Source organism: Microtus oregoni, unplaced genomic scaffold (genome assembly GCF_018167655.1).
Source record: "Microtus oregoni isolate MIOR12 unplaced genomic scaffold, Mior012 000000F_ref0000247, whole genome shotgun sequence".
NCBI lineage: Eukaryota > Metazoa > Chordata > Mammalia > Rodentia > Cricetidae > Microtus > Microtus oregoni.
Genome location: NW_024543059.1, coordinates 71471015 through 71592910, shown reverse-complemented (window position 1 = coordinate 71592910; position 121896 = coordinate 71471015). Strand labels below are relative to the sequence as shown.

General features: G+C 40.1%; 1 protein-coding gene across 2 annotated transcripts; it reads right to left on the bottom strand.

Annotated features, from left to right (window-relative positions):
- Positions 1–3262: 3262 nt before the first annotated feature.
- Arhgef38 (Rho guanine nucleotide exchange factor 38) lies at positions 3263–94942 on the bottom strand. 2 transcript variants are annotated; one of them, XM_041655136.1, is made up of 14 exons: positions 94604–94942; positions 69417–69604; positions 48291–48414; positions 36534–36681; positions 30513–30530; positions 26257–26456; positions 24048–24181; positions 20254–20358; positions 18773–18889; positions 14890–15201; positions 13456–13599; positions 12293–12491; positions 11923–12173; positions 3263–3848 (listed from the first exon to the last, which is right to left on the bottom strand). In XM_041655136.1, the coding sequence occupies exons 1-14, from the start codon at positions 94797–94799 to the stop codon at positions 3663–3665; spliced, it is 2322 nt and encodes a 773-aa protein (XP_041511070.1). In that variant the 5' UTR covers positions 94800–94942; the 3' UTR covers positions 3263–3662. The 2 variants fall into 2 exon arrangements, with proteins under 2 accessions (XP_041511070.1, XP_041511073.1); XM_041655139.1 differs by having other exon boundaries at positions 18773–18886.
- Positions 94943–121896: the final 26954 nt, after the last annotated feature.

The window sequence follows — 121896 nt, the reverse complement described above, 5'->3', positions numbered from 1 at the left end:
TTTTATTAGTTACAAACTATAAATTGTTATGATCACGTGTTTCACAGGAAACATCACTTAATAACAAACTGAAATTTCATCAGTACAATCATCATAAATATCACAAGAAGTTAAAAAGGTGATGGATACATTTAGATGCCTTAGTGGAGGTTTAAGCAAAACAAAACTTATTTAGTAAAACTGTAGTCTCAGGATTTATGAGCAAGAGTATCTCAATTCTAGCCTTTTCCTAAAGTGCTGAGTTACTTTTCAAAACACTCAGATTTACCTGCCTCTAACAGTAATGCCTAAGACATCTCAGTGAGCTTCAGGAGCCCTGAGGAAAGGTAGCTTTGTAGATCACATAAAAGTTAGCGATGCGTTTTTACATCTGTGTGTATAGAGAGAGGGAAGTAGCCACAAAATTAGACGTTAGAGTTGCATCCTTTAAACAGGATCTTTTCCTACAGAATTTCAAGTCCAGTGTCCGTCTAGCCAGTGAACTGTAGTCACATCTTCGTGACCACGATGTACATGTCTAAGTTTGTTCAACCTGAGTTTTGTGAGGTCTGAATGTTGAATGTGAGGTCACTAGTTAGTAATGCAGTGGGTGTAATAGGAAGCTATACTTCCTAATATATTAGGAAGCTACTGCAAATGACTTAGAGGGTTTTATGTCTTAAGATTTTCTCTCTTCATACAGCTGTGTGAGGTTAACATGGTAGAAAAAAGTCTAAGAAATGGACGAGAAAATCCAAGAATTTTTAATTCCATGATTCAGTAGTTGAAATACTCAGTTTTGTAAATCACCCCAACTATGTTCATTTCAAATAGCATCAGGCATTTAAAAAGCAATTACACAAAATCTGAATTATATTTTGGAGGGATTGAATATTTAACATCTGTCACACATTGCTCACCTTTCAAATTCAAGCTATTTCTGGAATATAAAGAATGTTCCAGTAGTAGCTGTGTGACTTCTTCATGATTCCACAAAATGAGAATTTTCGATTACTAGATGTATATTTTATACTCACTACACTTTATTCCATATACCAGTAGTTTTGAACATGTGCGCTTCAAAATGAAATGTAAATAAAATGCATATATTTTTATTTATTTTAAAAACAAAAATAGCTACAAAAGCTTCCTCTTCATCTTGGCGAAATTAATCGCCCACTTCAGAGGATCCTATTCTGTACAATATTAATTTAAAGAGTAATATAACAAAATGCATTAGCTTGCCTAGTTGCAATTATACTGATGCAACCAATCTTTTGACCTGCTTAAATATAAACATCCTATAAGCTATCTTGAAAACTTGTTTTTTTGAGGCCTAGTAGAAGAATGTATAATTTTAAAATTATAATGTATTGGTGTGGGAGGTCCTTCTATGTCCATGTCCTTATGTCTTACGTCTATTGATTTTAAAAAAAGTAAGTAGAAAATGAAGGTGTTATGTAGTTTTTCAGAGCACATTTGTAGTAACGTGCTCATCATGATTGGAAAGTTGCAATCACTGGCTTCATAACGGTTCTTTCTCTGGAGCTAACTGAAGTATTGATTGTCCTGGTGTAGATTTTTCAACAGTCAGACAGGATGCATCATGCCTAGACCCACACCAGTAGACAAAGTTGCCCCTTCATGTAATCACTTATTTCAGCCAGAAATCTGTGCTATTGATATAATTTGTGCTATTGATAGAATTATTTTTGTGTGAAACACTGAAGCTCAATGCTGCGTAGAGGTGTGCAGGTAGGTACACGCTGCAGTGTGTAAATTATGCATCTTTGAACATTGCCATAAGATCCTTATGTAGCAACTTCAATTTCTTTTTGTTTAACCTTAGGCAAATGAATTTGTATTTTAAAGATGAATTCAAGGGCAATTAAAAGAAAATCTTAAAGTCTCTATTATCTTTTAGAAATCTTTTGTTATCCTACTTAAAAAAAAAGAAAGCATTTTGTGCAAAAGCCATGTTAGGAAAATTTTATAAATCTGTTTTCAAGAATTCAGTAGTAGTACAAACTTTCCTTCATATATTCAGTCAGCTACAGTAGAAATCTTTATTTTGTCGTAGATATTGCAGTAATAAATGCAAAGTAATATATGTACATAAAATGGATCTAATCTCTCAAAGTGAGAAATCTTAAAATGTGTCATTAGGAATTTTATGGGCAATTAAAATCTACATAATTATGAGTAACCACTAAAATCAAAATTACGAAGATCACTGTTACATGATCCTCTAAACACACTGTTTATTGCTAGTGCTCATCACGCTGTTAGTTCTAGAAATAGGACTGTCCTCTTTGGATCGAAAACTTCGCATGGCAAGGCACTTCAAATTGACCAGAATGCCTGGGAAACAGCAGCTATTCAGTAATGCTGACCAAGTAGATGCATGCCAGACATTTGGGTCTTCATTAGACTTCCTCTCTAGAGTTGTTTCATCCAATTATTTTCGTTTTCTTCCTCTACTTCTGAACACTCTCCCTGGCTCATGTCATCTCTGTGTCTGTTCCACTTGATCTATTTTCATCCAATCACAAGTCTTGACGGAATGAATAAGCCTGAAATTTTAGAGGCCAGTTCTCTGAGTGGTACCCAAGTTAAAGCACAATGCCCTGAGCAAGGGGTTATAGCTAGTCCAATCCTCAGTGCCTTGTGTGAGCACAAACTGGCCACTAAATCATTTACATTTTGTCTCTGAAGTGGAATGCACATTCCCCATGCATCTTCAAATCGTTAAAGAAAACATTTCCTCATTAAAGTGTCATCAGTAATCATAAACAGCAGCTTTAAGACAATTTCAAACATGCTTAAACACAACAATAAAAGTACAAATAATAAATCTGGATACTTCATTTTTTCTCTCCCAGGCTTGTATAGAAGTCTTTGGAAGCTCTTCATTTTGAAAAGCTGTTAAATATTGAAGTGTGGATCTGAGAATGATTTCCTCCAGGTCCATTATTTACATTGCTGATTTGCATTCAAAGAGTGTATGATGTAATCATTAGGAACAGGGACCTTGAAACCATGCTGCCTGTGTTTGATGCACCTCTACCACTTGCAAGCAATGTTGAGTCTTTACGTTGCATTAAATTATTCTATATAAATAATCTAAAGCAATGTCTACCATGCAGTATACTTTTAGTAAGTTTTGGATATTATCAATATTTTGTTTCCCTTTTGATTAAAAATGCATTAAAAGTGGAAAGACTTCTAATTATCTGTTAATTATGTTTATGTGTAATTATTCTGTGATTTATACAGATATGTATAATCTGGATTATACTCATCATGTATAAGCTGCAAAATATATATTATATGTATATAGCATGCGTGTGCAAATAAGATGTAAAAAATATGTTTAAGGCAAAGTACAGTAAGAAAATATTACAATAAAGTGAAAACCTTATTCTTTCACTCCTTGGTGTTGATAAACAAAATATATCTTTTAGAAAGATCTTTACCTTTAAATATGTAGTTGGAGTCTAGGCTGTTTACTCTCTGCTGTTTCTGTTGGTAATATCTCTATCAACAACTATTTTTTATACATCAACAACATCTTATTAGGAAGCAAGATTTTCCTTAAAACGTGATGCACTGCTTCTGGTCTGCAGTTTCAGTGTCTGTTTCATGAGGTAGTCAGGAAATGATGTCATTTTATGCTTATTTTCTTAAGCATATGTCATCTTCCCAAGGTAGTTAGCTGGCACGTAGCCTTTCTGTCCTTGGGCTTCAGCTAACCACCACTCTCTGTTCCCACTTAGGTCACAGAACCTCAGTATGTGGACTCTCTGGTACTCCTGGAGGCTGAGTTCATGCTCACTTCGTGCTTGGAAAGCATGGACTGCATAGAAAATCTAGACAAGAAAAAAAAAAGATATTGGAACAAAACCCAGAATTTCGGAGAAACTTACCAGGTTTCTGATGATAAGGGGCTCCTAGCTTTTGACAGTCCAGGACTTCCTGATGGGTTTGGTAGGATATGACCTATCAAATCTGTGGCACATAAGAAAGAAAATAGGCACTCTTCCTAATTGGAAGGATTTTAGGCTGGGCATGCTTGAGGCAATTCGGCCTTTTCTATAAAATGTTTTCTCGTTGTTAATTCTTTGAATCAATCGCTCAATCTCTTCTGCAGATGAAAACACAGATCATTTCTGCACAACATTTCTGTGTGTGGAGTGAGAAATTGGAGGGATGTGGAAATGTGTTGAAGAGTTAGAGAAGATAAATTATAGACCCCCATAGTAAATTAAACTGTAGTCATTAAAACAGCAATATAGAAAGTATTCACATTAAGTATTTTTAAATGTAAAATTGCAGCTGGAAGATGACTTGGTGGTTAAGAGTACATGAGCTTTTGCAGAGGACCCAATTTAGGTCCCAGCACCCACTTGGGAGTTTCACAACCAGTTGCCAAAATTCCAGTTCCAGGGTATCCAGTGCCCTCTTCTGACTTGGAGAGTAGCTGCTCTCATACAGACACATCCCAACACACAGACACATATGTATAAAATTAGATGAATAATATATGTCTCAAATTACATTTCTCTGAAAAATACTTCACAGTTACTAGGTAAATTGGAAGACCTCTGACCAGTGTTGAAGTCATTGTCTAGTAACATCATAAGGCTGCTAAAAGAAATGTTTCCTTCTGATAAAAAATTAAGCAATTAACCAACACATTTGTATATTCATTTAATCAAACTTCATAAAAAAAAATTCTGTCAGAACCTTACAACTCAGCTAAAGCAATAATGAATCTTTACAAAAGAAAACAACAAAACCACAGTGCCACCGTCACCAACGATAAACTACACATAAATACTGGGGTGCATTTTGAAGCAAGTGGTCTTTCATAAGGGACACATTAATAAAGGAGGTTAGTATGTCACACCCACAAAGGTGAATACATGGAAAGGTGATAGAAAAAAAGGATGGAAAATTGAGGGCTGTGAAAAATGAATTGATGTCACTGAACATGTCCAAAGAGATGGACAGTGTAGTGAGAGAACCAAGATTAGACTGTGGTTACATAAATCTTAATGAATCACTTACCTCAATAAAACCCTGATGCCATTAACTGTTACCTTAATAAGGAGCCTGAGGCAGAATTCAAGGAAAGGAACCATATTGCTAGGGTTGGAATGGGTTCCCCCACCTATTCTAAACTACACTCATCCCTTCTAAGTGAAAGTCTAGCCAAAACGTACTATCCATGAACTAAAAAGTTGACTTCATCAGACCAAAAATATCATATATTTTGATTAAAAAGTTGACTTCATCAGACCAAAAATAGTGCTTGATATCAGATTTCAGGTCTCTACAACGGTGAGGATTTTGTTGTTGGTAAGCCATTATACAGTATTTTGTTAATGGCAGTTTGAATGGCCCGAGGTGTGCCTCTCAACTGGTCACATATGCTGTGTGCACAGTAGATTTCAAATCTTCAGTTGACCTGAAAGTTCTGGATATCATAAAGAGATTGTGGTGCGTGCATGAGGATAGATCGTTGGAAATGGATTATGCTGTTTGGAAGTAAAGATGAAACAGAAGAGAGGAGCTATAAATTCTTAATGAAATTTCAGCAGCGATACTTTTACTGAGTTTGTAACAGTTTATGTCACATGAGCTGCATCCTCAACAGCCCTCTCAGTTAAGACTTAGAAACAGTCTTACTCACAAGGATACCCAGTGCTACTAGGACCGATGCGTTCTAACTCCCAGTCCTGTGTTTGATCAATTTCTTTTAGGGTTTTAGGAATCAAACTCAGTTCTAAGAAAGAAAAGAACAGTGTATTTTTTGGAGAAAGGGTCTGTGGTCTCTCCTCTGTCCCTGCAGTTCTGCAGTTTTGAAAGTGACAATATTGTATAGGTCCATAAGATTAGTGTGGTTAATTTGGTTTGCAAAAGCGTCCAGGAGTGTGACGTGCTAAATTATAGTGCCGGAGTGATCTATAGGAGCTGGAATCAGCAGTGTGATCATCTTTGCAATTTGAATCAATAATAAATACGCTTCTTTAGCTCAGGCATGGATTTTTCAGAAGGATAGATTAGTTACAATCCCATTCCTCAACACTGTGTAGTCTTTCACTTTGGAACAGATTTCCTCAAAGGGAAAATAAAATTTGATTAGATATATTTATTATTATAATATGCATTTTGTTGTGTTTTTTTTTTAGACAGAGTCTAACTGTGCAGTCATCGGCTTGCCTAGACTTCACTATGTAGATCAGACTCACCTTGATTCATAGAGATGTTTACCTCTGCCTTTAGAGTGTTGGAATTAAAAGTGTGTGCCACCATACCTGACTTAAAATATATAATTTAAGCAAATATAAATTCTCATGAAATAAGAAATTTAAAATACAAAATTGTGTAACACTTTTAAATTATCATGGTTCAAATTTGTTTTAAATTGGCAGTTTCTAGTTGCTAAATAAAGGTGTACTTTATATGCTCAAAATGGGCCTAAGTCGGCTTTGAAAGAGAGAGTGTCTCTGGTCTTCTAATATGCGTGTGTGTGTGTGTGTGTGTGTGTGTGTGTGTGTGTGTTTTAGATGATAAATTAGAGGTTTTCAGCTTGTCATGAATTTTTAAGAGCAGAGTGATTTCTTATTTTCAAATCTCAGTTCACACTCTCTAACTTTAAATGTGTATATGTTTTTGCCCATGAACATTCATTAGAATGTTATTAATATGGTTCATAATAAGGTATTTCTTTTTTCCTTGTTATTTATAAAATGTTTTGCTGTTTGTTCCTTTGCTGCATTTCATTTTAAATGTGATAACCTGGCAATACAGATCAGCTCTACACAGCATTTGATTTAAGAGCACCTAGACTCTCACCGTGATTATTATCCATAAACATCATACTGTTCCCTGTGGCACCATTGCCGCCTCAGCAGCCTCTTACACTACATATTTGTGCATTTAATTCTTATTTCTTAACTTCACTGCATTGTGCAATCTCGTTTTTATTGATTTTATCCCAATTTTCCAGTTACAAACAATAAAATTCATAACATATTTTAATTTTCCTTTCCCAAACTAAAAAGCTTTTAAAACAGCATTTACTGTATTAATTCCAAAGCCAAAATAATTACACTGCTTGGAACATATCATTCTTTCCCTCACCTGCTAGAAGCCAGCTTTTATTTTCTTCATTCAGTGATTATATATGTTTATTAACAAGTAGGATTTTATGAAGAATCTAGGGTTTAATAAAATATTTTAATATGGATTTAAACCTGAGGGTTCAGGAAAGAGTACTTCCTAGAGCCTAAAACACACCCGAGTGCCTGAGTGTGGCTTTCACTAAGATATTCTTACTTTGGAGACATTAGAATAGTCATATATAGGACTTGGGAGAATTTGAAGCTACTGTCATAAAAGGTGATAATTGAGAGGACAAAGGTAGGTCACAGGTATGCTTGGAGGTAGGGTTATCTTCAGTGTAAACATGTAGTTCTGATGAAAAAAAAGTTTCAAAAGTAAACAAAGAAAAAACACCCACTTAAGTACTATAAACATCTTTATTCCCCTTCTCTCTCCATCCTGTCCTCCCTCCCTCTCTTCCTGAAATGGCAATAAATGTGGAATTGGATATTTTGACACCTTTGGCCTTCAAAATATTGTAAAACATTTCCATATTAAATATTCCTTTAATTTTCATTCTAGTGGATTACTTAAATACCTTAAGATCAATCTGCCACACAGTTGATAAACTTTCAAAAAAAAGCATATTCAATATCACTATCATAAGTAGTTATAAAATGCAAAGTCAAAGACCAGCTCACAAGAATGAGAAAACAACAAACTTGTCTAAAAATGTGCTCCATAAAAAAAGATCACATGCCAAGAAGCACATTTTCAAGATAATTGAGGAAATCCTCTGCAGTAATGTGAATGGTCCCTCTAGGCTCATATGTTTGAATACTAGGTGCCCATTTAGAGGAGTTGTTTGGGAAGGACTAGGGGTGTGGCCTGGTTGGAGGAGGTGTGTCACAAAAGCCCATGCCAGTTAGGATAGTCATGGACTCTAACCTTCTGAAACTGTAAGCTGCAAATAAACTCTTTCTCGCATAAGTTGCCTTGGTCATGATGTCTTATCACTGCAAAGGAAAAGTAGATGTCCTTGAAAGCCATTCACCAACTTCTTATGCCCCAAGGTCCAGGTTAAAAGCTTAGATCAACTATGGCAATCACAGAGAAGATACAGAATGAACTTGTGGGATATTTGTACAGTGTGTGAAGATGTATTCACTATGATTGGCTTAATAAACAGCTGAATGGTTAAGAGCTAGGCAAGAAGAGAGGACTCTGGGAACAAGAAAGGCAGAATCACCAGGAGATATGGAGAGGAAACAGGAGATACAAAGTAGAAGAGAGGTAATACCCTGTGATAGAACATAGATTAATATAACTGGGTTCCTTTTAAGTTGTAAGAGCTAGTTAGGAAAAAGCCCAAGCTATAGGTGGAGCATTTATAAATTAATAAAATGTCTCCATGCCATTACTTGTGAGCTGGCTGGTGAGACAGGAAAAGATTCATTATGTAAGCCAGTCTTCAGCTGTCTATATCTCAGGATTCTCAAAGCCTCAGAGATGCCCCCTTAAAGTAAGGTAGAAGCCCTTCCTCCTAGTCGGGGATCACTTGAATTATCAAGAAGACTCCAGTACAGCCTAAAACTCTGTAGTATATGCTTCTGCATGTCTGGAGGTTAATAAAAGGTACCTCCCTGTAGGAAAGAGCAGAGCAAGGAATAGTGGCCCCAAACGCCACCCAGTTAAGCAGTACAGGTTACAGTTGATTTTCCTGATTTTTAAGTTTAAATAGTAATGTGGAAAATTGCTTTTGGGGTCTATCGTATATAAGACTTGACAAAGATCCAATTTGCTACCACTTTCAGTCACTTATGTGGACCACTATGCTGTATGTGACCTCTGTGACACCCAGGAATATAAGGGGCTAAGTGTTCACATGCAGCCTGAGAGCAGATGCAGTGGAAACACCAGACTGTAGCAAGCATGAAGATGTAATTCTTTCTCCTTATTCCCGGGAATGAAGAGCAACTGCACTAGGAGTCTGAAAACCACCAGCCTCTATGTGTCTGCTGTCAGAGCTAAAGGATAAAAGGAAGTATTCCTTCCTGGCTCTTCTTTACTCTTTCCTTTTTCTTTCCTTTACTCTTTCCCCACAGGGGTCGCTTCTCTTTGCAGTAGTTGATCTGGGACATACTCTGTGCTTGCAGTGGAGAGACCTTCAATTTGAATGAAATCACCTTAATCTGAATGAAGTTATCAGAGATCCCATGAGGCCACAGATCCAAGGTGGGCTTTTCGGTTCAATTTTATTAGTAATAATGCTACTATTTATCCAATGCCAGTTGTCTATGTTAAACTGGTTTCCAAACTCAGAGGAGACAGAATAAACAGGATTTTTGGATAAGAGCCTCTAACATATTTTCTATTTTGATTCCCTGCTCTGCTCCCCCTTCATTAAAGAAAACATTTAGCATCTAATTTACCTGATTTGTACTGGTAGGATCACTTGAGGAAGATTGTTTTATTGTAGCCACTAGTGGGAGCCAGTTTTATACTGTGCTCTTCCAGCTGAAAGAACCTAAATCATGTTTAACCCCAAATCCTAGTAAAGTTAGGCTATGGTTAGAATATCATTCTAGCTTCAGAATGCTGTCTTAGTTACTATTCTATTGCTGTGAGTAGACACCATGACCAAAGCAACTCAAAAAAGGAAGCATTGAATTTAGTACTTGCTTGCGATTTTAGAATGTGAGTCAATGATCACCATGGCAGGCAGAAGATAGGACTGGTGAAGGATCAGTAGCTGAGGGCTTTACATCCTGACCCTCATGTAGCAGGCAGAGAGAAGGGTGCGGGGAGAAGGGAGGGAGGGAGGAGGGAAACCTGGGCATAGTGTGGGCCTTTGATTCTCAAAGTCCTCCCCAGCAACTCACTTCTTCCAACCAGGATACACCTCGTAATCCTTCTCATCTTTCTCAAATAGTTTCACTGCCTGGGAACAAACATTCAAACGTCTGAGCTGTGTGAGCTATTCTCATTCAAACTACCAGAGATGTCATTCCAAACTCAGATTCTGCCAAGGCTGTTGAGGTAAGTAAGGTAAACTATGAGAATATTCAATCAGGTCTACAGATTTCACTGAATTAAAAAAAATATCCACAAATGAGTTAAGATTATAGTGTGTCTTTCGGAAGCTGTAAGTAAGCTGAGAGGGCTAGCAAATTACTAAAATCGTGTGCTCTGGAGCTACAAAATGGAGTAATGAGAACATGCCTTGAATATCAGGTAAGCTAAGAGTCCATCGTGGCTTGGAAGGGAGATTTGCAGATAAAAATATCTGTTAAAGACGTTACAGTCAGAATTTACAAAGAAATCTCTCTCATAATTAGGAAATAAGAAGAATTTAGTTTTGTGTTAATGAGATGGACAGGGAAAAGATAATAAAGGAATTTTAAGGTTAGAAAAAAAGTAGACAAATATTTGACTAGAAAACAGAGTGATTAATAAGCATACAGAAAGAGACAAAGAGTGTTCCTGGAATTATTTCTTTATCTTTTTTAAAAACAAAACATTTTGAATATCTTTTACTGGGTTAGTAGTCATGTATGACTTATTTTATAAAATGGAATAAGAGCCTATGTCACAGTTCAACCACTCAGGAGACAGAAGTGAAAGGGTAGCCTGGGATGTATCATAAGATGCTGCCTCAAAAAACAAATTTCTTTTAAAGACTCTTCAGAGAATTGTTTTAAGGAATAAATTTATTATAAAGACAGACTTGTGTTTAAGTGTAAAAAAAGTAACACATATGATATGTTTTATTTGTGTATACATTTATGTATGCACAAAATATATCTGAAAGACACACACGGGATGCTGTCTTTGGAGAGAAGGGGGAAGCGAATAAAGACATTACATTTAATTTATGAATACTGTTCCAGTTTCACTTTCTGAAAATGAAATGTATTACCCCTGTGGAAAAGAAATTTAGGCTAATGGAAATTAGTAAGTTAAAAAGGCAGAAAATTAGTTGGTTATTACTTGGAGATTAATAGTTGAATATACCAAAACTTTATGAGGTAGCAAAAATGAACCTTACATTATAATTAGCTTACCAATTTTTGAAGGTGCCGTAGCAGTAGTTTTCACATTGGTGCAACGAGAGAAAGGCAAGTTAGGAAGCTTTCGTGCCTAGCAGGTGGTATTAAAAAGAGGTGACGTGTCTAAGTTCTACTCATCTTAATGAAGGCATTGCCTCTAGAATAGTAGTCTCAACCTTCCTAGAGTTGAGACCCTTTCATACAGTTTCTCATGGTGTGGTGACCTCCAAGCAGACAATTATGTTCAATACTACTTTATAACTGTAATTTGGCTACTATTATGAATCATAACATAAATGTCAGTGTTTTCTGAAGTTCTTAATCACCCCTAATCCCAAAGGGGTAGCAACCCACAGATTGAGAACCACTGTTGTAGAGGCTTCAGAGATAAGTTCCTATCTGATATTGATGACCACAGCTCAGCTGCCTTTCTCCAACGGTGGAGCATTAGAAAAGAAATTCCTGGCCACCCTGAAGACTTAGCAGTGGAGTAGTGGCTGCTAAGGTTTGTTGGATCTCTAGTCTGTGTCAAGAGTTCAGCATGCGTGTCAACCCTACTCAAAACACCGACTTTGAAGCATAGGGATTGTTTTTTGAGGAAACAGGTTTAGATAATTAAATTCTTTGCTCAACAATCCACCGATGGTATGTGCTAATAGGTCTAGGTGTTTTCAATGTCCAAGCTGACGGTTTCCTAGTAAGAATTTCAGATCAACGTCAGTGGTTAGAGATTCTTTGATTTGAGTGGCCAAGTATTTTTTACCTCGCGGTTTAAAAGTCTTACCTGTTCGTCTACCTCTTGAAAGTGATCAACATCAGCACCGTTTGTTTCAAACTTCCCACTAAGAGATGAACTGCTGTCGCTTATGCTGCCTTCAGGAGTACCCGTGACACTGTCACTAGCTGGCCGGCAAGACACAAAGAGGCTGAGGTTCTCGAAATCGTCATCACAGAATCTGTTCTCACCATCTCCCTTCTGCTCCTTTGCTGGGTTGTAGGGCTTTAGGAAGGAGGAATACACGTAGCCTTTCACAACTGGCAGAAGGAAAAAGAAAGCACCAGGGTTACATGTTGACCTTCCCTGAACACGCAGAGACCCCTTGGAAAATCTCAACCTGAAGAGCAGTAGTAGGTCTGTGGGAAAAGAAACTTACATCCTGTGTCAACTAACCACCTGCTTGTACTCCCCAGGGGATCCTTCTGTTCCAGGACGGCTACCAACTCTCCTTCTAGAAGATTGATGTCGTGCTCCTGGGTGGCATTGCACTTGCGTTTAGCTCGGTAGAGTTCCTCTGCTCCATACGTGGACAGAAGTTTGGAGCGGTGATCGTCAGTTTGATGTGGCACTTCTGGCTGGGAAAAGGAAGATGTTCTGATTCAGGTGAACATACAGTGAAATCATCATTGAGTTTTCTTCTGGAAGATTATTTCTCAATATAAGTTATATGCTACTCTGGATTTATTAAAAGGCAGATGCTCGTGTCAGCTGAATTTTCAGTTAAAAAAAATCTCAAGTAGGCACATGAGGGCAGTGTTGTAGAAAAGAAAGAAAATACAACCAGGGCTAAGAATGCAGAGGCTCTGGGGCTGGCAAGGTGGCTCAGAGCATAAAAGCAGCCCTCCAAAGTCTCATGACCTGGGTTCCATCATCAGAACCCACATAGTGGAAGGAGAGAACCCATTCCCATAATGGGGACCTCCAAATGTATTCCTCTGTATAACTGTGTGTGCAACATACATACAGACAGACAGACATACATACACACTACACACACAGGAAAAGTAAATAAAATTGTAAATTATAAAACAGGTTTAAAGAAGGCAGAGGTTCTAACGATTCCTGACTGTTGATATTTTACTATTTTCTATTTACATTCTTGCATAGTAAATACTTTTTAATTTTAATTCATAAATTGCCTATATGCATTTCCCCCCTAGGTAAACGAGGCAGGAGTTGCAAAAAGACACTTTCCAAAGCCTGGCCCTAAGAGAGCTTGAGAAAACCACTATATCTTTGGGGGCTGGAAATTAAAAACGAGGGGCTGCACTCTCTTTAAAATCCTGCTCAACAAAATGTGAGTGTCCACCGTGCATCCAGCACGTGTCTCAGCATGTTAAGGAATTATCATCGGTGAAACAGAAACAAACATCACACTCTTATGGAGTTTATCATAGAAGAGATAGAAACAGGGAATAAAACTTAACAAGCAAATGACACATTATTTGGACGTAGCGATTGGTATGGGAAACGATCCGCTACGATTTGGAGGAGGCATAGAGATGCTGTCGGCACTGTCACAGGCAAGGCTCAACTCACCAGACTCTGAGCGGTCCTCTTCCTTTCAAAGCTAAGTTTCCTCTCAATAAAGGTGGCACTGTTGTCCTTTACAAAACTCAGGTTTTGAACCTCTTCCAGCACTCGATTTTGAATCTCAGAGATGCTCAAGACTGGCAGGAGCACCTGTAGGAGAAACAGTGCGGTGTTTTCAGACACGTGATCACACTGGGCCTTGACTCTGCCAGGGTCGTGGACAACAGGCATGGAAGACAGTGCCAGAGAGGAAAAATCTAGGCAACTTGAGAGCTTCTATAAAAATGGGCAATCTGGTATTTCTGAAGCCACACAATATGGCATGGATACTTTTCCTTCTTAAGTTTCCAGACTCCATAGGAGAACAAAATACAAAAGGGGCAAGAAAGACCCAAGAGTAGAGTTCAGAAGATGTGGAGTTAGCAGCCCCCCAGGTGGGACAGCAGGAGTATGCAGGGAGTGAGGCTACAATAAGAAGCATGTTGAGGCATGTACATATGTTTGTCTTATATGTTTAGCGAGTATGGAAGCTGGAAGCTAGGAATGGGCAGTTGTTTGGGAGGTGCGCATACAGATGGGAATAGTAGAGTATATGTGAAATGAAAGTAGAGAGAGGGTTACCTGGGGGCCCAGACAGAAGGGGTTGAGCAGGCTAGAAAAAGGCTTAAACATAATGCAGAAACGATTTGGCGCCTATGCTCTTTCAAACCACATAAAAATATAATAGGACATAGAACATATGTGAATTGGGCCCAGGGGTGAATATTGGGATCTAAAGGTTTTAGCAGGAATAGGATAGGTAGGTGTGTAGGGGATGAGGATGTGTTAACTAAAACTAAGGGTATATGAAGAAACCTTATTAAGCCCACTAGTTTGTAAGTGAAATGAAAATATAGTTTTTTAAAAATGAGTTTAAACCATAGTATTTCTCATATAAGTGAATGATGCTGCTCCCAGAAGACATGAGTCACAAAATAAAAATCTCAGAGCCAGGCATGGACTCCTCCCTTTGAGTTCTTGGGCAGAGAGACCCCAGAGGAACCCAAGACAATACAGGCTGTTGCTGCTCTTTTGTGTTCCTCCACAGGGAGATGGCAAGGCTGTATTACTGAAGGTATCATGCACTTTGGTTGCGGGACCCAAAGAAATAAATCTTGAACTGACCAGGAAACTCTTCTTGATGGCTAGCTTTTGTCTTAGATAGGATTTCCATTGCTGTGAAGAGACACCGTGATGATGGCAACTCTTAGAAAGGAAACCATTTTCGGGCTGGCTTACACTTCAGACGCTTAGTCTGCTAACATCATAGTCTTTAAAACTATACGATTCAAAATGCAGGAGGACATCTGAATGATTTTATACTTAAACAACAACACACAAGGGCCACACGTATACACTCTGAAGGAGGTGTGAAATTGAGGTGGCTAAGGGGTAGCTCACCGGCTTGACTGTGGAATAAGCCTGCAGAGCCACCAGCATCAAGTCCCGGAGGAGGGTGATAAAGCTACACAGGCAGTTCAAGAGGATCTTCCTGGCGGCCTGGTTGAACGCCTGGAGCTCTTCCACAAGCTGGGCATTGAGGGCCTCATACTCTCTTTTGGCCAAGTCTGATTCGTCGGCTGCTGACCGCGGCAGGGAGCTATTGCAGTCAAGTAGTTTGTCATAGCGCTTTTGGATGAGCTTCTGAGGCCCTGGGAATAAGGACAGCAAGGCTGACAGGGGGCTCAAGATGAGTCTCTGAGAGCGAGCTACCTGCAAAAGAAAAATACGGAAAATACAGGCACATTACCAAGAGAAGAATGGCTCACTCCATAACCAATGATGCTCTCAGTAGGCCTATCTCCTTCTCTCTTCTGAAGCTCAAAGGGACAGGACAGCACCCAGTCATTTGCAAAGAGAATCTCATATGGGGGGGCTGCCTAAGCTTCTTTATTCATGCTTAAAGTAGCAACATTGAACCTGAAGATGAGCGAGAAGAGTAAGTCTTTCATAAGGATCACAACTCTTCTGCCTACAGCTGTGCCTCAGACGCCTCCTTCAGGACCCTCCCTCTCGCTCCCTCCTAACCCCAGAGCCAAGCTGAGTTATCAAGCAGCGTCAAGGTTGGGAGGAGCTGACATCAGTGTGTGGTACAATTGACCAACTCACCACTTCACCTCTTGCTGTCAGCAAAATGGGCACAAGCATTCTGAGGAGAGACTCTTACACCCCTTCGCATCAGTTCCAAGTCTGTTTTTTACCTCTAGGTTTGTTTTTGGATGGAATTGTATTCCCCAAGCAAGCATTGGTCCTTTAAATGCATATCTTATGCCTGTGACAGAAATGACCAGAGCTAAACACTTAAATACATCTAAGGCTTGAGGGCATCTGACTTGGTTTCTGAAATGGCTGCATTTTCAGCTCTGAGACATGAAAGAAAAACCTTATTGTATTAGTGCCCAACCGCATGTCAGCACTCAAGAATCCTAGATTTTATTTCTTCTCCTTTTATGTTTTCCCCTGTGTTCTGAATTGCAATTTTATCCCATGTCTGATGACCACCCTGCCTTATACCTTATCACACATGTTATAGGAATCTGGAAGTAGTTTATCATTTGTGACCTCAAAGATATTCCAGGAAATCGAAGCAACGGCCTGTATTAATTAATGTAAATGATTCTGCTAACTCTGTTTGAACTCACGGGAAATCTGAAAGAGGTTACCTCATCTGTTAGTGGCACCAGCGATAACCAACACAAATTAGATTTGATTTTTAGTTTATGAAATAATCAATAGATACCAGCCCACCACTTAATGAGCCCCTGGACTAGGCAACAGATGCATTTACTGTATCTGGGAAAGTCACTGTGTTTATTACTTGCCTGGGAGCCACAGTTTGCTAATTTGATGATTATGATTGTAATGTATGTCCAATGCCCATAGATATGAACTTTATTTGCCAGAGGGACAGTAGTTGGAACAGATAAGCAGGTTGTATTTTAGAATTTTGTGCTACACAGTATTTGTAGAAAAGGATCATTCATGGCTGGATAAGAATAACTTCTCTGCCTTGGGGTAAACTTTTGAGTTAATATTTCTGTTTCAAAGAGTTCAGTATGCTACCCAATAAAATGCCACTTTTCTACCATACTTTCTGGTGATTCTTCTAACTTAGCAGATGTAATATTATTTTATCAGGGCAGACAGGACAATTTCTTCCTTCTTTCTGTCAAACTGTGGAGCATGCTGGCTAAGGGAGAAGCTACGGAGTATGTGCTCATATGATTTTGTTAAATACTTATCAACTTAGTGAATTGAAATTGAGCAAACTCTAAATGGTTTTTCTAAAATGTCCTTCCTATGATTGAACCCTGGAAAAAACTCCCCAAGACCTAGTCACATTTTCCCAATAAACCCATGGGTATAAAAACCTTTGTCTATTAATCTACCTATACATCCATCTGTCCATTCCTGAGAAACTTATGCTCTCTCACTTTATTTTGGATAGTATGATATTTAGTCTTCTTACATTTTATTTATTTTTTTACTTATTTTGTGTTCCTGCTAGAGAACATTATTTATTGTTAGAGAGCGCAAGCAGAGATCTGAAGAAGTAGGAGTTGGTTCTTTCTGCCACATGGATCCTTAGGATCAAACCAGGATTCGGGGTTGTTACTAAGCACCTTTACCCACTGAGGCACCCCCCAGGCCTTTTAAAATAGTACATTAATTTTCTTTTATTTTTATACATGATAATGGTAAATTTTGATTGTTAACTTGACAGGATTTAGAATTGCCCAGGAGACCAACTTCTCGGTATGTTTATGAGGATTTTGGCACTCACCTTTAATCCCAGTTCTTGGGCAACAAAAAAAGGCTGTGCTCCGTTACGTTAAAGGCCAGCCTGGTCTGCATAGCAACTACAAATGTACTTATCAAAAGGTTGTAATCTCAACTTTCTGTGTTATAATGCCCAAACCAGCTTATTCAGTAGTTTTGCAGTAGGATGCAGACTGTGTCACATCCTAAGGTTTGGAAATATTTGGGAGCTCATTGGTTGAAGATTATTTTGAGGTGGAGGTGTTGCTGAGATTTTGAGATTCATGGGCTAGGACCGCTAGAATCATCCAACACAAGATCTAAGACAGTCTGGGCCTAATTCTGACACAGCCAACACAGAAATATGGCCTATTATGCTTTCTCCAAAATATTAAATACTGATATGAAATAATAACATAATGCACTAAACTGAAATTAGCATTACCCAGAAAAGCTTACCACTCAAACTTTAGTCAAGAATGTCTTTATGCTCCCCGGCATATATTTTACAGAACTCTTAAAAACAAATAGTATATGAAGGAATATAGCACGCTGGCAGAGTGCTTGCCTAGCATGTGTGAGTTTCTAAGTTCAGCCCCCAGAGCTAGGAAGGAAGGAAGGAAGGAAGGAAGGGAGGGATAGAGGGACGGAGGGAAGGGAGGGAGGAATGAATAAATGAAAGAAAGAAAGAAAAAAGAAAGGAAGAAAGAAGAAAGAAAGAAAGAAAGAAAGAAAGAAAGAAAGGGAAGGAAGGAAGGAAGGAAGGAAGGAAGGAAGGGAGGGAATCTATCATGGGTAGGAAGACTCTCTGACAGTTAAGTGTGTCTTTTTTCAATGGGAAGGCTTTGATGTCCAGTGCACACTGTGCTAAAAATCACAGACAGTGAGAATCTGTTCTCCTTCAGTAGGTGCTCAAGGATTTCCATAGGCTCCTTTAAGTCACAGCTTGCTGAGGCAGTGGTGGAGCAAACCTTTACTCCCAGCACTCAAAGGCAGAGGCAGGAAGATCTCTGTGAGTTCAAGGCTATCCTAGTCGGCAGAGTGAATTCTAGGACATCCAGGAATGTTATGCAGAGAAACTCTGCCTCAAAAACAAAGAAACATAAAACAAACAAATAAAAATCAAAAATCCATAGCTTTACAAACTAATATATTATTAATATCTCATACACAGACTCAAACTGAACATTGTTCAAGTATCTGTTTCTTCAGACACTGACTACCCCAGAAACAGAGTATGAGATTGTGTTAAATTTCCATTATAGTACAATCCTCACTAATTGTAACACTCTAAACATAGGTAACTATTTAAAAACTCCTGTCTCAAAAAGTCCAATTTTGAGACTAGCTTTGATTTAGTGAATATTTTGTACTAACTGTAGTGTGTGTGTGTGTGTGTGTGTGTGTGTGTGTGTGTGTGTGTGAGAGAGAGAGAGAGAGAGAGAGAGAGAGAGAGAGAGAGAGAGAGAACACAGCTTTTAAACTACTGCTGTTTAGTTTGTATTTGTCTGTGTGTGTAACTTACAAAGTCTTGGCAGGGATTGAAAGCATGGTTTTGGGGTTCCCCGCAGTTCGTCTCTCCATCCTTGTATGAGATCTCACGGAGTTCTGCCACACTCTGCGGAGGGAAGGCCATGGCCTGCTGAAACAGATGATGGAAAGGGTGAGTTCTGAATGAAGTCAGCACATTAACATCTCCCCAGTGTGAGCTTCATCATTGCGATGCTAAATTTCCCTGAGAGATAGAAAACGTTCTATATGATGACCATGGATGCCATCCAGTCAGGCTGCTTGCAGCCCTTGATTTCCTTCCCTTCCTCCCATCATTTCTGACAGGTTCTTGCTCTCTTGGAGTAGGAGGAGCTCATCTTAAAATTTCCTCAGCCATTCCTCAGCCTTCAATTCTTCAGATTCTTTATTTTAAAAAGAACTCCTCTTTGATTTGATCAGCAGCTTTTCTTGGTAAATTTAATATTATCTTTGAGGGGTAAAAAAGGTGCTCACATTTTTGTGGATTCAATCAGTGAAAACACCTGTGCATGTGCCTCAGGGGTGCTCATCCCTTGAACAATACCTGCAAGGGCTGCCATGTCCCAATGCTGTGTCCACTGCAGCCGTGTCTGGGCGCTGACTTCACAGAGATTTGCTAACCCCGTTGTGCAATGGGCTCTGGGTGGGACTGTAAGGGTGCATGGTCCTCATCCATCCAGAATATGAAACCCTGTCTCCGAAGCAGTGTGCTGGGCATGTCAATTCTCTGCTGGTAGGATGTTTTATCTAACTGTGCACGCTCTTGGCTCCAAAACCAGATACTCAAGAGGAAAACTTCTGGGCTCATTAACTGATTTCCATGTAACCGCTAACTTCCTATCCTTCAAGTCAGAGCTGCTGTCGAGCTGTTTTCAAGGACACGGTGTCCTCTGGAAGATCCCATTACAAGAAACCCTCGGCCAGCTTTTCCAACAAGTATAATTGTTCAGTTTTCCATCTTAGGGGCTTTTAAAATCAGAGATGCTCAAGTAGGTCGGGACAACCTCCCAAGAGGCTAGAAACATGAAGGGTGTTTTTGTGCTCTACTTCAATTGCACAACAACATTTACTTACCATGGTTTGTATTGTTCTCTAGTTCAATTTGTTTTCCTTTGTATGGGATTTTATCCTGATTTTATCAACTACAAAGAATTATATTGGTAAAATCAAACAACATAGTGCCTGCCTCACATACAATCTAGTGCTCACAAACTCATTTTTATTATAAAGAAGAAACGATGGGGGTTTATATTGTATGCATCTGAACAAAAGTCCAACAATACAGTGATTCGGACTGGGGCAGGCTGGAGCAGGAAGCGGGCACAGACCAAGCCTTTATATGGCTTGCCATATCAGATCTTTGCGGCCTCACAAGTTTGATACAGTTTAGTTCAGCACACAAATGAAGAGTCACATTTCCTCACACCACCCATGGGGACTGGCGTCCTCCTGAAGCAGCACTCGCGGCTCACCCACCTCTATGTGCTGAAGGCAGGAAGAGATGTGCTTCACGCAAAGCCTCAGAGTCTTCTCTAGTGACCTAAAAAGCTTTTCTTCCCTGTTAAAGGTGTTGTCTTTCACCTAAAACACACGAGAGATTACTTAGTTTCACGACTCAAATGCATTTACTGTTTTTAAAATGGTACAAAATAAATACAAAGTTAAAGATGGCACAGACCACATTGACCCAGGACATGGTGAAAAAAATCCTTTGCTGTATGAAAATATTCTGTGATATGCTGACTTATATAATAAAACTTTCTGGATCCACATGTAGCACAAGCTAATGTCCAACCAGTGTTGTAAGTCATATCATGAAGTTTGATTTGTTGTTTATTTTGTACCTTCTCACCCATGGCACAGCAGTCATGGGACTGCAAACTCCCCCCTTCCTCCTCCTCTTCCTCTTCCTCCTTCTTTTTCCTCCTCCTCCCTCTCTCCCTCCCTCCCTCCCTCCCTCCCTCCCTCCCTTCTTCATCCTCTCTCTCTCTCTCTCTCTCTCTCTCTCTCTCTCTCTCTCCCCTCTCTGAATGTACTCATGTGTTAGGGGTGGGTCACATATCCATCCCTTCAAAAGAGGACATTGGGTGTCCTACTCTGTCATTCTCCGCCTTTGTCCTTTGAGACAGAATCTCTCACTGAGCCTGGAGCTGACAGGTAGTTTTACTTGTGTGGGAAAACCTCAGTTAAATAGGCAGCAGAATTCATCACCCAGTATCCTTATATCTTTGGTCCAACTCTACATGTACATATACCAATGTGCTTGGACAGATTGTTGTAAATGGAGTTCCCAAAGATACCACCTCCTGGTATTTTATTCTGTGTACCTAGCTAGGACCCCGATGACTCTGAAGTAGGCACTAAGGGTTCCACTGTGAGAAGTGTTGCCCAAGCCTGCCTCCCGTACTAAACCTTTTTCATGCTATTTTAATGAAATACGCTGCTGCTCTTTCTCTGCCTTAGAATTCTGTTTGCTTTTAGGGATGAGACTCAAGAGTTGCTCTTTCTGTGAATCCTATTTTCAAAACTATTTTTCACATTGAAAAAATTAATTTCTTCCTCATACATGCTCTTACAACCTTAGTTAATTATCTAAGCAATTCTCTCCACTGATACAGTCTAAGTATTCAATATTAAGAAGTTTGTCTTAGTAATAATAGCTAACATTTATTAAGCATTAATTATATTCAGATATTGTGCCCAAACCTTTCATTTACTTTATTGTTTTAATTCTTACACAATTTTATGGGGCAAGCATTATGATTAATTCCAGTTTAGAGATATTGGGGATGTTAATGTTATCCTATTGTCATTCTAAGGCAGAGCTGGAAACACTAGATTAAGTTGGAGGTATGGCTGCCCTGCCAAATGCTTCATTTCCCACACTCCTTTGCAGCTAGCTCTGCCTATGTAACTGGATTTGAACAAATACAGTATGAAGGAAGTGTTGCATTTCATGTCTAAGTCTTGGCCTTGTGGCACTGTCTGTGGGGCTTGGAGGGAGACACAGTAAGGACCTAGTTTCAATTAACTGAAGACAATATGGTTAAGGAAAACTCCATATGAAATTTGGCAAACTGGGTTCCTGGAAGATTTTTATGAAGCAGAGCCCATCTGCTCACATCTCAGGATTATTATCAGAGATAGAATAAGTGGTTACCTAGTATCCTATGTTCTATTTGCTATTGTATTTTTTTTTGCTATGTTATGCTGTGCTATGCTATGCTTGAGGATCTCTTTTTTGACAGATACATTGTCTTTGTCCTAAAGTAGCAAGCTAGAGAAACATATTTATAGATATGATCAGGATTAAAAACCAGGCAGCCTGAATTCTAGATCTATACCTGTTCATCTTTGTATTCCCAATCTCTCACACAGTGCCCAGTACACGGAAGTTCAATACATCTATGATGGATTGAATAGAATCTTCCTCCCGGGTAATAGGTTTACACCCTAACTCGACCAATATTTCACCTGAGCTGCTGACAAGTACAAAATTGATTGATTTGAGATTTATCTCTTCTGCAGTTCAGCCTATGCAGCTGATTTTCTGATTAACAGTGAAATGCTTCATTGCTGACAGGACATCCTCTATGAAGATTAAGGGGAAAAATCTAATTAATATCCCTTCATGCTATTTTAGCTACAATTCACTTTTAGTTCACAGTTTAAAAAAAGCTTCTGATAAATATGCGAAAGAATATAATGGTCCCCACAAAAGTCTGCCCCACATTAGAAGCTGCCCGTTCTATTCAATAGAACTGTCTTGAGTAAGAAGCAAAATCGCAAAGCATGGAAGAGAATTTCTGCACACATTTATAAATGCCTACAGGGGGCTACTGTCTCCTTGAGCTCATTTTCAATTTGATTTTATTACTGTTGTCTTTAGTTGAAATGACCCAATTATCTATTTCCTGATCAGTCACCATGCGCTATTAATTTCCCAAACTTCTCACAATATAGCTGCATATGAAACCCTTTTTTGAGATGGACCTGGTGAATCCCTGGAAAATTATAAAGAAATAAATATAATGATGGTAACAACTATGTACTCCACAAGTGGCAAAGTCACTGAAGCCACAAAGAAAATGAGAAGAAAAAAATGACAATATTATACCATCCTCCTTCCAGGGAGGATAACTTTCTTCTTTCACCAGATCATGAATTTTCTTTCATTCTTAATATATGTAATACTGATCACTTACTTCAGATTCATTAACCCCAAAACTCCTGGGTTGTCTATATAAATACAGGGTTCTAGGTTGTACCATTGAGATAGGCGGAACTCTAGGACCTGTCTTTTGAAATTATCTCATGTCATTCTCCTTAAGCAGAATAAAATTTAAAAGTCTTTGAAAATCCAGCTATTTATAAGAAGTTGGGATTTGATGTGGGATGCCCTTCTGTTTATGTGTTGTTGTTGTTGTTGTTGGTTGATGAATAAAACTGTTTTGGCCAATGGCTTAGCAGAGTAAAGATAGGAGGAAAATCTGAACAAAAATATATAGAGAGAGTAGGCCGGATCAAAGAGATGCCATGTAGCCACTGAAGGAGAAAGACGCCCCACCAGAACCTTTCCATTAAGTCACAGCCTCGTGGCATCACACAGATGAACAGAAATGGGCTAATCGAGATGCAAAAGCTAGCTACAAATATGTCTGAGTCATTGACGAAACAGTGTTGTAATTAATGCAGTTTTTATGTGATTATTTGGGTCTGAGTAGCTCAGAAACAAAAGAGCAGTCTCTGCCTACAGGGATTTAAGTGCAAGCTATGTTAAACAGCTGAGTAAGGATCACTAAGGACCAGTCTTCCAGTATTATAATGTGCATCTAGGGCGTGTCCAGGAAGAGAAGGGGGCTGGGCAAGAACACCAAAACCATCACAATGAATTATGCATATAAACATCACTTTTTATTATTTTTAGATGAAATAAAGAGAATCCCAGAGGCACAGAAAAACTTTAAAGCAGAAATAAAACAGAGATGGGGGAAGAGGTGGCCTTGAAGAGAGAGAGAGATTGTGAGCCGCTGAGATCAGGTCTCCTGCGGTTTTGTCATCGCCTGTCCTGAGATCTCATCTCTTTCTGCCTTCCCTGTGGAAACTGAGGTAGTACTGAAACCACCAGACCCCCCCAAAGGAAGAGCTTGGGGCACTACCTTGATTCTGTGTTCTCGACATAGTCACAAAAAGAGCAAAGCCAAGGTCCCCATGAGTGGCAGTGTTAATGATCCCTGAGGAAACATAGGTGGTCCAAGAAGAAAAATTACCTGTGACTCTCCTCTGGTCAGGATCTTGAGATGATTTGTGACTCTTTTTGACTTCTTGCTGATTGAATGAATATTCAGTTTAGATAGTTTGTCTTTGAGTGATTCGTCCTCATCGTTCTTCTTATATTTCAGAACTGAAAGGGAAGAACGCAGGGATACATCCAAGTGTGTGCAGCCAGATTCCACACTCCCCTAGCATTTTTAAGGCCAATATTTATTTATATTGAGGACAGGACTTAACCCTTTTCTGCAGGGGCCATTACCCCATTACCCTATTACCCTATTACCCCATTGCCTAGTCTATCCAAAGTACCTCACCCAATGACTTTCAGAAACTCAGCTATTCAAGGACATGGCTACTCAAGGCTATTCAAGGTCAGGTTAATTTACTTCTCACATTAAAGAAATACCTGGATGGGGAAAGAGGTTGGATTTTACCCTCTGTACAAGAGAGGGAAGAAAAGAAAATTCCTTGTACTAGAAGAAAAGAAAGCGTCCACTCTCTGATGGTGGGTATTATCTGGGAGTCTCTGGGAAAGGGAATCAGGTCCAAACCAATGAAAAGACAGCTGAACCCATGACGCATAAACCTCAAATCCTAGGTTGGCTTTTCAAGCACTCTGTGATTTGGGGCCAGGTGAGAATCACTCTGAGTTTTACCTCTCTTTGAAATAACTGTTAGCCCATGATTTATTCCAAATGTTTGATACAGTCAGTGTTGGGAAGGGCGTAGAAAGATGAGGTTGAGTAGAACAAGATGCAGTATTTACTGTTTCAAGCTTGACAGGAATGGTACTATACTGAACATAGAAGACTCAAGACTGAGCCAAGTGTCGCGGCACATGTCTGTAATCCAGACATTTGGAATGTGGAGGCAGGAGGATTATTTCAGGCCAGCCTCATCTATGTAATGAGTTTGAAGCTGGCCTGTGCTACATGAAATCATGCTTCATAAGATACAAAAACATCTTTCAAAACATTTTTGTTATTAAACCAGTTGATACAGTATTTTATGTCATTGCTTTTTAATCTTCTCATCATATAACAGAGCATTACATAGTTTATTATTTATTACTGGATCATTATGTAAATCTTTAAAACAATTGTCGCTCAGTTTTCTACTTTTTGTCTAAGATCACGTATAGTAGTGTTTTGACTAGTACTGGCTAGTGACACACATTCTCTGGCTCACGAATTGAGCACATCACATCATTGTGATTTTAATTTTCATTCCCCCAGTTACTAGCAAAGCTTCCTGGGAATTGTTCTTTGTATTGACTTTTTACTAGAATATTCTTATTACTGAAATAATTATAACAATAATACATTCTAGGCAGCCATCCTATGTGTGCAGTCTTTTCATTTGCTTTTGTTATCTTTTACTCTATTGCTTTGGTATTCTGTTCTTTATGGTTTTAATTTGCTAAAACAAATATTTTGCTTTTTACTTATTGGAAAACGAAACCAATCAAAGAAAATGAACTCATTGCATCATTTATTTTTAAATGCCTGCCACGATTTAAGTGTTGAGTTCAAGTCATATTAGAAACACAAACTTAGATAAGAGCTCTTTGTGACACCAATCCCACGAGAGGATGAAGGCCTGTTATTCCTGGGACATAGGGTCTATAGAATTAGCACTCCTATATTAAGATCTACCCTTGACATTAGGCATTAATTGCAATATCTTAGCCTAAATAGTTAAGAATCATTTGTTAATCGTAGAAACAAATAACTCTGTGCCCCTCTGACCCGCAATCTTCATTCCTGTGTTTCAGGATCAAATGAGTCTAAAGTCCCAGATAGAACACTTCACATGGACCTGCACCCCAACCAGCCCATTTCTGGGCTGCAGCCTCCCAGGGCTGCAGATCCCAGGCTTTATTTCCTCTTTACTCTACAGACATTGAGCGGCAGGAGGACAGTCTGTCCATACTGTACCACCGAGTAAACAGTGGTCAGGGGCGAGTGAACACTTGAGCGCACCCGTTGGATTTGTTTTATTTTAATGACGAGTTTTGTATATATTTTATCGTCTTTTTTCTCCTAGCTATTCAGGTAAACTCGTACGCTCCTCCTGTCCTCTGACTCTAGATTTCAAACCATCATGTTCACTATGACTGCTGCGTAATTGGGACACTGTGACTGTCACACACAGATGGAACCCTCCAATCCCGGGGACCAATCAGTCTGTCATGCATTTACCTACCTAGGTCTTTCCTTCTTTTCAGCTCATTGATGTTAACGTTAATGTCCTTCACAGCAGCGAAGGCTTCCTCCAGGGCTCTGTAGTCAGGGTGGGAGGGAGGTGTTGAGTTCCGAAGTTCACAAAGTAGCAGGGGGTATTTCATCACACGCTGAATAGGTTTGATCATCAAAGAGCCCATGTCCAGCAGGTTTGGTTTGCCTCTATGACAGACATCATTGATACCCATTTTACATTCATTTACTAACTTTGTTTCTCATTTTTTTGATTTAAAGAAAAATAATTGCTCCTAAAACAGTTTTGCTCCCTTGAACTATATAAAATTTTCCAAATGGAAACAAGAGCTGAAAAAAAAAAAAAGACAAAAGAAGCAAGGCTGAAAGACCCCACTAACTAACAAAAACCTATAAGAAAACATACAGGTATACACACCTACCAAACAGCACCCAAGTTTAGCTTTACATTCAGGTCAGTATATGCACAAGGCTTTAATCCCAGTTTCAGAATGTGTCTTCCCATGACAACCAAGAAAAATGGAATTTCCCCATGGTATTTTTGTTATTACTAGTGAGCAATATAAATTCATTACTGAAACCTTCAAATGTGTGACTGGAAGAACACTGTCAAAACTCAACACTGTCCTCTCTTTTCTAACAAACTGAAAAGCTGCTCACGCAGGGGTCCTGCCACAGACTCCAGAAGAAATTTGTAACAAAGGAAATGACCCAAACTTCCCTAATTGCCACGCACGTGATGGCTTCCTCAGCCCTTTTCCCTGTCTCACAGGTGAGATGTCACCAACAGCTCTTTGTACCAATCAGCACATATGCGTGGCCCCTCCATATGTGCATCTGAGACAGAGTGTGACCTTCCCACTGGCCAGGGTTGTGGAGGGGAAAGAAGCCCCAAGTTCTGTCAAGTCGCCATCCAAACGACCGTCACTGACCAGCAGTGGCTTCTAAAAATCAATCCAGGAAATGGTAAATTATAGACATTGTTTAAATCCCAACAGATGGATTTTTTTATACTCATACTTTAAAATAATTTGAAAAAAGAGAAGTAAAAAATGTTAAAAAATGGTCTAGTGGCATCTTAAAAAACCCATCTAGTTCAATTCTTCATTTGACAAATGAGAAACCAATTGTCATGTGCACACGCACATACACCCATACACCACATGTGCACGTGTGCACGCGCGTGCACACCCACACCGACACCCATCTTTATTCCATCTATCTCCCTGTTTTGTGTTCATCATCTCCCCTAGAGCGGTCTGTAATCATTTCATTTCCCAATTTCCTAGTTCGTGACAAATTTCTCTGTCACCACTGCATCTCCCACCCTAATCACATTTTATCAATGCACATATTTAGGTTGAAAAAAAATCACTGAGTTTTCAGGCTTTCTGTCATGGTCTTTTATTTTCTTTTGAAAATCCCCTCTCCCCAAATTTCAAAATGGATAAATAAATAAATGACTATATCTTGAAAAGCGTTACACTAACCTGACAGATACAAAAACGAAACAAACGGAAACATTTCTTAAAGGAAAACTAGAGCAAACGCTACATGTTTGCAAAAAAGAAATAGAAAGATAAAGGCAAAGAGAGAGGGGGTGACAGAGAGAAGGATCAAGAAACAGAAAGAGAGCTCAGGAATGGGAGGAAGGAGACATTGTTGGGTTCCAGGAGAACTGAATGGAGCAGATGAGAAACAATCAATTATATTGAAAACCCAACTAAAAGCATTTTGATTGATGGGATGCCAAGCAGCTGGCAGCATTTTTTTTAATGTATCAAAGCATGGATTATGCCTTAACGATAGTTTTTACTCCTGTGGAGACAACCCAATGGGACAAGCAAGAAGTCAGGAACGACATCTAAGTGACTATAGTCACAATTTCTAGTGAGTTTATTCTTTGATTACCACCAAACATTAATTCACTCAATCATTCAAAAGCTACTGAAAATACCTTCCGAAATAAGTAGTCAAATACTTAAAAAAAGCTAATAGATCATTTATTTTGAGTCATCTCTGTGTATATGTATATATGCAAGTTTTTAAAACCAGAACAACAACAACAACAACAACAACAAAAACCCTCAAAAAACAAAGAGCGAAAAGCACAGACGTGTTAAACGGCGCAGCTGTGTCTGTGAGCTGCCCTTCTTCCTCCTGTATCTAGGTATGTCACACGCCAATCAGGTCCGTGATTGAGTCCAGGTGTTATCACTACTTCTTTTTTCTATCAGTCTTTAGCACCAATCTTCTAGCGCCTCTGTTTTACGATTCAAGTGATGATTAGAAATGATTATTGTTTTTTAGAAAACCATCATAAATGAAAATCTGAGAAATGACTGAAAAAAGGAGAGATTTCCCAGGTATTCTTCTCTTCAGATATAGTTATTTTCAGTTGCCCAGGCAACCATCAATAGTGTCCTGGTATCTGCATTAGACAGACTACCCCTTGGGAGAAACGATAGAGGATGCGTTGTAAGATAACAGCACTCCAGGCACTCGATGTTACAAAGTTCGCTGCCGCGTCTAATCCCTCCCAGGGAGATTACCTTTTGATAATGGTGAAGGCAGAAGAGTCCCGTGCCAGCCAGTTGTCACCTGCTGCCCATAGTAAGGAACCCAGTGTGTAACAGTGCTCCACAATATTGTACAGAAACTGGACGCCATGACTAACATATAGCACTGTTTCGGCTTCCTCTTGAATCACAATTTTTTTGGCAAGTGTTTAGTGCCAGACACAGCTACATTAATCTCATCACACACTATTACTGGGGCTTTACCAGGTCAAGGAAACACAGCTTTGCTTTAGTGCTATCTAGTTTTGCTGCAAAGCTTTTTCAATAAAATGGAGGAAAAATAATATTTAGACAATGTAAAAACTATGGTAGAAAACAGGAAAAATATTCCATATGAAATATGCCTGCATGTTCTAATCAGAGGGAGAATAGAGGGAAAAATGCAATCGATGACTGGCTATTATTTTTTGAATTTCTTCTATTTTATGGCCATAAGTATACTAAATTTTATATTTATTTTATAGTATCCATAAAGTAGTCTTTTAAAAATTTAATCTCTTTATGGAACTTTTAAGTCAATAATAAAGACCAATGTCTTTATTACATAACAAATAGCATTTGCTATAAAATATGAACTCAAAATAAATGCACAACTATTACGTTTTAGAAGAATAAAGGAGGAAAATGAATTATAACTCATGTAGATGAATAAAGAAGCAGTAATTATGGAAAGACCATACTTAATTATTCAGGAAAATTTACCATTAACAGCTTCTTAGCAACTAAGGAAGTAGGGATAAAAAAATGTAAGAGCTGGGGTACTGTTTGCTTGCTACCAAAAGTGGTAAATTCACGAAACCCGACAAAGTGGTGCCGCTCTTGGCTAGACCTACTCTGGGCACAAAGCCATCATAATGAAGAATATTGATATGGCAACTCAGACCATCCTCACAGCCATGCCCTGGTGGCTGGAATTGACCATTATCCCCAAAAAGTGACAGCTGCCACAGGCAAGAAGAAAATCGCCAAGAGGTCAAAGATCAAGTCCATTGTGAAAGATTATAAGTACAGTCACCACAGGGCCCTCTGTGGACATCCCCATGGATAAAACTGTTGTCAACGGGATGTTTTAGAGGCCCAGCTCTGACACACAAGGCCAGGCACAAAGCCAACGTCAAGTGTGAGGAACAATACACGATAGGGAAGAACAAATCCATACAAGGCAGGGAAGAACAAACGGTTTTTCCAAAAGCTTCGCTTTTAGGTATATTTTACTTTCATCATTAAAATAAATAAATTTAGAAAATAAAATGAACGTTAAGCGGTACAAACCTAGCAGGGCAGCTGTATATATGAAGCTCATGGTAACTGCAACAGCGTGCACAAGCCCTGTGCAAGCTCGACAGACTAGACAGGAAGTCCCACCCTTAGCCAAGGAGAGATTGACAAGTGATAGGTACTGGAGAGGAAGCGTGGGTATTCTTTTTAAAATGTTGCCTCTGGAAAGTCAACCATGCTCCAGTGGAAAGCCACACACCCAGGAGGACAGGGGCAGCACAAATTGCACTTGGTGGGTAGAAAAAGAAGACAGGAAGTTGAGTGGAGAGGGGAAGTGGAATTGGAAGGATCTGGGGGAGGGGGTAAATATGATCAGCATGTATTGTATGAAATTCTCAAAGAACGAATTAAGCTAAAAATTAAAAATCTTTAAAAATGAAGTACTTACTCTTGCATATATATATTCCTGTGAAAGAATGAGAAAAAGTAAATCAATACTAATTCACACACATGGGATAATATACAACATTTCAAATATTTTCAATTTTCAAATAAAGTGGTATGTGAGTTTCATGATTGCCCCATGGAATCAAGTGTCTCTAATTAGAAATATGTTCTAAAATGACACTTTAATATAGCTACTGTTCTTAATACCACATAAAAAGTTCAAACTAGTGATTTCGTTAATATATTTTAACAATTTAAAAATATACTAAAATTCATTTAAGTTTTCATTTTGGAAGAAATACATCAAATGCAATCAAAGTAATGTTTAAACTAACTCATATAATAATGTTATTAAATATTCTATAATCTCTTTATGTAGGTGCATGAAGATAATTTTTTAGAAAGGGTCTCACCTGGTATCCTCAGCTAACCTTAAACTACACAGACACGGTTGACCTCAAACTGACAATCTTCCTGCATCAGCCTCGCTAGAGCTGGGATTAAAGTGTCCCCCAGTACGGTTGGTTTATGCATAGTATTGACAGGTCAACAACAATTCTCAGACAGCCTTCATGCAGGCCTTGCTAGCTTTGGTGGCTGCTGTTTGCTTCTGTAAAACAAGTGCTTCCATGGAAAAGTGCATGGTCTGTGTCTCCTTTTACATCTCTCTGCCCAATTTCCTAGTGCTCATTTCTCCCAGGGTGCTATGGCAACTGCAGACTTCTTGCTCCTAGGAAAGTCATGCAGGCATGCAGCAGCCTCCAGGAATTTGAGCCTACCATTTCTTCTGTGCAGAGTGCTCTCCCTCTAGATCCCTTTATATCTCACTCCGTCTTCCCTTTCAGGCCTTTGCTCAGGTGTCCCTTCCTTGAGAAGCCTTCCCCATCACCCTTTGCAAATGTCACCCTGCTTCACAGCATCCTGGCTCTCCCTAGTCCCTGCTTTTCCTTCTCTTCCTAAGAGTTGCTAATGTTCCATACTATATACCCCACTTCTTTCGTGTGTGGCTGGTCTCTCCAACTCAGGCAAGGGGAGGTTACACGATTTGTTTATTTCTATGACACCAATCTAAAAAGGGACTGGTAAGTGTTAGGGACTCAAAGCATGTATCAAACTAATTAGTCATGAAAAACAATGAAAAGACAAATTTAAGACACAAAAGAGATGGAAGTTTCCTCCTAAATGTGACTTATATCAATTACAAAATAACATAATAGTTTTTATTATATGACTCATTGCCTCCCTTTGCTTTTCAATCTTTTTTAATTCAATAAATATTTATGACATAAATATTACTAATATAAAAATAACATGGCTATGTTTTTGTTAGTTTGTTTGAGACAATGTATTCCTGGTGATCCTGGAACTTGCTATTTAGTCCACGTTGGGCTTGAACTCACAGAGCCTCCTTCCCCTGGCTCCTGAGCTCTGGAATTAAAGGTATGCCAGGCCTGACTTTTTTTATATTCAGTGATTGAGAGAAAAATTTAGTGATAAAAGATCATGCTAAGCTGGATTGAATAAGTCAAAAATGTTCTGGTTTTCCATACATGTGCAAGTCAGGTACATGTATGTTAAAGCAACTACCTTCTCCGTCCCCAGACCTGTATGTGTAAATAGATCCCTAGACATCTTGGAATAACTGGATTCTGCTGAGTCCAAAACATCCAAATGGGAATCAAAGACAAAATTACACTTCCTTTAAAATCAATACCTGTTATAAGTCTAGGAAATTACGGATTGACATTTAAACGTTCTGTAGTGAAAGAAATTGTCTCTCTGTGGTCCCGGGATTCTATCCATTTCTTTTATGCTCACATTCTTCCAATCATTTATATATTTCTCTAGTGGAGAATCTCATTTGTTGTAGGATTTGGTGTGTGTGTTTTTTGAAGATCATATATTATAACATTAGTAAAATATATAAAAATATAAAACCATAATTTTCCATTGAAACATTACTTCCTAAACGAGATTGAAGAAAACCATTTTGTTTTGAAGTCCTGGAAAGAAATAGAGCTCTTTTTTCTATTTTATTTACTATTTTCTATTTTATTTACTTCAACAACAAAACCTAAAATTATAATAAAACTAAACATGTGTTTAATGTCATATACCACTCTCTATAAAGGAACCTGACTTTTTTTCTAATAGAGGAAGCCATACTCTGTAAGTGGGGGTGGGGGCTGCATTATAATGTCCCCTGATTTTCTCACCACTAAAAAAGAAACACTCCTTTCCACAATAGATTTTGAAACTTTCCAGAAGGTGATTCTAGCTGAGGACGATCTGGGAAGAAGTTAAGCAGTGTTCATTTAGCCTTTTTTGGGATAAAATAATTAGCTCCCTCTCCTGCTGGGCTCATTATAATTTGACTCACAAATTAAAGGTTTTATGTGGCTATTCCTTAAATATTATAGTCTGTTTCCAAACAATGTCATACTGCAAGGACCTGAAGGAATTTCCAGAGGTGGTTTTGATTTTTATCCGGGACTCTCTGTTTAGAATCAAAAACACAAGGTGCTAGGAAACAGCGCCTTAGACAGTGCATGGCCTGAGCCTTTTGCTGCTTCTCCAAGAGAGAAAGCCACAGGAGTCACATGACCAGGCTGCCTGGATGAGTGAAAGGCAAATGCTCTTTCTCCTGAGGATGGGACCTTTGTTAGCAAAAAGATAAATACAGGTTAGTTTATAACCTTAAGACATGAGGCATGGGGCTTGGAGTGCGACTCCAGTCACCAAAGCAAGCAAGCAAACAAACGAAAAATTCAGAAAAGCCCTTTTGTTCTTATTTTATTACAAAATAAACCAATCTTTTGAGGCCACTGACCTGTAAGAGACGCTAGTAATATTTCTAACCGGAAAAACTGAGAAAGGAGGCCGCAGACAGGCTGTTCTAACTAGACCAATGCTTGCTGAATGCCTGTCTACCCCTTACTTCTCCACATAGTTCAGAACTCATAAATAACTCCAAAGAGGCTAAGCAACGAGCTCCCCCATAAACACAGATGTAGTCAGGCAACATTGCAGGCAATCCTAGAGGTCACTTGCCCCACTCAGCTAAACATTCCTGGCTGAGTAAAGAGAGCTTTGTAAATGTCCAGTTTCTAGGCTGCAGGTACGAGTGCACACTGCATTTCTGGAAAATTTCAGTTTTGAAAAAATACTTATTCTATGTATATGAGCATTTTGCCTCCTGTATGTATGTGTAGCACGTGACTATGAATGTCAGGTGCCCAAAGAAGTGAGAAGAGGGCATCGAAGTCCTTGGCACTGGAGTTACAGATGGTTGGGAGTCACTACATAAAGGCTAGGCAACACCAGCAGGTCCTCTGTAAGAGCAGCCAGCGTTGGTAAACACAGAACCATCTTTCCCCACCCTCTGTTAAAAGTTCCTCACTTTTAACACACATTCCTGGTATATCAGGTACTGGAGAACTGACCCACTAGGAAATACTGTCCTAACACTTCAAAACGAATTGTCTGGAAGCCCATTGTCATTCAAAAGAGAAAATTATATGAACTTTGTATTGCTGGCAAGCTTTCCAGACGGTTTTATCTACGACTAGAGTTTATGTTTCTGGAGGGCAAGAACCATGCTTATATATGAAAAGTATTTTCAACATTATCTAGTACTTTCAATAAATATTTATGAGGCCCTCAATAAGCATATTTTAATTTTGGCTATAATGTAACCTAAGTCGTTTTAAAATCCGCTTTAGCTTCCAAGGCATGAAGCCACCTCTCATGTGGATATTTTGCTTCAAACCAACTCATTCCAGTGTCCCTTGCACTGTTGAAAATGGAGGCCGGGGCTAACGTTCATCAGGAACGGCAGCCGCTCCTTTATTTAGCCAGTAGGAAAAGGCAGGGCGACAGTAATAGCTTTGACTGATTACTTGGCAAGGGAAACCAAGCCCCGGGGGTGTTCAGGACTCTCTCTGGCCTATAAACCTGTTTGAAAACCTGTTTCTCAGAATTTAAAGCTTGGCTCGGCTGAGGTCGGTGTTACAGTGATGTCAATAACGCCACTGTACTCAGCCTCCAGGCAGGCCCGCGCAATTCATCATTAACTTTATTTTCATGGAAAGGCAACTTCGGGGAAAATAGCTGCCGCTTAAGCTGCTTTATTTTGATTTTCTTTCTCTAAAGAAATAGTTCTGCCAATATTGTTTCATTTGGATTTTGTGCCTATCGGTGGGCGAGATTATTTCTAAAAGTCAGAATAGTCTGAATACATAGAATTGGGCACAACATGGGACAGTACTTTTGAAGTGTAAAAAACAAAAGAAGCCATTTAGGTCTGAAAGAAAATTTGAGATTCCACAATTACCTCTACTCTTTAGCTGCTTTGAAAGGAAATAGTATTGAGTTGGGTTGCATAGAGACTACTGTAGTGGGCTCTGTTCTCTTAGGAATCAAAATTTATTGCAGGGCACACTAATGTTTATCCTCACCCAAGGAGCTTAGAGAAGCAGTCAGGAGAACCAGGGGCCCAAACTGACTAGCTCCATGTCCAGGTCCTTTGGGTCCTGGGGTTAGATGCGCAGGGCAATAGGAGGAGCCGGTTCTTCATGTGTCATGTGATTAACATTATTTCCAGACCCTGAAGGAAAGGGACTGACGAGTCGCAGGGATTGTGAGAAGGTGTTTAGTATGTAGGACATTACTATCTGACATGAGGGTAAAATACCTGTCCATGCAGAGAGCGTGCTCTTCATCTATGAACTTAGTTAAGCAAATACAATTATTTTACACTTTAATTTGTCTTCCTGCTGACCTGCTGACGCTGGCCTACACTGAAATGGCGAACACCAGGCAGAACTCACCCCCCACCGTGAGTCATCTGAGCAGGTCAGTCTCCTTGGGGAGTATCAAGTTTGATTTTTGCTTTGTCAGTACCAAGATGTATACACACGGCAGCACAAGCCTTCCAGAGTGGTTCACTCTTTCCCCCCTCTCAAGTTATGGAAAAATGTGAAAGGCCTGCAATTTTTGGCCAGTAGGGGGCAATAGAGTGGAATTTAATCTTTTTTTTTTTTTTTTTTTTTTTTTTTTTTTAAATTTGAAGCCATGGAAACCAAATTAAACCCATTTCAGTTCTAACTGGAGCCTGGAGTGTCGTCGTCCTCCAGTGTGGCCTCATTTAGTCTCCCCACTGCACCCCAATGCTGCACAAACTTATCCTGCAAAAGGAGGACTCCCCCTCTTGCCCTCACCCAATAGAACACATGAAGGTGTGCTGGAGGTTCAGACTGGCACATCTTGGCTTCACACTCCCGCTCCCTCAAGCTGGCTAACCCCTGACTGGGTGCCGCTCGTTCAGCAGTAGACCACCCTCAAGAATGAAGAGTCCGTAGGGGAACTTGACAGGATGAGGAAAAGGGGAATGAGCTTAGCTTTAAATATGACTCCAGTTTCATCTAAAAGGTCAGAGCAAACACAGCCTCACAGCCCCTACTTACAAAGATAAGATAAAATCTGTGCTTACTAATTGTTTGGAGAATAGAAAGAGCTTTAAAGAAAAACTCTTACTCAAACTTCCGTAGCAGCACTACGGCCCCCTCACGGGTTAGGAGTGAAGAAGGCAGAATGTTTAATTGTCCTGAAGCTAACTTTCACCCGGCCTTAATCATCCTCACACTCCCCCCACAGTGCACTGGGGCAACAAGAAGGACTATTCAGGAACAATGTATTCAACTCACTTCCCACTGGTCTTGGAGAACGCATGAATAGAGCCTACCTTCCATTTCTTATTTATTTTATTATTACTGTTTGACAAAGTTGCATTTCCCCCATCTACAAAGCCTTGAATCTTTGTCTCACTTGTTGATTTTAGTCATCTTCTTGGGGAGCAGTAAAAGTCATTCCGGGCTTGTAGCATATTGCCTTTTTATAAAGCGGCTGCCAAAGCAAGCCCTGTGAAATGCTGGCTGTAGGTGACCTTCCGTCTCTGTCCACTGAAAATGGCCCCTGCTAAGCAACCAGAGTAGATGGGAATCTCCATTTGAAAAGGCCTTACTTTAAGGACTGGATACAGTGGTTCAAATGTTGCTTCAGCTCTTCTTCCTTTTCATAGGACTCCAGTACACTGTGGGCCTCATCGTGATGGTAGCAGTAGATTTTATAAACATCCTCCAGTGGTCCTTTGATCTGCATGAATACCTCTCCTGAGCAGAGCAAAGCAAAGACAAAATGATCTCATCAGCCCAAAGTGACATTTCATTGGCTAGTTCTCAGTGCTGACTATTGGAAAGTTAGGTCTATCCCACCGGATCCCCAGATTGTTTGGAAGGGACACAAGACATTGAGTGGATAGTTCTCCTTTCCTTTTCTTCCTCCCCCTTTCTCCTCCTTCCTTCCATGCCTTCCTCCCTCTCCTATCTTCTTTTCTTCCTTTTATAGAACAAATAAAGAGCTTGACAGGTTGGTGCACAGGATCACAGTGAAAGCAGACTAGATTAGAGAGATATGCCCGTGTTTAAATCAAGTTATACTACTGACTGGCTTTGAGATTTAAGAAAAGGGTTTTAATTCTCTGACTCCGTTGCCTTGTGTATAAATTACTAGCTGCAACAGATTCAGTTTCATAGAGATATCATTACAATTAAGAGAGGTAACGTGTACAAAACTCAAAGTAGAGTGCACCCATAATAGATGTTCCAAATGGAAAAAAAAGGTATTGTTGACTTATTAAAATTATAGGAGACGAAACAAGATATCAGGTATGTGGTTTTATTGATATTTAGTCTATTAGCAATATTTCCTAAGGTTCTTGGGAAGGTAAACAGTAGGATTTAGAGAAAAAAACAAAAAACAAAAACAAGATACAACAATAACCAAAGTAAAAGAGTGGGTGGGGAAAAGATTCAAGGGTTGAGAGTGCTTGCTAGTTTGGTTCTTAACACCCACATCAGGAGGCTATCAACCACCTCAAACTCCAGATCAGGGTGTTCAATGCCTTCTTCTGACCTTCCAGGAACTGGCACCAGCAAACACATAATAGAAATAAATTTTAAAAATGAATTTAAACTAATAGAACATTTCTCTCTATATAAGGAAGGTTAGGGGAGTATTATGAACCAGCTTGGACCAATTGAATCCAGACATTTAATAAATCCTCTTTGATAATGTGATAAAATTAGAAATATAACTAGTGGGTCTAGTAGATACCAGATGATAATCTGATTTAATTACTTGCCCCCAGCACCTCAAACTGAGCAGAAGCTTTCACTTCCAGTCCAGCATTAGATGTTGAGGGCAATGCACAGGAAACACGTGACGAGATCTATTATCAAAAAGCATTGTAAAGTTGAGATGGGAAATAATTCGGAAGCTGAACTGACTGCGGTAGCTGGCTTTATTAACAGTGACGTGGACCTGCTATATATATATATATATATATTAAGCAGAAAGTCCTGCCACATGAAACAGGTTTTATATGAATGCCAAAACGTTATGTAAATGCTTCCTTCTCTACATGCATGAAAAGATAAGAGGTTATTTGTCTATATGCATTAGGAATGAATAAATCTGAACTGGAAGCAGATAAATGATTGTTTCAAGTCCTACTGGGAGGTGACAAAGTCAGGCTAACAGGGTAGATATGAGTTTTAGTCCTCACACTCCAGTGCTCTGCTGGATACTGGCTGAGGCGGGAAGACCACTAAGTCAGAATCAGATATCAGGGCTTATTTGGTGATTTGGGGAATGATTTTGTTCTAATTTTTTGTGACTATGTTCCCTCATATTATTTGCGATATTTCTGAAGTGTCCCACTTATTTAGAACTTATAACCAGTCGATAAGGCTTCTGTTTCCTCTTCATTATATGGTTTTTTTTCCTCTGCTTATAGCTAGATTTTTAAGTAACATGAAGCTGTGTGTGTGTGTGCGCGCACGTGCAAGCATGTGCGTGTGTGTATGGAAAGAGAAAGAGAGAAAGAGAGAGAGAGAGAGAGAGAGAGAGAGAGAGAGAGAGATATTTGTGTGGCTTGGAATTAATCCTATGAATTGAGCATCTTTTCAGATGAAGGGCTGAGGGGTTCTTGCTGTTGCTGTTTCTGGAATTTAGCTGGGTAGACCTTTCTCCCAGTCTAAGTCTTGAAGATCTGCCCTTTAAAACAGTAGTACATGCAAAAGGAAACCATTAACAACAGAAAATAAGACAGGAAAGCAAGTGAATTTAAGATTGGTTATAAAACAAAGAGAGACCTCAAGTAGTACAACCAGGGAGCAAATGGGAATTTTGGGGCAGACCTAAGCCCTGGAAGCAGGATCTGAGGGGGCATGGATAGAGGCTCCCTGGAAGCAGGATCTGATGGGGCATGGATAGAGGCTCCCTGGAAGCAGGATCTGAGGGGGCATGGATAGCGGCTCCCTGGAAGCAGGATCTGAGGGGGCATGGATAGAGGCTCCCTGGAAGCAGGATCTGAGGGGGCATGGATAGAGGCTCCCTGGAAGCAGGATCTGAGGGGGCATGGATAGAGGCTCCCTGGCATCTGAGTCTACACATCTCCATATGAAATGGAGTTACAAATATGAATGTTAACTACAAATGGGGTAATAATAGAGATATAAGGAAATGGGAAAGAGCAAGGGATAGCCTGACAAATACATACGATCAAATCAGAAAGTTAAAAATCAGACAATACTTGCTTTATATGCAAGTAAACCATCACTTGCCAGTGTCCTGGAATTTCTAGGTCTCCCCTTGACAGTGAAAGCTTCTTCATATTTTTTATAATTCCCGAGTAAAATTCTGTTGGGGCTCTAATAATAATTATTGAAGTTAAAAGATATTTGAGTACTCTAATTGAAAGTCGTTTATTCACCCAGAGGCCAGCTATAACACTGGTGGGCAGAATATTTGATTTCCCTCCCAACCCATTCTGCCTCATAATAGTGCTGATGAAGCGAGGTGTCTCCCGGCCAAAAGTGATTCTGTTTCCACGGTAACGTAAGCCTTGGCTGCATTTCTTCAGTGGTGAAGGACAACCGCTCAGTCTAATGTGTGTGTGCTGGAAGGATGATTGGGGGCGGAGAAAGGAGTGAACCGAGAGCAGGGAAGGTAATTGCACTCTAACTGCCTGACACAAAGGTGCCAGAATCCTAGAAAACAAAACCACCATCTTCTTTTAAAAAATTCTACGACCAAAATAATTTTTTTTTGCAGTGATATTCCCCTAAAGCTGCTCTCTTGCAAAGGAGAAAACAAAAGCAAAAACAAAAACAAGAATTCTGTTTAAAATTTCTTTAGTCATTGTTGTTAAAGGCAACTTGCCCAACAGGGTCGATGTCCCTGGCAGAACTGTGGCTCAGATGCCCCTCATTGATGCCAGTACACTGGGTTCTTCTACTTTTATGTTCCTGCTGATTAAACTCTTCTTTTCTTTTAGAACTCCATGCCCGTGGTGTAGAGTCTGTATCACTCTGAATTTCCTCTGTCAGTATGAATACTTAAGGTAAAGCTGTGCTACTCAAGAAAGCTACTTATCCTAGGCTTTGTATAAGATTGTGGTTCAAACAGAAATAAATGTGATTATTCTTTTTAGCTCATCTCTATTTAACTATGGTTTATTGGACAACTGTTTTGCACTGTGGTGGGTTTGGATAGAGGCTCCTTGGTATCTGAGCCTATACATCTCCTTACGAGATGAAGTTCCAAATATGTATGTTCACTACAAACGAGGTAATAATAGAGATTTAAGAAAAAAGGAAAGAGCATGTGGTAGCCTGAAAATTACATGTGATCAAATCAGAAGGTTAAAAATCAAAGACAATACTTGCTTTATAAGGCAAGTAAACCATAACTTGCAAACACAAAGAACCAACAGTGCACTCAAATAACTTATATAAGCCTGCAAGGGCACAAGAGAAGAGTCAGTTCCCATTCACCGTGCCATATGAAAGAGCAATACTAGGGCTGGGTATCACAGAAGCGAGCATATTCAGACTCTAGGAAACCAGCTTCAGAAATTATCATTTACTCTGCCAAACACAGAAGAGACATAAATAAACCTCCCTTCTTAAAGTCAAATATATCCTTATGTATTTGAATTATGAAGATGTATAGATACCAAGAGGCATAAAGAAACTACATAATCCGAATCTTAATATTTTGTAAAGCATTACTAAAACTTCCAAAATAATTTGCATTATACTCAATTGTTATATAAAAGAAACCAAACTTTATAAATTGATGTGTACATTTAGAATGACTAGGGTAATATAGTAATTTAGTCACATTATGTATTAAGTATTAAGAATAAGCAGTGGGTATATTCTATACTTGATTTTATTGAATCCTCATGAAACTCATATGGGATAAATACAACTGCCTTCAATTTCCAGATAAGAAGCTGAACTTCAATGAGGTTTCATAACTTACCTAAGACCTAGCAATAGAAAGAGATGGAATCTAATTCAACCTGATATTAAAAGATATAATATTATGCCCTTAAATTCTGTACCATCTTTTATTTTACTCATCCTTGTTTACTATTTTCATAAATTGTCATGGAATATTTTCAATTTCAATATAAACAAGGACCAAAGCTCATCTCTAGAAAGTTTAAAACAACTTTCCTATCCAGATCCAGTGTGGACTTTACAGCCCACTTTGTGGTTGGAATCCAAACAGTTCTCTCCACGCTCTCAGACCTGCAAACTTCTGTATCTATTTATAAACTTGAGCCTCATCCAGACACCAAGGTTTCTTGAGTAACTTTCTCTGCCTCCTTTATCGCGGTATCTAGGGGATCCGGCACGGCAGCTGCGAGTCACAAACTCTTATTCTTGCTGTCTGAGGACACAGGGTTGAAACACCTGTGCTTTTCATTTTGCGGTAGCATGCTTTTGGAAACATCTCAGCCAATCAGTTTAAATTACGAAATCTAAGCAATAAAAGAATTAGTGATAGGAATTGCCGTTGAACTCTGCACTGACATATGTATCCTAATGGAGGATCACAGAGGCCGCCTGCACAGCGTCTAAGGCACACTGGAATGCTGATGGACTTCCCAAGACCTGCCCATACTCTCCTGACACAGGGCCTTTACTCTGTTCTCATCAAGACTGCCGTTTGCAGCTGGGCCATGGTGGCCTTTAATCCCAGTACTCAGGAGGCAGAGGCAGGCAGATCTCTGAGAGTTCGAGGCCAGCCTGGTCTACAAGAGCTAGTTTCAGGACCAACACCAAAGCTACAGAGAAACCCTGTCTCAAAAAAATTGAAAGAAAGAAAGAAGGAAAGAAAGATGGCCTTTTTTAATGTAATTGCTACCCTTCTGAATTAGTCAAGTTCAAGTCCAAACACTACATTCTAAATCAAACTTTCCTCAGCATTTGAGCTGAAATGGTTTTCTCTGGGGTTCTGTAGGAATGAACTACTGTTATGCAAAAACATCATCCCCAAACTTAAACAATTGGAAACAACTCATTGCTCTCATCCTTGGGATGAGGGCTGGCAGTTTCACTAGATGGCTCATCTCTCTGTGGGGCTGACAGACTTACTTACACCTTTACAGTCAGCTAAGTCGCAGTGGCAGAGGAGGACTGTGCTCACCTGTCTAAGGTCATTTCTATGTTTCTCAGAATGACTGGGTCGTTTGAGCTTCTCTCTTTTTATGATCATGGAGTAGAACTCACCATGTAGTTATGAAATATCACTTTGGCTTCTTTTATTAGCATCACAAGGCCAGCTCAGAAACCAAAGAAGAGGGGCCCTGAGAGCAAAGCTCCAACTGACACTTTTAAAATTATACTTTTATTGTTCTAATTTTTTGAAATATTTTTGTAATCTTTCCAGTCATGACTAAAAAATTTGGAAGTATAAGCATCTTTAATTGAATGATCTCTGTAAACTGTGTTGTCTTTTAAAATTTGAATTGATATTTCATACTAATAAAGTAAGTGCAGAGGCAACACAGTTTCCCAACATTCTGTACACAGTTTTTCTATGTTACTGTAGCAGATAACTACAATGTAACTGTCAGTAAAAGGAAACTGATCTGTTTCTATCAGCAAGATATTTTTTGGATATGTTGAATGCTTTCTTCTGCACAATGCAAAAGGTTTGTGATGTGAGGCTGATATTCCCATTGTTCTTGGCCTTGATCAATTGATTAAAGTACATTTCTTTTTTTTGTTTGTTTGTTTTTCGAGACAGGGTTTCTCTGTGGTTTTGGAGCCTGTCCTGGAACTAGCTCTTGTAAACCAGGCTGGTCTCGAACTCACAGAGATCCGCCTGCCTCTGCCTCCCGAGTGCTGAGATTAAAGGCATGTGCCACCACCGCCCGGCTAAAGTACGTTTCTTGCTAGAAGGTTACCATGCTTCTTTCTGATGTCAGAAATTACTGGTAGACAAATCTTGAGACTTTGAAATCTGTGTTCTCTGCTGTAGGATAACGCTCTAGGATTTGTCACTCATATTGGAAGTATGGGGCCAACCAGACTAAGAGAATTCTGGGAAGAAGAATTCAGTCTGTAGTCATCACCCAGAAGCAGAGGAAGCAAGATGAAAATGCTGCGCTGAGAAAAGGTAGCAAGCAACATGGCTAAATATAGATAAGAATTATGGGTTAATTTAAGTTGTAAGAGCTAGTTAATAATAAGTCTGAGCTAGCAGGCCAAACAATTTATAAATTTATCATTAACATAAGCCTCTGTGTGTTTCTTTGGGACTAAATGGCTGCCGGACCAGGCAGGACAGAAACTCCCAGCTACAGTTCTCTAACTTGCACCCAGTATATGTCATATTTACTAGTGGATTTTATATGAAACAGTTATAATGATGATGGTTGCCTGCTAGTGGATTTTTGTATTTTTCCTTTACATTGAGATCTACTGGAGAGCTGGTTTTTATTCCCATTTATTTATATCAATATTTTTGTTGTTTGTTGATATTCATTGAGTTGTATTGATTATAAGTTAATACTGACTTTATGTTTTATGCATTTATTTCGTGGTATGTGTGTCTGTGTGTGTGGTTTATGCATGTTTGCAAGTGTGCATGAAGGTGTGTGAACATGTCCATGTGTATGTGGAGATCTGACGAAGAGGACACTAGGTGCCTTCTGTTGCTCTCTTCCTTATTTTTTTGCGATAGGGTTTTTCACTGATCCTGGTTCTGCCCATTTTCCAGGTAGACTGGTAGCCAGCAAGTCCCAGCAGTTCTCGTGGCTTTCCTGTTCACCACTCAGCACTGGTTTGCACTGACTTTTTCACAGGTATTGAGGATTTCCAACTCTACTCCTGATTCTTGTGTCTGTACACCAAATGCTCATCCATAGAGTTGATTCAGACTAAGCCTGCCAAATTCGTGAACTGAACTTTAAATTGGAAAATATTTTGTAAATACAGAAACATTCAATAAGCTCAGAATATTCTGATAAATGGAAGATGTCAAAATTCCAATTGTATATATCCCTATTTAAAGGTGTATTTATTTGAGCTGAAATACTTTTGAAATTTATGTCTTTTACCTTTGTTTGGATTCTTTTCTTTCTTTTTATAAGTGAAAAAACATACTAAATTATTTCTATCTATAATTTTTCAAAATGTGATATTGTAAAATCTAGTGCAAAATATAATTTTAGCATGTTAAAGAAGAACATCAAGCCAAGCATGGTGGCTCATGAATGTGATCCCAACACTCAGGGGATGAGGGAGGGGGATCATAATGATTTCCAGTCCAGCATGGGCTATGAAATGAGACCCAACCTAAAAAGTGAAATGAAATAAACTAGAAGTGTTCCTTCCAAAGCTTCTTTTCACGAGTCAAGTGTTCGAAAGTTCATTTACAGAATTTCAAAAATATTTTATACATCATGCGCTCTTATCGTTTAATTTTCTTTTTTTATTTTTTAATTAATTTATTTATTAAGGATTTTTGCCTCTTCCCCGCAACCGCTTCCCATTTCCCTCCCCCTCCCCCGATCAAGTCCCCCTCCCTCATCTGCTCGAAGAGCAATCAGGGTTCCCTGACCTGTGTGAAGCCCAAGGACTGCCCACCTCTATCCAGGTCTCGTAAGGTGAGCGTCCAAACTGCCTAGGCTCCCACAAAGCCAGTACGTGCAGTAGGATCAAAAACCCACTGCGATTGTTCTTGAATTCTCAGTATTCCTCATTGTCCGCTATGTTCAGCTAGTTTAATTTTCAAGCTCATTCTTTGTTTTGGTAAGGACAAATTCCAGTGCCTTTCTGTTTATAATATAGTTTTGTAATTGCAACCTGTAGACATCAAAAATCTGAAGCCAATTTTTCTGTCTGCTGAATAGCTTAATTAAAACACTGCAATGCTGCTCCATAGGCCTCTTCACAAACCGGCCACAGCCATTGTAGGGATGGTGAAGTTGGAGTTACCAGTGCTTGTGAACATGAGTGAAATGTAATTCATCTGTAAAAGCAATATGTGTACTGAACTGCTAATTCTTCCCTTCAACTCCTTTAATACTGATTTTTAAAACGTGGCTACAGTAATACTTACAATAAGATCAATCAATTTTTGAATAATAAATTTCCCCAAATTTGTTTCTGGTTCTGCAATTTTTATTTAAACATTTATTTGTTACTAGAATGAGCCTGAATTCCATATTTGCTTTCTCTATTAACTGATACACCCATCACTTAACTGCAAAACCTTTATTGATGGTGTCACCTCACTAGTAGCCATTGTTTTTATATGCTTTAGAGGATCAAGGAACCTTTGAAATAAGTTTGCATGAAGTCAGTGGAGAGTAGATGTTATCTGATGTACGTGAACAATCTTTGGAATGGTTGGTAAACACACTTTGAGCAGCTCTGCGTATACTATCACCTTTCTTGATCAATCTTTTTAAAACGATGACTAATGTTTTCTCACGTGAATGTTGCTGCTTCTTCAGCAGATATCTGTCTCCTGGTTAGTTTGTGTTTAGTGACGACTATGTTAAGGTCTGTATACAGGATAAGCATACTGATATTCATATGTTCATCATCAACTTTCTTGAGAAGCAGAAAAAGCAATACCTACATTATGTGACTACAATGAGTCTTTATATCTGAAGGGTTTGTTGCACAATTATAGTAAGCATAACCAAATAATAACAAGAGGGTTGGATATTGTAGTGATATTTTGTTTGTGTTTTAACAAATAAAACTTGCCTGAAGATCAGAGAGATCAGAGTGCAAAGCGAAGCGACTAGAGGCCAGGCAGTAGTAACACACATCTTTAATCCCAGGACTTGGGGGGACAGATGGATCTCTGTTAACTCAAGGCCATCCTGGGCTACACATTTGATCCATTCTAAAAGAGAAACAGAGTTCACACAAAGGGAATTCATCCCAGCACTTAGGATCCCACGCCTTTAATCCCAGGGCTAGTGAGATGGAGACAGGAGTAATATGGATGGGTTGAGAGAGGAATATAAGGTGGGAGGAGACAGGAGCTCAATGAAGTCTGAGGAGCAGTCCAGCAAGTTTGAGGCAGTCAGTCTTGGAGGCAGTCTGAGGACAGGATCCCCCCTTTGGTCTGAGCATTGGCAGAGATAAGAACTCTAGGGACTGGCCTCATGTTTCTCAGGGGCCTTAGTGTATGCCACACAGCATAGGCCATGGCACAACTAGCTGCTGCATCCAGTGAGGATGGAAGGGTTTGCAGCCTCAAATACACCTCTAAGGGCCACCAGAACAGTCCGGGGCCATTTCTAGCTCCTCAGGTCCATGTGTTCTCACTGTATTAGCCGGCACCCTGCACGTGGCACACCAAAGTGCCAGGACAGGAAATAGGCTGCATTCCAGTTTACTGCGGTGCACTATTTCACTCAGTCAAGGTCGTGGAAGAGATGACATTCAAAGTTGAATTACCTGAATTTCAAATTTGTCTTCAGTACCCTCCCCAAATGTATTCCCTCCCTACTCCTCCTCTAAATAGCCCTTCGCATTAGCTTGATCCCTTACCATTTTCTAAATGTGTTGCTATTTTCTGTTAGTGCTAAATGGAAAGAAAGTTCCAAAGAACATCTTCGCCTAACGTGGACCATACTTCTCAAAACATAAAGAATAACTTTACACGTATACAGTATCTTGTATACGGTGTTAAGGGATTGTAGCAGCACAAAAGCACTCTGCTGGGGATCAGACACACACCTTCACTTCAAGGAGAGAGTTCCCTGTGAGTTTAGGAGGGGCAGAGGGGATCTTTTCCACTTCACTCTGCCCAACAGAACCACACAGCATCGTCCTCTGTAAGCATGCTGCTGCCCAGACCTAGTCAGGGGATGAACTGATGAATGGCTAGGGATCTCTGCTAACGGGAAGACGTGTACAGTCTCGGAGAAAGAAAACATTATCATGGTTTGTTGGGGATGTTGAACCACAAGGAAGGATAGAATTGAAACCCAACTGAATCCTTTCATTCACCTTTTCATAAGATCAGCTTGCTCCCTGAATTTTGGACCCATATAGATATTAAATAAGAATAATTTTGTTCCTTTATAATGATAACTTTAATATCTACAAAAAGAGGATTCAATAAAGATAGTGTGTGTGTGTGTGTGTTTGTGTGTGTGTGTGTGTCTGTGTCAAAGGGACATTCTGCAAAGATTAACAGCAATGATCACTTGCAGGAGTGACAATGGGTTTGGAGGAGCATACAAGCAATCCTTCATCTTTACCCTATAGATCCTCAATTGTTCTAATACTTTTGTAAAGTGCAATAAATGTAAAATTACAAAATGATAATATTTAATAGGAATTCATAAGCTACACAACACTGTGTATTGATACATAAAACTCCTTCAAGTAGTTATCTGCAATGCTGAAGACATTAAGAGAATAGACTCTAAGCTGAATATTTGTCATGTAATAATCTCTGTAGTCCTTTTTAAAAAAAACCTTGTCAGAATAAAAACTATAAATGTATAGATACACACATATATGTATGTATACACACATGGAGCATGTGAAGAGCCCAGACCTGGAGATCCAAAGTTCCAGGATCTCCATGACAAAAGCAACAATAGGATACCCAAGAGGAATTTCAGCTTCCAAATGTAGAAGAAACCAGAGGCTTGGAGCCAGACCAATGGGTTATTGAAATGAACACTTACAAGTAAAGATGTGTGGACTAAATGGTACACTGTGACTCTTTCTGTCACATTACAGCTTCCAAGATGAGACCATTTGGGTATTTTTTTGTTTATATTTTTAAATTTTATTTTGGGGAGAGGTTGTAAGGGCAGCTAACAGAAGCGAGAGGACAGGGAGATGAGTTGTATCAGGATGCATGTTGTGAAATCCATAAAGAACAATGAAAAAAGATAAAAATAAGAGAAAAAAGAGTAAAGTGGAAAATTGTAAATACAGATGGTGTCTAAGTTCTTTGGCGATCACATACTTTTCATGTAAAGTATTTATAGTTCTAAAATCAATAAATTTATAAATTTAAGATTAATAAAATTCATTGAGATTGAAATCAGAATAGCTATTAAAATATTTAATTTTTTAAGGACCAAGGAAGTTCCAGCCATAAAACAAATTGAAAGACCATCTGGAAAGCAGAGAGATTGGAGGAGCGAATTCTGTCTGTGCTCAGTGCTACTGAGGGACCTCCACAAATGGCTATAAACCCATTTGGAGATAAACGTGGAGTTTGTGTAATTACAATGAACCTGAAGGCAGACTCGGCATTTATATATCTCCTGGGAAGCTTTGTGCGTCAGAAACATAAAACCAAAGTACCAGGGGGTTATTAAAATACTGTTTCCTGTTGTACTGTAGAGTTCAAGAAAGAACAAACATACCGATTACTTGCATGGCTGGTTCCACGTCTGTTGTGGCCTCTTCCAACAAGGAGAGTAGCTTGGCAGATATCTGGTGGACGGATTCAATGTTGCTAAACAAGCCTTCCACGTCCAGCCTGTCAACCTGAAGAAGCAGAACCTCTGAGCATTAACCAGTCCGAAGAGAGCCATTGTGTGCACCACACTTCCTCCTGCTAAACAGCAAGGATTTACCCACCAGCCCTCATCCTTCTCTGTGAACATGCTCATTTAGGACTTCTAAATGTAAATGCATAGATTTTCATCAAGGAAATTATGATGATGTATAATACCTCTGTCTTAAAAACCACAAACAAAAATAATTGACTGGAGTGTATAGCACTGTTTCTCAATGTAAATCGGGTTGGGAAGATTTAGACGTAATGGCATTTTTATTAACTGCCCTCTATGCAAGCATGAACCAGTAAACTTAGAATATTTTACTGTCAAGATGGAACGATGGCTCCGTGGTTAAGAGCACTTGCCGCTCTTTTAGAAGACCCGAGTTCAAATCCAAGCACCACACCTGACTACCCATAACTTCCTGTAATTCCAGTTCCAGGGGATCTGATTGATACCTTCTTCTGGTCTCCGTGATACATATGTCATAACCCACAAACACACACAAAAAATAAAAATAGGAAATTTTACTGCTTTCACAGCAGAACTCAAACCATATCTTTTTTCAAGTAACTATTTTCAAAGCAGTTTTAAACCACAGATGATGTGTTTTAAACCACAGAACTGATGGCAAATAAATTTTCCTTCTAGATAAATATACTAATTAAGGGTTTGCCATATGTTATAATCTCAAGCATTTTCTCAAAACTCAGTGTGATCATTCTTATATATGTTTATCATGAAATCTTATTTATTTGTCTTTCACCAGGTATGTCCTAGGTACCTTCTATGTCCTAGGACATGTAGGAGAAATTGCAAGCATATATTACCACACCTCACTATTTAAGAGGATGCCAAGGACATGTAGTGGAAGAGAGATCTGATCACAGGGAGTGATGAGTAGAGACAGGCTTAGCTGACTGTGTTCAGTAATCTTAGTGTGGTGGCAAACACTCTGATTTGGTCTTAATTTTAAAAAGTATTTCCTCTGTCATAATGAAATTATGCTGATTCAGGATACAGCTGCATTGGTGTAGAATCAGCTGAGGTTAGTATACAACAGAAAACCAGGAATTAGTGCCATTTTCCATGGTTTATTGTGACTGAGGTCATGGGTGTGCAGCAAGGGAGGAGTTGATGGGGTTCTTCTGATGAAGGCTGAAGATTTTGTCCTCAAAGTCTGTTAGAGCAGAGAGAAGTGAGCAGTATATTGGTCTTCTTCTGGACATGAGTCAGTGTGTTCTCCATCTCGTACTTGCCTGTTATTTTGGTAAGCACATTCTGTCACTGAAGTTGAAAGGATGACTTCACATTGACCCTTTGCCAAACACCATGACTGCCTGGGTTATTTCTTACGCCACACAGCTATACTTCAGACATTTATCTCATTCATCGCTGAGGAATTCCTTGTTTCCATCTCACCGCCACTGTCCTTGAGATAACCCCCAGACTCACTCGTCATCAAATCCATTCAATTACATATTTCAGTCTAACCTTGGGCAGCCGTTCCCAAGTACTTTTTTTTTGCTGTTGTTTTGTTTTGAGACAGACTTTTTCTATACATAGCCCTGGCTATCCTGGAATTCACTGTGTGGTCCAAACTGGCATTGAACTCACAGAGATCCTCCTGCCTCTGTGTCCTGAGTGCTGGGCTTAAAGGTGTGTGCCACGGTGCTCAGCTTTTCCAACTACTTTTATGTATTCTGAGTTTATTAGGACCGAGTGTAGGTGTAGTTCAGTGGTGAAGTGCTTACATAACGTGCATGAAGCCCTGAATCTGGCTCCTAGCACTGAAAAATATATTGCTTAAACAAATGATCTACATCTCTACACTAACTGCTACATTGTGATTACAATCAGGACTGGCTTTTAGGTCTCTAATCCAGGGTCCCCAAGAATACCCCTTCATTAGGGATTCACTGAGGAGGAAAGGAGAGGTGTGGCTCTTTTGCATGAAATCTAGGACTTTGGGGGGGCTTCTGTTTTCTCTCTTATAAGGCATACTCAATATCATACAAAATGTGTAGACTCACATTAACGATTACTGGCTCATGTTAGCTAACATGTATGCAATTATCATTTAATAATTTACTATCAACTGGTCAAAACCATATAGACCTATTGTACCAAGCAATAGGTCTTTTTATTATTTATCAGTTTGAAGTGCACTGTGAAATATGAGCCATCTTGAAGAAATACAGAGTAAAGCAAGGTGCCATGTGGTGGAGTTATACACGGAGATTAAGACAGATCCAGCACCATGACCTTGCAGGCCTACAGTCACGTAAAGATCAGCAAACACCACTCACAAGCTAGCCGTCATCTCTGAACTTCTGCAGTTTCTGCTGACTTTTCACCAAGTTGCCACTTCTACCTTTTGTTTGCCAAGGTCACTATCCTGTATATCTAATTTAGATTATAAATCCATTTAGCAAAAATCTAATTCTACTTTCTATCTATAATCTTAGCTCAGTGCAACAAACTCTGAACAACAGAAACTTAGTTTTTAATTCCATTTCTTCTTGAAGGACAGAAAGGATTAAAACATCAATTGGCCTGGTTTCAATTCTATCACCACGGGCCCTTGGGGACTCTGTGAATCATAAAATGAATTCACATCCAGGCACGGCTGTGCCAAGGAACAAACAAACATCTGGTCCAAATCGGCTTTTAAAAGTGATAGATGGTTTTACGATTACTGTTATAAATTCATGGAAACATCCACATATATTTATTAATCATTTACTCAAAACAGGCAATGTTCTAAGAGCTTAAAATCAAATTCTACTTTAAGTGAACCAAAATTTACTTTTGAAAAAAGTTTAAGAAAGCACTATCCTAAAACAAATCAATAGTTATTCAGATCTATAAAACAGAAATTAAAGCTGAGTGTTGATGCTGACAATTTAATGGGTTATTTCGTGAAGTGTTTATCATGGGATATACTTCAAATAGAAAGTTTACATCACATTCAAGCCATTACAAGGATTTAAAACCAGGTAATGTGGTAACTCTATTAGCTCTTTATGGTTCAAAGGTACTTTGGCTATCCATGATATTTTATAATTTCATAAAAATTTTATCATTCTTTTTTCTATTTCTGAGAAAATACCTTTGGAGTTTTGATAAATATTTCTTTGTATTGTATGGACATTTTAAGAACAATATTTTTCTGTCCAGAAATATATTTCTATCTTTCCATTTATCTATGTCATCTTCAAATTCTTACTAACATTTTAGCAATTTCAGTGATTGTTTAACTATGCCATGATATTTTAGTTAACAAACCGGTATAGTACCAACATAAATCTAGACACATATTCCACTAAGCAAAGCAGGGAGCTAAGAAACAGACCTACACATTTATGGTCAATTGATTTTTAACAAACAATGAAGAAAGGACCCTCTCAGTTATGTGCTAGGAAAACTGACTAACCACTTCGCAAAAATCAACTCAAAATAGACTAAAGATTCAAAAGCAAAACCATCAGAGTTAATATGGACAAGAGACTAGGCAGTTCTCCAGACAAAACACTAGTAACCAGAAAGTATTTGCCAAAATGCTCAACATAACCAATCACTACAAAAATGCAGAGTAAAATCCCAATGACTTATCAGTTCTCATCTGTTAGGATAGTTATTATTGAAACCATAAACAATAAGAAGAATTGGTAAAGACGTGGAGGAAGGAAAACCCTATGTACTCTTGGTGAGAATGCAAATTGATTTATTCACCATGGAGAACCCTGTGGAGGTGTCATGTGATCCAGACCTCAGTTCTAAATGATATCCAAGGGAACTGAAATCGGAAGGCCAAACAGAGCATTGAAATGTGCTCCTTGTATCATTCACAATAACTAAGAAATACAAGCTATTACATGTCTATCCAATGGAGAATCAAACTATCTACATGTCTAGCCAATGGAGAATCAAACTATCTACATGTCTATCCAATGGAGAATCAAACTATCTACATGTCTATCCAATGGAGAATCAAACTATCTACATGTCTATCCAATGGAGAATCAAATTATCTACATGTCTATCCAGTGGAGAATCAAACTATCTACATGTCTATTCAATGGAGAATCAAACTATCTACATGTCTATCCAATGGAGAATCAGATAAAGTTTGCATTTACCCAATGGTATGCCACTGGTCTTTAAACAAATAATGAAATTTTTTGTGACAATGCAGATGAACTTGGGCTAAAATAAATTAGTTAAAACAAATGAACAAATAAATAAAATAAATTAGTGACTAAAATAAATTATTTTCAGCATGAATACTACTTGATTTACTTAGAAAGTATAACAATGTCAAACTTAAAGAATAGAGAGAAAAATTATCCCAGAGGCTAGGAGGGGTTGGGAGTTGCTTGTCAAAATCATAAAGTTTTCCTTAGAAGAAGCAAGTTCAAGAGATCCATTATTTATCATCTATATTATGATGCATACCTTAAAAATTGTCGAGAGTACATTTTCAGTGTTTTAATCTCACACACACAAAGATATATTGCTGAGGTGATGTAGCCATTTTATAATGTAAGCGTATATAAAGATATCATGTTTCTAAACCTAAATATGTGTGATATTTTGTTTTTCAATTATAAAGTAAAATGTCAAGATGTTGAATTAGCACCAAATGTGTATGATATATATGTAAATATGTCCAAATATAGTTCTTAGTAAAGAAAAATAGATTTATGAAAGTACAATAATTCAAAGATTATAATAACTAATACATAATTACTTCGTATCCTACAGGTACCTGGAAATCTATTCCTTGATTTTCCTGCTTTTACATCATGGTTCAAGCTCTTTCATGTACTCAAAAATGCCTTGTTAAATCAAATTTGGTAAGGATTATATTTGTCTAGGTATTTTGCCCAATTCTCTGTCCTTTCTTTTGCATTTGAGAGGAGTATCAAGACCCATAGGTCTTTAGTACTATCTGATCCTGCTGGAATTCTCCAATCACGTCCCTCTTTTTGCTGTGGTACACATGCTAGCTAGCTGACCAGTCAATCTGGTATCTCTAAGCATATGTGCCACAGGCTGAATGTTTCCAATTTTCCCCCTTCCCAATTCATATCTTCAAATCTTACATTCAAAATAATTGGATTGGGAGATAGGGTTCTGTGGTGGTTTGACTGAGAAATATCCCCATAGGCTTAGGTATTTGAACATTTGGTCCCCAGTTGGTGCTGGCGGAAGAGGCTACTGGACCCTTAGGAGGCAAAGTTTTACTGAGAAGTACATCACTAGGAGTACACAGGTGCCTAAAGCCTCGCCTCATCTCCAGTTCTCTCTTTGTTCTCTGTTTGTGGGTGGAAGATGCAGCATCCTAGCTTCCTACACTCGCATGTTTTCCCTGCCACGATGGACTCTTCTTTTGGAATCAAAAGCCAAAATAAATTCTCCTTCTTTTGGCCTTGGGGTTTTATTGTGTGTTTTTTGTTTTTAAAAATTCAACATAATGAACTATAGCCTAAGTGCATTCTTTTTGATGTTTTATTTTTATTTAGAGAATTTCATACAATGTATTTTGATCACATTCTTTTTCCTCCCCCAACTCCTCCCAGAGTTTCCCCCACCTCCAAATCCACCCAACCCTGTGGTTATGGTCTTTTGTCATAGCAATAAAAAAAAATAAGTGTTAGAAGGTCCTTGTGAGATTTCTCTGTCATTGGGGTGGTCACCCCATGAATGAATTAGTAAGTTTATAAAAGAGACCTGGGAGAAACTCCTATTTTCTTATTATCTAGCATTATAATGTCTAGGAAGGGCTACATCACCAGGCATTGAATCTACTGGTAACTTAATTCTGGACTTATAAATTTATGGACTGTGAGAAACAAACTTCTCTTACTTAAGTCACTGTTTATGGCATTTTGCTATCATAAAGGGATAAAATGTAACTGCCAGCTTTTGTAGTTAACTTTGGTAGAACATTGGTGTAGAGAAGGCCGTGTAGTGAGGAAAGTTATACCTAATAATATCATATTATCCCCTGACTCTATCCTTGCCAAGCAAGAAATCCTTCCCTTGCAAACCCACTGGCTCTGTTTACTTCATCTAGTTTGGATTTTATTTTGTCACATAACCAAGTATGTCTAATATAACTTTAATTCTCAGCCAAAAATTATATCCTTAAAGGAAGATTTTATCCTTATTTGTTAGGGTTAATCTTTTTCTTTCATAACTTTATCAGTCGTTCAAAAATTATTTTAATTGTATAACCTTATGGAATAATGAAATAATTTAATACACATATGCAGTGTGTATAGGTCAAATTGGGCTAGTTAACACCACATATAATGTGTATAGGTCAAATTGGACGAGTTAACACTTCCATATCCTTAAAACTTTAAAAAATTGAGCTAACAGGTAATGATTATACTTCCTCACCCCTTGGGGGCACGATATGATACTGCAATATATGCATGGAATATGTATGAATTAAATTGGACCATAACATTGCCATCTCTTTATTACTTTGCATTGGGAGACTTCAGTCTACACTCTTCTAGTTACAATATACAATACATTCCTGTGAACTCAACGCCCTCCGTACTGCTGTTCCTCTGAAACTAGAATTTATTAATCTTAATTGCTTATGGGTACCCACTATCTATCCTCCTATGAGCCTTGCTCCCAATCTTCCAGCTTCTAGTAAGCATTTTCTACACACAATGCCCTCTATGAGAGGGAACGTGCAATGTCCACCTAAAAGAGGGGGCATGAAGAATTGGCCGCACTATGACTGATTTATTTCTGCCAACATTCTGTCCCCAATCCTAATCCACTTTCTTGCAAATAAGAGGATGACATTATTTTTTAATGGCTGAATAAAGCAACTGGATATGTATAAACATTTTCTTGACCTATTTGCTGTGGTTTCAATGTGGATGCCCCTCATAGGTGCCTAAGCTTTCATACTTGGTCCCCAGCTGCTGGGACTATTTAGCAAATGGAGTTTTGCTGGAGGAAATGGATTAGTGTGGGGCGGGTTTTGAAGTTCCATAGCCTGGCGCCACTTCCTGGACACCTGCTTCTCTACTGCAGAAACACACCCTTTTCACCATGCCTTCCCAGACACAACGGCCGTCCCTTCCTAAACTATAAACCAGAACAAATGCATTTACATTGCTTCTTGCCATATATTTGGCTACAGCACTGAGAAAAGTTAGGTTATACACTCTTGGTCCATTTATGGACATCGGGGTTGATTATAAATCTTAGCTATTGTGCAAAACACAGCGACAAAAGTAGGCACGCAAATGTTATTAGTATCCTTTTCCTTGAATATGTGCCCAAGAGAGAAATTATAGCTCATATGGTAGGGCTAGTTTAATTTCTTGAGCAATCTCATTGTCACTTTTCTGGTGCCGCCCTAATTCACACTGCCACCAACAGTGTATGAGACACACCCCTTTCCTGACTTGATGTTTATCTTCTTTTTGATAATACCATTCTAACTGAGGTGAGGTCTTGGCAAACTGTATTTTTAACTTACATGTCTATCCTCATTAATGAAGTTGGGCATTTCTGAATAAGTTTGTTGACTAACTGAATTTCTTCCTTGAGAAATAGTTATCCATCCTTTGGCCAATTTGAATTGAATTATATTTTTATTATTGAATTTGTAAAGTTCCTTACATATTCTGCATCTCAATGTTTTGTCAGATTGGTAAGTTACAGTGACTTTCCTTATTTTATAGGTTTGTCTTAACTCCCTTGTTTGTTTCCTTTGCTTGTCCATGACTCTTGAATGTATTTTTCTCTGTTTATATTGATGTACATGCATAGACACATATATATTATACCTTCATAGGAGGCATATATATAATATATTTATATTGAAGCTCATTACATACATTATAAATGTTAGAGGGTATAATTATTAGCTTTCTGTCTTGCTGTCAAAACTGAGTTTTCTCAATATATTTGCAGTCCTGGGTTATTCTAATGTCCAACTATGTTTAATACAGTGCTGCGGGAGCACACAATTGTTCAATCAATATTTGATCATTTAAATTGAGTTTTTACAATTAAAAGTTACTTTTTGTGGAAGCCTGTAGATATTCCTTTTATCATTCCCTTGGCTCTGAGGAATAAAATAAGCAAATGTCAAAAGTAACTCAAGAAAAACTGAAAATTTAATTTGATTCTTCAAAATATCATTATTAATTGGATATTTTATAATGTCCTACTTAGATCTGGCTACAAGGGCAAACTGTGTTGCTTAGTTTGGCTGCTTGTATTATGTGGTCAATCTACTGACAGAACCAAGTCTCCTCCTTAGTTTACACTTGGCAAGTTTCTGTTTAATAACAAACACTTAAAATGGGCGACTCAATTTAAATCAAACAAGTCATAAGGAAGAATAGTTAAATATTCTCAGGTTTCATAAACACTCCAACCACTAACATTTTTTTTCCCAAAGACTGGAAAAAAATCTGGAAATAAACTCTTGAAACTGTTATTTGCCTAGAAATTGTTCATATGTCTTACAGAAAACTGAGAATGTGTAGACAAAAGAAAGCAAATATAATATCTCATCATTCACCCAAAAGTAGCCAATGATATTTTAGGTATTTTCTTCAGAAATCTGTGTGTGGGAGTGGCAGGCCCGTGGCTGCAGGTGTATATCTATTCAAAAGAAGTATATAGCTCAAATAAGCGCTTTTAAAACCTTCAAATTTCACATAAACATTGTTTCCTACCATCAATTACACATTCACATTATTGAATAGGAAGATTATATGGAAACATTGTGGTCTTCTGGCACAAAACTTGTTTAATTATGTAGAGATGTGTTGCTGTTTTACCTTCCCTGCCTAAGATGGGTCTAAGAGAAAGCTAAATAACCAATAGCAAGGGAGAAAGTATAGGTAGAATTTCCAGGCAAGACAGTAAGTAGGAGGAATTTAGGCTGGGGAAGAAAGAAAAAGAAATGCCAAGGAGACGCCAGGGACCAGCCAGATAGACTTGGTGGAAGCAGAAAAGTTGGACATACAGAATGAAAGAAAGGTAAAAAGCTCTGAGGCAAAACACAGGTGAATAGAAACAGGTTAAATTAAGTTAAAAGAGTAAATGGGAAAAGCCCGAGTTAAGGCTGAACGTTCATAATTAATAATGTCTCCATTTCTTTATTTGGGAGCTGGTTGGCAAATCAAAGAAAATTCCATCCACGGTCTTCTCTGTCAATTTGCCGTTTTTACTGTTTAAGTAGATCTCCTGGATCAGTCCTTGTTCATTCCCGTGATTGTTTCCTCCTGCTACAGTTCATAAGTATAATGACTGAGTTTAGGTTACTTGCAGGGAATCTGATGAGTTCTGGGGGAGGGGTGGAGAGATGGCTCAGCAGTTAAGGGCACTTGCTATGCAAGCATGAGAATCGGAGTTCAGATCCCAGCACACACTTGATAATCTGAGTGCCCCTCAAAGGCCTGTAACTTCAGCTCCAAGGAGGGCAGGGACAGGAAGATGTTTTGGCCTTGCTAGCTTCCAGACTACCTGAACAACCACAACAGAAAATATGTGCGTCTAGGCTTGGGGAAAACCCTTACTCAAAGGGACAGGCAGAGAGTGATAAAGGCAGACACTAAACACCCTTCTGCAATCAGCACGTGCAGGTGGGTGCAATAGCCCCACACATATATGCATATGTTTACACATGCAGACCCAAATTCATTAACTAATTAATTGATCTTTTTAAAAACAAGTTTTAGCAAGTAATAAATACCAAGTTTCTTGATGTTCAGTTATTACAACCCTGATCTCAATTTTTATTTTAGGCTTCTAGTTTTATTATCACAATTGTGCCTCTTCAGAGTCCCAGATACATACACATGATGTATACACAATACCTGTAGAACAGAAAAGAAAGTAAATCATGTTGCTTTTGAAAAACATGACAGTTGTTGCCAACCAAATGATTCTGGAATCTAATCCTAGAAGATCTTTAGTGCTTCTATTTGGAGCAGTTTGGCAAAAAAACAAACCAAAAAAAATGTAGAGTCAAATAGAGTCCACCTTGGATTTTTTTCACTTATCCTAGCCATTACTATTACTATTCAACTGGGGTGTCATTTAACTTGGCCTAACAGATCTTTGGTCCCATGCCCTTCCTAAAGAAGTTCCAGGTAAGTCCTAGATGCACGCGTGCACTAGCACATTCTGAGATTACCTCAGAAACTCTTAAATTCCCATGATGGTTCAGTAGAAATAAGGATACTGGGAGAGGAACAGAACAGGAGATACATGAAATACAGAGGTGCAAAGGAGAGCCCCAGGGGGACATTCCGAGTTGACAGAACTAGCTCTTGGGAGGAAGAAATGGAGGAGGGGATGCTCACAGAACAGATATCACAGTGAGAGGAAAAGAGGATATTGGCATGAAGCCCTGGCAAGCGCTGTGCTTGGGTGATTCTCTAATTACCTTGGCATTTACTTAGACAGTTGGCTACTATATTACAAAGCCTTTCGGGGTAAACTGGTCATTATTTTATCAGGTTTCTCAAAACCGCCGATTTGTATGTGTGAAATTTCTTGCAGAGAAACTAGATTCTAAGCGGCTAATTAAGTCATCCCATCAGCTGAGTCAATACCACAGCGAGACAGCAAGCCTTTAAACAGGTCCTGTAGCTAAGCCGCCAAATTACCCAATGACTGCTGGATGTACTCTGGGACAGACACTCACAATTGGACAGACCGACATAGCACAGAAAAGAGGAAGGTCTGGGCAGGGGGATCTCAGTGAAGGAGGAAGGATGGAGCCAAAGAAGCGAAGAAAGACCAGATCAGGGACTTGTCAGGCTTGAGGAGTCCTGAGTGAAAAAGCCCACTCTAGATTTTTTTGATGAATAACGGAAAATTAAAGTGCTTGCAGTGATCTTCTTGGGGTGGGGGCTGCCTGAGTGGCTGGAAGAAGGGAGCTGCCATTTTGCTGAGATGAAATAGCCTGCAAGGCCAGTGTGTGCCTCTGTAAGTGACCAGTGGAAACTGGGCAATTCACAAAGAACAGGTATATGTGTACTACAGTTCTAGAGCGTGGAAAATCCATAGTCAAGAGGCTCAAAACTAATGATGGTATCACTGCTCTGTCATCCCATGCAGAAAAAGTGGAAGAGAAGAAGAAAATGCATGAAAGAGGGGTTTATATTATTTTTTAAGTAAATCCCACTTCCATAACAGCATTAATCCCACCGGGAGAGCAGAGCCCCTGGTAATGAATTCCTTCTCCCAATGTGTTGCATTGAGCATTAAGTCCAATACATGGACTTCAGGGGATGCATGTAACTGGGGACGGGAGACGTGCTCAAAGGAAAATACTACTGAACACTTTGAAACTGAGATGCTTTCTAGTCACCAAGTAGGGATTTATGCTACCCCAAGTAGGGGTCAGATGCATAGAACAGGACGTCAGGTCAATGTCAGGGCTGAGGATTGCCAACCATCAGAACATAGCTGGGATTTATAGCCATGGAAGCTGATCAGATGCTCCACAGTTGGATATAGACTAAGAAAACCAAATCTGAGCCCTGAACTACACTAGCGTTGAGAGATGAGATCAAACCACAGAGGTGGGGGTAGCAGCAGTCCAGGGTTTCTGCTGAATGCAGTAGATAGGTCAGGGAAGCAAGCACTTCCTCTGCTAATGTCTAAAGACATTGTTTGCTGCGTAGCTAATTAGCATAGCTAACCATGAACTGCCTTCTGTCACCATCATTGCTAATGTCATCTTGAAGTAGGCTAATTGCTCTTTGCGCATCTATCTGCTTAGGAGGCATTTTCTTGACCTCTTGCACACTTTTCTAGGGCAGGATCATGACACTCATTCACATGGTATCCAGGCAGAGTACAGCAGCAGGCATTAGGCAAACTAGGGTCCTGACAAACATTAGCCATCTTGTTTGTATGTATCACATTCTCCACAAACTAGAGCCCAGTCAATCCATCTGGAAGGGATGTGTTCCTTCTCTGAACTCCAGCTGCACCTGTCAATCACTGTCTTGCATTATAACTTCTCCTAACTGCACGAAACCTATCACCTCTAATGACTGGTTCTAAGGGAACTCTTTAATAATAGGAACTGAATTTCATATGCCTTCGTATACTTCCACAACCTGAAAATCACGGACTCATTGGTTTGTTAAGTCATCAACCTCATTTGTGCCTAAAGTGCAGAGTGAAGTCATTACTCACAAAAACTTATTTTTCCAGTCTTTTTTTCCTTACTGACCCCCTGATATTTATGTTTGTTTTGTTTATTTTTGTACTCGAAATTCAACTTGGGACTTTATGCCTAGCAAATACGCTACCATTGAGGTACATCAATTATTATTATTATTATTATTAATTTGAGACAGGATCTCACTATTTTGCCAATGTTCGACTTGAACTCATTATGTAGCTGGACAAGTCTTAGCCTTGCAATACTCCTGACTCAGTGGGTTACAGATGCGTGCCACCGTGCCGAGGTTACAATTCTTACCCTTAACTGAACCTTAGACGTTACCTTGTTCCTAGTCCAGTGTTACTCTTTGGTGTTTAAGATTTACAGTTCTTGTACTGATACACATGTCTACATTGATCTACACCCAAGAAAAACTGGCCACAAGTTCACAAGTTTTTACATTCATGATGTTTAAGTGCTCATTATCATAATCATGGCCAGAGGAATTTCACTGCTTGCTCTTCACAAATAAAAGCAATTAATATGGTTGTGTGTGTGTATCTCAGTTCTAGGAGGTGATGTAATAAGTACAGGATCAGCCACCTTCTCAGACTGAATGGGTTTTAAAGCAGATCTGTATATCACACCTCTGATATCCAGTTCTGAGCATTCCAATATTCGCATGGGATTGGGAAATTTATTTAGTTATCTTTTTATTGACCCAGCGGCTTCTGACTGAACTATAGATTAGAAAAATTAGAGAAAACTATAGTCACCCTCAACATAGCTTTGAAGAAGTTCATAAACATAACAGCAGGAGAAAGGTCTCTGTCAAAACCCAGCAATGCTGGGATTAAAAAAAAAATCCTTTCCTTTGTGCGAGGAGGGTTCCTGAACAAGCAAAGATAAGGGAGTTCCCTCCAGGAAAAGAGGCTGCATCCACTGGAACTGGGTGCATCACTTTCATCCTCAACAAATTCTGAATCAAATACAGCAGCGAGCTATGTGTCTTCCAGGATGGCAAGACTGAAGTGTCCCTCCCGGGAAAACAGGAAAAGACGGAAAGCCTGTGGCTAAGTGTCAGCGCTTGAGAGAGGCAGGTTGGATATGAGCACTAATGAATTCCCTTTCTGGAGTTTTAAATTTCCCATCACACCACTGTGACTTTTTTTTTAAAAAAAAAACTCTTTGTATTTATTTTAAACTTGTGTGTAAGCATGTCGGTGTGTGTGTGTGTGTGTGTGCATTCAGCTTGTGTGGAGGTCGGAGGACAACTTCGAGTGCTCATCCTCACCCTTCGCCAGGTTCGGAGTTGCATACATCAGGTTGCATACATACAGCTGTCGCTTGCGCTTCCAGGGAGTCGCCTGTCTCGCCTCTTCTCTTAGTGCCGCTGGGATTTCAGAGGTGTGCTACTGTGTACAGCTCCATACGGTTCTGTGACTCCAAATCCAGGTCCTCACTTGCACGACAAGTGATTTTTGCTTACAGTTTTCTTTCCAGTCCATAACTTGTCTTCAACAAACAGGAACTTCACTTATCCATAAGATTTTAGGAATAAAAAGATTGCACGGCAGTTAAGAGGCCTGGTTGCTCTTTCGGATGGCTCAGGTTCGATTCCCAGCATCCATGTGGTGACTCACAATTATCTGTAATGCTAGGTCCCAAGGGGTCTTCTAGCCTCCAAGGGCACCAGGACTGCCATAGTGTATGACATACAGGCAGGAAAAACACCCACACACATAAAATAAATAATAATACAATTTAAAAATAGAATAAAGCTTTAGAAAAGTAAGGAAGACTTTCCTGAGTCCATGAAATCTTTCTACTTCCTTTCTATCTTTCTCTCTCTCTGTCTCTCAGTCTGCTTCATCTGTCTGTCTGTCTGTCTGTCTCTCTCTCTCTCTCTCTGTGTCTCTCTCTCTTTCTGACAGGGTCTGGGTATCCCAGGCTGACTTTGAACTGTCTGCTGATGTAGCCAAGGAGGACATTAAACTTCAGATCCACCTGTTCCTATATTTTGAGTGTTAAAGTAACAGGTGTGTGCTACCACACCCGGTTTTCCCCTGGTGTTTTGGTTTCCTCATTGTTTGGGTTTCACAATAGGACTTCAAGTGTATGGCTTTATCATAGAGGGTTATTGCCTAGATTATGTGATAAGTATTGGATTTCACACAGAAGACTTGGCTAAGTCTTAGCTTTAAAAAACAATGGAACAAATAAACAAAAAGGAAGCCCTAACGTGGCCATATAAATCACAAGGTTCATCATTGTGATGTTGTATTATTAACCATGAAAATCAGTATTTCTCAAGAATTAAGGAATATTTGTACCAATATTTAAAGAAAATTTCCAGCAAGAATATGACATTTAAAGTCAGCATAGTTGCTCAAAAGATATGACATAAAACAGAATCAGAAACTCAAGCGTATTTCTTTTGAACCATCACTCCATTAACTTAGTTACAGAGAGTTGACATTATTTTTATTTTCCTCAGATTTCTATTTAATGTAATACTCCAGACTCATATCTTTTCTGGTCTCTTGCTTCCTGGGCATACTTTGTTTTTGTGTAACCATTCTGGCTTTGATCTCTGTGTTCACTACAGTCTATGAGGTTTTGTGATGGAGGAGATTGGCCTCAGGAATGACTGAACTTTTAAAGGAAGAAGATTGAAGAGGAGGTGGAAGTGACAGGAGGTTGACCTTTTCCTGATGCAGACGGATTTCTGGGGTATTGAGAGAGATACAGTGAGAGATTATTATACACTATAATCTTCTAATGTGTATCTGTATGCCTAAAAACTCATTTCAATATCACCAAAATCACAATAAAAATAATCAGAAAATTTGAAATAATGAACAAGGTAAAAGATAAAAATCTTATCCTTTCATGTAAAAGAATACACACATTTAAAAGAATGACTTAGGATGAATGAAAGCGAGGGAGACAGTGAAAATAAGAGCATTAGATTTTAATCAAGCTTTTCATTCAGAAATAATTGCAGGATCTCATAAGCCTTTTCTTGGTTTCCCTTAATGGCAATGCTTAGCAAAACTACAGTTATAGAGCGCTATATTTTTATGAGATGGGATAGGATAAGTTCTGAGTGAAATGTAATGACTGAACAATTTAGACACGTTTAAAATACTCAAATCATTCCACTTAGTTCAGAGTGATGTCAGAGAAGAAATGGGACTTTAGAAAGAAACTTGCTGTAAGATTGAAGTTCTAATCATTTGGCCAAAATGGACTATTTAAGATCTAGAATACAACTTGAAAATTTTGGAACAGTGATGTATATTGTAGTTGGGCACCAGAAAAGAGAAAAAAAACCTCATGGATGCCTTTTTAAAAAAAATAAGTAGAGTCTTTTGACAGAGGCAACAATGAAGAAAGACAATTTGGACAAGGATTTTTTTCCAAACATTTGCTCACATATAGTTTCTCTTTTGATTACAGAGATTAAATTTTAGTCAACAGCTTTGTGAAGCCTAACTACCTGTCTTCCTTCTGTGTCACCCAGCTAACTGGGAAAGAGGAATAGGTTTGATCACTACTAGATGAAATATTGCTGCTAGTTCTTTAATCCTATGTTTTAGCAAGCTGTCATAATAGTAATTTTGTCGTTGGTTCCGCAACAGCAGCAAGACTGCGTTATGTTCCAAACTCTGAATTTTTGTTATGAGTAGTGAGCTGAGCAGCTGGGCTAGCGAGAGAGGTGGGGGAGGGACCAGGAAGAACTAAGGGTGATTTAGATAGGCATCTAAACAGGCACTCTGAAACCCCTCTGCCTTGTAACCGCAGTGCATGGTATCGCTTCGGCCACTCATGTGGAAAGACATCCAGGAGCCAAGCACATAGTTACAACCAGGCATTGAGGGGTTAGGACAGGCATCAGAGATGCCCAGGCCAGTGGCGAGCCTTGGAAGAGGCAGCAGGAGCGAAATGCTTGGAGATTTTCAGGACATATATTGAGGCTCTTAGTATTCTTCATAGGGGCCACAACTGTATACTGTGGTGAGGACAGAGCCATTAAAAGCCACAGCCATCTCGAAGAGCTATAAAAGCCTTCACTAAGCTATAACATAACAAGTGTAGGTTAGAATTCACAGGAAATCAACTGGATCATCCTTTTAATACGCAAACTTCCATTTTCCTGTATTTAGATGCATTTTTAATTACTACATGCATTTGTATTTCCCTCCTGCTTTTCTCCTTTCAGAGATAACTTGATCTACACCTGGCTTTCACAGAGTTGATGAGTTCTTCTCATACATAATCATACCTGTTAGGGAACAAAACTTCACTTGGCAGAGGCAGGAATCTGACTTCTCTGGGTCCTATAGGCCCTTCCCTCCATTGCCCTTAGCGAGAGGACCACATGCCTATGTTACTTCCTCTTCCTTGTTCCCCTGTCACAGGCTGCTGCCATTCAGTTTGGACCTTGAGGGACACGCAGGGTAGGACATTGATATATTGTGTAACATGTCACATAGAATAACTACCCCACCTAGACTCTGCCATTGGGATCGTTTGAAACAACTGCCAACCTAAGTATTTCGACACCATCATAAATTGGGATCTAAGTTTAAAAAATATGAACATGATTTTATCAAAATTAAAATTGCTTGCTAATTATGAAGAATCATTTTCCCCATTCAATATTTGTTGTTTAAGATAGGGCTAATATGAATATATTCTGTACAGGGAAAAGGTTCCAACTGGTATCCACACTACAAATTCAAACTTCAAAAAACATTTGAAAATGTTTGTGCTTAGATAATAAATTAAAATATTTATCATATTTCTCTCTGAGCAACAAAAATATGAATGATTTAGTGTAAACTCTTCATTTCCTTTTCTTTTATACTTTTTGTGAATGTATGCATGTATATGTGTTCATGTGGGCACGTGCATGAGTGTGTATTCATGTAGTCACCTGGGTGAGCAGGTGTGGAGGTCAGAGGTTAATATTGTATATCTTTTTTGGTTGCCACATAATTTTTGAAATGGGTTTTGCCACTGCATCTGGAACCCACAGAGTGGCTACAATGCCTGGCCACTTACCTCTCCAAGTACCTTCCTTGCCACTTGCACCACAGCCGGGATGAGAGGTGAGGTCTGTTTGGCTACAGTCTTCATGCTTGCATGCCAAGCGCTTTACCAACTGAGTCATCACCTCAGTCCCCTCTCCTAATATTTTTCAAATGAATTTTCTTGACCAACTTGTTGCCACATAGTATGCCGAACTGAACAAAAGACTCTGAAGAGCTTGGGCCAACATGAAATTACAGATTATTTCTCTTGTCACTTTCCAGGAAAGATACGATTTCAAGCATAAGACACATAATTAGACCATCCGTAAGCAAAGACAAGGGAAACACATATAGCCTTGGAAGGGTAGAAATAAACTGGACCTGGTGTTCCTCTAGAGTAGTGGTTCTCAACCCTTCCAATGCTGCAACCCTTTAATACAGTTTCTTATGTCATGGTGACTGATGGAGGAAGGTCATTGGTTAAATAAAAAGAAACTGCTTGGCCCTCATTGGTTAGAAGATAGGTGGGAGGAGTAAACAGAACAGAACGCTGGGAGGAAGAGGAAGTGAGCTCAGACTCCACAGCTCTCTTCTCGGGAGCAGATGCCTCAGAGAGATGCCATGCTCCCAGCTCCCAGGCAGACGCACACGATGAAGCTCAGACCCAGGATGGACATAGGCTAGAATCTTCCCGGTAAGCGCACCTAGGGGTGCTACACAGATGATTAGAAATGGGCTAAATTAATATGTGAGAATTAGCCTAGAAGAGGCTAGATAGAAATGGGCCAAGCAGTGATTAAATGAATACAGTTTGTGTGTTGTTATTTCGGGCATAAGCTTGCCAGGCAGCCGGGGTGCTGGGGACGCAGCCCCGCCGCTCTTATTACTACAGGTGACCCTAACCATAAAGTTATTTTATTGCTGCCTCAAAACTGTAATTTTGATAGTTATGAATCATAATGTAAACATCTGTGTTTTTAGATGGTCTTATGCAAGTCCTGTGAATGGGTCATTTGACCTCAAAGGGGTTGTGACCCACAGGTGGAGAACTGCCATTCTAGGAAAGAACATTGAATATCTGAAGGCTTAAGTATTAGGCCCTGTGAAGTTTAGGCTAGAGTATTAGTAATGGAAAAGTAAATAAAAAAGAAAAGAAAGATGTACACTCAAATTCCCCAATTTTTTGCCCAGCTTTTGTCCTTTCCTTATACACAGACCACAAACCCATTGTTAGCTTGGCTTGCTCTGGTTTGATTTAGTTTGATTTGCTGCCAAGAACCATAGAGACTATCCTCTTGTTGAGATAATAAACAGGCCTAATTTCCCATTTCTACAGCGAATGTTGTGGGTACTTTTCCTTCTTGACAACCTATGCCAATGCTGCTTAGGGAAATGTCGCCTGGTTTCAGGTCGGTGAAGACCTGTGACAGAAAACCCTAAAGTTAAGTCTCAAATTTGTCACCTGACAGAGAAGACCTGTCAATCAAGAGGTAGATCTCCTCACTCATTGTGCACTACTCACTGAGTTAAACTTGATAATGCTAACCTTTGATGGGCAGAGACAGGAAATCCTCTGAGCACACTAATGCTCACCTAAGGGTAAGACCATCTCAATAAATAAATGGAAAGCAACTGAGGGAGGCTCTGGGCTTCCACACATGCTAGTACTACTCACAAACATGTGTCCTCAACGCACGTGAACACAAACACACACACACAGACACACACACACACGGGATAGAAGGGCAACACCTATTGTGATTCTGAGGGTACATATATTAGTGGAGGTGGGAAAATAACGATTGCCATTAGTACAAGTGACCAGTAATAGATTTATAATTGTGGGTATGTATTAGGAAACTAAATCCTGAACCATATGCAAAAATATGGTAAAAAATAAAGCAAAACAACAACATCAACAACACTCTAATTCTTAAACAAAATTATACGGCAAAAGACAAACTAAGAAAGTTATTCACAATGTGTAGGAAGGAAAAAGAATATTCAGAAAGGTGTTATAAAATACTGAGGAAATATATAAACAATAATTTTAAAAAGCTAAGAATGTAAGAATGTGAAAGGGGACTAAATTATAAAGACTAAGAAATATATAAGAAGATGTTTTCTCAGGAGGAATGATACAGAGGAAAGACCGCCCAACCAGTAGGAATGAAAATCAGGACTATTGAATTTTGGTTGGCAGTTGACACTGAAAACAAAACAAAAGGTGTGGCAGACGACAGCAGCAAAAACAAAACAAAACAAAACAAAAAACAGAAACAACAACAACAACAAAACCCAACAGCCTTAATTACATTGTTTTTTGGACAGCGTCTTTCTTTCTATGTAGCCCTGACTGGGTTGAAATTCTATGTAGACAGGCTGATTTTGAACTCAGAGATCTTCTGCCTCCTGAAGGCTGGGAGTACAGGCTTGTGTTACCCTGCTTGGGCCTAATATGCTTTCTAACAATTCCATTTATGAGACTCTATTCTAAGGAATTAAGCAGACGAATAAAAAAAAGATATTTATCTAGGGATCATTAAGAGCAAAGAAAATTTAGAAGTATTGGAAGTCACAAAAAGAATTGCAATAGATTGTTGAATGAAAATATACTTATTAGACTGCATAACTCTGTATGAAAACGTGTGTGTGTGTGTCTCTGTGTGTGTGTGTGTCTGAGTGCGTCTGTGTGGATAAGTGTACAAACATCTCAAAGTCCCCAACCTAGTCAGTGATTTTCTTTGAATGGAGGAATGTGTTTATACATTTGCTTTCTCCTTATTGTCGAGCAGTTTGAATTGTATATAAGGACCACTTATAACTCTGCCGAGATCCTTGTTCTTGTCTCTGCCCTGCCTCGAGCCCCTCTTACTTCTGTTCTGTGCTCTGATGCACACATGAGAAAGGATTTTGCTTATCACTCTCCTTGGAATGGAAGCACCACCACCTGCTTTCCGTATTTCAACCTCATTCCCTGCATTAGTTGGTGTGCTTAACGTCATCTAACATATTTTCATTTTATTTATTTATTGTAAGACTTCCTCACCTGCACTAAAGAGGAAACCTTGTAAGGGCCCAGTGCTGAGAACCGTGCCAATGACCGTGAATTTAAAAAGCAAGTGACGAATTAGTAAACGAAGTAGCTGCCATTCTAAACTGCATACCCTGCAAAATAATTCTCAGAAAATTTTTTTAAGAGGGAAGAATTCTTCATTTATAAACACTTGTACTTTTGTGTAGGTTCACCCCTACCAAGGAGAAAAATTTTGCTAACATTGAGGATAATTTTTATGCTGAATTTTACTTAGTCATGTAGTTACAAGTTCAACTGAGTTTTGGAGGGGCAGAGGTAGGGCTTACATCCATTTTCTCTTTTGAATCTATGATAATCACTGAATTAAATGACTTGTACTCAAAACTGCTGAAGGCCTATTTCCCAAATTTGGGATTTGGGAAATTCCCAGGAAGAACACAGAAAATTCATGGTGGAAAAAATAACTGGGAATTACTTTCTCACAAAGCTTGTGACTTTTTTTTCCTCTGATAAACAGGGAGGCAGCACTCTCCCCCTCCCACCTCTCGATAGCAGAATTAGGACCCGATGAGTTCTTCTCTGAATTTAGGACTAGAAACCCTGAGAAAGATACACCTGCCACCCCACTGATAGATAGTGGGTCCTTGGACTTCATAGTGCTGCTGTACCTATTTAGAATCTGAGAGAAAATGCTAGGAAAAGAAGAGCAATCTCAAACTTGTGTTCACCTGTTTGTTTCTCAGTGGCTGGACCACTTCTCTGACACACAGCTCCAGATCCGTGACGTAATCCCTTTCAGTCTGTATCAGCTCCCTGATGATTTTGGCCCGCTTTGCCATCATCTTTCTCATCTGTTGCTCTTCCTCAGGGGTTGGAGTCTCAGTGGAGGAGCGCTCAGTCTGTGGAGTCATCTTTTCTGTGAAACAAGAACATGTTCAGGTGAGATGCTCTGCCGTGGTCTACTTTTCCTCCAAAACATACAATTCAGGGTTATTGTTAGCCAGGTGAAAGGCGTAGGGATCTTCACAGTGGTTCCTGGGAAGTCCTAGTTAGTTCCTCACTAGATAAGGATTCTATGAACAAGACGAAGCCAAGTGAGAACTGCTACTGCAATGTCATGAAATGGCATTCAAAAGCCATGGCTTCTGACACATCCTAATCTCAGTCCACAAAGTTGACCCTCAATTAACTTTGGATGTACAAAAACTCAATTTGGAACTTTCAAACATGTCTGCTTTTGAAAACAAGGAACATTTTAATTAGGAAGTGAACTGCCTCTTGGTTCTATTTGTCCCTATTACTAAAAACAATCACCTATCAGGTAATAATCAGTGGAATGAAAACCAACTGAATGTGATTGGGTTTTTCCTTTTCGTTCATTATCAGAAACCATAAACAGTGAAACAGCAGGGGATTAAAAAAATTCAACTAAGAATTCTCATGGGTTATCTTGGCTATTGTGTAAATCTTGTTACTTTTTAATTATTGAACCATCCTGACTTTTTTGTTGTTGTTAGTTTGCTTTGCTTTGCTTTTAAGTCACAGTATTGAGAGGTTGAAATAAATTGTAGGTCTCACATGCAGCCAAGCATCTGTATGGGATATTAAGGTAGAAAAGTAAAAATCATCAGGAAAACCTTCTCATAGCAACACAAAACTCTGGAAGCTACAAACTCACTGTTCACTATAAGTTCAGACCGGGACCTAAAATTGAGAAGTCATAGATATCAGGGCTCACTCTCCCCACCTCCCTCCGTGTGTGTGTGTGTGTGTGTGTGTGTGTGTGTGTGTGTGAAAGAGGGTGGGGGGTTCAAGTTTGAAGCTTAGCTTTCATGTTAGTCTCTGCAGTTCATAACTTTATTTCATTTAAGGTTAATATTCTTGTAACTAGCATGTGAGAAATCTTCAATGTTGATAAAACAAGTTTTGCAAAAGGATCTTGAATCCTCTGAACAGAAAATAAAAGGTACAAGCCACAATATATGCAAGAGGTAAAGAGTATTCTTCACCTGGCTGCTCCTGGGAACAAAGGTAAGGGACTCGGAGGAGGGCTCGGGAGAGGAACCAATGGTTTGTTCTGAAGAGGTTTGCCCGAGAAGGTGAGTGGACACTTTAAAAAGAAAAGAGCCTTCTCTTCCTGCCCGACTAACTCCAGCAATTTAGAAAAACACATAACCAAACATTTGTGGATAATGCTGTAAAGGAAACTCCAACATCAGATCGTACTAGAGCGGGCATCAATTTTTCTGTCATTAGGGAAGACCACGGCTCGGAAAAGTGACATAAAACCATGCGGTTTTATAGGCTTAGGCCATTCCATGCAAAAAAAAAAAAAATCTTCCAGAGTTGTATCAGAAGACAGAATCTATATAATGAGAATGAATGTAGGGTATGAGAGTTCTGCGGGCTTTATATTTTATCTGTTTTGGGAATTTGGTGTATACTGTTAGTCAGTACTGTTCTTAATAGACAGTGGCATAATCCTGTATTTCAGAGCCCCAAATAAAAGGACAAGTGATATCCCATGCCATTACTGTTATTTCTGTGTGAAATGAATGATGAAGGTCCCTTTGTGAGGGAGACACAACAGTGAGTAGCCATGTACCCAGCTATAAAGAACCTTCAAGGGTTTTTATTGCTTTGAGGTTGCCTGAATTCTCTAGGCAACTGAGGACAACTTTAGATTTTTGGTCCTCTGGCTTCTGTCTCCCATGTACTGGGATTACAATTATATGCCCAATTTTCAAATTTGTGTAGTACTAAGGATCAAACCCAGGGGTTGTACATGCGAAACAAGCATTCTAATGACAGTTGGAGTAGCAATGACAACAAAGATAGGGAAATAGATTTTAAGTTTTTTTAAAAATATTGTATATATATTTAAAGTATACAACATGAATCACATATACAGGGAAATGACTTGGTGGGGGCTGTGGGATAGCACAGAGAGAGACTGACAACGAGTAAGGAGCCTCTACTTTAGGGATATATGTAGTTGAGCACAGAAATCCATGCCTATACCAGAGAGCTCACAACCAACTCTAACCCTAACCCCGAGTCCAATTACTTTAATACTGTCTTGAAAACGAAACAAATATACTTTACAAAATTAATCGAAGAATGTAACAAGGACCTTTATCTATCTTTGTCAAGGAAATGCCCCTACCACATGACCCTAGATTCCTTCCAGTTCTAAATTCCAGTCCTCAATTCCACGTCAACTTCTTCCCCACGTGTTCCAGTTGCTGTTCCTCAAAACATACGACAAACTTTCCTTTTTTAAAATTAAAAATAACATAGTTTTTTTTTCTAGTTCTATTTAGCATCTTGGCCACAATTGTGGACCCTGGGTGCCATTCGGTTGCTATAAGATGTTGGTCAAGATATTCAGTTTCAAAGGTGTTTTTCAGGAGCAAAAACTTCTCACAGAACTCGGAGTTGAGTAACCTTCTAGATGTCTTTGTTTGTTCTTCTGACTCAAGTTTATTACAGGAACAAAGACTCAACTCGCATCCTTTTATGGTCAGACCTCCAAACATTTTGACATTTGCTTGCATTCTTAAGCTAACAACCTCTCCACGATGCGTTGGGGATAGCAAGCTTTGTTTTAACAAGCCCCTGCACGCCTTTGAAAATGTTTTGTACACTTGATTTACAGCGAGTTTTACATAGAAATGTATTTCTAGCGCAGCATCACCAGCAGCTACCATCACAGTCAGCAGGCAGTTATAAAATCAGCATGCAGCTGAGACTAGAAGAACATTTAAATTCTTATAACCAAAAAATATACCCCTGAGTGTTAACGGAGTGATTGTGGTGACTCTCTCTGCCTTCCTCCACCTCTGAAACCTGCAGACATTCTTCTTGCAGCTCTGGTGATGGATTTGAACTATTTTATTAATCAAATTTAATTGTTAAATTTTGTGAGCATTCACAGTCAGAAATGAATGACAGAAGAGGGAAATCAGTGAGCAGCGTATGAAGAAGTTCCTTGGGATCCTCAAAACAGCACAAATGTTAAACTTCCTTGTAGGCAGGGCAGCCACAGAGATCTGAGAACTTAAAGGAATACAGGTGACGAACATCCCCTAGGCAAGGATGCCATGAGATTCTTTATTCTATAGTGTTCAGACTGGTTCTGTTTAAATCACTAGTGTTGGAACACGTGAAAGCATAAACATGGTCTGTCCTGTGTTTCATTTCCTGTATAGTACTCAGCACCTGGCATGAAACAGCCACATGTTAGTGTGGTTAGTTTTGGTTAGTGGGGTTTTTTCTCCAAATATAAGATAACACAAGAGTTTGGTTTGCCTAATAAATAGCCTAGGTTAAGCTACAACATTCTGCTTATTATTTGACTTCTCCTTTTAAAGATCATCAATTTGTGATAGGTTTTATTGGGACATCTTCCGTCCTATATCCCAGACACACATGGTTCAGCCTTTCACCACCCAAGGCAAATAGTTGTCCCATTGTTTTATGATTGACAACCAGTCAGGAGAAATACTTATTCCTAATGTGGACGGATCAGATGTCAGAGAAAGAGGAAACTAAATATGGAAGTCTGTGTGAGGACCGAGCTGGGCTTTAGAATCCTGAGAACTTGCTGGCGTAGGACTTGCACAAGGAAGATCCTGTTTCTTTATGGATACAAAGGATATGAAAAGATGTCCAATGGTAAGTGAGGCTGTGGGGTAGGGAACAGAAGGCATCCTTCACTGGTAGTCAGGTTCTACACAGAACTAGCAATGTGCTTGCTGCTGCTATTACTGCTGCTACTGCTGTTTGGGGGTGGATTAAAAAATGTTTTTTTCAAACCATTTGCAATAATAACTATTATCAAAGATAAGTACATAGACTTCAGAGCCAGGAAATGTGGGCTCAAACTTTGCCTCTGCCATGTATTGGAGCTGTTATCTTCAGCAAACTCTTTAACAATTTATATGTAAAATTCCTCATCTATAAATTTGGGTAATGATAGCAAACATTAGAAAGCAGGTTTGGGAATGAAAAAGAATAGACGTTTATTAAACATTTGCAAAGTATAACATATTACAGAACTTGTCAGGTAAATGGTTGTTACAGTTAGTTGTGTTCTTTTTTGTAGCTGTAGTCTGTTCTTCACTGCATTGATAGCTGTTTCATAGTTTAGTGTATGACCTATATAAACTGTTTTCATGTATGGACGGACATATGATTATAGTAGTTCATTTATTTTATTTTCAACGCTAGTGGGCTCACACGCATCTTCTGCAACCACGTTTTGCACTTTAAAAGTGAACTTTATTTTTAAACAATTTTCTTTGAAAATAGTTTTAACTTATATTTATTGCTATTATGTGTGTGTGTGTGTGTGTGTGTGTGTGTGCGAGAGAGAGAGAGAGAGAGAGAGAGAGAGAGAGAGAGAACCAAAGTCTAACTAGAAGAAAATACTTACATCTAGGACACATTCTAAATCAAAACCAGGAAGAGGAAACACACTCAGGAGCACAAGTAGAAATGAAATCATCAAAAATTCTTCCAAAGAAGCACATTACTCTCACTATCCCTCCTCAGCCTTTGCTCTGGGTGAAGGCAGAAAAGAAGTTTCGTCTGATAAAACTCTGACTTCTATGAGTTTTGGATTTGAATTTATTCAATGTTTAACAATTATTTCTTAAACCCTAAAACTGTCCTTGGAACTGGGACACGTCTACTTCAAAACATCAAGTAACAAGTCTCATTTCTCACGTCTCTTCACGCTAGTGGGGGAGGAACACACGCAGTTGCAATATCCTGTTTAAGATCCTCCAAGGTGATGAGTGATGGGGAAATGAAGCAAGGAGCACGGCTAGCAAGAGCTCGGGCGGCATAATGGCTTTAAATGAGAGACCAAGAAGGGTTTAATATTGAGCAAGAATCTGAAGGGCTGGAAACACAGGTAAGTAGAGAAACCGGTTAGTGGAAAGCTGGGGCCCAAGGGCGTAAGCTTCATTTAGGTTGAGGAAGGTCAGTGGCCAGGAAAGGAGATAAGAGAACTGCAGGAAAGGATAGCATGGGGGAGACTGAGCTGGCTTGCACACATCTTCAAACTATAACACAAAGGCATTAATGCATTTCAAATGTTTTGAAGTGAAGCATATACTTTAAAACACTGTGGCGGACCACTTAAATATGTGACATTTCAAAACCCTTAGAGACAAAATGGAATGAGGGGGAACAGTTCAAAGGAAGAGATGAAAGAGACAGACAGGAGCAAGTGTACGGCAGTCACCCCAATCTTGAGAAATCAATAGCCAGCAACCGAGTGCTTAGAAGTCCATATGCTGTCCACACCTCTTGTGGGAACCAAGCACATGGGAAAAGTAGGAGTGAACTTATTTTGCCAATGCCATGTAAACAGCAGTTGGAAGACAGTCAATGTGCCTGATGAGAATGGTCGCTGCATAACATTAAAGTGTTCTGTTCATCGGGAAGACAAAAAAAAAAAATCTAAGCTCCATGGGAACATCAAAATACGACATGACATCAAAAGATGAGAAGCAAAACACTGGAAAATTGTGTGCAGGAAGAGACAAGCCACCCCAGCCATCATCTATAGCATTGAAAACACAGCATAATATCTGATGGGCCTGCCAGGGAAAAAAAATATTTCCAACAAGCACTCAGAGATGCAGGTTCTTCTAAAGGCCTGACATAACCTTTCTTAAAATATGCCAAATAAGTGACTGAAAGGGATGGAGACATAGCCATTCATGAAATATCAGAATAAAACTGGAGTTCTTGCACTTCAAAACTAATTGGAACCATGCCAGAATGACAGACACATAGATAATAAAATAGATTATAAAGATAGAAATACACCATCTCCTTTGTGGTTACTGACTTTCCATCTACGTGGAAGCCAAGATCATTCAAGAGTAGAGAATTATTTTTCAGGAAATGGTGCTAGAAGAAGCAAAAAAGACATCAAACCTTTACTTGATAGTATTTATATAAAATTTTAGTCCTTATTCCTCTAAGTTGAACCTCTAGCTGTAAAACTCTGAGAAGAAAATATAGTGTAAAGTTTTCATGATACATTTGGCAGCAATTACTTGGATATTGACACCAAAGGGTAAAACTACAACAACTAGAAAACTTAAGTAACTGAACTTCAGGAAAAGTTTTAAAATTTGCGCAAGAATAACATCAGTGCACTAAAAATATTACCGATAAGGTGGGAGACAAAGCTTAAAAATTAACATCTAGACCATGTGAAGAACTTCTGAAATTGAACAACAAAAATAAAAATAATAATCATCCAAAATGGGCAAAGCACTTGAACAAACATTTCTCTAAACATACACAGCCAGTGCGTGTCTGAAAATACTCCCAATATTATTAATCAAGAAGAGAATGCAAATCAAACACAGTAAGACACCACTCAGTGGGGTCTTGGATTGCTGATAAAGACAAACCACAAGAAATTCCTGCCATGATGTGGAGAATCTAGAACTCTTCCACACAACTGGTGGGAATGCAAAAATGATCCCGGCACTGTGAACAGTGTGATGATTCCTCGAGCGGTCAACAATGGGTTACTATGTAGAGCAGCAATTCCACGTGTGAGTGTGTTTCTACATTAACGGAAGGCACGACGTGCAAGAGGTCTTTGTACACGTGTTTATAGCAGCACGGTCCACGTCAGTGGTCAGCAATGGACAATGGATAAGCAGACTGTAGCAAACACATCACACAGAACATTACTAAGCCTTCAGATAGAAGGAAATGCTGCCATTCATTACAACATGCATGACTATTGGGAACACTGTGTGGAGAGGAACAAACCAGGCAGAAAAGGTTGACTGTGTATGATGTCACCTAATTGAGGTTCTCAAAGCAGTGAAAGACCCCAAAGACGACTGGTGTGGTGGCACCACTTAGGAGGCAGAGGAGGAATTTTGAGGGCACCCCCAGCTATCCAGTGAGACGCTGTCTCACAAAACCAAACTGAAATCACAGAGCTAGAAAGAGAATAGTTGGTAGAATCAGTGAAACATTCTCTTTGCACTTTTAAGAAAGTATTTTTATCTTTCGTGTAAGTGTGTGTTGGTACATCTGCAGACACCTGTGGATGACAGAAGATGGCACTGGGTCCCCTGGAGCTCTACATATGGTTCTGTGCTAAGGCTATGAGCACTGGAAACCAAAGTAAGGTCCTCTGAAGGAGCAGCAAGTAGTCTTAACCCCTGAGTCATCCTGTCACTCTACCCGAGGGTTACAAGGTGAAAATGGTTTTGGACCTCGGTGGTGGTGACATTATAATATTGTGGATATATTTAACATCAGTGAACTATATATTTAAAATGGTTATGATGTTAATCTTTATAGATGTTGCCAGGATTTTTTTTTAATTGAGGGAAATACCACATAATGAGATCATAAAACAGAAGGAGAACAGAGGCATCCAAGGCTTTCTGGATATATTAAAATTTCCTCACAATTAAACATTTATTATAGTAATTGAAAAGGAAGAGGTTTCAATGTCAGAAACTGTTTCAAAATGCAAAACGATGCTGGGTTGAGTTTGGAGCACAGCAATTTAAACAGAATTGACGATATCTTTAAAAATAACACCTTCAAGGATTTCTAAACACCACACGGGGAGCGTGGCTTATAAAAGTGGAGACGTGAGGTATAAATAGGGTAAGCCTTATAACCAAATGCAGCTTTTTTCCAGAAGGCACCCTGATGAAGAACGACCTTCATAGTTAATTACCTTCTTGCATCTCAGCTGTTCCACGGCACCTCATGTGCCGCGCACTTGACTGACAGCCTTGAGCCTGGCTGCCTTCTATCATGCACTGCGTGTGCTGCGTCAAATTTCCTGGCAAAACTGTTATTTCAAGGTAATGTGTATAATAAAGCCGTTCTCTTGGTGTCCAGCAGCATGGCTTGTGACTGTACTGTCAGAGTGAGAGCCACATTGATTGATACTCACCAGCCAACTCAGAGACACACTTCCTGGGCAAGAGGACCATTTTGTTCTCACAAAATGTTAAGATGAGTGTGGCTTCTTGGTGAGATTCAACACAAAGCATCAATAAGTTGCTAAAGGAGGATAACTTGGGCCTGAGAGTGATGGTAATTTTAATACTTCCTACAGTTTCTCCCCCTCCCACTGTTACATGTCTTTATCCCATCTCTTTCATCGCAGCAACGTGTGGATAATAGAAAAGGCACTGTGCTGTTTTGAAGTGTGCAGTTTGGCAGCAGCAAATGCATTCCACTGTGTGCAATCATTACTGCTGCATGTGTCCAGAGCATGTCCATCTTCCCAAGGTGAAACTCACAATTCCTCTTTCTCTCTTTTCTGCCATACTGCCTTTTGTCTCTATATGTTGAACTGCTCTGGGTACGTCAATTTAATGGAATTACAGAGTATTTGTTTTTTGGTACCTGACTTATTTCACTAAGCATAATGTCCTGAAGGCTCAACTATGTCATAGTGTTTATTAAAAGCCTTACTTTTTAAGTTTTAGTAATATTTCATTGCATAAACACACTATATTTTATTTATGAAAGCAAGCTAAAATTGCTTTTGTTATATTAAATCATTGTACATTGTTATTCCCTTACAATTTCCATAATATACTGAGCATGCCTGTAATGCACACAACAATTTTCAAGTATTTGTTAAGGACCAATATTCATTATCTATAATCTTCCTTACAACCTAAAAGTGAAATAATATGTTAATTTTAGTGATGAAGAAACAGCATATGAATATGAGTAGAATTTCTCCAATGATTCACAGATGACACTGAAGAGCTGGGGTTCTAACCAGATGCGCTGGGCTCTGCAGCTGGAGCTCTCTCGCTCGAACCCCCGTCTGGCAATGCTGCTATCATGGTACTCTGTGCGTATGCAATAGGATCTTGCTGGACAGAGGTATGTGCAGGTCAGTGCTGGCGGTGCCACTCACTGCTAGTGACACCAGCCAAACCATGTGGTGCCACTAAATTGCTTCATCTCTGGAAGAGAACTAATCGAAGCTGGCAACGGCAATAATAACAAGATGTCATTTTTAAGTACCAGCTCTGCCGCACAGGATGGACGTGCTTGCTCCTTACCTTTTAACAGACAGAAGTGGAAACACATGGGGATTAAATCACTTGTCAAACATCTCACTGCTTTCAGTGGCGGGGCCAGGTTTGAACCTCCGTTTTTTCATCTGGCTTCAAAACCTTCATTTCAGCCACGACTCACTGCTTGGGACTTGTGGGAGGTGAGAGGAAACCCAGCAGTCACATTGCCCATGTCTGACACAGAGATGGCCCTCCATAAAGAGCCGCTTGTTCTTCATCTTACCAAGAATTACCTGCCATTGGTTCTGAATGGCCCCTAGAGTCCTTCTACCTACCCCCACCTGGGAAATACCCTAAGGACAGGGGCACAGATGGTACATCTATAAGGACATTTCCCCGTCAGCTGGGAAAAGCAGAATTATCAAGGACTACTACAAAGCCAGTTCCATGGCAGGCCTAATGTGTGTGCCATCATTCAGACGGAATTTAAATGAGGTGGGAATTTGCCTTGACTTGCCATTTGCTATAGTATAATAATGATGGATTTCTTAAAGCCCAATCATCTCCCATTTATCTCAAGGCCCAGTCACAGTGCTAAGAAGTTTCTGAGGTTTCACCGAGCATGTCCTGCTTCTCAAGAAAGCTTACCAGTAAGAGGAGGAAGAAGGCTACCCCTGCTGGGGTACCATTGACTATTTTTCTGGGACATGTAGGTGGTAAGTCATTTCGATTAATTAATACTCTTGCTGGTATTAATTGTTAGTGGTTGCTAACAAATCATCATGGATTTTAATGTTCATAATTGTGTTACTTGTTTCTTAGTAAAGGAGAACTGTAAGTGGAAACTTTGCATTCTGACCTTGAGGTTATGTTCGATGCACTTAGCCTCTGGCCCCTGATCCCAGAGATGGCAGGTACATGCATGCCTCTCACAGTTATTTATCAGACAACTTCTCCAGTCACTTGATTGCAGAACAGAAGCGTAATATATCAAAAGTATCTAGCCTCAAATTAATTTATAATTTCATCATAAGCACAAATGTATTCAGAGCTAAATGAAATCAGTAAGTATCAGAATTTGAAGTTAATAATTTTATAAATTACTTACTTGGAGAGTTAAAGAAATTTTGCATCTCATTCAATATCAATTTAAAACTATCTATTGGATTTGAGTAGGTTCTGTTATAAATGTAGTAATGAATAATGCAACAGCCCTTGCTGTCAGGAGACTGGGTAACTAGAGGTAATGATGGGTTATTAAAGTCACTGGGTAAGTCAGCATTTTCCCTCCGCTCCCTAAAACATATGGGGACGTCTATGCACTTCCCTTAATAGTCAATTTTTTGCATTTCCCAAAAATTAGTTGCGTACAGCAGCAAACCTGACTGCATGGCTGCATTTTTATTGTAATTACATTAGCTTAACGAAACACACATAAATTGGCAAAATATGGAAGTGATAGAACATGCGTGTTTCTATAAAAATGGATTTAATGCTTTGAAACAATTTTACAAAGTCAAGTTGCCAAACTGTTACTGCTATATTAGAGTTTGGATGAGACAAATGAAAAGGATTAAGAAGAAAACAATTCTAGAGTGAGCCTGCAAACCAATCACTTTGCAATTTAGAAACATCAGTCATATTGGGGAAAAAGACAGTGTACAGATTAATAATTATCATTCGCTATGGCCTGGGCTAAAAAGTCTAGCGCAGCCTCGAAGCCAGGCTCTTGAGAGGTAACTAGGAGAGAAGAGATGGTATTAGCTAAAGGAGCAGGATATATAGGGCTTGACTAAAAATCAAAATGGAAAACACCTTCACGTGAGGGAAGTATAGTTGTTAGGGGCACGAGAAGACACTACATTTACAGAGACTGTTATGGTACAGATCGTAAAGGCATCCTTAAAAAAATCTCAGACTTTTAAATACTGCAAGTGCTAACTAGTGTTTAGTTTCTGTGCCAAAATACCTAAGGAAAACAACTTAAAGTGGAAATATTTATGACTATGTGTCTATCTCAGTTCATAATTGGATGACTCTAACCTCTCTGGGCCTCTAGACGAAGCACAATGGCAGAAAAACATAGTAGGGCAGGGAATCTCATCCCAGGACAGCCAGGAAGCAGAGAGAGGGACTAGAAAAAGCCAAGGACCAAGATGCCCTGTGACCCACCTACCAGCCACCAGGCTCACCTCACCTCCTATTAATAATAGCATCAGATTATGAATCAATCAATGGATTGATTCCTCAGGGAAGTCAGAGCATCCAGGATCCAATAGCCTCTTTGTGACTGGTTCTACTAGCTGGGGGCCTAGTCTTTAACATTATACCTTTTGGATAGGCACTTTATACCCAAACCATGACAATAGGAAATCGTTGGAAAAAGCAGTGATGCAATTAAGTTTTTTTTTCAAGGTCACTTTGGTCTGTGTAAGACCATATTTGGGAGGAGAGGTTTCTAATCAACCATAAAGCAAGGAAGCAAAGGCAGACAGTTAACTGCACAGCTAAATAGTCTGCTTAGTCTATTTCCATGACAATGATAAGAAGTGAACAAATCAAGAGAAACTTGGAAAGAAATTAGCATGGCCTATCAATCAATGCAGGCTAACAGAGGGGTGAAGCCTAAGCTTAGATTTCTGAGTTGGCTGACGAGGTAATGTATCCATAAAACCAAATAAGGAAAAACAGAAAAATAATGAGGAGGAGACAAAATGATAGTTGTACCTAACTCTATGCTTTACTTAGAGAACAAAACTTATTTCTAGAAAATCTAAGTCTAGGCTGGAGAGACGGCTCAGTGGTTAAGGGTATTTGCTGTTGCAATAGAGGACCAGAGTTTCGTTCCCAGTATATATATCAGCTACTTCACAACTATCTGCAACTCCAGTTCCAGGGACTCCAGTGCTGTCTTCTGGCCACCTTGGACACCAGAAACACGTGTGGTGTACATATATGCATACACTCACTTATACATATAAAACAAAAATAAATACTTTTTTTTTTTTTAGAAAGAAAGCAAAGTAAGCCACGTAAGCAACAAAGGCAGAAACGGAGGTCGGACCATCGTCTTCTCCATCAGCATCAGCATCATCAGCATCACCAGCATCATCAACATCATCAGCATCACCAGCATCAGTCTAATTCTCGATGTCCGTACAGAGCAAACTTCCACTCATTGAATCTAGAGTTTTACTCTCACTGGATCCTTGCCACCTCCCCGGATATGATTATAAATGCTCTTTAACCCAGGTCTTATTTCAAACCTTTCCTCATGCTTGCCACACCCCACAAAATACAAAAGCAAAATAAACAAAAAGCCCTCGGCAGGATGCTGTTGAACCCTCTGGACATAATTTTCACACGGTAAAACTCTTTTATCAGCTAATGGAAATCTGACCCACAGGAAGATGAATGGGGTGAGCCTTCTGTGAAATAGGTGAAAATAAGTGCGTGTCAGGCAGGTTTTGGAGGGAAGCCAGGGAGGTATTCAGAGAAAATATGGAGGAGATGAACCTCCACTGCTCCAAATTTGAAAGCTCAACTACTGGGGGAGGAAAATACTTTACCCTCACTCACAAGGCTTCTGATTTATTTCCTTTGACTGCTAATTGCTGCAGAAGGTAGCAATGTGGCTTTCTAAAAGGAATTCAGCAACACTTACAGGCTTGAAAAATACTGAAGTCGTATTGTTTGAATTTAGAGGCCCTAACAATGAGCAGCATAGCCCAGCCAGGATAATTAGGAGCTAAAAACGGGTGGGCACTTTCTGGAAACGTCTTTATTTCACGGCCTTAGTAGAAAAAGATGAATGAAAAAGGAAGCTGTACGTTCTGAACAGAGTGAGAATGCAGGTAGGAAAATCTTGCCATGCTCAGTCTTTCCCATTGTCTGTGTCTTATTGTTGAGTGTATAGAGTTTTGACTGGATGGAACACTGATTTTTATGCACATACTCATTTATTCGACAAATATTTATTGAGTACCCATAGTGCCTATGAGTGGCTCATAGCTTGACAATTCTACATGTCCTCTTAGGAAACATTTGTGAACAATTACTGTTTTTGTTGTCATAACAGAGAGGTGTGAAGAAGAGCTTCTAGCAGCTAGTCCACAAAAGATGAGGATGCTGTTTATGTCCCACAGTGCATGGGGCCTCACAGAACAACTGAGAATATTCTGTCCCCAAATGTGAGCTGTGGCACTGCTGAGAACTTGGTTCTGATTGTAGCAACAGCAGTGAAACACAAAGCCAAGCCTCGGTCTTTAGAAACATCTAGTTAGGAACGGGGAATAGCAAGACAATTACTGGTGAGAAATATGGCATGCCAGATAGTGAGAGGTGGAACGCTGTGACGGAATGCCATCAGGAACTGGTCACGGTCACAGCTGCCACTGGAGAGAGAGGTCACTGGAGGGCCACTTAGGAGCAGAGTTTCGAGTAGAAACTTCCAGAGAAGCAAGTCAGGGTTTCTGTAACAGTCACAGGACTGATACCAACTATTCTTTTCTTTCCTTCCTTCCTTTTTCCTTTTCTTTCTTCCTTTCTCTCTTCCCTTCCCTCCTTCCTCCGCTTTTGCCTATAATCCCTGAATAAATTTACTGCAAAACTAATTTGAATAAACTGTGAGAAAATCATTTGAGGATCATTGCTTATTCCCTCTTTTTTTAATATTTATTTATTTATTTATTATGTATACAATATTCTGTCTGTGTATATGCCTTCAGGTCAGAAGAGGGCACAAGACCCCACTACAGATGGTTGTGAGCCACCATGTGGTTGCTGGGAATTGAACTCAGGACTTTTGGAAGAGCAGGCAATGCTCTTAACCTCTGAGCCATCTCTCCAGCCCTTCCCTCTTTTTTTTAACTTCTAATTTTTGTTAAATTTGTTTTTGGCTGCTTCATACATGTGCACAAAGCATTCTGGTTATTCTCAACCCCTTCCTCTCGTGTCTCTTTCCCACCTCTGTTTACTCTCAATTCCACACAAGGCCTACTTTTGTATTCATGTCCTTTCATTTTGTGAGCCACTGAGTTTAACCAGGACCATCTGTCTTACAATGTGTTTGGAACTGCCCAGTGGAGCCTGCTGGGCTCACCTGAGCTACACAACTGAAGACAATGACTGCTCCTCCCCAAGAACCAGGAGTAAAGTTCAGCCCAGAGAGGCAGGGCTCTGTGAGTGCCTCCCCAGCCCATGTCTGACTGATGACCCACCCTTTCCTGTACTGGCCCAGTGCAGGCAACCACAGCTGCTGTGTTTTCGTGGATGCAATGACTGTCATGCCAAAGAACCAGCATTTCACAGCCCTGCTCTTTCTCATTGTCAAAGCATGAGACATAGAGGTACGTCATTTTCCCCTCTTTCCATTCCCTCTCTCTCCTCCCTGTTCTTTGTGTTGTCCTGGGAACTGAACTCAGGACTACACATATGTTAGACAAACATTTTATCGCTGAGCTACGTCCCTAGCCTTTCATTACCTATTTAATTATCATGGTAATAGATTTCAGAGAAATAAAAACCAGAATTTGTTTTCCTTTCAACTAACTGAAATTGATTTTTTAAAGTTCTATTTAATCACTTATTGTAGATTCTAAGCATCATCTACAAACAGGGATCCACACATCAGTATATGTATGTATAGTGCACATATACATAATTGTGTAGATACTGTGAGTTATATTCCCTATCATGATCTAATATGAGGTCCTCAGCAATCATACAGATTTTAATACAATCTAAAAATACAGAAAAGTCAAACTACAGTTTGAATATCTTAAAATAAATTTTTAGTTTTTTAATTTAAACAATTTAGAACATACAGCAAAAAAATGTAAGGACTTGAAATTTTGTGATTAGTTTTTCCTCATTAAAAATTGTATTAATACAATTTTAATGCAAACTGATGTAGTGATGTATGAGTTATATTTTGTATACTATAAAAAGCAAATGTGGATACAGCTCAGAGTAGAGCATTAGCCTGGTATATAAGCCCTAGGTTCGGTACCCAGACCAGAAAAAATAAAATGTGTAAAAGTTATTTCTTGTAAATGCAATGTGGTAAGACTTCATTTTTCTCAGAGAATATTGATTTCTCTCCAAATATTCCTTCATCAAAAAGAATCAAAATTTATGCCCTTATTTGACATGTGTATAAAGAAATATTAAAAAATGAAAGGTTAAAGCATAAAGTGAACTTATACTTTGAGAAATATTTAGTTTTGAATAGTTTATTATTTATTTATTTTTTTTAAATTTTTTCTCTGAGCTGAGGACTGAGCCCAGGGCCTGGCACTTGCCCCTCTTTGGTGCTAATTAACAAAAACAACATGGACTCTTTGGATAGAAGCACCATGAGCAGACATCCTGGCTGTCTTCCAGCAAGCATTCTTATTGAGCTGTGTTCTGGGGTTAGTGCTGACCAGCAGTTAAGACCAGCTCCGATAATTCATGTTAGGTTTTTAAAGTAGGCTATTCCAGTTATTCTAGGAAGTACTGACTTTATTCCCTGTGCGCACAGATCTTCCTTATTTACATGTATGTAAAACGTTTTCTTGCAAGTGTAAAATGATACAGTCCTCAAAAATAAGTGCTCATGGTTTTCTTAAAGGTGGTAGTGAATGTCCTTGTAAATCAGGGGATCTAAGGGCTTTGGGACGTTTTTCAAAACATTGTCAAGATTGGTCAATCCCTTAAGAAAAAAACAGAAAACAGGCATGGCTACAGAAGACTATAGCTAGAACAAAGAAGAAAGCAGTTTATCTGTTTACACACACACACACACACACACACACACACACACACAGTGACCTTGGAACACAGGACACTCAGAAGAACTGATGTCACCACTTACTAATGTGACCAGCTTAGTGACAAATACCAATGTTCAGATGGTGTCTGGGTACCTTCCATTTTCAACAGTCAGTGTGTATTTATCCTTTGTTTCAAATCATAGAACATGTTTAATCATTCTGAGTGACCCACCTCTGAAAATCCTAAAAGCCTTCTTGTTTCACGTTTTTGTTCTGCGCCCACCCCACCTACATTTTAGAGGTACGATTAAACTTTTTCTTATCACAGCTTCTGTATTGCTTTTCGTGTGCCTCTGATGTCATAGAGACAAAGGTCATGACAGCAGTAAATTGTATTTTTTTCTTCAATCTGTTGAGTTCTGTTATCTTTCCTCTGCTACAGAAAAACAAAATAACGTAGTTGCAAAAGTTGGCTACCATTAAATACTGGAAAAATTGGAATTATAGAAATACACCAGCCATACGAATCAATACAGCTCCAGTTAACCATTAAATACTTTTAAACCATTAAATGGACAACAACTCAGGGGGTGCGCACCAAATATCAGACATCCCTTAAATACTGAAGTAGGCCTAAGCTTCTGCTCCCAAAAGGAATTATATCTAAATAGGAAAAAGAGAGAGGGTTGGAATACTTATGTGAATTCAGAGGTGAAGACCACTGAAGGAGCTGAACACACCCCTCCACATGTGATTTCCTGTATGGATTATTCTGAGCTGAAGGTGTCTGGGGAGGGCAGCTGCAGGAAGGGCTCTGTCTCTCCCCGTTTTTGTATTCTAAAAGTAAAGCACAAATTTCCACGCCGAGAGGGGTTGACGGGGTCAGGAAGAGCAGAGCTCCTGTCACTGGGGCAGACAGCTCGCATCCTGATGAATCTTCACAACATCCCTTCTTGATAAACCTACAGCCTTCCTCAATTTCTTGCTGGCAGCTGAGCCTCCAATCCTGCTTTTCGACAGTACAGAACTCCAGGTTCATCTGTGTCTTTGGGATTGGTGCTTTTCTCTATCAAGTACTTTGAGTCAAATGAAACAAACAGATTTCAAATAAAATTTGTCACTTTTCTCCCAGTTAATCTGCCTTTTATCAACCCATTTCACCATCCCCATCCAAGACTCTAAGAGGGTAGAGGAATGGTATTTCTTTTCCATGCCACTGTAGGCAGGGACCTCAGGGGAAGGATTGTGGAGGGTGCAGAGACTTCAGTGAGGAGGATCCAGACCTCCAGGGATTTAAGGAAAGAAACTTTCAGCTTGAGCAAAGGCCGCATTCTCAGCCAGGAAGCAGGCGCGTGTTTAACTCTACATTTCTGATTGCTGATCATAGAAAATTGCTGGCACTTGTGCGGGAGGAGACGTCTTCTAATTCTTCAAGGGACTCGCTGTTTTTCCCCGAGTAAAATCAGGACTGCACTGAAGGTAAACAATGCCTTCAATCAGCCATTTCATAACCAACACAGAAGTAGAAATCCGTGACAGCTCTCTCTCTCTCTCTCTCTTTCTCTCTCTCTCTCTCTGTACTGACTTTAAAGACCTAACATCAAGAAGCATTCAGGGAAAACAATTTCTTACTCAGACACCTAGACCAGCAGTGGGATGGTATGGCCTTTCAGCCTCTTCAAGTCACAGCTCCCTGAGATAGCCAGAGAGTTCCAGGCATTCTTTGCCGTGGCCTCAGTGCAGCTTTCCCAGAATTGCTCTTCTCTGATTCGCTAATCAAGGGAGAAATTGCTCCAGATACCCTCATACAAAGGCTTTTAATCACAAGGCTCTATTTTCCTGCTGCATTCACGTTTACAGCTCAGGATTCAGACTGACTTTGTAGAATTCTATTTACAGTCTCACTCACCCGTACACAGAACTGCTAATTTTTGAATGACAGCTCCATAGTTTTGTTTGTTTGCTTGCTTGCTTTATTTTGTTTTGTTTCGTGAGACAGGACCTCTCTGTGCAGCCCTGGATGTCCTAGACAGTGATGCAGAACAGCTTGGTGTTGAACTCATAGAGATCTGCTTGCTTCTGCCTCCCGAGGGCTGGGATTAAAGATGTGCCGCCATATCCTGCTAACTGCATACTTTCATTTGTAACGGTGGTGTCTTCTCCACCTCTGCTACAAACTAGGGCTTTCAGCCTCTTAGATGTATGATGCATTTTATGGGGAGAAAAATAAAGGATAATGGGCATAAAAAATAAAGAAGAGCGTTAAGGTGCTCAACGAAGCAGAAAATAGAGACCGTTAAGCTCCGGCTACCAGAGGGAAGACTTGCTTGGCCTAATTTCGCAATTTTAGTCCCTGAAAAACAGCAGCAATAAGAATTATTTTTAAAAACAGCAACACTGGCTAGGCCACATTGTGAAAGAAAGAATGCGTGTTTCCAAGCAAAAGCCGGCCAGTCAAGCTGTGTCACAAGAGTAGAAAAATGTCACCACATTGTAAAAGGCATGCAGTAAACCCCAAATTGCTTCAACTTGGTATCAGTAAAATGTCTGGCAAGTCGCTTAACTGACTGTATTCTGTTTTCCAATATTGTATGCACCTATCTTCAACCCCAAGTTTTACCATCTACATTTTCAACTACAAACCAGAAGTGCAAAGATTTGGGATTATGTGCTGGTGTGTGGAAGTTCTTTGCTGCCATCACCCTGGTGGATAATGGCGCTCACTTTTTCCCTATTCCCTCCATTTCACTTTCCTCTTACTTTGCAGGATCCTGCATAGAGGGAAGATCACATGCAGGAGGTATGTCACAGCCCCAATTCATGCCTGCCCTTCTCCAGCTACCCGGTGCAAGGGTACAAATGCTTCTGGCATGCCATGCTCACATATCTAAAAGTTATAAACAGAGCTGGCCAACTGTCAAGTGAAAAGTGATGTAGCTTTTTTTTTTTCTTTTTTTTTTTGACAAAGCTAGCTTCATAGCAATCTGAAAGCCAAGTTCAAGCTTAGATTTCTCAGATCGGTAAGAGTGTCATGCCAGAATTTAGCTCAATGCAGGGGCACACGCACTCCTACCTAGCCTTACGGCTTATAAACTTCATCTTTCCCTGTGAGGCCTCCCATCTACCAAGGGCATCCTAGGCGTGGTACAAACACTCCAGTTTGATCCGTTCAAGAATTTCCCCATAATCAGTTACCTCTTGGGACTAACTGAAACACAGCGAAAGTCCATCCATAGGAAAATGGGATAGGAACAGGCCAAAGCAAGCCTACAGCCAACACTGAAGGCTGTGCATCAGAAAATTCCAAGGTTCCAGATGCAGTCTCCACGGGAGAATAAGGCAGCCTAACAGGCAGTAACCTTGATTCTAAGGACTCTCCACTTACTTGGTCAGGAGAGGGCAGCCAGCGACACTCGAGTTTCACCTGGGACCGTATGTGTTCAGTGTTACTATGACAATCCCACTTTCCCCAGAAAACCAACTCGTACAAAAGAACTGATGTTAATATGATGGTGTCAGCTTATAAATAGAATTCTATAAACAGACATTTTTTTTAAAAAAAATCTTCTATACTAGCAGAGGTAAAGATTGTCATGGAATATTTGTTTACATCGTGAAGATGTGTCTTTGCTAAGGCACCTTCTGATTGGTTTAACAAAGAACTAAATAACCAACAGCTCTGCAGGAAGAGAATAGGCAGGACTTCTGGGCAGAGAGAGCAGAAGTCAACAGGATGAATCTAGGCCCGTGGGAGGTGCCAGTGTGATGCGAAGCAAGTCAGACAATGGGACAGAGGAAAGGTAACTGAGCCGTGTGATAGAATGCAGAATACGAGAAATAGCTTAATTAAGTTATAAGAGCTAGTTAGGAAAAGCCTAAGGTAAGGCCATACTTTCATAATTAATAAATCTATGTGTCATTGTTTACCGGCTGTGGGCCCCCATGAGAAACTACCAAAGATGAACATTAATCTAGTCTTCCTCTCTTACTGGTCTTTCCCCAGCTCTGTTACTATTTTTAGATACATTTATTTTCATATCTGGCATCCCCTCCCCCCAGCATCTTTCTTCTTTCCTTTCATTCTCTCTCGCCACTTGATTCCACATTTCATGCACTGGTAAAATTCTGATTTTTATGGATAAGAAAAACCACACAACTAGAAATAATACCTTCCGTCTTTAGGAAAGTTATCGAAAAGCCAGCCCTAATCAACACAGGGTTGTGTTGGAGTCGCTGCTTTCTTGTGGCTCGCGATTTCAAAGAAATTTCCTAACACCTGCAGGACACCTTGACTCTCTAGTGAAAAAGAAGGCACTGGAACACACTTCCATTTTGTTGCTCCGCATAAATGAGACAGAAACTACTGGAAGCAGTTAGACTTTCTTTTCAGGGCTTGTTCTCCAAACAAGCACACACCTCTTTTGGCAGGTGTTAAGTTCCTAGTTCTGAGGCGTTGTCTTTAGCAAATGGTGTCTGGAGGCAGCAGAAGGAGGCAGGAACGGGGATGGCTCTGGCTTAGAAACACATAGGTAGTTTACCTTTCCTTTCAGGGCCTCCTCCATGAGGCCTGGAGCAAAACAGTCACAAGTCTTTCTTTGCAAGTAGCTCCCACTCGCTCCAGAATATTCTTTAGAAACACAATACATTGAGTGGACTCATAATTTGGCAAAGTTCAACTTTTCAGTTGAGCTGTGTTCCTCGTATGATGCAATCTGTCTGAAGTGTGTGCCTTAGGGAAATTTGTTTTTTTAGCATTAGAGTACCAAAGCCTTAGGATTCTATAGGAAAACCTGCCAGTTCTTTCTTAGTGGTAAGAGATCTTTCTTTTCTGAGGAAAGAATGAAATATAATAAAAGAAGGATGGGAATAAGATGCCATCGGCCCTGCTAAGAGTATAAGTTTTGACTCCTGTTATCAGAGATAATGGCATTTTTTTTTCTATTTACTCCCATTCTCAGAGACTGCTTCACTAGCAAAAATATTTACCAACTATAAAAACTAACTAGAGGCTGAAAATACTATTGGTCAGTTCTAGCTTTTCTAAGCTTGTATTATAGATTGTGTGGCATAAGGGACACACTTTTGTTCCTCACCATTCTACCGGCTGTGAAATCCAAGGTCAAGTTCCTAGCAGACCCGATTTCTGATGAGGGCCTCCTTCCTGGTTTACAGGTATTTATACCAGTGGCAGCAAAGAGACAAGAAAGCTTCTTGAGTGTCTTTCAAAGCCATCACTTCCATCTATTAGGGTTCTTGTCCAGATCTGATTACTTCCCAAAGGTCTCATTTCTAAATATCATTTTTTGGACTAAGTATTACTGCGAAAGTTTGGATTTATATGTAAAAACATATGGTCTGAGGGGCAGAAACTGCATCAGTAACATCCATGGTTACGGTTTCAGACAAGACCGCAGAACCTCAGTCACTGACATTTTAATAAAAAGCATAAGCGGCGCAGAAATATCTCGAGTGCACACACATGTCAGTGTATTCTTTATATAGATAGTTACATATGCAGATGTATAGAACCAAGACATGCTTAATTCAAATAAGGTTAATACAGGTAATCCTATACGAAATCCTACATTTTTACAGCTCGACCTCTAAGCTCCCCCTGATGTTTCCTCTACTAAGGCCCTCAGTAGGATGAGAATAAGGAAGCTAGCTAATCTGAAGGGTGAGATGGATGACCGTAAGGAATGGGAGAAGGGTGAACAGAGTATAGTCACTGCACTCTACGATGCAGAGTGAGACATGAGATAGACCGCCACCAAAATGAAGTCATTGTGTGTGCAATTCTGTACATTCACGTGTTTTGTTTGAATGAACAATCATGTTGATTGCTGGAGGTATGAACCCTCCCGTATGAAGGCACTTGCTGATGCCTAAGCTTTATTCAGGCTTTGGTGTCTGCTCATGTCCTTTGCCTGCATGGGTCAGAGCATTCAAATCATTTGTTATGTTGAATAGTTACTGAATAGGTCAATACTATCGAGTAGTTACTTGTGCTGGGCCTGACTCTATATGCAGAAATGGGACATTTAACAAAGCAAGTCTCTTTCATGGAGTATATGTAGGGGGAGAGGTTGGAGAGGGAAGGAGAGTTGATATAAGCAATAAGGAAGAACATTGTACTTCAGATGAAATACCGTGAAGAAGTTAAAATCCCCCTGCTTCCCATCTGTACTTTCTCTCTATCTCCAGCTTATCATGTTTTAGAGACCTAATAACTTCCTCCCCCCACTGGTTGTTCGGAACCTTTGATCCAGCCCCCACTTCCACCAAGCTGCCATTTTGCATCTGTTTGACTTTCTTATCTTTCTCATGCCGACTACAAGGCTTTGAGGAATAAAATATGTCCTTTTTTTAAAAATGACATTATCCTTGTGCTTTGGCTCAACATTAAGACAAGACACAACATATAACATATATGACCAACCGATTCACTGAATAGTCTGGTGTAGGAGTAAAGAAACCCAGTGCTGGGTTTAGGATCCAACTATCCCTGCACAGCCAAAAGTGTATCAGGAACCAAAAGTGGGAAGATGGCCTTCTACAAGGTCATTACTTTAGAGATGTTTTCTGTGGCCCTGATCCTGTAGTTTTTATGAAAAGCTTCATTTAAAATAATTATTATTGCAACTTAAAATTTAATCAGCTAAAACATTATAAAAATTAAAAACAACAACAACAACAACAAGACTGCCTCGTGTGAATTAAAAGGTAAGCTCACAGACACTGGAGAAAGATCTGTTTTTTCAGGACCAACGAGCAGGCTTTGGCAGAGAATTACTCAAATAACAACACACCACTCTGAACAACTGCCTGAATGAATTGAGGTCTGTACAAGTACTGGAAATTCCAGTCTTCGAAAGCATCCTGACCTCAAAATCGTTTTGGACCATCTTTCTAGGGCTCTATCCAGCCCAAGTTGCCTTTTTTAAAATTCCTCCTGGGGGCTACCAGTTCCAGCAAAGATGGAGGCCAAACCTTTGCCATTTCAATAAGGGAGAGATGTAGGAGTCACCTGACCACAGTCCACTGTGGGCATTGAACAAACCAGACAGAAAACCCACAGAGCTGCCTGCCTTGAACATAGCGGAGGAAATGCCTCCCACCGCTGCCGAAGCATCTGCTGTAAATGAATCCTGAACGTCCCCTTAGGCATTAGAATTTAGGTTTCACTGGATTGCGGCTAAACATGTTTCTTCTCAGAAGTCCAGCTAAATTACAGCTCTGATGTGTCCTCTACACTCCCTGGTGATCCCTCTCCCCCCACCACACACACATACACAAGTACTTCTAGGAACATGGGTGAACTCTGAGTCTTCTTTCCATTTCCAAAGACAACATCCAGCAGAACAAACAAAACTCACAAACCAAATGAAGTGTGTAGGCCGCCTGCAGACTTTGACAGAGCGACTAACAAACGCCCACTGGGTTTTGTGGCTGTCGGCCTATTTTGTTGAATACAGTTCGGAAGAGAAGAGCAAAACTTAATAAGTTCCAAAATTATTCCTAACATTTCTTTGATGGAAAGTCTGAGGCAGAAAGATGCTGGATTAGTGAAAGCAATGGAAGAGGTATTGCTGAGAACAATGTGGGGGGACTTCTGAATTCCTGTATAGCCTATCTTTATCAAGGGGCAAAAAGAAGTTAGAAAACATAAGACAGAAACGTTTGGATAAATATCCTGCTTGGCCTTTAGTATGGCACCCAATGTTCTTGAAATTGAAAATAACTATTGTTCTTATTTACAGAGCATATAATATCTGTCAGCCAAGGTACTAGAGGTTTGTGTAATTGTCTAATTCAATCTTCAGCACTATATGACAGATATCATTAATCTCACGTTCAAAAATAAGAAAGCAGGAGCTCAGAAATTTCAAGACATTTTTCTTCAAAATCTTGTATGTAGTAAATTGAAAAGTCATAATTGCAGAACCAAGTGTGCATGACTAAAATTTGCATTCTTCCCAACATTGCCTGGAAGGATCAAATACTATTCCTCATTAAACACAGCTTCTTTAAGGATAAAGACTGACACTGCAATTTAGTGTTGAGCCATGCAGAATTTTCAAAAAGCATTATGCCCCAGTTAGAGTTTTTAAACATTTAATTTAAATGCATTTGAGTTGATTAATTTGCATAACTAAGTCTAGGCTTGTTTCCGAGGAAAGCGCTCCGCTAACAAGTGTGTCCCATTGGTCCTTTAGTGTTGTTGCCGTTTTGAAGTCTAAAATGACAAGTCGCAGTGGGCTCGGGGCGGGGGGTTCATGCCCGCTTTGTGCACAGAACAGGAGAGACAGGATCTGGAGGCTCACATGGCAGGTGCAGCCACGGAGACAAATCCCTGCCTGCTGTCATACCAAATGAAGTCTTACCGACCTTTAGAGGGGAGTCGAGAGGAGAGAGGACTCCAGGGCCAGATAGGGAAGACGTGTTATAATAATGATGCCAAATTATCTTACCACCATCACAGAAGTAAAGTGGTTATTTCCTACGTGGTCACTCAGCATTAAGTGTGCGGAACAGCTCTGTCCCGCTCGGAGGCTATTCAGTCCACTCTGAGGGCATGCTCATTAAAGTGATTTTCCAGCAATTCTTTCAGAGCATCCCACTGACTATAACACTATTTAGTTTTCACAGACATGATTATAGTTCCACATCCCTGTTTAAGGTAACTTCAGTCATGGCTTAGTACAGTTTCCTTGCTAGAGCTCACAGTGTGACATCTTAGAGCCACCTACCGGGATAAACTGCCTCTTGGAGGTTTTAAAATCACGTGTGTACCAGTCCTTCCCCCTTTTTACGTTGGATGGGGGAAGGAGGAGGAACAAGGAAGGTAGAGGGAAAAAAAATATTACTCTCACCAGAGAAAATTGAACGGCATTAAGAAAAATTCAGCGGGGGCTCTTTAACCATTGATTCTCATCATAGAAATTGTCTCTATGTCTCATGAGTCCCTTTTTCAATTTCATTTTCTTGTTTCGTAAGAAGGGAAAGTTGGATCTGATTTTCTACTCTGCCGCAAGTGTCCCTGCAAATGGGAACGGGCCAACCTAGACCTGGAGGAAAGCCACCTGCAGCAGCTTCCTTTCCTTTGGTTACCTTGCAGTTTCTGGTTGTATTCGGTCCTGTCAGACTGGCTCCTCCTCAAGGTGCCAGAGTGGTCCCCAGGAACACTGCTGTCCACCACAGTGTCTGTCTTCCTTCTCTCCAGCATGTACAGCCTGGGTCTCAAGAAGGTCAGGTTCTTTCTCTTGCTTCCCATGGTTTCCTTCCCAGCGGCTTCCCTGGGCTCCATCTGAGGCCGTGAGACAAACTTTGGAGGTTTGCAGGCAATGGCTGGTTGCTTAAGCGCCTCAGGGTGAACCTCGGCATGAATTGACCCCCTTCTAACGACACAGCCTCACTGCAGGGTTACCTGTCTGTGAGTGCTACCTGGAGTCCCCGAGCTCCACCCCTATGAGGTCATTCTTTTTTTTTTTATACCTACCATCCAACAGGGGAAGTTGCCACCTGTTACCCGAGAGACCTGCGCGCTGAGTTAGGCAAAGCAGGTACTCTACTGTCACATGCTACCGAAGCAAACAAAAATCTCATTGTGTGGGGTGAGGGCTGGGGGTGGGGAAGGGAAAGCGAGCGAGGTGGGGCAGGGAGGAGGGCAGGGAAGGACATTAGCAGAACCCACAGCCTGTGGCTTGAATGCGTGCCCGTGGGTGTGTGCAGGTGCACTCTGAGAACTGTGTTGTGACCGGCCACTGGGAGCCCTGGGCCGCTTTCCTCCGGTCTTCCACCTGTGGCTCTGAAGTCGACCTGCCGCAATGACAGTTTGCATTTTATTTGGAGTATGTGCCCTCAAGTGCTGGCATCCAGCGATTATCTGCTACCATCCGACTGGCTAAACCCTGATCAGATCTCCTAAGAAGTAAAGACTGACATTTGAGAGTGATTACCCCCACCCCCAAAAGGGTCAGGAACTGGAGAAGAGTGAAATCCGCCACCCCCGCCCCCTGCCCAGAATCTTCTCTGTCGTTTTTTTTCCATATGCCGCCTTTGCATAAAGGGGTGCCTCCTTTCCTGGTCCCAGCCTTGTCCTCCTATGTCTTGGTCCTTAGGAAAATAATAGATGGGTTCAAGATTAATTTCTTCAGGATCTGTCTCGCGTAACTTCACCAGGGAAGCGCGAGGAAGGGGCAGTGTCCTTTGGAAACACGGGAGGAGAAGACAGGTTTGAAAACTAGGAAGCATGAAGAAGAAATGGAACAAAGCGGTACAGGCCTTTCATTGTTTGAAGTTGTTTTTCCTCGTATTTGTTGAGATCTCCCAAGGGAGAGACGGCAGAAGCTCTGGGAATGCGCTGACTGTATTGTGCACAGCCTTGTTAGGGAAAAGAGAGACGCTAAGGAGACAACTAGCTTCTCTTCTGCAAAGGGACCACCGGCTTCCACCTGCCCAGTGTGAATATTGCTCCACTCCATCTTGACCTGATTACAAATGAGGAGAAAGACAAAAACCATCTTCCCAACTCGGGATATGTAGGCTGAATGTAATTTGCATAATTACCTCAAAAGATAAATGATAAATCCTCACCATAGTGACATCCATATATAGATTGGCATACTGAATGGCTTTTATTTAAGATAATTGAGACTTGTTTTTTTTTTTTAACAAGCTCTCCTAAGTATATTGAATAAATACCTTTAAGGTGACTTTTAAAGCTGTAAAATGAAGTTTATTATTTATTAAAATATTTCACTTGTTCACCTAGTGACTTTCAGAGCTCTACTCTTCAGTATAATGTTATAATTGAAAAATTATGCCATTAAAACTGCAAGAAATTTGGAGAATAAGAGGTCTAGAGACCAAACACTTAGAAATCCTGTCAGTGGTCCATACAAGAACAGAAAATGAGCAAAAACGGATAAAACATTTGATGTTTTTACATGATAAATTTTTTATATGCTTGCTTTATTTTTTCATTTTTGTGAGTGTGTGATATGCATATGTGTGCGCATGCATGTTTGCATTTGTGTGTATGCACTTGTGTACATATGAGTGAAGAACAGGTGGTTTGTTGTCAGAAATTACTCTGGCTCAGTTTACCCTTCTCACGGAGGCAAGCCTCTTAGTCAAACCCAGGGCCGGCCTCTGTGGCTAGTTCTGCTGGCCAGCCATGCCTTGCTAGTATTTGCAGGAGTTCTGGGGATCAGAACTCTACTCCCTTTGCTTGGGCAGCAAGTTCTTTGCCCATTGAGTCACCTCCAGATCTCATATTGCTTCAGGGTTTGTTTGTTTGCTTGTTTGTTTAGATAATCTCACTATGTAGCCTTGCTGGGCCTGGCACTCACTATGTGGAGGATAGGGGCCTTGAATGCCCAGAGATCTGCCTGCCTCTCCCTCTTGAGTGCTGGAATTAAAGGCACATGTCACCATAGCTGGCATAGCTTTGGTTTTTTTATACAAGATCTTTGCTTTTTTATATAGGCCGACCTAGAACTCACAATGCTGTATTTGTTCTCTGCCTGTCTCGCCTTCCTGGATCCTGGGATTCAGGGTGGGCCACTGTGCCACCCAGGTTAAACATCTGAGAAAGGTGTCATCTCTGCAGTAGATGTAGCCCTTCATCTCGGGAAAGTTCTGCCCTTTGCTTGTGGCTGGGCATTTCAGAAAGACTGCTGTACGTGCATTTGAAAATGGCAGAAGCATTGGAAATGACAAACATATATAACATTGATGCTGGATGTAGCCCATGACACGGCCAGGGATGAGGTTGCTGGTAATGTTTAAAGGGTATACAGCTGACTCTTGTGGTTTCCTAAGTCATCATTTTATCTCGATAGGATTTTTTCCTAAGTGTTTCAAATGGACCCATCCACTCACACAGGCAAATCTAGATATGATAGTTTTTGCATTAACCTAAATGTTTCAAGTGGACCCATCCACAGAGGCCAATGTGGAATATGTTCAAACAGTTCCTTAATCTGCCAATATTTCTGGAACAAATTTCTATTTCTAAAACAAACATTAGCATTAGTAATCTGGTAGATTTATTGATTTTACTTTTAATGATGGACACACACACATATTATAGGTTCTGTAGATTCTGTGGCAAATGTATGCTTCATTTATTTCTGATGTTTTATCTTAAATTTTAAAAATTATATTTCATTAATTGCCTTTGTGTTGGCTCGCAAGTGGAGGCCAGAAGACAGTTTGCAGGATTCAGTTCTCTTCCTTCCTCTCTGTGGGACCACAGGAAGAAGTCAGGCCTTAGGGACAAGTGGTAGGCACCGTCCGCTACTGAACCATCTCTCCGGCCCCTTAAACATTTTCAAATTAAGCTTAGAAACAGTCAAAGCTGTTGCTGTGGTTTAAATCTGAGATGCTCTCCAGACCACATATTGGGTTAGGTCAATGCTAGCTACCAAGTGAATGGATGCTGAGGGTTATGACTAAGCCATGGATGACCCCTTCAGGGATAGATGCATAACACAATGGTATTACCAGAGGGTGGTGGGAAATAGGAACTGGGCCCTGGTGGGAGGAAGCAGCCACTGCGGCATGCACTGAGAGGATTGTCTTTTCTCTCCCACTCTTCTCTTTCACTGATAGCTGACTTCCTCTCCATCGCTTCCTTTCCCCAAGACACTCCGCCTCGCACAGGTCCAGGAATATTGTAGGAAGCCAGCCTAGACTGACACCTCTGTGAGGCAAGATAAAATAAACAACCCCTCCCGTAGGTCAGCTTTTCTCAGGATTGTGTCACAGTGTCGCAAACCTACTAACCGTAGTTTATGCCGTCAGCGACTGGGGCAGACATTGCCAGTGGTTTACTGTTTTCATCCTCACACCCACTCCCCGTTGCCACTCTTAGAAGAACCACAACCATTGTCTTATGTAGTAATATGGGGCGGCAGGGCTGCGTCCCCCACACCCGGCCGCCCACATGGCTAGCTTATGCCCCGAAATAACAACACACAAATTGTATTCATTTAATCACTGCTTGGCCCTTTAGCCCTAGCCCTTACTGGCTAATTCTCACATCCCGATCAACCCATCTCTAATAATCTGTGAGAACCGGTCTTACCGGGAAGATTCTAGCCTAGTCCATCCTGGGTCGGAGCTTCATGCCCGGAGCGGGGCATGGCGTCTCTCTCAGGCGTCTGCTCCGGAGAGCAGAGCTGTGTAGTCTCTGAGCTCACTTCCTCTTCCTCCCAGCGTCCTATTCTGTTTTCTCCTCCCACCTATCTTCTAACCAATAAAATGGGCCAGGGCAGTTCCTTTATTAGCCAATGACCTTCCTCCATCATTTCCCCTTTTTCGGTTTAAACAAAAAAAAAAATGGCTTTAACTTTAACATAGCAAAATTACATATAACCAAACAGTTATCAAGTAAAAGTTACAATAATCTTTATCATAACTAAAGAAAACTATAACTAACTATTCCTAACTCCATCAAAGACTCCAGAAAGATAAAATATTGCCTAAGTAAACAAGAACTAAGAAACTTCAAACTCTAGAAATGACAAAGACATCTCGCTGCCTGGACAGTCACCCAAAGTTCTTTTGTACCGTTGGGGCATCCATCTTCAGCCTTCAGGCCCATGGTATCCAGCAGACATTTCCATAAAGCAGGAAAATTCAAAGTCAGTTCAGTCACTATCTGTTGTGTCCTGCAGAATATCTCGCAGACTCTTTCAAAATGAATCAGGAACCCTGAAAGATCATCTCACCTTAGGCAAGTTCAGTAGTCCTCTCTCTGCGGGTTCTCTGTGTCCAGTTTATGCAATAGTCCAGGCAAGAGCAGTTTCTTGCCCAAATGGCTATCAAAACTCCATAACGAGCCTCTTCGATGCCCATCTTCCTCTTGAAGTAGATTGGTGCTGCCAGGAGCAGAGTGTCTCATTGTCATGAAAAGTCCTCAGTTATTAAAACATTAAATGTCCTATTCTGTAATCTTTGAAAGACATGAAGAATGTCTATCTAACTGAAATACATCTCTATATATCTAGAAAATCTAACTAACATGACTACAAGCTTGACTATTATTGATGATTAACCATTAACCTATATTTCTTAATTATACAGTACATATTTAAATGAACTACACAATCACAATACCTTAATCAAAATCAGAAACACTTATACATATAACAAAATTGACCTTAAATCTCTATCAATAAAGCAAAATCTATACTAATGTAAATTATTCATATCTATATCATCCCCCTTTAAATGTAAAAGGACGTTTATAAACCATATTTGGGAACATGGGCGCAGTTTTTTCTCTCCAAACTGCTTCCTGCTGAATGGGGGCGTCGTTAATTAGATCTTTCATGGTATAACCTGTGTGCTAGTTTCATCTCAGTTGGCAGTTGAGCGAAGCAATTTTCTGAAGATGTTCACTGCAACCCTTCAGGAGGGCGTGGTCCATCATACCAAATCGGAATAGAAGAAATGAACAGCGTCTCATCCTCTGTGAAAACAAAATAAGAAACTCCTTTCCAAAGCATCATGTCCTTAGATCCAAATTTCAAAGTTAAGGCATCAAAATATCTATGTCGGATTAGTTCAGCAGCATTTATCAATAAATATCTTTTAGCAGCTGTTGCTTCTTCCTCAGCATTCAAACAATTCAAAGAGAGCATAATAGCATACAGTATCAAGATTCTCTGTGTATTTTCCATCTTTGTGCAGCTTTGTTTTAACCTCTATTTTGTTTATTTTTACTTTTAACTTTTTGCTTTTTGAGATAGGTTCTCTGTATCTTTGACCTGAAGTAACTCTGTAGACCAGGCTGTCTTTGAACTCTCAGAGATCCGCCTGTCTCTGCCTCCCAGGCATTGGGATTAAAGGTGTAAACTACTACACCTTGAACTCACAGAGATCTGTTTGCCTCTGCCTTCTAGGCACTGGGATTAAAGGCGTGTGCTACCACACACAACTCTCTTCCTTTTTTTGTTTTTTACTTTAAGAACTTCAACTTTTAGTCTGCATATATTTTTAACACACTGTAAATCATTTAGAAATTTTCTCTGTCTTTGAATCTCTCTTTACTGTATATCTCTCTTTTTCTGACCACACCAGCCTTTAAATTACTGAGCAATATGGGTAGGATTAAAGGCGTGGCTTTGCCAGCTAGATCCAGTCCATTCCTTAGCTTTCCAGCCTCATGGCTGAGGTACTGGCTGTAGCCAGCAAGCGAGCTTCAGCAGCCTGTGTTTGCAAACCGCAGGGACCGCCTGCGTAAAAGAGTCAGAGTTTGTCCTGGCAGGACAGCCCAGAAAGCCGGCATTTTTAAATGGCGCAGCTTTTTTCCTGCTATGGCTGAAAACCGAAAAGCATGCGTTCAGCTTTAACCGTTTAAGTGTTTCCTGGCAGGACCTCTTAATGAGCTGCAGGCTTTGCAGCTAAAGCTGAGTCAGGAAGCCTCTCTTAGATGAGGCGCTTGCTTGCCTCTGGCAAGCAGAGCAGACCGGAGAACACAGCGAGTCTAGTTGCCATCAAACTAATTGTAGCACTTTATTCCAAATGCTCTATTCAAAAGCTCTGTCTCCCGCAGGAGCCAGACAAAGATCGCAATGGCAGCACAGCCCCAGGAAGTCGCGCTTTAAAATGACACAGCGTTTTTTCTGCTACTGTTGCCGAATCAGGAAATCTCTCTACAGTACTCCACCAACAAACAGCAAAAATCTGTGTTAAACTCTCTCTCCCTTATTTTTAAGCCTTCTCAGGTTTTTTAAGTGGGTTTAGTTGTTCACACGTCTGGGCGCCAAATGTAGTAATATGGGGCGGCAGGGCTGCGTCCCCCACACCCGGCCGCCCACATGGCTAGCTTATGCCCCGAAATAACAACACACAAATTGTATTCATTTAATCACTGCTTGGCCCTTTAGCCCTAGCCCTTACTGGCTAATTCTCACATCCCGATCAACCCATCTCTAATAATCTGTGAGAACCGGTCTTACCGGGAAGATTCTAGCCTAGTCCATCCTGGGTCGGAGCTTCATGCCCGGAGCGGGGCATGGCGTCTCTCTCAGGCGTCTGCTCCGGAGAGCAGAGCTGTGTAGTCTCTGAGCTCACTTCCTCTTCCTCCCAGCGTCCTATTCTGTTTTCTCCTCCCACCTATCTTCTAACCAATAAAATGGGCCAGGGCAGTTCCTTTATTAGCCAATGACCTTCCTCCATCAGTCTTATTCAAGGTAACACCCGGACCAGGCTCAATCAATCGTAATTTCTTTCTTTCTTTCTTTTTCCAAAAAGTGATCATGCCGCTCTGGTCTTAGAGCCTGAGTTAATTAACCCTGAGCATCTCAGGGTTAATCCAGAATAAAGGGCAAGATATTGATTTTAAAGAAGCTTTTCCATGGCCTAACAAAAGGAGCATGCGCAGCTGGCTCCAGTTTCTTCCTCCGGACTCAATTGTATGTGTGAGCAGTCACAGCCACCCTGTATCTGAGAGCCCAAGATTGATGAATTCTTATACTGTTACGCCATTGAACCAGCACTAGCAGCCGCTTGCCTTAGACTTTGCTGTTCGGGTGAAATATAGACTTATTTTCTTCAGACCACTGTTGGGGTGCTTGTGAGCATATTTGAAGTGTTTTTAGCAGATAGCACACAAGCAAAGTGCATTTCTCTTGCTTATCTCCTGGACATTTACTAAGCCAGTGTATTTAGAATCTCCAGCCTACAATGTGCTTTAGATTCTCCAGAAATGAAAATGACTGGGTCAGAAAAACTTTGAGTGGACTTTTTATTGGCTCATCAACCAGGCGAGAGCAAGGCCTCCCTCTAATCTATCTACATACAGAGGTATTTCAATACAAGGAGTTTATATCACTTGGATAAAATGATAACTCTGAGATGACTAATTGTAATTTCATTTAATACAGGATGGATCCAGGTTCACTGTTAGAAGCAACATTGGGGAGTAGACCCAAGATAGTCTCCATCTATGGCATCAGAATCCAGTGTTCTCCTGGTGGCTATGGGTCCCAAACGGTTCATTTGAAAAATGGAAAAATGAGTTAGTCATTAGAGCTATTTACCAAGCAGCTTTGGTTCTTCCCTGAGGCACATGGGAGTATTGCACTGCCCGGTCTCCTTTGAATTTATCGTTGCAAAAGTATCTCATTTTTGGTTAACAACAACAACAGCAACAACAAACCGACTGAAAGAGATGTGTCTCACACCTGGGTAAATGTTAAAAGCATTCTGCTTTGCTGTGGGTTACTTTCTGTCGTCTATGGGATAATGGTTTCTCCCTCTCTGTTGACTCTAGAACATAGGTAACTCAGGAATAAAGCCCTAAGTAATGTATCTGAGCATGAAATAATTCCGGTTGCCTGTGCTGCTAAAATTTAGGGTTTGTGTTGCTGTTTTGAGATGGACTCTCACTACTTATCTCGTTGGACTGCAACTCATTTTGTAGCCCATGCAGACCTTGAACTTGTGATTCTCCTGCTTCAGTTTCCCACAGGCTTAGATTAGAGATATGTACCACCACACCTTCAGGGCCTTTAACAAAATTTCTAATCACTGTAGCATAACCTAGACTATACTTACGAATGCAGAGTATTGGTCAAATGATACTTTTTTATTTATTTATTTTTTTTTAGGTCAAGCGCTATGGGAGCTCAGGATTCTAGCCCAGGGTACAATTAGGTGGCACATCCCAATTCTAAAATGAAAATAGCAATCTCTTGGGTACTGTTATAAATAATTGGGAAGAGGAGGGGAAAAGGAAAGAACTTTATTACAGAAAGCAAGGCAAGACATGCTTGGGCTGGCGTAGTGAGGGTAGCACGGAGGAGAGCAGAGGAAGTCAAGTACATTATGAAAGCTCAAATAACAGAATTTTCAGCTCCTTTGACTACCATGGATGAGGAAACCATGAGAAGGGTGAGTTCACATGTGAAGACCAGATAATTTGGTGGAGAGAGGAACACAGGAAGTTTGGTGGTGTTCCAAGAATTCTGTTTAAGGCAGCCACGGGCTAGACTGCGCGAAGAAATGACGGCTGTGACAGACAGCTGTGGATTGGCAAGTTTGGGGTTAGTATTTAGATTTTAAAAATTAGGAGTCAATATAATGTACATATTATTTAAAGGCATGAATTGAGATCGGTTAGAAAGAAAATCTATTCAGAAGAGAAAGATCAAAACAAATCCTTAGTATCTCTAAGTCTAGAGGGAGGTTTCAGCGAAAACCCAACAAATGGAAGAAAAAAATACTTAAAGTCAGAGAAAAGCAATAAAATGTCACTTTGGAATAGCACAGAAGCAAATTTTCTCCAAACTCAAGAATACTTAGTCCTCCAACGACAAAATGAAATGGAAATCACCCAATTCCTTTAATTTCGCATCATTTCAAGCATCTGTAAGATTTCCAGATGGAATGTATTCAAGTGGCAGATGTGGAGGCCAGAAACAGATCCCGTTTAAAAAGGTCAGAGTAGGGCTGGGGAGATGGCTCAGCTGCTAAGCTCACAATGCAATGTGTAAGAGCTCAGAGCTGTAACTCCAGAACTAAAGAGGTGGAGTCAGAAGAGTTAGGAATTCAGTGTCACCCTTGGCTACACAGCAAGCTCGGAGCCAGCCAGAGCTCCATGATAATATCTCAAAAATACAATAAATAAATAAATATAAAAAGAAAGAAAATTGCGACTATGACACTTTTGAAAAAAATAAGCAAATATAAGCTCATGTACTACTCATAGCAACGGGTTACGGGGGTGGGCTGAAAACAGTGCTCAATAATTTCCTATTGTTGAGTATATATTATATGTAAGGATTATGACAAAGTGAAAGAGTGAGGAAACCAGAATCATACCTGTTCTCTTTTAATTTTTTAGCTACATTCTCCTCTTCTTCCATGTGGGTCTCTGGGATCACACTCGGGCAGTTGGGCTTCTCTGTGGGACTGACAACCCGATATTTATGTTTTTCAAGACACGGGGACAGATTTAGGAAATGTGAAAAACGATCGCACTGCTGATAAATAATGGAGGTAGAGACTCAAATCCATTCCCACCCTGTAGAGAAGGCTGTGACCTTTGACATGCAGCTGCACATACCGTGCCCCTGCAAACTTCTGGCTGAATGAATATTCAACAGTTTTCCTTCCTGTTCTCTAAGCCAGGCATCCAGGAGCAATTCTTATGATCTAGGAACGACCTCCTTTAGTTACTGGTCTAATTATTGACTGCGGAATAACAAGCCGCTCCCTAAGCCTTAGAGGCTCGTAATAGTGATAATCAGTGCATTGGGGTGCACAGTTTAGGGGCTCAGGAACTTGGGGAAGGCTCACTCAGCTCAGCAGGCCTAATGCACGCACACATCCCCTGTGGTTGTAGGCAAAGCAGCCTTGGCTTAACCAGAGCTACCTTTTCTGTTGAGCTGAGACCTCGTCTTTTGACCTTGTGGGTGGAACCTCATGAGGGCTTATCTCTGACGCTGAAGTTTGCTGGGCTTTGCTACTAATGCAGAGGCTCTGGGCTCCCGAAGGAAGATCACTAGCGTCACTTTCAACGATGCAAATCCTACCTAGTCTAGGAGAGACGTTTTTGTGACTATCTTTGAGAAACAGTCTGGTCCACACACCCTGATGTGCCCCGGATTCTCTTCACTTTGGGGATTGATTATATCCAAGCCACTTCTTAGACCGGGAATCACCTTCTCCATTCTGATGAAGTTTTACACATCCTTCAAAACCCAGCTGCAAGGTGCCTTGCACTGTAATGTTCCCTCATGTCCTCTGAAAATGATCACATCCTACTTTCTCTGAACTGACTCCTCAGCACTTCCTTCTCAGTGGATGCTGCTCTTATCTTAATACCCTCCAACTCCAGTTGGGGTTCGAGCTTTCAAAGTGATTTGCCTTTGCTCCCCTCCTGCCTAGCAACACGAAATCAATAGATATTGTTGGAGATAAGGTCTTATAGCTTAAGATCACATGACATCTACCAACATATGGAGAAGGGCTTTTGCTGCTTGTCCTCCATGTCAGTTCTCTCATTCCCAGAAAGAAAAGGGTAGATCTGAAACAAAAGCAAAAATTGGAGAATATTATTTCTTCAAAGATGAGGTCATTAATGCATCTGTGGGGGTGGTCATAAAGCCAGCTCTGAGAGCTCCCTGCTCAACTCTCAGTTGTTCACAGTGGCCCTACAGTCTTTTAGCCATGTTTTTATATCCTCCCATACGCTTCCTGGGAGCCACCACTTCTCCTAATGCACTGGCCCGACAGCGGCATAATCACCCTGTCAGCAGCAATAGATGGAACAGCGGACAGGATGGAGGGAAGCCTTCTAATGTTTTCATCCTCTTGACCGAAGTCATTTCAGCAATGACATATGAGCAGAGCTGGGCCTTTGTCTCGGATGTAATGAATCATCCATTTCCAGATTTTTAAGGTTGGGCTGAGGAGGCGTGGGTGAGATTTATCGTGGATGGGAAAATGTCTTTGCAAAAGCAGGGGATGGCCTTTGAGCCAAGCCAGTCACATAAGCAAGAAAATATGCCACAGGGATCTTTGAAAACTAGGTAGGAATTGCCAGGATCTTAGACAGATCACTGGATTCAATTTCCTGTTGTAGATGATATTCCAGGGTCCATTCATTAAAAAAAGTTGCTCAGCAGAACAGTGACTTGGGAAAAAAAAAATGAAATGGGAGATGTAGTCTCATTTCCAGGGAGCACTGAAGATGTTGTTATTTCCCCTCTCTCCAATTTCTCCAATCTGCATTTCTCTAAATTCTGTGCCCAGTTGTTAGAGTAACTGGCTTCTAGGTAGGAGATAAAAACATAGGCACTTTTATTCTGTCTGTAAACAGCCAACTTCTTTTTATTGCAAGTATGAGTAAACCAGAAGTATTTATTATAGAGGAAGTCTTAATATTACAATTGAGTGTTAACTGTGCAAATCGTGGCACTGCCATTATATGCAAGATTGGATGCTGTAGAGTTGAAAATATAGTCACCAAATGACCTAGGAACTCAAAATAAAACAAGTGATCATTCTCCTACTTCCCAGGCATTTCCTTTCTTATCTTTCTTCGGTTCAGAAAACTGCTCATTGTGGGAACTCAGTAGAGGGACTTCAAGTAGATGTCTGTGTGTCTTTAGCTGGGAGGTGAAAAGTCATAGTTAGGGAAAGCAGGGAGAAAGGGGAGAAAGGGGGTGCTTTTAATAAGTGTAGCAAAGACCCATGTAAGTCACTTACACTAAGAAAGTTTTTTTTTTGTTTGTTTTTGTTTTTTTTTACAGCTTGAGTGACTTTGAAAAACACACCAACCTGGGCTTCATTCCTTCTGAGATTTCCCGAGGACTCTCCCAGCATCCCTGTCGGTGCAGGATGAAAACACAAGAAGCCCCTCTGACTCAGTTTCTTCACCCTTCAAAGCCGAGCTTCAGAGTGATCTCAGTGTTTTGTGCAGCTGTATTGCTACTCCTTTAGAGAATACTATTAAATTCAAAATTACCGTCTCCATGGCAACCATAACTAGGTCAGTTTGTACTTAGAGGAGCAACACTGAAGATTCTGTAGCCTTTTATTTTTTTTTTTCAACCGTCCTCTGTGCCTGCAAACCTTGTTATGCTGCAGAAAGTGGCTTTGCAAGAACGGGGCCCAGGAGCAGCCAGAGGACTGGCATTCTTATTCATTTGCTCCACACACTCATAAACCTTCATGCAAATTAGATAATGCATAGGTGACGTTACTTCCAATGGTGAATTAGAGAAACAGTTTTTAATAGTGAAGGTGCAGTTATTTCTTTTAAAATATGATGATTAGTCCTCAATAAAATTAAAACCCAAGGAGTTCTATGAAAAAGAAAAACATAGCAGTTTTGATGAGACATCCTTCCGCTTTGGTGGCAGTCACTTTTTCCCGTAGCAGAGGTACCACTGTCTTGTTGAACCAAACACTCTTCACTGTTCTTTTCTCCTCAGTATCTTTATCCAACAGTGTATGCTTCCTGACCTGTTTTTTTATATAAAATTAATTATATTCATGTACATGTAACTTCACATACATAGGTAATCACAAACTATCATAGATTGATGGGTGTGGTGGTATGTTCGCCTTTAATTCCAGTACTTGGGAGGCAGAGGCAGGCAGATTTCTATGCATTTGAGACCAGCCTGTTCTACATAGCTAGTTCCAGGTTTGCTAAGACTACTTAGTGAGACCTATCTCAACCCCTGTACCCACAAATATCAAACTATCATAGAGCAAGTATGAACAGCAGAACAACAGAAAAAATGTGGGAAATTTGCTCTTTAAATTCCAACATCTCTATGTAACTTGTAAATAGCTTGTATATAACTTATGTAAGTAACAAGTTATATATAACATATATGTTATATAATATATATAACTTATAAATAACATAAATGACTAAGCAGTTACTAAGTTGTGTGTGTGCATATATGATTGTGAATGAATGTCTGTGTGGTGTATACATGTGGTATACAAGTGGGGTATATGGCTGTGTGTGGGCATGCATGAGTGTGTGTATGTGTGTGTGTTATCTGTAGGAGGCACAGCTTACAAAAAGCATTGGAAGAACTAGACTTGTTAAACATGTGGACTTAGTTTCTTCAAAGAAAGGAAAATGACTGACACCTGGCCCCCAGAATGCTGGAGTGGATGTTGTCTAATAACCTGGTGATCTTTTTGCTAATCTATGGATTCAGCCTTCCTGGATCCCCCCAGTATCCTGAGCGTATGTTAGGTCCTTATCCTGAGCTTTGTATGAACGAGGTCCCATTTGCTTTGTATCCTCCACCAGTCAAATTTATCCTTATGCCTATCATAGATCCTTCCTCCTTGGGCCCTAGCTTTGAGCTCTGTCAGTCAGTAGAACTGATTCCTACTGCAAAGATCACAGGTGCTTTGCTACTTTGCTAGGGAGCTACAGACTTTGCTACGTAGCCCTGCCGAGAGCTTTGTTGTGATGATTGTCACATGGAAACCTTTCCCCAAAGTTTTGCTGTGTTTAAATGTGTAAGGAAAATAGGGCCCAAAGTCAGACTCTGGAAGTTTTGACGCAGCACCTGTTGAAGCGGTGCTGACCCGAGTTCCATTCTTCACCCATGTCGATTGCTTTCCTGCCAGCCATGAGGCTGAGGGGTCCCCAGAATGTCTCCATGCGTGCAGGCCCCAGGAGGGATGTCAGGGGTCCTGCTCCATCACTCTCTACTTAATTCCCTCGAGGCAGGATCTTCTACTCACATTCTCTCTAAAAGAGTGACCACTGAGCCCCGACAATCCTCCTGTCTCCACTCCCTCAGCACTGGGGTAACAGGTGTGCATATGGCCATGCCCAGATTTTTTTGTGGGGATACTTGGGATTTGAACTCAGGCTCTGATACATGTGTGCTAAGTATCTTACCTACAAGTCATGTGACCAGACTCTTGGAGTTCTTTATAGCACTGAACTATTCAAGTCACCGTGTGACAACAATGCTACTGTCTCTTTAAGTCAACAAGTCAGACAGCAGTATTAAGCATTGAGACTAGCCCAATCAAAGGGCTGATAGTGCTCTCAGGCAGTCTCTGGGGCCTTTAGTTGAGATTCCTCCACTTTGCTGTAACCACCTTCTTACTGTTTCCACCAATGTATTTAAAAATAGCTTGACCTTCTTATTGTTTCTACAGGTGTATTTAAAAGTAACTTGACTTGCAATTCTCTTTGTTCTGTTATTACAATGTGAAATTGCTTCCACATTGGAAAACATGGAGTTAAGGTAACAAATCTATATGTCCCTGGGTCATGGTCACTCATATGTTCTGGCCCCAGCATGAACTCTTTCTTATTCCCCTTGAGCTTGAGAATCCTGTTTTTTAATCGACAAAAGTTTCAGAACAAGAGGCTTGATGGGATGCAACTCCTGGCAAGGCGAATTAGCCAGCATGTGTCTATGGACTTGAATTATCACTTTTCTGGAAAGTCCTTTGAACCTGAGCCTTAAGGGAAGATTTGCTGGGCAGTGGAGTTGCATGCTTATAATACCAGTTCTCAAACAGAGGCAGTTGGAGCTCTGAGCTTGAAAAACCAAAGTGTGTATGTGGTGGGGGGAGGGGGCTTATGTCACTTAAGTAATTCATCCAGAAGGCATACCAAGGTGACAAGAGCCGGCACCAATCAGTTAAAATATTTATCCACTGCCTGATGCTTTCTGCGAACAGTAGTGCTCTCTCCCAGGAATGGAATAAACAATCGCTTCTCAGAATTCTGACCTCATCAGGAGCTGGCAGAATGACTTCAGCAGACGATGTGGCAGAATAATCTGGATTTATGCTGACCTTGGTGACATGAGGTGCGTGCTGTGACCTTACTGGCATTGTTCACATTGTTCTTCAAGGCAGAATGTATAATCTGTCAAAAGCAAATTGGATCCAGACCATAACAAGGCTGGGCTTTTCATCATTTTCCATAAATTAAGCCTCGCGTGAGGATTCCAGCATCATTCCTGAACAATATGCATTGAAAATGTGCAATTTACTACTATAACATCCTCTCTCATCTCTTTCTGTCCTTCATGCATCAGGAGGCAGACAACCAAGAGGCTCTCCTGGAGATTGGGTGCTTCCTCCCCTGACTAGCATTAATTCCCATGAAAATGTAGCAGAGCTGATGAAGAGGTGATGACTTCCTCATTATCATTTAAAGAGCCCCAACTTTTTCAGGAACAGTCCAAGGTGCACCCACACTAAATTTTCTCATCCTGGATCCCTTTGGTCTACTCCCAGGAAAATTTCAAGGTTTTCTAAAAAGCTATTTGCTCTATAAAATTTTCTGTAAATGAATTTAATAATATTATCTTACATTTGTCTACTACCTTATGCTATGGTTTATATTTTGATTACAGATTTTTTAGTGTTTCTCAATAGCAACCAACCCACTTATTGACTGTTAAATGAAAAGAAATCTTACTTTCATATCCATTTCATACTGATTTCTCACGTTTACTTCAGACAGCATACTAGGTGTCTTTACATCGCTATAACAGAATACCTGAGATAATTGTTCATAAAGAAAAAAGTTTCTTTTCAATTCATTTCTCCAAGATTTGTGGGAATAATGTACCAAAAGGTAATTATGAAAAGTATGGTGATACAGGTTTTCAATTCCTGCACGCACACCCACGAGGCAAAGGCAAATGAATCTCTGTGAGTTCAAGGCCAGCCTTATCTACATAGAGAGTCCAGAAAAGTCAGGGCTACTTGGAGACCCTGCTCAAAGTTCAAATTAATAACAGCAGCAACCAAAAAGGCATCAAACCCTGATTAGAGCCCAGCTTTGTGGTACCTGGCCCCTGCTGACACCTCCAGGGAACGGCATGGGACCCTTCTCCCGGATAGACTGTCTGAAGCCCTAAGTGGGGGAACTTTGATCCCTCCTGTGCTTCCTGAGTGTGAAGAGCCACAGTTTTCATCTATTGTACAAACATCTCCAACATCACCCCTTGGAATGTGCTTCATCCTCTCTCTTCTCCTTCTCTAACTACAGTATCTCATCTCAATTTCTAATGCAGTGGTCCTACAGCTAATTTCTCCCACCCTGGCTTCCAGTTCATGAGTTCTTCAGACATATCTAATTGGTATTAAGTATATCCCTTGAGCTTTCAGTAACTATTTTTATTCCTAAAAAGATAATTTTGACACTTTTCAAGTATGCCGGTCCTTTAATTAATATGGTGTGATGGCTGAACTTGTCCACTCAACACTTGACCTGATAAAGGGGACCTTCAGTTGAAGAATTGCCTACATTGGATTTGCCTGAGGGCATACCTGTGGTGTAGTTTCTTAATTTCTGGTGTATGTAAGAGAGCTCAGCCTATTGCTGATGGTTCTAGCACTGGGCAGGTGAGTCTGAGCTGTATTTAAAAAGTGGTTGAGCCAGCCAGTCTGTAGTGTTTCTTTGCAGTGGTCTCTGTCTCAGCTTCTGCCTCTGCATTCCTGCTTTGAGTTCCTGCTTTGGATTTCTTCAGTAATGCACTATATGTAACCTCTAAGTTGAAACAAGCCCTTTCTTCCCCAAGTAGCTTTTGGTCATGGTGTTTATCTCAGCAGCAGACACACTGTGTCTCTTTTCTGTGTTCTGAGTCCTCTTAAGTAGTTTTTAATGGTTTTAAGTTTACTTATTGTTATCTCATTTCAAGTTTTCTATTATCTGTATTTTGCAAGTCCTTATTTAAAAAAATAGACAGGAATTCTTAACTTAATGGATTATTTCCCCAAATACCTTTCATCCAGCACATATGTTTTAGAGTCTAACTCCATATTTTACGAGACTTCTTTTTCCTCCAAAGGAATACACACACACACACACACACACACACACACACACACACACAGAGGCTGTCATGATGGGTCCATAGATAAAGGCACTTGCAATGCAAGCCTGGTGACTTGAGCTTGAATCTCTGGACCCCCACAAAGGTGGAAGGAGAAAAGCATCTTCTCAAAGCTGTCCACTGGCTGCCACTCCTTTGTCATATGTTCCTGCGGAGGCACTTACTGCATGCAGTCCACAGGACCTACATAGGGTAGTTCACAAGTTTCTTTAGCTCTAGTTCCAGGGGATCAGACGACCTCTTCTGGCCTCTGTGGGCACTGCAATCATGTGGAGAGAGAGAGAGAGAGAGAGAGAGAGAGAGAGAGAGGAGAAGAAGAAGAAAAAGAAGAAGAAGAAGAAGAAGAAGAAGAAGAAGAAGAAGAAGAAAGAGAGAGAGAGATTATTTAAAATATTTTTAGTCTTAGGTTTTAAAAAGTTGCCAAACATCATGAAGTCTAGATAGTAAAGTTAGAATTTAAACATCAGTGCAATTTTAAATTGTGATGCCAGATATATGTTTCATCATTCCTAAACATGTTTTCTTCCTCCTTGTATTGGCTTAATTAGCTCTTCATAATTGTGCCATCTTTCTCACTGTGTGAAGCCATCTGTAGTAAACATTGAGTAAATACCGTATGGTTGCTGTGGCTTTTCAGAGACAAGTAAGTCACGTTCTCACTGACTGTTTCTGGCACTAAAAGAAAAGAGCAATTATTAAATGCCTAAACATAACATCAAAACTCAGAAGAGGCACCAATACTAACAAAGACAAATTTTAAGAACTTGTATTGAAGCAGTATGATTGACAGGGAAAAGGTTTTCTTTATTGATTAATACTTAACTGTGCCTAGCTGCTAAGCTGCAGTTCAAAAGTAATCCTTAAACCAATAGTCATTCATCTAAATTATCCATCACAGAAATCTCTTAAAGTTCATCCAAAAGTGAACATTTTAAATGTGCAATATGTGTTACTTTAAAAAAAATGTTTACTCACAGTTGAGAGTAGAAAATACTTGAAATTTTGAGTGCAAGCAAAAATGGTCACATCTGCATTCCGGTTTCACTTCTCTAATCGATTATAATGCAATTTTATAGAAATATAAAATTCATACATATTAGCTGGATAGTGGTGGCACTTATCATTAATCCCAACACTCAGGAGGCAGAGTCAGGAGGATCTCTGTGAGTTCGAGGCCAGCCTGGTCTACAAGCACTGGTTCCAGGACAACTAAGGCTGTTACACAGAGAAACCTGTCTTGAAAAACCAAAAAAGTCATACCTATTAATAAAGTCCCAAATATATGTATATGCACACATGGTTGAGAGATGTTCAAATGAGGTTGAGTTATCTGTCTGATTGAAATTCATTATTTCTTCATGGAGAAAACGTTCAGCCTTTCAGTTCACAGGCAGTGCAACCGTGGCTGTACTGAGCTTACTGGGCAATAGCACACCAGAGGTTCTTGCATCTATGCAACGGTAGCTTACACCCACTATTCAATCGCTCCTATCCTCCTTCCAGACTGTACTGCCAGCTTCTGACAAACATCATTCTACTCTGAACTTCTGTGAGATCAAAACCTTAAGAACATATATATGGGGGGCTGGAGAGATGGCTCAGTGGTTAAGAGCATTGCCTGCTCTTCCAAAGGTCCTGAGTTCAATTCCCGGCAACCACATGGTGGCTCACAACCATCCGGAATGAGGTTTGGTGCCATCTGCTGGCCTGCAGGCATGCACACAGACAGAATATTGTATACTAAATAAATAAATAAATATTCAAGATCTTAAAAAAAAAAGAACATATATATGTATATTAACACCATGAGGTATTTTATTACTGCATTTTGGAGTGATTTTTTTTTAGAAATCAAGTTATCCATCTTCTAAAACCAGATTTTTGCACTTTATGAATGTCTGTGTTGATTTTGAGATTGCTATGAGCAATATGCATAAAGAAAATGTAAGCAAAAAGACAGAAAGATAGGAACACAAAATTACCGATAAGCAGTACACTGAGAAAGTTAATCGCAACGGTGAAAAGTTGTAACTTTGATATTGCCTTGGTAGAAAACAACAAGGAAGCTGAAAAAGAACAATATGAATAGTTCAATCACAAGACATGGCAAAGGTCATGAACAGCTATTTTACAAAAAAGAAAATGGAAGTGGTTTTCCTGCTATAGTTAGGCATTTTAGAAAAGTAGAACCCCGGTGTTGCCTCTCTGGTCATTCTCTGTTCCTGTGCGTTTAAGAAGGAAGCTGGGCTCAGAACTGCATAGTCTACATTGATGACAACAGAATAGCTTTTTCTGAAAAGTCACTATCGCTAATCAGATGTGTGGAGATAAGAGACCATTTTGGGAAATCACCAATGTTTACATCGCAGTGTTCAGTCAAGAAGGTCCAGAGAGCGAGCCCTCACAGTAGCTAGAAGGAGAAATGTGCCTAACACAAACCAGGGACAGATTCGTTTTGATTTCTTATTTTCCTGCCCCCCTTTTTTTTTGAGAGAGAGATAGATCATCAACGTAATTAACATTTTTGGACATTTTAAAATGTAAAGATAAGAACCAACACATTTCTCTGCACAGAAAAAGCACAGGAAAAGTGTGCATATTGACGGCTGTTTTGTGATGCTTGGGTCCATGTATGTTTGGTATAATGTTCAAGAAGTCAGGGGAGTCTGGCTTTTCTAGTCAGCTCACCTATCATAAAGGAGGCTGACAGGAGCAGGGAGGGATGAGGAAAGGAGGAGTGGCAGGGGCGAGGGAAAATATGTTCAACATGTATTCTCTACATGTACGAAAGCTAAGAACAAACGTCCAAACTGCTTTCATCAGAGAAACACAGTCATCCCGCTGAGGAACAGCACAGTGGAATTTCTTGTTCCTGGCAGTAACTTTGTGCCCATCACCTTTCTCTTCCCTTTCTTTTTCTGTTTGCTTGCTCTTTGCTTTTGTTTTGCTTTTTAAGATGGAGTAAAGAGACCTGGCCATCCTGAAACTCACAATCTAGACCAGGCTGGTTTTGAATTCACAGAGATCCACCTGCTTCTGCTTTCCAAGTGCTGGGATTAAAGGCGTGCACCACCGTGCCTAATTTCCCTCGTTGTCTCCTGACCTGTGCTAACTAACATTCTACCTTTAATTTCTATCAACTTTAAGAGGCCACATCTGTGACATATAAGATTTGTCTTTTTGTGTCTCGTTTATCTCATTTAACACAATGATCTCCAGGTTCACGGAAAAATCTTACTCTACAGGTAAGTGTACGGAAAATGGGGGGAAGAGCAGTATCTATCACTCTAAGACCGCTACCCAGCAGCAGGTGGCCTTTTAGGGAATTCTCTGCCTGTACCGCTTATGGGCCACATTTTTATATGATTGGATGTTAGATTTATCTATACAAATGTTATGCTATTTTTATCATTTTTAGTCCAAACTTTTAATAGTTCTACAATAGAATTCTCCTTATTGTTTTTGTCATATATGAATTTTATTGGAGCTTGCTCATTAGACAAAACCCATACGCAGGTTTAAAACCAAACCAAACCACCTTTTACCCCTAAGGTTCTAATGAGGATGTTCGAGGAAAGCTAGTTAAGGACCATATTCCTATTGTCTTCTTCTGTCTTTGCAGTCTCCCTCAGCTTGATCCCCAGAACATACTCTACTGAGTAGAAACTGAGTGATGTTTGCTCAGAAGCAAATTCTTAATTTTAGCTTTGTATTTTCCCATCACAGCATATCATTATGACTATCTACTGATCCCACATCACACACATTTTTCTCCATGAATATATGGATAGCTAGCCCTACAGCATAACCAGATTTTCATGCCAGCATATATTTTACAAGAAATATTTTTTTAAAAAAATATTTTTTAAATAGCTTTTTGCAAATAGCTCTCATCCGGTAAGCTGTTCTTCTATCATTTTCAAGATTATACATTGAGGTAGCCATTTCTGATTTTTTTTTTTTACTTATAAACGACATACCAAGTGAGTCAAGCATGGTTATTTTTAAGATTTCAGCATTTCCCCCTTAGGTTATCTTCTGAGATGTAAAATAACTGGGTCAAAGGATATTAATATTTTAATTACTTGATAAATATTACAAAGCTGCTTCTTGGGGAGGTTGGATCATTTTTCACCTTGCTATCTTTCTTACTTTAGGCTTATTACTTATCTCATTCCTCTCATAATCTTGCTACTTTCAGCTTTTCGTCAGTCTTCCTGCTGTGAGGCCCTTATTTCTAATTAAACATTCCCTCACTAGTTTCTTGGTTCCAATGTATGCATAGCATGAGGAAGCCAGTATCTTCCTTGACCTTCCCTATTTCCTTCAAAGTAGAATATGCATTATCTATTCAAATGATTTTTAATTTATGTGTTTGTGTGCATGTGTCTGTATGTGCATGTATGTGTGTGTGTGTGTGTGTGTGCATGTGTCTGTATGTGCATGTATGTGTGTGTGTGTGTGTGTGTGTGTGCGTGTGTGTGTGTGTGTGTATGCTGCACGTATGCAGGTGGCCAGAGAGAACACTTGATCCCTTAGATCTGGAATTGCAGGAAGTTGTGTATGTCCCATTGTGGGTGCTAGAAACCCAACTCATGTCATCTAGCAGAGAAGGACGTACTTTTAACTGCTGAGTCATGTCTTCATTCCTCCATTTTCTTCTATTTACATTGTTTTCTTTTTTAAGAAGTGTGCTTTAATTAAACTTTTTAAAAAATAAAGTGGCCCACCCTCAGAATGCTATGGCATATGCTCATAAAACACTCTGTTAAAATGCAATTTTTCAGGTTTTAATCAAAACACATTGGTCCTTTTGCACAGATGCTGCAAGCTTTTAGTGTTCTGTATATGTCTTAAGTTGTAACCATTTGTGTGTGTTCCTGTGTGTGCAAATCTATGCACAGGCACATGTGCACATGTGGAAGCCAGAGGCTGATGTTGGGTGCCTTTCTCAATAGATCTCCACCTTATGTTTTTGAGACGTGGTCTCTCACTGAATCTGCAGTTCACTGATTACCTGGACTGTCTGATAAGACCCTGGGCTCTCCTGCCTGTCTTGTTCTGGTGCTGGGATTATGTGCGCGTGGCAGTGTGTGAGTGTGCCAGTATGTGTACCAGTGTGTGAGTGTGCCAGTGTGTGAGTGTGCCAGTGTGTGCGTGCCAGTGTGTGAGTGTGCCAGTGTGTGAGTGTGCCAGTGTGTGCGTGCCAGTGTGTGTGTGCCAGTGTGTGAGTGTGCCAGTGTGTGTGAGTGTGCCAGTGTGTGTGTACCAGTGTGTGAGTGTGCCAGTGTGTGAGTGTGCCAGTGTGTGAGTGTGCCAGTGTGTGTGTACCAATGTGCCAGTGTGTGCCAGTGTGAGTGTGCCAGTGTGTGTGTGCCAGAGTGTGAGTGTGCCAGAGTGTGAGTGTGCCAGTGTGTGAGTGTACCAGTGTGTGAGTGTGCCAGTGTGTGTGAGTGTGCCAGAGTGTGAGCGTGCCAGTGTGTGTGAGTGTACCAGTGTGTGAGTGTGCCAGTGTGTGAGTGTGCCAGTGTGTGTGCCAGAGTGTGAGTGTGCCAGTGTGTGAGTATACCAGTGTGTGAGTGTGCCAGTGTGTGAGTGTGCCAGTGTGTGAGTGTGCCACTGTGTAAGTGTGCCAGTGTGTGAGTGTGCCAATGTGTGTGTACCAGTGTGTGAGTGTGCCAGTGTGCCAGTGTGTGAGTGTGTGAGTGTGCCAGTGTGTGTGAGTGTGCCAGTGTGTGAGTGTGCCAGTGTGTGTACCAGTGTGTGAGTGTGCCAGTGTGTGTGAGTGTGCCATTGTGTGAGTGTGCCAGTGTGTGTGTGCCAGTGTGTGTGAGTGTGCCACTGTGTGAGTGTGCCAGTGTGTGTGAGTGTGCCAGTGTGTGTGAGTGTACCAGTGTGTGAGTGTGCCAGTGTGTGAGTGTGCCAGTGTGTGTGTACCAGTGTGTGAGTGTGCCCGTGTGCCAGTGTGTGAGTGTGCCAGTGTGTGTACCAGTGTGTGAGTGTGCCAGTGTGTGAGTGTGCCAGTGTGTGAGTGTGCCAGTGTGTGTGTACCAGTGTGTGAGTGTGTGAGTGTGCGAGTGTGCCAGTGTGTGTGTGTTAGTGTGCCAGTGTGTATACCAGTGTGAGTGTGCCAGTGTGTGAGTGTGCCAGTGTGTGAGTGTGCCAGTGTGTGTGAGTGTACCAATGTGTGAGTGTGCCAGTGTTTGAGTGTGCCACTGTGTGAGTGTGCCAGTGTGTGTGAGTGTGCCAGTGTGTGAGTGTGCCAGTGTGTGTGAGTGTGCCAGTGTGTGAGTGTGCCAGTGTGTGTGTGTACCAATGTGCCAGTGTGTGTGAGTGTGCCAGTGTGTGAGTGTGATGGCAATCCTGGTTTTCTTATGAGGATCCTGGGTGATCAGAATTGGGTCTTCATGCTTCCCCAGCTCCTCTGTGCTTATCTTATTAATTTCGCATGGATCTCAGAGTGCTCATAGGCCCACTGCAGCAAGCAATAGGACATCAGGGGTGCTTTCCGCCAAACCTCTAAGATGCTGTCTGTGACAGCTCAGGCGTTTTTGTGGCCTTCCTGTGAGAAAAGCAGGGACTAAGACACAATCCACAGCAGCAACTTTTCTTTGGTAATGGATAATAAAAGAGATGAATTCCTGGGAGAAATATGGTAAAGTAACTGGTCTCTGTATGTGTTCTTTATAGGTGTCAAACTTGCGAATAGAAAAGCTTTTTAAGGTCAGGCAAGACAGCTGAGTGGGTAAAGGTGACGGCGACGAAACCTGACTCCCTGAGTTCAACTCTGGGACCCACATGGTAGAGAGAACTGATGCCAGCAGGTTATCCCTTGACCTCCATTCTTGCCCATCACACACAAATAAATAAATAAAATATAGTAAAAGTGATAAGATTTTATGATCGATTTAGACAGAGTATCGGTGACTGCTAGTGATATAAAAATATAAGATTATACCTCCTTAATAGAAAAACAACTATTTTAATTTTTAAAAATTTAGTTAAAAATTATATAACACATTTTTATTGCAGTCCTCCCCTCCTGTAACTCCTCCTAGATCTTCTAAGGCCACCCATTCAACCTCATGTTCTTTCTCTTTCTAAAAACCAAATGAATAAAAATGGCCACCACCCTCGTCAGTAGCCACAAAAATGACCACCACCATTACCAATAGCCACAAAAAGGAAGAAACTACCAAACCAAGAAAAAGAAGCAAAAAAAAAAAAACAAAAAAAAACCTTGTAATCTGCCTTTTGTGTCCAGTTTGGGTTGGCCAGCTACTCTACCATAACCAGCTACCCCATCATGGCCAGCTACTTCAGCACAAGGTCTTTTCTGTAATGTGGTTGATATGCCCAGTGTCACTCCACTGGAGAGAATTTACATTCCCTCTCCTAGCAGATATCAATTGCAAATGTTCTAATATACAAAATATTTGAAAAAATTCTAGAGCAATTATAGATGACAGAAACATATAACATCATACCACCATTCATGAAATAATTCAAGTACTTGATTTATTTAGAAGAAGAAAGCACAGTTTGGGGAAAAACTGGGAAACTCATTAGGACTCAAAGAGATTCTGAGCTGTATGAACTGAGGCTGTGGCATAGCGTTATTACATCCTGCTCCAGAATAACTGTGAAGGGATGGGGAGATGGCTCAGTGGCAAAATCTCTCACTCCTCCCAAGCCATCCTTGGTAGTGAAGAGACACTGTCTCAAACAACGTGGAAAGGTCAGGATCAATATCCCAAACAACAAGCATGTGTGTGTTTGTACATCCACACAAACAAGTTCGCGAGCGCGCGCACACACACACACACACACACACATACATACACACACACACAACTTTGAAAATTATGACATATATGAGAAAATTTGAACACTAACTATTTGTTGATCTTCACAGATTATTGCTAATTGTTTTGTTTTTGTTGTAATGTTGCAGTAGTGCTGAAACAGTCCTTAATTCTTAGAAAAGCAAACTAACATGTTGATAGATTAAAATACATGATGTTTGTATTCTTTATTAGATTTTTTTTTTAAAACACAACCTTGAGAAAGTGAAGCTTTATCTGCCTTCACGCTGATTTGGGTTTAGAATTTATTCCCATTTGGAAAATAACACTGGGGATGGATAGAGCTGAGGAGCAAAACTCATGAAACAGAAAGGAGTGAACTACTTGGTGGGATTCCATATCTCCAGGACTCATCCCCAGACTTGCCATAGACAGTGTCCTATTTAAGATGAACTGAGTCTGCCTGCAGGTTCCAGCTCAACTCCCTTTTGTAATTTGACTGCAACAGTGCTTTAGCCATACAAGGCTCACAGCACTGACAGAAGCCTTTTACCATCTCAACATCCTGCACGCCCAGGAGAAACCTCAATCCCTAAATCCCACTGTCATCTATTACAATTGGTTGTGCCATTGACTCTCTGGCCTGTCTACCTTTATAATATTCACTAGACAAAACTGCAGCTCCTGTTAAATCTAAAATCTCATGCAGTATGAAAAAAAAATCAATAGCCTTTCTGTCTACCAATAGTGAAGTGGCCTGCAAAGAAATCACTTCAAAAATTTCAACTTTCACTAGCTTCAAAACTAACTAAATTCCCAAGGACTAAAACTAACAAAAGAAGTAAGAGCTCTCCATAAAGGAAGCATTAAAACACTGAAGAAATTAAAGAAGACTCTGTGAGATGGAAAGATCGTCCATGTTTCACATTCGTTGAATCAATATTGTAATTGCAACAGGATGTCCACTTGAGGTAGAATGAAACTGGATTCATATCTCTCATGGTGCACAAAAATCAATTCAATATGGATCAGAGACCTTAAAATAAGGCATGAACTTCTGAAACACTTAGGGGGGGCAACAACAGATAAAACACTTCAACATAGAGGTACAGGCAAGGTCTTTCTGAAAAGGGCTCCAGTAGCACAGGAAATTATCTCAAGAATTGATAGAGTTCCATAAACTTAAAATATTCCATAAAACAAAGGAAATCACCAAAGTGATAAACAGCCTACAGAAGAGAGAAACTGTTGGGCTAATCAAGAAAAAAAATGGCAACAAATGCTAGCAAGGATATTGGAGGAAAGAACCATTAGCCATTGCTGCTTGGAATGTGAACTGGCAGAGCCATTATAAAAGTCAGTGTGGAAGGCCTTCAAAACCTAAAAGTACAACTAATACATAGCCTAGCTATGCTGCTCCTAGACGTGTGCCCCAATGACTAAGTCAATAGATAAAATAACAAAAAAAAATGGAACCAGGCTAGATATCCATCAACAGATGGCTGGATGGTGAAATGTGGTTCAGATCCAGGTTTGAGTTCAAGATAGAAGCCAGAGGATTTCTCGAGTTTCGGGTCAGCTGGTTTACAAAGCAAGTTCCATGTTAGCCAGGGTTTCCTAGTTTTCTTTCCATTGTGATAAAACACTGATCAAAATCAACTTGTACAAGAATGGATTTAATTCAGTTTGTAGGTAATATATAGTCCATCTGTGATAGTTTGAAAGAAAATGACCCCAAAAGGAATTGGCCCTCTTAGGAAGTGGAGCTTGTTGGAGTACGTGTGGTCTTGTCCATGGCCATTGAGACATTTCCTGTTGCCTATGAGATGTAGAACTCTCAGTTATCTCTCTTGCACTGTGTCTGCCTGCATGCCTCTATGTCCCAACATGATGATAATGGACTGAACCTCTGAACTGGAAGCAAGTTACCCCAATTAAATGATTTCCTTTGTAAGAGTTGCTGTGATCATGGTTTCTCTTCATAGCAATAGAAACCCTAACTAAGACAGAAGTTAGTACCAAAGGACTGGAATATTGATGTGATAGGCCTGACCATGTATTTGTTTGGAATAATATGGACTTTAGCAGTTTGGGTTAGTAAAGCAGTAGAAAGCTTTAAACGCTGGTTAATGGGCCATACTAGTAAGGCCATGGAAGACAGTGGTACTAAGAGTTATTTGAGCTGTTGGGGCCTGACTCAAGTGGTTTCAGGTGAGAATATTAGTAT

Bases quoted from the DNA above. Each gene is read 5' to 3' on its own strand.
- Arhgef38 (XM_041655136.1), bottom strand. From the start codon at position 94,799: ATGGAGCCCAGGGAAGCCGCTGGGAAGGAAACCATGGGAAGCAAGAGA. The intron at 15,202-18,772 runs GTAAGTTACACA...TTTCTTTTGCAG, and splicing joins TCAATCCCTGCCAAGACTTT to GTAGCTCGCTCTCAGAGACT. The intron at 12,492-13,455 runs GTGAGTTGAGCC...TCCTTTTCCCAG, and splicing joins AGAGGACCGCTCAGAGTCTG to CCAGAAGTGCCACATCAAAC.